Source organism: Oncorhynchus kisutch, linkage group LG27 (genome assembly GCF_002021735.2).
Source record: "Oncorhynchus kisutch isolate 150728-3 linkage group LG27, Okis_V2, whole genome shotgun sequence".
Classification (NCBI taxonomy): Eukaryota; Metazoa; Chordata; class Actinopteri; order Salmoniformes; family Salmonidae; genus Oncorhynchus; species Oncorhynchus kisutch.
Window position 1 is genome coordinate 4,141,537 of NC_034200.2, and position 103,438 is coordinate 4,244,974.

The window sequence follows — 103,438 nt, forward strand, 5'->3', positions numbered from 1 at the left end:
TTAGGTTGACGTGGAAATGATCTTATCTTTACGCAAAATTATTTTCCTGTTATGTAGGGGCATTTCAGTTTGGGATGCATATGCGTCCAAGCCTGTGGTGAACTTTGCATTTGTTATCTATTAAATGTGCGAGGAATGAATTGCCAGATGCAATGTGTGTTTGAATTAAAAACGGGATGCGATGTTCTATAAATAGTGTCAAATTATAAAAAAATAACCATGGCTGTTCTTATTGGCAGACAAAGAAAACCGTGCTTTCAAGAAGGGAGAGTTTTCAGAGCCCGGAATGACTTGCGCATGATGATTCATGGCTATTCCTGACAACACCCTCATTTGTGCTAGCATTCTATAATGGGAAATCGCTGATTGTAAGGCACGTTCAGGTGCCGTCAATTTGAAGTTAATTAGAGATTTATTGATCACAAGTGCGTAAGTTACAAATGGGCTCCTTAGAACCTGCGTAAACAAGATTTTATTTATGCTCGGTATCTTTTATGAATCGAATGTAAGCACACTGTCAGAAATGATCTCACGACTTAAGTTCAAGTATAAATGTAAGAACATTTTTTATAAATGAGGCCCCAGGACCGCAAGTGGATCTTCCAGTAAGACAATAACCCCAAGCACTAATCAAAATCCACAAAGAAATGGTTAAATTAACACAAAATCAACATTTTGCAAATTGCCATCTCAGTCTCTTGATATGAACCCCATTGAATAACTGTCGTTTGAATTGTAGAGAGCAGACCATAAGAGAAAACGAAGGATATCAAGGATCTGGTAAGAATCTGTATGGAGGAATGGCCCAAGCAACCTCCCACTGTGTTCTCCAACTCAAAGCATTTTATAAAAAGGGCCTGTGTTGTTATCCTTGAAAGGCGAGGGTGCTGGAGTATTGAAAATGGTGGCAATACATTTGACCCATCTTTCAGATTTTCTTTATTACTTCTTAACACCAGTCTCAATGTCAACAGTGAAGAAGCGACTCCGGGATGCTGGCCTTCTAGGCAGAGTTCCTCTGTCCAGTGTCTGTGTTCTTTTGTCCATCTTAATCTTTTATTTTTATTGGCCAGTCTGAGATACAGCTTTTTCTTTGCAACTCTGCCTAGAAAGGCTAGCATCTCGGAGTTGCCTCTTCACTGTTGACATTGAGACTGGTGTTTTGTGGGTACTATTCAATGAAGCTGCCAGTTGAGGACTTGTGAGGCATCTGTTTCTCAAACTAGACACTCTAATGTACTTGTCCTCTTGCTCAGTTGCTCACCGGGGCCTCCCACTCCTCTTTCTATTCTGGTTAGCACCAGTTTGCACTGTTCTGTGAAGTGAGTAGTACACAGCGTTGTACGAAATCTTCAGTTTCTTGGCAATTTCTCTCATGGAATTGCCTTCATTTCTCAGAACAAGAATAGACTGATGAGTTTCAGAAGAAAGTTCTTTGTTTCTGGCTATTTGAGCCTGTAATTGAACCCACAAATGCTGATTCTCCAGATACTCAACTAGTCTGAAGAAGGCCAGTTGTATTGCTTCTGTAATGAGAACAACAGTTTTCAGCTGTGCTAACATAATTTCAAAAGGGTTTTCTAATGATCAATTAGCCTTTTAAAATGATAAACCTGGATTAGCTAACACAACGTGTCTTTGGAACACAGGAGTGATGGTTGCTGATAATGGGCCTCCTCCATACGCCTATGTAGACATTCCATTAAAAATCAGCCGTTTCCAGCTACAATAGTCATTTACAACATTAATAATGTCTATACTGTATTTCTGATCAATTTGATGTTATTTTAATGGACAAAAAGTGTTTTTCTTTCAAAAACAAGGACATTTCTAAGTGACCCCAAACTTTAGAACGGTAGTGTATATATATTATTTCCCCCTAACCCTTCCACCCTTCCCCTAATTGGATTAAACAAACGGACAGCAACACTAAGGCTTCTACTTCCAGTTTATACATACTATATACATTTTACGGACACAATGTATTTTTAAATTACATTTTACATTTACAACCATTTTTTGTCTTTAATGCAGGACCGACAGACAAGATCCATACTTTTTTCCTTCCACTTGCCTCTTCCATTTTTGTGGTAATGCTGGGTACAGCAGACATTTCCATATATTTGTGTTAGCTGCATGTGTGACATATCCTCCGATTTATATCATTTACAAAGATACTGTTTTAAATTTTTTGGGGGAAAAAACATTTTTGTTGTTGATCAATTAGTTTATTTGAGTTTAACCATAATATTTGTTGTATTATTGTTCTGTCTTTTTTGGTGGATTAAACTGAAATTGAAACTTTCTATGGCTTGTTTTAAAAATAGAGATATTTTGGATATTTCATTTTCAAATAACCCGAAAGTGAGCGGTTGTAATCTGAAAAAAGCCATTCTTGAACATGGGGTGAGACATTCTTACTAATCTGCTAGAGAACCAGTTCGGATTTATGTATAACTTTTGTATGCCTGAAGCCTTTAGTGAGAGGTCTAATGCTTAGATATTTAATCATGTTCATTATATAAATAGGCAAGTTTAATTTTGTCTGGCTTGCCATTCCAAAGAAAATGAAAAAATTTTTGCTCATACAATTAAAAAAAGGTGTAGGGAAGGCCATAAGCAAATAGGTAAACTGGGATATGACTAAAGAGTTAATCAGGGCAATTTTTCCACAAATTGACAGGTATTTTCCTTTCCATGGTAGCAAGATCTTATCTATTTTTGCAAACTTTCTATTAAAATGCATTGGGGTGAGAGTATTTCTTTCTTTCGTGATATACAAAGTCGGAAGTTGACATACACCTTAGCCAAATACATTTAAACTCGGTTTTTCACATTTCCTGACATTTAATCCTAATAACAATTGCCTGTCTCAGGTCAGTTAGGATCACCACTTTATTTTAAGAATGGGAAATGTCAGAATAATAGTAGAGAGAATTATTTATTTCAGCTTTTATTTCTTTCATCACAATCCCAGTGGGTCAGATGTTTACATACACTCAATTTGTATTTGGTAGCATTGCATTTAAATTGTTTAACGTGGGTCAAAAGTATTGGGTATCCTTCCACAAGTTTTCCACAATAAGTTGGGTGAATTTTGGCCCATTCCTCCTGACAGAGCTGGTGTAACTGAGTCAGGTTTGTCGGCCTCCTTGCTCACACACGCTTTTTCAGTTCAGCCCACACATTTTCTATAGGATTGAGGTCAGGGCTTTGTGATGTCCACTCCAATACCTTGACTTTGTTGTCTTTAAGCCATTTTGCCACAACTTTGGAAGTATGCTTGGGGTCATTGTCCATTTGGAAGACCCATTTGCGACCAAGCTTTAACTTCCTGACTGATGTCTTGAGATGTTGCTTCAATATATCCACATAATTTTACTTCCTTATGACGCCATCTATTTTGTGAGGTGCATCAGTCCCTCCTGCAGCAAAGCACCCCCACAACATGATGCTGGAACCTCCGTGCTTTAAGGTTGGGATGGTGTTCTTCGGCTTGCAAGCATCCCCCTTTTTCCTCCAAACATAACGATGGTCATTCTGGCCAAACAGTTCTATTTTTGTTTCATCAGACCAGAGGACATTTCACCAAAAAGTACCATCTTTGTACCCATTTGCAGTTGCAAACCATAGTCTGGCTTTTTTATGGCGGTTTTGGAGCGGTGGCTTCTTCCTTGCTGAGCGGCCTTTCAGGTTATGTCGATATAGGACTTGTTTTACTGTAGATATAAATACCTTGTACCTGCTTCCTCCAGCATCTTCACAGGGTCCTTTTGCTGTTGTTCTGGGATTGATTTGCACTTTTCACACCAAAATACATTCATCTCTAGAAGACAGAATGCGCCTCCTTCCTGAGCGGTATGACGACTGCGCAGTTCATTATTCTAAAGCCATGACATCATTTTCTGGAATTTTCCAACCTGTTTAAAGGCACAGTCTTAATCACTCCAACCTAAGTGTATGTAAACTTCCTACTTCAACTGTATATATCGAGTATGTCCACATCACTGTCAGACCATGTTATTGGTAAAGTACATGGTAATGTAAAAGTTGTCTTTTTTGTGTTCCAATACGTAATATAGCACACTTATCATAATTTGGTTTTAATCAAGAGAGGATAGAGAAAGTATCTAAATCCTCTATGGATCCAAATTGTGGATTTAAAAGAAAACATGAATCATCAGTGTACAATGACACCTTTGTTTTTAAGCCCTAGATTTCTAGCCCCTTGATATTATTGTTGGATCTGATTTTAATAGCTAACATTTCATTGGCAATAATAAATAGAAATGCCGATAGTGGACAACCTTGTTTTACTCCTCTTGACAGTTTAATACTTTCTGAGAAGTAGCCACTATTTAATATTTTACACCTGGGGTTACTACACATAACACATTGTATAAGATGTTCTCCAAAATGGAAACATTCCAGGCATTTATATATAAATTCTTATCATACTTTATGCCTTTTCAAAGTCAGCTATGACTACCAGGCCTGGTTTCCCTTAGTGTTCTATTAGTTCCAATACTTGTCTTATATTATCTCCAATGCATCTTCCATGTAAAAGAAAAACTGATTAAGATGAATAATATCAGACAATACCTTTTCATTTCTTTGCGCTATGTATTTAAAATATATATTTTTTGCATCACAACACTGGGCCTCAAATGTTTTAAATGGTCTGGATCTTTATTTACCCCATGTATCCTGTTTTAGTAATAATTAAATTAGACCTTCTTGTTGAGTATCTACCATTTTCATAGGAGTGGTTAAAACATGCTAATAACAGTTCTCTGAGTACATCACAAAAGGTTTGGTATATCTCAACTGGTATAACATCCAGCCCTGGAGATTTCCCGGACTTAAAGGCTTTATTTGCATCAAAATGCCATTGCACATTATCAACTCATCAAAAAAAGAAACGTCCTCACTGTCAACTGTGTTTATTTCCAGCAAACTTAACATGTGTACATATTTGTATGAACATAACAAGATTCAGCAAATGAGACAAACTGAACAAGTTCCAGAACAGAAATTACATAATGTGTCCCTGAACAAAGCGGGGGTCAAAATCAAAAGTAACAGTCAATGCAGCTGGTGGCCACACCAGATACTAAGTACTGCAGTGCATCTCCTCCTCATGGACTGCACCAGATTTGCCAGTTCTTGCTGTGAGATGTTACCCCGCTCTTCCACCAAGGCACCTGCAAGTTCCCGGACATTTCTGGCCTCGGTGTACACTCATTCCTTCGACGATAAACGAGAATCCGACCATCACCCCTGGTGAGACAAAACCGTGACTTGTCAGTGAAGAGCACTTTTTGCCAGTCCTGTCTGGTCCGGCAACGGTGGGTTTGTGCTGATGTGATGTCTGGTGAGGACCTGCCTTATAACAGGCCTACAAGCCCAGTCCAGCATCTCTCAGTCTATTGCGGACAGTCTGAGCACTGATGGAGGGATTGTGTGTTCATGGTGTAACTCGGGCAGTTGTTGCCATCCTGTACCTGTCCCGCAGGTGTGATGTTCGGATGTACCGATCCTGTGCAGGTGTTGTAACACGTGGTCTGCCACTGCGAGGGCGATCAACTGTCCATCCTGTCTCCCTGTAGCTATGTCTTAGGCGTCTCCCAGTACGGACATTGCAATTTATTGCCCTGGCCACATCTGCAGTCCTCAGAGGTTCTCATGCGTCCTTGCAGCATGCCTAAGGAACGCTCTCGCAGATGAGTGGTGTTTTTCAGAGTCAGTAGAAAGGCCCCTTTAGTGTCCTATGTTTTCATAGTCATGTTTTCATAACTATGACCTTAATTGCCTACCGTCTGTAAGCTGTTAGTGTCTTAACGACCGTTCCACAGGTGCATGTTCATTAATTGTTTATGGTTCATTGAACAAACATGGGAAACAGTGTTTAAACCCTTTACAATGAAGATCTGTGAAGTTATTTGGATTTTTACAAATGATCTTTAAAAGACAGAGTCCTGAAAAAGGGACGTTTCTTTTTTTGCTGAGTTTATGATATCATGATTTCACTGTATTTCGAAGGACATCACAGACCACACAAGTTCAGTATGAAATGTCAAAGAGGATTTTATTTAGATACCACAGCAGCGATCACACTTCAATAAGCTCTATTCATTTCTCTTAGTCACTTAAAACAAGTTTAGAAAAGCTACATACCGGAACCACTATCTAATTTCATATCAACAGAACAGGATGCCTATATTACAAGAACATTTTAAAATAATAAAAGATAAATAAATACATCTATTTATTAGTTTGGCCTTTTAATTTAAAATGAGAAACTGTACAAAGAACAAAGCCTAAAACTCAAGCCTGCATTTTGCTAAATCAAACAAAACTGTATTAAATGGTGTGTCTAGTGACAAAGTGCAAAATACAGAAAATGAAAGTAAGAAAGGCAAAACACCCTTAATACGGTTGATGGTTTTAGAAGATATTGTGCACACGCCACTCCCTTTCGAAATAGGCAGAGCCTGCCATCTAGGTATCAACCAGTAACATTGCAGATGAAAGCAAAGCTGCACTACATAGGGAGCGTTGCTTAACCGCACGCTGAAGCTGGCCAAGCCAACAAGTAGATCTGTTATTCCCTTCCAAGTCGATATAAAACAACTTTTATTTTTCCTATTTGCAGGCAAGCCATAGCAAGAAACACCACAACAACTGTCTGAAGACAGCATTTTGCACCAAACACTGATTCAGCATTAAAAACTTACACATTTTTGACTCCGATATTTACAAAGCCTAAAGCAGAAATACGGTGGGCAGACTTGCACAGTAACGTTAGGCATCGGAAACTCCCACAGTAGTAGTATTGACAACAGCTAAGCAACCGATAGCTAATTGATCGACCTATGCAACAGATTCAACTCCGGCAAGGAGGACCTGATGTACGGAGTCACACACTGACATATTGTCAGCAGTTTAGATGGCAACATCGTTGCCTTGGTTTCTTCTCAAATAATAGCAGCATAGTAACACACGCTGTAACAAAAACACTGACTGTGCAAACTAATTAGGAATGTCAATTTGTTCTTGAAAAGATCTCACAGATAACTTCACTTTTTGACCTGAAATGAAGAGGGACCCACATGGGTTTCTGTATTGGGAGACTGGATAACTCAAGACACCATATGAAACAATGCACTGTAGCAAAACCTCCCTCTCCTTATTCAAAACATGATGGAGTAGATGTATCATTTGTAGATGAATATGTGAAGAGTCATGGGCGAGTGGAAGAATGGCGTGATAGAGCGAAGGGAAGGGTCAGTTGGTGCACTTTTTCACTCTCTCCATTTCACTCACTCACACACACACACACACAACTAGGGGATGCATTTGCTAAAGTGAGAGTTGTTCACAGAAGCAGTGATGTTGAGGGGAGCTGAGCAAGATACGAAATCAAACCTAAATACAGCTAAAAGATACCCACAGACAGCCACACAACCAAATGTACAGCGGGACAAACTGTCCTGTTTGCTGCAAGAGGAAAAAGAGTGTCAGGAAAAGGGTGCATGTGTGTGTCTAGGTTGTGTATTACAGGTTATGCTTGTCCACTATATGTGACTTAGGGGTTGTGTTTGTGTGTCTATATTTGTGTGTGTTCACAAGCTATGTGCATGTTAGGGGTTGTGTTGCGTGAGTGTGTGTCTGTTAGGGGTTGTGTGTCCAGAGTGTGACGGTCAGCGGAGGAGGAGAGGAGGGACCGGTCGTGTGTGTCTGTTAGGGGTTGTGCGTCCAGAGTGTGACGGTACGGTCAGCAGAGGAGGAGAGGAAGGACCGGTTGTGTGTGTCTGTTAGGGGTTGTGTGTCCAGAGTGTGACGGTACGGTCAGCGGAGGAGGAGAGGAAGGACCGGTCATGTGTGTCTGTTAGGTGTTGTGTGTCCAGAGTGTGACGGTACGGTCAGCGGAGGAGGAGAGGAAGGACCGGTCGTGTGTGTCTGTTAGGGGTTGTGTGTCCAGAGTGTGACGGTATGGTCAGCGGAGGAGGAGAGGAAGGACCGGTCATGTGTGTCTGTTAGGTGTTGTGTGTCCAGAGTGTGACGGTACGGTCAGCGGAGGAGGAGAGGAAGGACAGGTCGTGTGTATGCCACCTGCACTGGATCACCTTGTCACCGTGCTCCCCTACCAGAGTCAGGGGCAACGGCTTCGTCAAGTCACCTACAGAGACAAACACACATTTCAATATATTGTGAGTACAAAGGGCCCAAATAACACATGCTTGGACGTCTGAGTCCAAGTCATTGATAGCAGCTTAAACAAATAAATACTTCACTAGCTTCTTTGTGCTTTGGTAAGACTGCTAACGCGCAGTTACACAGTTGAAGAACACACCCATCAGAGACAAGGGGAAGAACTCAATAGCCTACGTGCCCTCTTTTTGTCCCCTTCTCAAAACCCATTGGGTGAAAAAGCCAGCGGTCCCATCCCTGTGACCTTCTCCTCTAATGGGCATTGAGAAGGAAACGAGGAGGAGTGAGGACGCGAATTGAGATCTTCCCTAGATGTCTTCCTTACCTTGCAGGTTGCTGATCATGACCTTGGTGTCGTAGGAACCAGTGAGCAGGTAGTGTGCCCCGGGGGAGAACCTAACGGAGCGCACGTCGCTGGAGTGGGGCCGGTACGTCTGCACAACGCGTCCCCCTCTGATGTCATAGAGCATACAGCCGCTGTCCTCCTGTCCCGTCGCTAGGAGACGACCGCTAGGGTCAACCGCTACCGAGGCAACGGGACTTCCTGAGAAGAAAAGAAAGAGAGAATATTAGACGGAGGGGAAGAGGGAGAAAGACTAATAAGTAGGTCTCGTAAATGTGTGTGGGTCTGCATCTTGGTGTGTAGGGTAGCAGTACCAACCTGATCCATGGAAGGCAGTGCCCACCACTCTAACACAAGTGGGTATCCTCAGGTCCCAGAACCTCACAGTCTTGTCCTGAGAGCCTGACGCTATCATCCACCCTCCCCACGTATACAGAGACAGAACGTGACCTGAGGATAAACACACAGACCATCAGTCTCTCTCTCTCTCATGGAAGCCTTTATTTTCCATATAGGAATAACGATGACTAACTAAGTAGAACATGAGTGGAATGTAAAAATGAGTGTGTGTACCTGTGTGTCCACTGAGAGCGTGTAAGCCCTGTCCTCTCTGACAGTCAGTGGTGTAGATGTTACAGTCTCCGGCTCCGGCGCTGATCAGGATGGCCCCTCCACTCTCTGGTCCCTCCATGAACGCCAGGTCTCTGATGGTACCGTCGTGCATACTGAACTCCAGGTCTGGACCTGAGAGAGAGACTCAAACTTTAACGGAAAGAGCGTGTACCCAACTGAAATCAAGACAACTGGAACTTCATTGTCAGTGTATATTGAGTCATTTCCAATTGAATTCAGTCATTTCAGGAGATGAATTACATTTAAGGATTTAAACTGAATTGATCCCAACCCGAGTATAGAGTGGATTTAAATGTTATAGATTCCTTTGAATGGAAAGGATTCCTAACAGATTTGAAACTGTGCATTGAGTTTACCTGTGGCGTTGCAGGTCTCGGCACTGAAGGGCAGGACTTTGACGTATTTGTCATTGGAGCCGGTGGCTAGTAGCTTTCCACAGTGACTCCAGGCCACACAGTAGATAGAACCTTTATGGTGCTTATTCCTCTTAAAGCGAACCTCCGGCTGCTTGGTCATACCCGACACCCCACTGAGGGAAGGAAAGGGGGCGAGTGAGAAATAAAGTCTCATTACGGCAGAATACCTCGCAAAGGAATTAAACAGTAGATATCAACAATTTCAGGAATGATTAGTTATTAGGCAGTGTGTGTGTGTGTGTGTGTCACCTGGTGTCCAGCGGTGCATCTGGGTAGGCACACACGCGTAGCGTCTTAGAGTTGGAGCCCACAGCGTATAGCGCCCCCGTGGGGTGGAAGGCTACAGCGCGCACTGCCTGAGTGTCCTCCAAGGTGTTCACAGCTACAAACAGGGCCTTGGACTTGTCCCCATTGTCCCCCTGCAACACACACAAACAAACATTCGGGCAAGCGCTTTTTAGCCCGTCAGCAGAGTTAAGAAGGTCCAGGCTGTATCACATCCGGACGTGATTGGGAGTCCCATAGGGCGGGCCCAGAGTCGTCCCGGGTTTGGCCGGGGTAGGCTGTCATTGTAAATAAACATTTGTTCTGAAATGACTTGCCTAGTTAAATAAACATTGTAAAAAAAAGAAAATGTCTTTCACACACACAGAACTGCCCGCACACATACAGTGGCAATAACATAATTACCAGTGTAATCTGGGTTGATCTTTATGCCATTATTCTGAAATAGAGCCAACAGCTCATGTACAGTGGCAATGGGTTTAACATAATTACCAGTGTAATCTGGGTTGATCTTTATGCCATTATTCTGAAATAGAGCCAACAGCTCATGTCAAACTGGAACAGTCTTCATCGCTGCTGGTGTAACTATAATCTGATGCATTCAATCTCCACTCATCGCAGTGCATAATCTAGGATTACTGTGCATGACCTCAGTGGATACACTGAATTGATACTCATTTTTTTATTTGATGTATTTAGCTAGGCAAGTCAGTTAAGAACAAATTCTTATTCTACAATAACGGCCTACCGGGAACAGTGAGTTAACTGTCTTGTTCAGGGGCAGAACGACAGACTTTTACCCTGTCAGCTCGGGGATTCATTCCAGCAACCTTTCAGTTACTGGCCCAACGCTCTAACCACTAGGATACCTGCCGCCCCAATGCCTCTCACTCCTAAAAAGTTCTACTAAGGTTAGACAGACTGTGTGTGTACGGACGAAAGAGAAGGGGATAGGAACCTACCTCCTTACTTCGGGTTAGGGCTCCTGGTGAGTCGTCTAATGCGGAAGGCTGTCCGGCTACTTGAGGACTAGACCACACACAGATACAACACATTAGTACATTACTCCGTGTATGTACACAAAGACAAACAAAATGTATACAAACCTGCCACACAGACATATGTGTGTGACACAAACACCCACCCGTAGCTCACCTCTGGCAGACCACTGGGGATTCGTTCGGTGGGTGTACCCCCCGACCCGCTGCGGTGTGTTGTGGCGTGCTGCTGACCACCCCTCCTCCATGGGGCTGGCCCTGCTCGGGGGTCAGGGTCACGGCGGGGTCAGGGGTCAAGCCTACAGGGTCACCGATATTGTTGTTCTCGGGAGAGGGGCCGGTACCATTGCACTGCTGGGCCAGAGACTGGACATCCTCCTCTAGACTCTCCATCCCAACGTTCAACTCCTCCAGCTTCTGAATAGACCTGGGTAGACAGAACACACAGGTTAATACACAGGACAGGACAGACAGACACACCTCTGTCTTTTTAATAGTGTCAGTAGGTTAAATATGTTGGATTATGACAGTCGGAGTCTGGCTCTGTTCCAGAGACACACGGAGCAGGTACCACAGGAGCAGCTGGTGCTCAGGACATTATAAATATGTTGGATTATGACAGTCGGAGTCTGGCTCTGTTCCAGAGACACACGGAGCAGGTACCACAGGAGCAGCTGGTGCTCAGGACATTATAAATATGTTGGATTATGACAGTCGGAGTCTGGCTCTGCTCCAGAGACACACGGAGCAGGTACCACAGGAGCAGCTGGTGCTCAGGACATTATAAATATGTTGGATTATGACAGTCGGAGTCTGGCTCTGCTCCAGAGACACACGGAGCAGGTACCACAGGAGCAGCTGGTGCTCAGGACATTATAAATATGTTGGATTATGACAGTCGGAGTCTGGCTCTGCTCCAGAGACACACGGAGCAGGTACCACAGGAGTAGCTGGTGCTCAGGACATTATAAATATGTTGGATTATGACAGTCGGAGTCTGGCTCTGCTCCAGAGACACGGAGCAGGTACCACAGGAGCAGCTGGTGCTCAGGACATTATAAATATGTTGGATTATGACAGTCGGAGTCTGGCTCTGCTCCAGAGACACGGAGCAGGTACCACAGGAGCAGCTGGTGCTCAGGACATTATAAATATGTTGGATTATGACAGTCGGAGTCTGGCTCTGCTCCAGAGACACGGAGCAGGTACCACAGGAGCAGCTGGTGCTCAGGACATTATAAATATGTTGGATTATGACAGTCGGAGTCTGGCTCTGCTCCAGAGACACACGGAGCAGGTACCACAGGAGCAGCTGGTGCTCAGGACATTATAAATATGTTGGATTATGACAGTCGGAGTCTGGCTCTGCTCCAGAGACACACGGAGCAGGTACCACAGGAGCAGCTGGTGCTCAGGACATTATAAATATGTTGGATTATGACAGTCGGAGTCTGGCTCTGCTCCAGAGACACGGAGCAGGTACCACAGGAGCAGCTGGTGCTCAGGACATTATAAATATGTTGGATTATGACAGTCGGAGTCTGGCTCTGCTCCAGAGACACACGGAGCAGGTACCACAGGAGCAGCTGGTGCTCAGGACATTATAAATATGTTGGATTATGACAGTCGGAGTCTGGCTCTGCTCCAGAGACACACGGAGCAGGTACCACAGGAGCAGCTGGTGCTCAGGACATTATAAATATGTTGGATTATGACAGTCGGAGTCTGGCTCTGCTCCAGAGACACACGGAGCAGGTACCACAGGAGCAGCTGGTGCTCAGGACATTATAAATATGTTGGATTATGACAGTCGGAGTCTGGCTCTGCTCCAGAGACACACGGAGCAGGTACCACAGGAGCAGCTGGTGCTCAGGACATTATAAATATGTTGGATTATGACAGTCGGAGTCTGGCTCTGCTCCAGAGACACACGGAGCAGGTACCACAGGAGCAGCTGGTGCTCAGGACATTATAAATATGTTGGATTATGACAGTCGGAGTCTGGCTCTGCTCCAGAGACACACGGAGCAGGTACCACAGGAGCAGCTGGTGCTCAGGACATTATAAATATGTTGGATTATGACAGTCGGAGTCTGGCTCTGCTCCAGAGACACACGGAGCAGGTACCACAGGAGCAGCTGGTGCTCAGGACATTATAAATATGTTGGATTATGACAGTCGGAGTCTGGCTCTGCTCCAGAGACACACGGAGCAGGTACCACAGGAGCAGCTGGTGCTCAGGACATTATAGACCGTTCATAAAGAACAGAGAGGAGCAGCAGGCGGCGGGGGGTGACAAGGAGGGGTCCCTTGTGGCTTCCACCACTCCAGCCTCCCCCTGCCCAGCCCAAACCCTAGGCAAACCCTGCTCCATCTGGGGTACCAGGCTCCACTATACACCCAATCATTAATCATCACCAACCCGCAACACCACCACCATCAGCACCTCCCCCCAACACACACAAACCAACGTCCCCCTTCACAACCCGTTACTGAGTAAAACACCAGTATGTCAAGTCGTGTGTCTCTAAGCATTAGTCAGCAGTTTTGTCCAACAGGACAATACAACAGTCACTTCCAGGCTTTGAACCATCCAGGCTGAGGCTAGATTCTCTCATTGAACTGTGGTTTCACGATAGTGGAGATGACATCATAGGGTCAGGCCATGCTCTCCAGTGATTGGCAGTCCAAATCTTTTGGCTCCGCTCATCTAAATGAGCTGTTCATTTGGCTCCGAAACGGCTCTTCGTTCCGTAGCTAATAAAAAAGAAAAAAATCTAAACCCTGAAAAATATCACATTTCTAATGTAAGCAGAAAAAGGTTGCCAACCATTATGTCAGATTGTATACCTGAGTTCAAATACATTGTACCTCACGAAATTACATCTCTAGCAACAAAGAAAAGGACGCTTTTTATTTGAATTTTAAACACGCCGCAAACATTTTGCGTGGAACAGAATGAGGCTCTCACCTCTTCCCATTGCTCCTGCAGTGAGGAATAACCACCTTCATGATTTTAGAACTGATCTACAGATCATCGCTGTTTGGAGCTCAAGAAGCAGTATGCAAATCAGGGAGCCTCATCAACAGTGCCTTCACAGATGCGGTTCTGTTCCAGGCGATCACCAAAAATATCTGTTTGTTCGCGAGCGACCCATCACTAATGCTCTCCCTTCTAGACTGCGGTGTGCATCAGTAGGACAAAGCCCTTTTGATCTCCCCCTATCTAACCCCCCCTGCATTATTTATAAGGTCAGGGCATAATGACATCCTTAGTGTCTCCACAGTTCTCTTGGGACCTTTCTTTGTCCTTTCCTACTTTAACTAGATTCAAAATGTTCCCATATTTTGGTATCACGCTGAACCCAGACTGTCCTGAATTTTGGGGATTTAACACGTGTCTTTCCATTGCCTCGTGTTATGTCGAAGCCATGGGCTGTACAGGGAGGGGTCTGTGTCTTCTAAAATCGGCCAAGTTTTGTTTTTTTGCAAATGGCTGAGGCAATCGTGCTTGATTTAATCAATATGTTTAGCAACAACCCTTATTCCATTCATCACATGAAGGAACTACTAACTACATGACATAATTTAACGTCTGACAGAATGTGGTCTGCCAGACAGAGCAGTCCAACAGGAGAGTCATTACAAGGTTTGGGACGAAATGGCAACTCATCAAACCACAGAAAATCAAGGCAACCTCATGTTTGTTATGTTGGTTTCAGACTTTGTGCTGTGCAGTGATGGGTGAACTGACCTGTTGAGGACCTGAAGTCCTGTGCTGTGTGTGTCAGGGTGTGTGTGTGTGTGTGTGTCCACATTCCAATCTCTAACCTGTTGAGGAACGTCTCAGTGAGGCTGTGCTGCATGGCGTCTGTCCCGGGGGCTGGCTGGTCACTGTGTTGTACCCCTCCCTCCAGAAGCATCTGCTGGTAGAGTTGTCTCTGCTGCTGCTTCTGTTCCAGGTGCTGCTGCACTCTCAGACGCTGGCGGTAAAACTCCTCAAACTTCTCTGTCGAGTCATGCAGCTGAGGTGGTAAGAGACACACAGTGAACATAACGTCACACATACAACTTGTTTTCACTTTGTCATTATGTGGTATTGTGTGTAGATTGCTGAATATTTTTTTGTAATCCATTTTAGAATAAGGCTGTAAAGTAGCAACATGTGGAAAAAAGTCAAGGGGTCTGAATACTTTCTGAACGCACTGTACATACACCGACACACACTGCTGGTAAAACCCTTCCAACTTCTCAGTAGTCACACACACACGCCATACTAAAATAAACCAAATTCAGAAATAGTTTGAAGTACAGCCAACTTCTTACATACTGCCATTCACATTCAAAGCCAGCACTGACCCCACACCCCTTCCCTCTAACTTCAGCCCTCTGCAGTGCCATCTGATAGGCATCAACTTACACACAATGCCAAAGACGAGGGAGATGCAGAGGGAAAGAGAGACAGAGAGAGAGACAGAGGGCAGGTGACATGTCTCTTGGCTGCAATTCAGGCCCTGTAAGCCCCAGAAGTTCGATGACTCAGTGAGTCTCATACACACCACACACATTCAACTCTAAGTCCGGCCTATATTTAGACTGAGGGAGAAGGCCACCATCTTTGAAAGTAATCCTCTCCACAATCCACAACCCATACACATCAGCAGAGAAGATGACTCCAGAGTTTGTTGGGTAAAAATGGTTTCCATCTCATGCACTTACAGTTGAAGTCAGAAGTTTACATACACCTTAACCAAATACATTTCAACTCAGTTTTTCACAATTCCTGATATATAATCCTCATAAAAATTCCCTATCTTAGGTCAGTTAGGATCACCACTTTAGTTTAAGAATGTGAAATGTCAGAATAATAGTAGAGAGAATGATTTATTTCAGCTTTTATTTCTTTCATCACATTCCCAGTGGGTCAGAAGTTTACATACACTCAATTAGTATTTGGCATTGCCTTTAAATTGTTTAACTTGGGTCAAATGTTTTGGGTAGCCTTCCACAAGCTTCCCACAATAAATTGGGTGAATTCTGGCCCATTCCTCCTGACAGAGCTGGGTAACTGAGTCAGGTTTGTAGGCCTCCTTGCTTGCACACGCTTTTTCTGTTCTGCCCGTAGGATAGAATTGAGGTCAGGGCTTTGTGATGGCCACTCCAATACCTTGACTTTGTTGTCCTTAAGCCATTTTGCCACAACTTTGGAAGTATGCTTGGGGTCATTGTCCATTTGGAAGACCCATTTGCGACCAAACCGTAGTCTGGCTTTTTTATGGTGGTTTTGGAGCAGTGGCTTCTTCCTTGCTGAGCGGCCTTTCAGGTTATGTCGATATAGGTCTCGTTTTACTGTGGATATAGATACTTTTGTACCCGTTTCCTCCAGCATCTTCCAAAGGTCCTTTGCTGTTGTTCTGGGATTGATTTGCACTTTTCGCACCAAAGTACGTTGCCTTCCTGAGCGATATGACGGCTGCGTGGTCCCATGGTGTTTAAATTTGCGCACTATTGTTTGTACAGATTAACGTGGTACCTTCAGGCGTTTGGAAATTGCTCCCAAGGATGAACCAGACTAGTGGAGGTCTACAATTATTTTTCTGGGGTCTTGGCTGATTTCTTTGATTGTACCATGATGTCAAGCAAAGAGGCACTGAGTTTGAAGGTAAGCCTTGAAATACATCCACAGGTACACCTCCAATTGACTCAAATGATGTCAATTAGCCTATCAGAAACTTCTAAAGCTGTTTAAAGGCACAGTCAACTTAGTGTATGTAAACTTCTGACCCACTAGAATTGTGATACCGTGAATTATAAGTGAAATAATCTGTCTGTAAACAATTGTTGGAAAAAATGACTTGTGTCATGCACAAAGTAGATGTCCTAACCAACTTGCCAAAACTATAGTTTGTTAACAAGACATTTTTGGAGGGGTTGAAAAACAAGTTTTAATGACTCCAACCTAAGTGTATGTAAACTTCTGACTTCAAATGTATTTTCTAGAAATCTGTATCTTTTGCAAGACAGACGTGGTTACATCTCATCTTCCTCCATCAGGTGTTTTACCTCGTTCCTCTCTGTAGAGCCTGGTGACGGGGCGTCCTCTCCAGGGGCGGAGTCAGGGCGCAGGGTGCCCGAACTCATCATCTTATCCACGGGCGTGTCCGTCCTGGAGCTAGGAAGAAGAACCAGAGAGATTAACTTCTGCTCTATGGACTAGCCTCTGGTAAGACAAGGGGTGGCGGTCTATGTATATTTGTAAACAACAGCTGGTGCACGATTTTAAGGAAGTCTTGAGGTTTTGCTCACCTGAGGTAGAGTATCTCATGATAAGCTGTAGACCACACTATCTACCTAGAGTTTATCTGTATTTTTCGTAGCTGTCTACATAACACCACTAAAACCGCACTCAATGAGCTGTATACCGCCATAAGCAAACAGGAAAACGCTCATCCAGAGGCGGCGCTCCTAGTGGTGCAAGACCCACTCAAATGTGCATACCGCCCCAACAGATCCACAGATGATGCAATCTCTATTGCCCTCCACACTGCCCTTTTCCACCTGGACAAAAGGAACACCTATGTGAGAATGCTATTCATTGACTACAGCTCAGCATTCAACACTGTAGTGCCCTCAAAGCGCATCAATAAGCTAAGAACCCTGGGACTAAACACCCTCCCTCTGCAACTGGATCCTTGACTTCCTGACGGGCCTCCCCCAGGTGGTATGGGTAGGTAACAACACTTCTGCCACGCTGATCCTCAACACAGGGGCCCCTCAGGGGTGCGTGCCCAGTCCCCTCCTGTACTCCCTGTTCACCCATGACTACACGGCCAGGCACGACTCCAACACCATCATTAAGTTTGCCGATGACACAACAGTGGTAGGCCTGATCACCAACAAGACAGCCTATTGGGAGGAGGTCGGAGACCTGACCGGGTGGTGCCAGGACAACAACCTCTCCCTCAACGTGATCAAGACAAAGGAGATGATTGTGGACTACAGACAAATGGAGGACCGAGCACACCCCCATTCTCATCGACTGGGCTGTAGTGGGCTGTAGTTCCTTGGCGTCCACATCACCAACAAACTAACATGGTCCAAACACACCAAGACAGTCATGAAGAGGGCACAACAAAACCTATTTCCCCTCAGGAGACTGAAAATATTTGTCATGGGTTCTTAGATCCTTAAAAGGTTCTACAGCTGCACCATCAAGAGCATCCTGACAGGATGCATCACTGCCTCGTATGGCAACTGCTCGGCCTCCGACCGCAAGGCACTACAGAGTGCAGTGCGTACCTCCCAGTACATCACTGGGGCCAAGCTTTTTGCCATCCAGGACCTCTATACCAGGCGGTGTCAGAGGAAGGCCCTAAAAATTGTCAAAGACTCCAGCCACCCTAGTCATAGACTGTTCTCTCTGCTACTGCATAGTAAACAGTACCGGAGCGCCAAGTCTAGGACCAAGAGGATTCTAAACAGCTTCTACCGTCAAGCCATAAGACTCCTGAACATCTAATCAAATGGCTACCCAGACTATTTGCACTGCCCCCCTCATGTGACAAATAACATTTGATTTGAGCCCCACATCTGTTTGTGCTTTCTTGCCAACACCAATCACAGCAATGAAGTTAGCAAGACATAAAATCAAATCCAAGTGTATTCATCACGAGCACAGGATACAGCACGTGTAAACGGTACAGTGAAATGCAAGTGCAGAGAGAGGGTTGCAGAGTACAAACAGATGTACCAGACACAACTCAGATCATCCCTACTGTCACTCAGCTACGCCCTACTGTCACGGCGTCCACATAAGTGGGTGTTATTGAGCAGTAGAAAACTTCAAGATAATCACTGAGCTTCTCCTTCAACAGTAGAGTCTCAAGTGTTTTCTACCACGCAGGCTAATCAACAGTCTACTCCAGTGTCTAGGCTAAATCAAACAGGTTAATTCATGTAATTACTTGGCCTACATAGCCAATGGTTGGGGATTATTCTAGAGGGGAAAATGACTAGGTAGAGCGCATCACCCAGGTGGGTACTCCACATTAATGGTAGATGAGTTAAATTCCCCACTTACAATGGAAAACTATTTTACACCTCCATATTGAAAAGTGCTACATGAATCCAACCCATCCTCCTCTCACCTCTCAGGCGACTCCTCAAAGATGCTGTGGCAGTCGGAGCTCTCCAGCATCAGACTCCTGCTCAGACTCTGGCCCCCCGTGTGGTAGTTAGCGAAGGAATGAGACATGGGGGACACCCCCTTCCCCCCCGCCATGTCCCCCCCTGGGCCCCTCTTCTCATGGCCAGACAGACCATAGGACAGCCCGTCCAGGGCCGGGTTCAGGGAGCGGGACATGTAGGCATCGGCGGACTGGGGGCGGCGGAGGGGCGAGGAGGGGTAGGGGGACAGCTTGCTGATTAGCGGGGTGAGAAGGTCTGCGTAGCCGGCCTTGGCGGGCTTGACCAGGCGGTCCACGTGGATCTGAAGCAGCTTCTGCTCGAAGGCGCAGGAGAAGACGCTGTGGGACAGGTTCTGCATCCAGGACAGTAAGGACAGGTCCAGGTCGTCACAGCCGTTCCCACACAGCATGTCAACCCCCAGGAGCACCTCGCCCTCCGTAATCTCCTCGCCTGTCGCCTTGCTCTGGAGACAGAGGTAGTCAATCCATCAGCCAATCAAGCATGGCATGAATCAATGGTTAATTAATATAATCAAGCAAGCAATGAAATCCTATTAAACTAAAACAGTAATATCAACTGATCGATAGAATGGTATAGGTACTTTGTAAGTACCTGGCAGAACTCGACGCAGCACTCATACAGAACTCCTTTAATGAGGAGCTGGAAGAGGCGGTTCCCTGAGGCCCTGAATCCAGCTTCGCTCAGCTTCCTGTCTGCAGGGATAAACTCTGCCACCATGGTGCATGCCTCTTCAAAACAGTGCACCCGCGCCGTGCTGGGGTTCCAGTCCTGGAGGGGAAACATTATACTGTTTAGTCATTTAGCTAAAACCCAAATATTATGATAGAATAATAAACCACAAGGGCTCATACATGCTTAGAACAATGAACAATGTAATAATGCTTTTTCAAATCAAAGTTTATTGGTCACGTACATGTGATTAGCAGATGTTATTACCGGTGGAGCGAAATGCTTGTGCTTCTAGCTCCGACAGTGCAGTAATATCTAACAAGGAATATCTAACAAATTACACAACATATACCCAATACACAAATCTAAGTAGGAATGAATTAAGAATATACATATGGACGAGCGATGTCAGAGTGGAACGGACTAAGATACAGTAGAATAGTAGAGAATATAGAATATACATATGGACGAGTGATGTCAGAGTGGAACGGACTAAGATACAGTAGAATAGTAGAGAATACAGAATATACATATGGACGAGTGATGTCAGAGTGGAACGGACTAAGATACAGTAGAATAGTAGAGAATACAGAATATACATATGGACGAGTGATGTCAGAGTGGAACGGACTAAGATACAGTAGAATAGTAGAGAATACAGAATATACATATAGACGAGTGATGTCAGAGTGGAACGGACTAAGATACAGTAGAATAGTAGAGAATACAGAATATACATATGGACGAGTGATGTCAGAGTGGAACGGACTAAGATACAGTAGAATAGTAGAGAATACAGAATATACATATGGACGAGCGATGTCAGAGTGGAACGGACTAAGATACAGTAGAATAGTAGAGAATACAGAATATACATATGGACGAGCGATGTCAGAGTGGAACGGACTAAGATACAGTAGAATAGTAGAGAATACAGAATATACATATGGACGAGTGATGTCAGAGTGGAACGGACTAAGATACAGTAGAATAGTAGAGAATACAGAATATACATATGGACGAGTGATGTCAGAGTGGAACGGACTAAGATACAGTAGAATAGTAGAGAATACAGAATATACATATGGACGAGTGATGTCAGAGTGGAACGGACTAAGATACAGTAGAATAGTAGAGAATACAGAATATACATATGATGAGTAATGCCAGATATGTGAACATTATTAAGTGAATGCGATACCGTAGAATAGTGTAGAATACAGTATATACATAAGTATTTGATACACTGCCGATTTTGCAGGTTTTCCTACTGACAAAGCATGTAGAGGCCTGTCATTTTTATCATAGGTACACTTCAACTGTGAGAGACGGAATCTAAAACAAAAATCAAGAAAATGTATTTGCATTGTATTGCATGACATAAGTATTTGATACATCAGAAAAGCAGAACTTAATATTTGGTACAGAAACCTTCGTTTACAATTACAGAGATCATACGTTTCCTGTAGTTCTTGAACAGGAGGGCTTCTTAAAGAAAAACTAACAGGTCTGTGAGAGCCGGAATTCTTACTGGTTGGTAGGTGATCAAATACTCATTACCTGTATTAACTGCACCTGTTTGAACTCGTTACCTGTATAAAAGACACCTGTCCACACACTCAATCAGACTCCAACCTCTCCACAATGGCAAAGACCAGGGAGCTGTGTAAGGACATCAGGGATAAAATTGTAGACCTGCACAAGGCTGGGATGGGCTACAGGACAATAGGCAAGCAGTTTGGTGAGAATGCAACAACTGTTGGCGCAGTTATTAGAAAATGGAAGAAGTTCAAGATGACGTTCAATCACCCTCGGTCTGGGGCTCCATGCAAGATCTCACCTAGTGTGGCATCAATGATCATGAGGAAGGTGAGGGATCAGCCCAGAACTACACGGCAGGACCTGGTCAATGACCTGAAGAGAGCTGGGACCACAGTCTCAAAGAAAACCATTAGTAACACACTACGCCGTCATGGATTAAAATCCTGCAGCACACGCAAGGTCCCCCTGCTCAAGCAAGCTCATGTCCAGGCCCATCTGAAGTTTGCCAATGACCATCTGGATGATCCAGAGGAGGAATGGGAGATGGTCATGTGGTCTGATGAGACAAAAGTATCGTTTTTTGGTCTAAACTCCACTCGCCGTGTTTGGAGGAAGAAGAAGGATGAGTACAACCTCAAGAACACCATCCCAACCGTGAAGCATGGAGGTGGAAACATCATTCTTTGGTGATGCTTTTCTGCAAAGGGGACAGGACGACTGCACCGTATTGAGGGGAGGATGGATGGGGCCATGTATCGCAAGATCTTGGCCAACAACCTCCTTCCCTCAGTAAGAGCATTGAAGATGGGTCGTGGCTGGGTCTTCCAGCATGACAACGACCCGAAACACACAGCCAGGGCAACTAAGGAGTGGCTCCGTAAGAAGCATCTCAAGGTCCTGGAGTGGCCTAGCCAGTCTCCAGACCTGAAACCAATAGAAAATCTTTGGAGGGAGCTGAACGTTCGTATTGCCCAGCGACACCCCCGAAACCTGAAGGATCTGAAGAAGGTCTGTATGGAGGATTGGGTCAAAATCCCTGCTGCAGTGTATGCAAACTTGGTCAAGAACTACAGGAAATGTATGATCTCTGTAATTGCAAACAAAGGTTTCTGTACCAAATATTAAGTTCTACTTCTATGATGTATCAAATACTTATGTCATGCAATAAAATGCAAATGACTTAAAAATCATACAATGTGATTTTCTGGATTTTTGTTTTAGATTCCGTCTCTCAGTTGAAGTGTACCTATGATAAAAATTACAGACCTCTACATGCTTTATAAGTAGGAAAACCTGCAAAATCGGCAGTGTACCAAATACTTGTTCTCCCCACTGTACATATGAGATGAGTAATACCAGATATGTAAACATTATTAAGTGAATGTGATACAGTAGAATAGTATAGAATACAGTATACACATATGAGATGAGTAATGCCAGATGTAAACATTATTAAGTGAATGTGATACAGTAGAATAGTATAGAATACAGTATACACATATGAGATGAGTAATGCCAGATGTAAACATTATTAAGTGAATGTGATACAGTAGAATAGTATAGAATACAGTATACACATATGAGATGAGTAATGCCAGATGTAAACATTATTAAGTGAATGCGATACAGTAGAATAGTATAGAATACAGTATATACATATGAGATGACTAAAGCAGTATGTGAACATGATTAAGTGACTAAGATACAGTAGAATAGTATAGAATACAATATATACATATGAGATGAGTAATGCCAGATATGTGACTAGTGTTCCATTCCTTTTGATACCTGCTTTCAGTAAACTGTTACCAAACCTTCTTAAAAGTAAGTCGTAGAATAAATCACTGTGCTAGAATAACAGTACGAATCATAAGGTCAGATGCCATATAATAATAATTATATATATTATTATAAGACGATATAGTATGCCATAAATATAAAAATGTGTCATGCCTTGAACTCAGCGTGGTTGGTGAGACGAGGCAGGGTGAGGAGCAGACATAGCTTGCTGTAGTCATCTTTAGAGGGACAGACCTCCTCCAGAGCATGAAGACACTTCACTGCCTCCTGCATGGTGAACTCCAACTGAGGGAGAGAGGGATGAAGAGAGGAGAAAGCGGTAGAGGGGGAGAGAGAGAAAGAAAGAGTGGATTTTGGGCCACATCAGATTCCCTCATGTTAAGCTCACACGTAGCAGGACTTTGATACAGTCTAGAAGGTTTGCAATTTTAAAAAACGGGCTTTTATCATATTTATTCATTTTTAGAGGCAATATAGCGCTACCATTCCCATTCCCCCAGAGACAGAGGGATGAAAAATTATGTTTTGAACATATAAACCCAGAATGTCTGTAGATCCTGTAGAAAAGCAGCTACCTGTTATCGCTCTCTAAGGCTTAGGTTGGGTTGCACCAACATGGATTATCTCTTAAACTGGGTTAAATCAAGGTTTATCTATTAATCTCTCTAAGGCTTAGGTTGGGTTGCACCAACATGGATTATCTCTTAAACTGGGTTAAATCAAGGTTTATCTATTAATCTCTCTAAGGCTTAGGTTGGGTTGCACCAACATGGATTATGTCTTAAACTGGGTTAAATCAAGGTTTATCTATTAATCTCTCTAAGGCTTAGGTTGGGTTGTACCAACATGGATTATCTCTTAAACTGGGTTAAATCAAGGTTTATCTATTAATCTCTCTAAGGCTTAGGTTGGGTTGCACCAACATGGATTATCTCTTAAACTGGGTTAAATCAAGGTTTATCTATTAATCTCTCTAAGGCTTAGGTTGGGTTGCACCAACATGGATTATCTCGTAAACTGGGTTAAATCAAGGTTTATCTATTAATCTTGTTGCCCCAAATGTTAAACCTAGTTTTAAATGAATCCTAGTTCAATTAAATCCTTCCTCTAATCTAAATTGAATTTTCACTTTAAAACCTAGATTAATTTAAACCATGTTGGTGCAACCCAACCTTGGATTCTAAATGTCAGGGTAGAAGGGCTTAGATCTCTATCATGTCCAAGGAGAAACTTCAGAAATAAGATAATGTCCGTGTTGCTTTGAACTGCTTTCAATCATTGTGCAAACGAGATGTTCACGAGATCTAACCTAGACCTAAATCTGACTCATATGTCACACACAGTTACACACTAACTCATGAAGAGCTGGGCTGACAACCTAACACACTTATACACACGGACACAGCTGGCTTGAGGAACCCAGACTAATCCAGCCAGGCTACACAAGCTGGATTCACATCTACACTGTCTGTGACTAAGCTAATATAGGAAGGGTAGAGAAAGCTCGATGAATGTGTGTGGGCTAGGAGAAAAAGAAGCAGCGAGAAATAGAAAATAATTAGATGGAAAGATAAAGAGGGACTGTTTCAGGATTCATTGCTCATTTGTTTGCTCATTCAGAAGAAGACAGAGGAAAGGAAACAGACAAACAAAGACAGGGAGATGGAAAATGTGAGGGCAGAGACAGACACTAGAACAAAGTGTGTGTGTGTGGGGGGGGGGGGGGGGGGGGGCTATTCTTTGTCTGTTGACTCACATGCTGTGGCTCGTCCTCAGCAGACATGGCGTTGTTCACACACAGGGCCTCCAGAAACTTCTGCTTCAGGACGATGTAACGGAACCTATGACAGCACACAACAATATAATATAGCACCAGTGCTGGGTTGTCTCATCCTACAGTATATGCATGTGTCAGTAAAGTAATTCAAGCCCAGTATCTGCCTGAACATTCTAGCCTGGGTGTCAGTAAAGTAATTCAAGCCCAGTATCTGCCTGAACATTCTAGCCTGGGTGTCAGTAAAGTAATTCAAGCCCAGTATCTGCCTGAACATTCTAGCCTGGGTGTCAGTAAAGTAATTCAAGCCCAGTATCTGCCTGAACATTCTAGCCTGGGTGTCAGTTTCCTAACATGTTGTTGTTGTTGTTTGACAATAATAGCATTGCTAACTGCAGAAATGGTCAGGCATAGTCAGACTACGTACATTCATTTCTGACCACAGAATTTAGTGTTGTATCAATGCCTCACCTTTTCCTGTCAAACGTGTCCATGCACTCCAACGGCTGAATGAACTGGAGCACCTCGTCCCACTGCCCATCCAACACCAGCTGTCTGGACAGAGATAAACAATGCACAAACAAGTCAGTTATAGGGCCGGGTTGATACCAGCATCGCAATGTTTTTTCCATGGCAAAAATAAAAACACAAAGCAGACCAAACTCTTTGGTCCTTTAAAAGCCTGCTGTATATTGTGTGCTATAGCCTGGGAAATAAACGCATGTGACTCTGGATGACAACATATTGATGTTTGTTTCCAAAATTAAGGCTGTTTTCCTAAAGAGGTTAAATCTGCTTTGTGTTTCGTTTTCTTGCCATGGTATCGCGACACCCATTACGTGCTCTGAGCCTATTCACACTAACCAGATAATTTCAGAACAACAGAACCAAAATAAACAAAGGGTTCTCTATTCGACTTCCCTGCTATGCCGTGTCTTATGGTAGCAGAACAGATAGTTTTTTTATTGGCAGATGAAAGACAGGCAGTGAATGGTCACCAGGTAACAGTGGGGCCCTCTGTGTGAAAGGGGTCCAACTCCAATCCCATCAGGCATTTCACACACCAAACTGAGTGGAATGCCAAAGAGGTCTACACTGCTGGCTGTCATTCAAATGTCCACTCCAATCCAGCATAGAAGAGGTCTAGATCATTATTGGAAAAACAAAGGAAATGATGCTACACTTTCTGAACATTGTTAGTGTTTCAGCATTAGTTTAGCAACCAGTGATCTATTCTGAAAAATAACCTGCATGAAGGTGATGAAAATGCTGAACAGCAGGAATCTTGTCTAATTAGTCTGTCAACTGTTGTATTGCAGCAAACACTTATGGAGGTGTCCTGATATGCTATGGGCGAGCCAGACCTTTGTCATTCCAAACCTAGCCATGTAGTAAGACCCAAACAGTAATGTCAGGGTCATATTCACTAGGGCACACCGTAGCAAAACATTTTGCAACTGAAAAGTTCCTTGTTGGATAAATCCATGTAGTCCCTCCCTGTTTTAATCTTGTGTTTTGTTTTTGTTGGTGCCTATTGAATACGACCCAGGTGTACCTGAGGAACAGCATGTCGTCAGAATAGAGTCCATTGATGACTCCGCTCTCTTTCTCCAGAGCCAGCATGCTGATGTGAAGTTTCCTGGAGTTGAGGAAGTCCAGGATCACCTTGATGATCTCCACCTCCTTCACATTGATGATCTCCTCTGCTGTCATGGTGACGGCGGGCTGACACACACCAGCAACAAAACTCAGAGTGAGTATACAAACCACAAACGGAGGCTCTCTTGGTGATCCTAGAAAGGCAGCCTAGTATCTGTCTGGTTAACCTAACGTAGTGGGCATAAAGAAACCTCTGAACAGGTCCCCACATCCGGTTTTCAAAGGAAAAGGAAGCTAGGTTGAAGATACTATATCCGTGAAAACCTGATATTTTCATCTGACCCAGCTGTCTGGTAACCAATTCATTTCTAATGTAACAATGTCACTTTATTGCCACACTGTTCAACCAATAATGTTTTTGTTCCCAATATTTTTGCTAATATTTTTCCCAATATTCCAACAATTGTTACAACTGACCATTCTTTTTGAATAGGCTTTCAAGAAGTCTAGCATAATTCATTTCCATTCCTTCCTGCAAACAAGCACCGGAAACATAGGTACTTCTCTGCGCACCTACTTAATAATGTGGACAAAATGACAAAAGCCTCAATTGTGCCTAATGGAATCAAGCCCCAACTCTCTGGCTACTGTATAACAGCAGGACAGTGTCAGTACAAAGTCTGCAGTAGAGAGTTAATCCAATCACACACACAGCTGTGCTGTTAATTAAGTAGTAACAAACAGTAACACATTATGGACTAGAATTGCTTTGATGTTTAATTTGGGGCGGCAGGTAGCCTAGTGGCTAGAGCATTGGGCCAGTAACCGAAAGGGTTTCGTTCTGCCCCCCGGTAGGCCGTCATTGTAAATAAGAATTTGTTCTTAACTGACTTGCCTAGTTAAATAAAAGGTTCCATTTTTATTTATTATGATGGGGTGTTAGCATGACTATTGACATAGCTAGTTAGCCTATATTGGTGTTACACTGCAACCTGCATTATTGACAGGGTGTCCAAGCAAGTGGTTGCTCAAAACATACGGATGCTAACGTTACATCATTCTGCTTTTAAATAGACCTTGGTGCGGTCAACAAAGAACATGGTTAGATATCTGGCAATCAACAGAACAGGCCATTCAGAAGAGAAAAAGAACAACCAAGGTGCATGCAGATCATGCCAGATGCACTGCTGGTGACAATGACGGCAACAATTTAGCAGCAAATAAACTATGCGTATCACCTAAACAACGGATGAGCTAAGTATTACTTGTACGGAAGGGTTCCAATAAACACATATTTACAATCTATAACTACCTAGCTAGCTATGAAGCTAGGCACTGCAGCTATGGGTGGGGTTCAAACCCAGCAAATTAGCTAGCTAACTGCTAGATAACTAGCTAGCTAGCTACTTCACCCCAAGCTGTTCTTGTCCTATGTTATAAAACAAGCTATGTCTCAGAGACATTTGCTATCTATCTAGCTAGCTAGCAGCCCATGTTGCTGGTAGCTACATACCACGAAGAGTAAGTAGTCAGACACCCAAAGCCACTAACAGATTCAGATGATAGCCAGCCGACAGGAGAGCGGCTGGTCGAGGGTGTATTCATTACGTCGATTCTATCGCAAAACGTTTAGCAACAGGAACGGCTCCGAACGCTCTTCAACGGAACGTACAATCTGTTTGACTGACTATTCCATGCTCTCAAGTGGCGTGAATTCCGCTGCGTTACAATTTCTTCCAGCCACGTATTTATTTTTGAAGCGAGACACCACTGAACTACAACTTTCGTTTAAGAACAAAACAAAAGTAAACAGCGTTTGTGTAGCAAAACGTTTTGCAACACACGGCCTAATGAGTACACCCCCGGGTCAAACAGCACAGGCGGGATAGGTGGGGAGCGATAATTCTCAGGCATAATTAACCAACACGCTCCCAAATGCAATTTAAAGCGCACCTTGGTCTAAAAAGACATGGTCTGAAAACACTGGATTTGTTTCTATGTTGTTGAAAAAGCGTAGCTGTCACGGCGATCCTGCTTCGATTGGTTTTTCTCCTTCCTTTCTTGCCTCGAGTCCGCTGCTGCTGCTACCCAGCTCATTCGCTTGTCAAGCGCACCGCTTCGTCCACCAATCACACCCCAGCATTTTCACAAGGGCGCTCCAAGCATCTCTTGTCTTGCAAGTCAAAACCACACAGCTTTTGGCTACGGATCAACATTCCTGGCTACTACCATCCATTGAGTACGCGCATCAAGTTGTCATTAAAGTCCAATTATGCCACTTTCAATGAGATAATGACTTGTCTGGGTGTATGACACTTCCAAGAGAATACTTGATGGTGGATGGCTAGGCCTAATCCTCATGCCTTCACTGCTCAGACTAGATGGTGTGTTCCGTTTGCGTGTAGGCTAATCGCAGAATCACAGTGGAAAGTTCAAAACTGATTAAATGCTTGAAGAACATGGCCCCCTGAAAAGGCTTTAAGAGGATTAAGACAGACAGTGATAAGAAGTAAATCTGTTTGGTAGCCTTCCGGTTACTATTCTTGAATGCAAGAGGGGACGATTAGTGCATTACTTCTCAATCATTAGGTGATACCTAGTGGTATTAATAAAGGTGCATTCAAAGGACCAGCATTTTTATGAGGAATTCTGTAACAAAATGACAAACGGTTTATCTTGTTGATATTTTACCACTGGTATGTTCATCCCTGTATGTAAGCCTATGCCTCTTCCATAAGTTGTTGACCTTCATGGCACAGAATCTGCGTTTGTTTCCCCTGTGGCCTCAGGTTGCAGGTTCACCTGTGGCCTCAGGTTGCAGGTTCAAGACCCACTTGTTCTGTAATTAACTGGATATTGTGCTGTAGGAATGTGAACATTAGGCACAACAAAGAATCCAAATCTGAACCAGCCTAAAATGAGATTCAAGTGGATAACCAGGCTTCAAAAACACCAGTCACAAGTGTTGATGAACATCTGCATTTTAATATTGTTCAAAGGAATTTATCAAAAATAACAAATACATGAACATATTGACAAGGTTCAAATAAAACAAATTTAGATGGGGGAAAACACAGAATGGTATCTCACACATATCTGATTATCCACTACAATAGAGTATGCAGTGGAAACAGTTTGCAATCAGTTCTCTCTCCGTTTCCTGCCCGTCACTCATACAAGACATATTGTACCCTCTCATGGTTTTACATTTCCTTTTGCAACAGATACGCTGCTCATATGAAACCTCAAAATGGTAAATGGTTTACAAAAAAATACTTTATACAACAAAATATATGTACAGCGTAAACACTGCTTTGCTCCAAAATAAAATAAACATAAATGTCAATTTCCTTTCATATGTTAGAACAATGTAACATGTTGAAGCATAATGTAACAGATGTTTTGAAAGTCCTGAAGAACTATGTTTTATGTTTTATGTATTTTACTTCATTTATGTAAGTACGCAGTTAAATCAACTACAAATACTGCAATCTACAGTGGGACAGAGTCATGAAATTCTATTCCTTACTCTCTATTGAATATGTACACATACGTATTGTGGACTACTTTAAGTGTAATAGGAATTCAACAGTAAAGATACTATCCACAATAAAGTAAAATGCTTTTGAATATCTGTGAGGTCCAAACATATACAGTACCAGTCAAAGGTTTGGACACACCTCATTCAAGGGTTTTTCTTAATTTGTACTATTTTCTACATTACAGTAGAATAATAGTGAAGACATCAAAACTATGAAATACCATATATTGAATCATGTAGTAATCAAAAAAGTGTTAAACAAAGATTCTTCAAAGTAGCCACTCTTAGCCTCTGACAGCTTTGCACAATCTTGGCATTCACTCAACCAGCTTCATGAGGAATGCTTTTCCAACAGTCTTGAAGGAGTTCCCACATATACTGAGCACTTGTTGGATGCTTTTGCTTCACTCTGCGGTCCAACTCATCCCAAGCCATCTCAATTGAGTTGAGGTCGGGTGATTGTGGAGGCCATGTCATCTGGTGCAGCACTCCATCACTCTCCTTGGTCAAATAGCCCTTACACAGCCAGGAGGTGTGTTGGGTTATTGTCCTCTTGAAAAATAAATGATAGTCCCTCTAAGAGCAAACCAAATGGGATGGCGTATCGCTGCAAAATGCTGTGGTAGCCATGCTGGACACTGAGTGTCATCAGCAAAGTACCACCACACCTCCTCCTCCATGCTTCACGGTGGGAAAGAGTAGGTGTGTCCAAACTTTTGACTGGTATTGTATGCCAACAAGGATTTTTATAAGATATTTTCTCGGAATTGCACAGGCTCATGACACAATTTGTGGAACTTGCTTCTATTCTAAAGCTTGAAATTGTCCTGCCAGTGACATTGAAAAGGGATCACACACTTGCATCTTTTTTAAACAATAGAAGGCCCCATATACAGTATAGTACGTTTATATACGTCCATATTAAATGATAAATGCTAGTTTCACTCATTCATTTTGAATGGAATAACCATTATATACAAACAAAATTAACTTATACAGTATATATTGTCTTAAAGTATGTTACACACCTCTATTGATGAAACTTTAAAAGCCTTTAAAGTCCCAGTGCAGTTAAAAGCATAATTGTCCTGTGTTTGATATATATTTCCACACTATGAGGTTGGAATAATACTGGGAAATAGTGAAAATGATGGTAATGCCCTTTTAGTGTAGGAGCTGTTTGAAAAGACCATCCTGAAATTTCAGCCTGTTTTGGTGGGAGGGGTTTTGGCCTTCTATAGTGACATCACCATGCAGTAAACTAGTTATTAGACCAATAAGAAAGAGTTCCAAACCTCTCTGTCAATAACAGCTCACTCCCAGACTGTCCTAGCAAAATTATTGCTTGAGAAATTGCTCTTTGCTAATAAGCTATTTTTGTTTCTTTTTGACCATTTAAAACAATCACAATATGGTACTTAATTGTTACCCAGAAATTCTTTGATATTGAGATAAAAACATCTGCATTGGACCTTTAAAAAACTTCCAAAGCCTTATCAAAAACATTCAATAAATTAAGAGTCAGTTGCTGACATTCCTGTGAACTAGATTATACTTAATCAATGACTTTACAATCTAGTTCTTATCGGAAGTTATGACAACCTACTTAACTATTGAAAAAATTATGTAAACCCACCTTCTCAGTCTCATCTTTCAGCCACAGAGAAAAGCAAGCCTCACACACAGCCACTCTCAACAAGCTCTCATATACGTATCATCTTGTACTCACCAAAACATCACATTTGGCGCTTAAATATGACCTAATCACTGCGCTTTCACAAAACAAGCATAAGGCCACACATGATGAACATAGGGAACTCAAACTCGATCTATTTCAAAAGGAATGACATTCAGTGCTTCAGTGGTCCGATTCAGTAAGGCTTTCATCAGCCCCTTTTTTTTGGCACACGAGAACATGGGCACCCACGCATGCTGACGAACATACACACACATGTGCACCATTAGAATGACTCTGGGTCCCACACACACGCACACAGTCTTGCATAACAACAACAATGTCCCTTGAGGCTTGTGTTGATGTTTTTTCCCCCTACATTCCAGTTGTGCATAAAGTCAATAGTGTCCCGTTTAGAAGAAAATCCCCTACCGCATATTCATCAAATGAAACTGTACATCAGATATCAGATCCAGATGAATGCAAAGTGTAAGTGTTCATTAAATATCTGAATGGGAAAGAAGATTAGAAAGATGTACTCTTTAGCACTGTCACACCAAACCAGACCCTGTAATATCCCAGGTCACAACACCCGCAAAGCCTCCCCTCAGTCCTCAACTATAACTCAGGACACCTAGCAACAATATCCTGGGTTTGGTATGAAAGGGATTGTTGCTGTGACTACTTGAGACTACCCAGTTTCTTGGGCGTGCCCTGTTTCTTGGTCTGCCACAGGTGAGCGGCGATGGTGATGGCGTCTACACTAGCTGACATTGTCTTGGCAGGGATGTGGCTGAACTGCTTCCTATCTGAGTTATATTTATACAGGCCCTCGATCATCTTGGCTGTGATGCTCTTGGGCCCGATACCCGCCAGCTTGGTGATTTCCTCCGTCTCAGGGCAGTAGGTGTACACCGAGCGGAACTGGCAACCCGTGTCTCGGAACAAAACCAGGAAGTTGTTGGCCCCCGACCTCTCCATTTCCTGAAAGAGATAGTGGAGGAAAAGAAAGGAACAAATGTGAGGTAAAAGAGTGAAGTAAAATTAGAGAGAAAGAAACATATTGTGTACAGCAAATTACCTACATCTATTATCTTATTCTTCTGTCCTTCGTTGACCTTGCCCGCCAGGCAGCAGTGGGCCAGGGCGTTCTGGATGATATGCTTGTTGGACTTAGCACTGGGCTCCTTGTACAGCTTTGGCCCTGAGGGAAGAAGCGAATACCAGCATAAGGAATGCAGTAACAAACAAACAGACACTCACAACAGTCTGTTCTACACATGGCTCTGGTATACTGCAAGAGTTTGGTCCCCTTTTGAAAGCAGAATACCCTGATTGCAGTGGAGCGGTCCGTACCTGTGTACTCTTGGTTGGAGGGAGTGGAGGAGGTTGTGGACTCGTTCTCCCAGTCCTTCTCTCCGTTATGAGACGGGCAGGACGACAGATTGCCCTCCGCAGAGTCTGGCCTAGCAGAGTCTGGCCTAGGGACGTACACACACACATATATACAGTACGAGTGACACATGCGTGGACACACACACAATAACAGATACACATTCACACAAAAAAACAGACATAGACATATACACCACGTATACACAGACAGAGACATACAGAGAAACAGGGTCAGAGATAGACACAGTTCTCCCAGGCAGCCTTCCCTGTTCCCTCATATTACATCATCCCCAGTGATCTCTGTGTCCCTGGATCAGATCAGAGGCATGTGCAGTAGAGCAAAGCTATTGTACAGTCCAATCATTATGGCTGCTAGGATATGGAGAAGAAACACTGCAGTATGCAACAGCAGCTTTAGGCAACTGTACAGTGACAAGACAGAATACAACTGCAGCAGCCACACTCATGTCCCAGGCCCAGGCTCATTCATGTCCTAATTGGGGTTAGGGTTAGTGTGTACCCTAGTTTGAAGTCTCTGCATACAAAACAAAGGGCCTGTGGCTCCATGTGAGCCAGCATGGCTGTGGAAGTTACCGTGCCTGGGACGGGAGAGCGCCCGTCTGCTGCAGCTTGGATGGCTCTGACGCCGGGTCTAATCTAGAGGTAACAACCACAGACAGCAGCTTAACGTAGAGCAGCTAGCATGGAGCAGCCTCGGAGCAGAGAAAGGGCAGAGTCGGTGAGGCAGGAGTGGAGGCAGGAGGCTGGGCATGTATGAAATGAGGCAGAAGCAGCTGCGGTACTGAGCGGAATTTTCTCTGCCTGTTTTAAAGGAGGTAATTGTCCAACACTTAACCGATACAGCATGACAGTGAAATAACACATCTATTAAAAACATATGGATGTGTCCTCTATGTCTCAGGTCATACTCGAAATGAATGTTGGTGTACTGTATGTGGCTTGCTCAAACATGATTCATAAATATATGTCTGCACATGGGATATTTAGATAGATTCTGTTAGGTATGGCTACAGGGAATTGTTCTCAAAGATATTACCTCAAGTAAAAGCAGATTGATTGATCAATCTGGACTGTGATGCACTGAGATGAAAGTCTAGATGAAAGGCTTGGCCCTCGGCTGGTCTAGGGAGGGGAGTTACTAACCTTCCCTTTCGGTCTTTGGGAGAGCATAAAAAGAAAGAGATATGGCCTTTCACAGTGCCTAGTTTACTGCTTCCGGGAGGTCCGTGCAAAACAGAGGGGAAAAACAGAGAGCGAGGAGGGAGAGAAGATCAAGAGAGCGAAAACCGTTTTGGTTGCAATACCTAGACAAGTCACAAGACACATGAATGTCCTCTTGAAGAAGTATTCGTGCTTTTGATGCTCTGTAAAGCCTTTTTTTGTATCGTAGCCAGCCTGTTTGTGCTTTAGTCAACTCTTTTGACGTGGTCATGCTAAAGGAGTTGGCTAAACTGTATGTCCTTTTTTACAGATTTTCTCAATCGCATACAAGTATTTTTTGGAATAATGTTGTCAAGTTCAAAACAAGATACAGACACTCACAACACAGCCTTTCTGTGGCCTTTTGAAAAACAGTAAATGTGTTTTCAGAACATAATTACCTTCTCGAAACATAAATACATTAATCAAAACTATATTATACCGTATAAATTGCAAATACATACAATAGAACACGACTGCCTGCAAACAGATGAACACTACCATACTTATCTCTCGAGTCCAAGCAGAAAAAACAGAACATGTTTTTTAAAAGTCCAAGTAGATCAATTATACACCACTGGGCAAAAACTGGCTGAATAAACATTGGTTCCACGTCATTTCAACAAAAAAATTCAATGTGATGATGTTGACTCAACGTGGAAAATTGATTGGATTTGCAAAAAGTAATCAACCTAAGGGAATTGTTATTCACCCAACCTAAGTCCAATGACATGGTGACATTTGTTGTTGAATTCATGTTAGTTGACAACTCAACCAAATGTAAATCCAAACTAACCCTTCTTTGCAGTCACTATATAATGATGATCAAAATTGGAACGTATATAAAGAAATCCCCCAAAATAAGTGTGAAGGATTGATTCATCAGTATCATCCCAATCCAAATCCATGTATTCAATACATAGGCTGGTTCGCTCATAGTTTTATAGACTTTCCATTGGCGCACAAACACAATCCACAACAGAAATAAGTGAAGGTGAATACAATGGAAGAACAACACTGGTCCTGGGTGACTGAGTTGGTAGGGCAGGGTGCTTGTAGTGCTAGGCTAACAACACTGGTCCTGGGTGACTGAGTTGGTAGAGCAGGGTGCTTGTAGCGCTACGCTAACAACACTGGTCCTGGGTGACTGAGTTGGTAGGGCAGGGTGCTTGTAGTGCTAGGCTAACAACACTGGTCCTGGGTGACTCAGTTGGTAGGGCAGGGTGCTTGTAGTGCTAGGCTAACCACACTGGTCCTGGGTGACTGAGTTGGTAGGGCAGGGTGCGTGTAGTGCTAGGCTAACAACACTGGTCCTGGGTGACTGAGTTGGTAGGGCAGGGTGCTTGTAGTGCTAGGCTAACCACACTGGTCCTGGGTGACTCAGTTGGTAGAGCAGGGTGCTTGTAGCGCTAGGCTATCAAGCGCTAGGCTAACCACACTGGTCCTGGGTGACTCAGTTGGTAGGGCAGGGTGCTTGTAGTGCTAGGCTAACCACACTGGTCCTGGGTGACTGAGTTGGTAGAGCAGGGTGCTTGTAGCGCTAGGCTAACAAGCGCTAGGCTAACAACACTAGTCCTGGGTGACTCAGTTGGTAGAGCAGGGTGCTTGTAGCGCTAGGCTAACAACACTGGTCCTGGGTGACTCAGTTGGTAGAGCAGGGTGCTTGTAGCGCTAGGCTAACAACACTGGTCCTGGGTGACTCAGTTGGTAGAGCAGGGTGCTTGTAGCGCTACGCTAACAACACTGGTCCTGGGTGACTCAGTTGGTAGAGCAGGGTGCTTGTAGCGCTAGGCTAACAACACTGGTCCTGGGTGACTCAGTTGGTAGAGCAGGGTGCTTGTAGCGCTACGCTAACAACACTGGTCCTGGGTGGCTCAGTTGGTAGAGCAGGGTGCTTGTAGTGCTAGGCTAACCACACTGGTCCTGGGTGACTGAGTTGGTAGAGCAGGGTGCTTGTAGCGCTAGGCTATCAAGCGCTAGGCTAACCACACTGGTCCTGGGTGACTCAGTTGGTAGAGCAGGGTGCTTGTAGCGCTAGGCTAACAACACTGGTCCTGGGTGACTCAGTTGGTAGAGCAGGGTGCTTGTAGCGCTAGGCTAACAACACTGGTCCTGGGTGACTCAGTTGGTAGAGCAGGGTGCTTGTAGCGCTACGCTAACAACACTGGTCCTGGGTGACTCAGTTGGTAGAGCAGGGTGCTTGTAGCGCTAGGCTAACAACACTGGTCCTGGGTGACTCAGTTGGTAGAGCAGGGTGCTTGTAGCGCTAGGCTAACAACACTGGTCCTGGGTGGCTCAGTTGGTAGAGCAGGGTGCTTGTAGTGCTAGGCTAACAACACTGGTCCTGGGTGGCTCAGTTGGTAGAGCAGGGTGCTTGTAGCGCTACGCTAACAACACTGGTCCTGGGTGGCTCAGTTGGTAGAGCAGGGTGCTTGTAGCGCTACACTAACAACACTGGTCCTGGGTGGCTCAGTTGGTAGAGCAGGGTGCTTGTAGTGCTAGGCTAACAACACTGGTCCTGGGTGGCTCAGTTGGTAGAGCAGGGTGCTTGTAGCGCTACGCTAACAACACTGGTCCTGGGTGGCTCAGTTGGTAGAGCAGGGTGCTTGTAGTGCTAGGCTAACAACACTGGTCCTGGGTGGCTCAGTTGGTAGAGCAGGGTGCTTGTAGCGCTACGCTAACAACACTGGTCCTGGGTGGCTCAGTTGGTAGAGCAGGGTGCTTGTAGTGCTAGGCTAACAACACTGGTCCTGGGTGGCTCAGTTGGTAGAGCAGGGTGCTTGTAGCGCTACGCTAACAACACTGGTCCTGGGTGGCTCAGTTGATAGAGCAGGGTGCTTGTAGTGCTAGGCTAACAACACTGGTCCTGGGTGGCTCAGTTGGTAGAGCAGGGTGCTTGTAGCGCTACGCTAACAACACTGGTCCTGGGTGGCTCAGTTGGTAGAGCAGGGTGCTTGTAGTGCTAGGCTAACAACACTGGTCCTGGGTGGCTCAGTTGGTAGAGCAGGGTGCTTGTAGCGCTACGCTAACAACACTGGTCCTGGGTGGCTCAGTTGATAGAGCAGGGTGCTTGTAGTGCTAGGCTAACAACACTGGTCCTGGGTGGCTCAGTTGGTAGAGCAGGGTGCTTGTAGTGCTAGGCTAACAACACTGGTCCTGGGTGACTCATATAAAATTAAAAACAGAAAAACCTTATTTACATAAGAATTCAGACCCTTTGCTATGAGACTCGAAATTGAGCTCAGGTGCATGTTGTTCCCATTGATCATCCTTGAGATGTTTCTACAACTTGATTGGAGTCCACCTGCGGTAAATTCAATTGATTGGACATGTTTTGGAAAGGCACACACCTGTCTAAATAAAAGGTCCCACAGTTGACAGTGCATGTCAGAGCAAAAAAACAAGCAATGAAGTCGAAAGGATTGTCCTGTAAAGCTCAGAGACAGGATTGTGTCGAGGCACAGCTCTGGGGAAGGGTACCAAAAAATCTCTGCAGCATTGAAGGTCCCCAAGAACACAGTGGCCTCCACAGCCAAGACAATGCAGGAGTGGCTTCGGGACAAGCCCAGCCAGAGCCTGGTCTTGAACCCAATCAAACATCTCTGGAGAGTCCTGAAAATAGCTGTGCAGCGACGCTCCCCATCCAACCTGACAGAGCTTGAGAGGATCTGCAGAGAATGAGAGAAACTCCCCAAATACAGGTGTGCCAAGCTTGTTGTGTCATACAGGCTGTAACATAACAAAATGTGGAAAGAGTCAAGGGTCTGAATTCTTTCTGAATGCACTGTATGCCTCCATCCACACCAAAGCAAAGCTCTTATATGAAGGTCACAATGTTGGAGATGTTGAGTAACCCAACTACATTCACTTCATGTCCGAAACATTTACATGTATGACACTGATGGGGTAATTTAAAATGTTAAACAATGTGTTAATGTTCTGTGAACGGTCTAAGATATGCAAGTCAGGTACAAAGGCACATTTTGTATCAGAAGTTCTTGAAATGTATTTAAGCATTTCATCATTGCTGTTCTGCGATACGTTTCAACACAGATCCAAAAATTGCTTGTACACGATTGAGAAAAGTTGTAATCGAGGCAATTTCTGGCCTCACCTGCGGATCCTCTTATCTCCGGCGTTGCTGTCGTTGTCAAGGTTGAGGGAGGCCAGGGACATGCTGGAGACTGAGAACCCACGCGGTCGAGTACCTGGAGGTAAATACAGAAGACATGTTTGAGTGTGTGTGTGTGTGAATATATGTGTGTGTACTAAATACACATAAACAGCAAAAAAAAGAAATGTCCCTTTTTCAGGACCCTGTCATTCAAAAAATCCCCAAAACTTCACAGATCTTCATTGTAAAGGGTTTAAACACTGTTTCCCATGCTTGGTTCAATGAACCATAAACAATTAATGAACATGCACCTGTGGAACGACCGTTACGACACTAACAGCTTACAGACGGTAGGCAATTAAGGTCACAGTTATGAAAACTTAGAACACTAAAGAGGCCTTTCTACTGACTCTGGAAAAACACCAAAAGAAAGATGCCTAGGGTCCCTGCTCATCTGTGTGAACGTGCATTAGGCATGCTGCAAGGAAGCATGAGGACTGCAGATGTGAACAGGGCAATAAATTGCAATGTCTGTAATGTGAGACACCTAAGACAGCACTACAGGGAGACAGGACGGACAGCTGATCGTCCTTGCAGTGGCAGACCACGTGTAAATGACACTTGCACAGTATCGGTACATCCGAACATCACACTTGCGGGACAGGTACAGGATGGCAACAACAGCCCGAGTTACTCCAGGAACGCACAATCCCTCTATCAGTGCTCAGACTGTCCGCAATAGGCTGAGAGAGGCTGAACTGAGGGCTTGTAGACCTGTTCTAAGGAAGGTCCTCACCAGACATCACTGGCAACAACGTCGTCTTTGGGCACAAACCCACCTTTGCTGGACCAGACAGGACTGGCAAAAAGTGCTCTTCACTGACGAGTCATGGTTTTGTCTCACCAGGGGTGAAGGTCGTGTAGATTTGCGCTTATCGTCGAAGGAATGAGTGTTTCACCGAGGCCTGTACTCTGGAGCGGGATCGATTTGGAGGTGGAGTGTCCGTCATGGTCTGGGGCGGTGTGTCACAGCATCATCGGACTGATGATGTCATTGCAGGCAATCTCAATGCTGTCCGTTACAGGGAAGACCTCCCTCATGTGGTACCCTTCCTGCAGGTTCATCTTGACATGACCTTCCAGCATGACAATGCCACCAGCCATACTGCTCGTTCTGTGCGTGATTTCCTGCAAGGCAGGAATGTCAGTGTTCTGCCATGGCCAGCGAAGAGCCCGGATCTCAATCCCATTGACCACGTCTGGGACCTGTTGGATCGGAGGGTGAAGGCTAGGGCCATTCCCCCCAGAAATGTCCGGGAACTTGCAGGTGCCTTGGTGGAAGAGTGGGGTAACATCTCACAGCAAGAACGGGCAAATCAGGCGCAGTCCATGAGGAGGAGATGTACTGCAGTACTTAATGCAGCTGGTGGCCACACCAGATACTGACTGCTACTTTTGATTTTGACCCCCCCCCCTTTGTTCAGGGACACACTATTATATTTCTGTTAGTCACATGTCTGTGGAACTTGTTCAGTTTATGTCTCAGTTGTTGAATCTTGTTATGTTCATACAAATATGTACACATGTTAAGTTTGCAGAGAATAAACGCAGTTGACAGTGAGAGGATGTTTGTCACAGGAGTTTTGTGGCACCTTAATTGGGGAGGACTGGCTCGTGATAATGTCTGGAGCGGAATAGTAGAATGGTATCAACAACATCAGACTCATGGTTTCCATGGTTTCCAGGAGTTTGATGCCGTTCCATTCGCTCCGTTCCAGCCATTATTATGAGCCGTCCTCCCCTCAGCAGCCTCTACTGATATATGTGTAACATGAGCATGTGTAGTGTGTGTGTGTGTCTAAGAGTGTGTGTGTTACCCGTGGCTCTGGCGGGTGGCTTGGGTGACTCCATGACGTCCCTGTGCATGGATTTGGGGCGGGGCTTCTTTTTGAGACTTCCATGGCGGGGCCTGACATCCATATCCTCCACCTGCTTCAAATGCTTCCTCCTCATGTACTCGTTCTTTATGTAATCTTTCCTCTGCTTGTCGTCCTCTCGCTTCTGCTGCTCCTCCTCCGCTTTCAGCCTAGGGAAGAGGGACAGAAGAGACGAGAAGCTTCAATACTTATTACCCAATCAAAGAGAAGTTACTAAGAGGCACATTTTCACTTAGTCACCCATTGACAATAATGCATGACTAAATTTGAAGTGGGAGTAAGGAGTCGCCCCTGCCGGTAGTGTTCAGACCAAGCATAACAGTGGAAAAGGTACAGGTCCCTTGAGGTCCAGACTGACCGTGCTTCCTCCTTCCTCTGCTCCTGCTCCAGCTCCTGCTGCTGTTTCTTCTCCTGTGTCTCCTTCTCTCTCCTCACCCTCTTCTCCAGCAGAGCAGCCCTCTTCACCGCCATGTCCTCCTCTCCCTTCCCATCGTCCTGGAGGTGTGTGGGGTGGAGACGGAGTCAGATATATATAAATAGGTTGGCAGACTGTGTTTTTGACGTTTAGAATTTGAATGGCTGCCACGTTAGATTGGAAATTGTAATCTTGTTGTCATGGAACGTTTGGTGCCAACATGAAGGCTAGTTTGCGGGACAAAATGACATCAGACAGCCCTGTCACATCCTCTCACTTCAAAGATCAACACTCATCCTCAGCTCTGATTGGTCAAATTTATGTCAGAGGGAATTCATGGCGGATGAGTATACCAAACATTAAGAACACCTGCTCTTTCCATGACCTAGACTGACCAGGTGAATCGAGGTGAAAGCTATGATCCCTTATTGATGTCATGTGTTAAATCCACTTCAATCAGCGTAGATGAAGGGGAGGAGACAAAGTAAAGAAGGATTTTTAACCCTTGAGACAATTAAGACATGGATTGTGTATGTGTGTCATTCAGAGGGTGAATAGGCAAGACAAAAGATTGAAGTGTCTTTGAACGGGGTTTGGTAGTAGGTGTCAGGTGCACCAGTTCGTGTTAAGAACTTATACGCTGCAGGGTTTTACACGCTCAACAGTTTCCCATGTGTATGAAGAATGGTCCACCACCCAAAGGACATCTAGCCAACTTGGCACAACTGTGCATTGGAGTCAACATGGGCCAGCATCCACGTGGGATGCTTCCGACACCTCGTGCAACACAATATTAGGAAGGTGTTCCTAATGTTAGGTATACTCAGTGTATATGACCCATTTGAATGTTGTACAGTGTTGGCTTCATGTCCAGATATTTTTGGACTGGGATAATAACATGTGTGTCTGTTGATGCTGATAGTATGTTCCAGTATAGTGGCATACAGTAGCTCTGTTGGCTCCATTCTCCTATCATGGCTCGTTAGTCTACTGTTCTAGCATTAGTATGTGAGCTGTTTCACCCTTTATCCTAGATACTGTACACACAATTACTGTCCCAGACCCATTTGAAGTCATAGTTTTATGAGTCTTCGCATAGTTCATGTGTTGCTCTTACAGTACCTATGGATCAATGAACCATTCTCATGACATGCTACATACAGTACTTGTACCGTCCTCTCACAATTCTGAAATGTACAGTGTAGCCCATTGTTACCTTGAAGAAGAACCCACAGCACATTTTCTGGTCCTCTCCGTACAGCTCTCCTCTTTTCTCCCCCTCTCCACTTGCCTCTAGACCCTGTCCATCCAAAGGCTTCAGCAACGACAGTGGCACCTCCATCAGGTCTCTCACTGGCTGAGACAGCACCTCTGCCAACTTCTCCGTTTTCCCTCCATCTCTCCTCTCCTTCGGTCTCTCTTTGGCTGGCTCTGTAGTGGGCGAGGAGGGACGAGCGTCGGCACTCCTTATCCCCGCCACCTCTGTCTCAGGTGGTTTGGTTTGGTTTTGAGGCTCCTCTGTTCCCCCTGGGGCCCCTCTCTCCTTGCCCTCCGTGGCCCCAGGTCCTTCATCGTGTCCCAGGTAGGCAAAGGAGGTGACCTGGGTCTGGCTGGGTGAGAAGCGTCTCAGCCTGGGCAGACTGTCCACGGACGTGGGGGTGTTGAGCATCCGTCTAAAGGGGGTTACCTTGAGCTCGGTGGGCCTTGGGGTGCGTGGGGTGTGAGGGGTGCTGGCATGGAAGGAGGCCGGTCGGCGCTTGAGGCCGCCGGGGGAACGGTGGGCGGCGCGGGGGGAACCACCCGCCGAGGACAAGATTGGGGACAAGGACCCCACGGACCCCCGGCCGGTGACACTGTTGCTGCGGAGCTCCCGGAGCTGCCTGTCGAGAGAGTTTAAATGTACAATGATAACTAACTAAGCAATAATAGTGTTGTGACAACTGCTTTTCTCACGATAAATTAGGGATAATAGTACGGTGATAAATGGTTTTAGGTGAAATATATGAACTTCATCCGATATTATACTTTTATATTTTTAGTCTGCATTATCAATTATCATGCCAGTCTTGGGTAATATTTATGTGATATTGATGACCATACCTGTGTGGCGAGGGTGCTGGAGGAGGTATGACCCAGGCCTGTTGCTGTTCCCTCATGGCCATGATCCTGTCCTGCTGCTGGGCCAGCCGCTGCATCTCCGTCTGCAGGAACCCCAGGGACGTGTTCAGCCTCTCGATGGAGCGAGTGTACTCGCCCAGGTCCACCTCTCCAACCCCGACACCTGGAGCGTGACACAGGAGACCTCTCGTCCATAAGGTGGCTATTACACATGCAGAAAACACTACACATAAAACAGTACACGTGCCCCCTAGCCTGGCCCTCTGTCATTTTGTGCTGTCTTGCTAATTGGTAATTGTCAAGCCAACGTTGGCAACGCAGCACAAACAGAGCTGGGACCAGGCTATTTGCTCCAAAAAGTAGGGAAGCAAAAGTAGAAAACAAAGGTTGGTTTCATCAGAAGCTACAGTGGTGACTACCTGCACCCTCCTCGCAGGGGGACTTGGGTGCTGCTCCGTCGGGCTTGCACCTCTCCGCCTGGCCCAGGCTTTCCGAAGGAGTGAAGAAGCGATCTGGGGAGGGCTTGTCCAGGTCGTGGCCCCCAGGGAGGGGGCTGGTGGGGGAGGGGGTCACCCCTTTCCTTCGCACCACGTTGAGGAAGGCTGTCCGGCCCATCTTCTGACGATGCTTAGTGAACGCTGCCTCAACCTGAAACAGAGGAAAAATCTCTTATTATTTCAGCAATTTTTAGGGGGAAACCATTGAACATACCAAATTATCCAACAAGATGATGTTTTGTTCTATTTCTTTTGTCTTGGATTATACATTGATATGGCACCCAATTCCCTACATAGTGCACTACTTCTGACTAGAGCCCTATGGAAATAGGGAATAGGATGCCGTTTGAGACGCTGCCAAAGACGAGAAGCTCTCTGAAGCGTTATTAAGCCTATACCTTCTTCTTCTGAGCCTCGATGGCTCTGCGTTTCTCCTCCAGCTTCATCTTCAGGTGCACCATATCTGACGGCAGCAGGTGGGTGTGGTCTCTGGGAGAGGGCGTGGCCGGGGTCTGGGTTGGGTGGGTGGGGCTGGAGATCTGAGAAGGAGAGAGGGAGAGAGAGGGTGGGAAGAAGAGGGCGAGAGGGGTAAGAGAATAAGCAAAAGAGAAATGCGGAGTAGGACCAAAAAGAGTTGAAAGAGCGACAGAGAAATAGATCAATGGAGAGAGAGGAGAGCGAGAGGAGAGGCGTCCAAGAGACATTAACATGGAGAGAGAGAGAGAGTTTCTCTACTGACCTCGAGCGTGGCAGTTCGTGTGGGGGGGGTGTTGGGAACGTAGAGTTCAGCGCTCTCGGGGGTGGTCCCTCCACTGCTCCGCCCCTCCAGCTTACGGAACTTCTGCTCGGCGAAGCTGGTCATGCGAACCAGTCCGCCGCCAGAACCACCCGAGGACGAGGCAGGGCTGGGAGCATGAGACATAGGGGCTGGGGACACCGAGCTGGGGTATGGGCTGCTCCTCACCCCCCTCTCTCCATCCCCCTCTGGTAAGGGACAGGATCGGGTCATAGCCTCATAGTCAGGGTCCATATCAGAGTAGTCCCTGAGGGAAGAATTGTCCTCGTCCAAACTCTCCTGGATGTCCTCCGACCTCACGTGGATCCCTGTGTCCACTTCCTCCGTAGAGGCTGAGTAGGGGTCGGCCTCGTCTGCCCGGGCCTTAGCCGATCCTGGGTAGTCATCAGGGTCGTCCCCTGGGTCTGATGGTTCAGCTCCATCGTGGAGGAAGAAGCCGTTGGCCCCGGGCCCCAGACTGCCGTGGGGCCTCTCTGTGTGGTGGATAATCTTCAGAGCCTCCTCGATGCTAGGGGGGCTCGATGGGCTGACGGGGCCGCGGCCGTCATTGCCGTTCTCTTTGAGAACACCATTGGAATATCTAGATTGACAGACATTTATTAAACACTTTTATCAAGAGAAACTAACAGTTAGTAACATATTTATATTCAGCAGATGTATCCCTTGTACACACAACTCGGGTGTCCTACCGTCAGAGCCATCATAAGTACCTGTTCCGGTTCTTGTGTGGCTGAGTCTGCCCGCGCCCCATTGCTTTGTGGGGGTTTGGTGAGTCCGTGTTGTAGTCCTCCTCAGTTATGTGCCCTGCGGTGCTGCTAGGACCGTTGACGCTGACCGGCTGAAAGGAGAGGTGGCGCCTCATGTCCCCCTGGGGTGCGTGGTGAACTTTGAACACCCCCAGGCCCTCGGTGCTGGCAGAGCGGGTCATGCCCCGGAGTGAGGGACCCCAACAGGGAGGGACGTTAGGATCCCCGTCCAAAGGAATCTCAAAGGAGATGCCCCTAGACCGTCTTTCCTTAGGCCACGTCCCCACACAGCCGTCTACATAGGACATGGTCCTCTTTATCACACCTGCCCGAAACAGGGGAGAAAAAAGGTTTGTTCCACACGCACAGAGACTAAATCAAAGAGAACCAATAGTAGTTCAGAGTCTTCTGACAGATACGTGTTTGTGATTCTGAGGAAAGGGGTAGTTCCTGTGTTCTTACCTGAAGCAGAGTCTGGTTGAAGCCTGAGACAGAGAGAGAATTACGATAAAGCTCAAAATCACGCCTCCTGTAACTGCCAAGTTGAACTACGCTCGACCCTTCCCAAGCTTGCTCAATAAGGGAACATTAAATAACTCCAGGTTAGTAAATTTGTCCACTCAATATTAAATCATACCTTTTGTGTTCTGGGCTGTCCCCAAAGTCCTGTTTGGCTGGGCTACAGATAGGAGCCATAGCCCTTGCTGACGGGGCTAGATCCCAGGCTGACAAACAAACACCAATCAGTCAGGCTACTCAAGTCAATAAAGGTAGTTGACATGGTCTGAATTCTGGTGAAAACTGAAATATACTATGTCAATGCAGTTGATTATCTTCATTATCCCCATCATCATCTTCAAAGTCACCCTTTTTGGCTTACCTTGTGGGTCAAAGACTCTGGGCTGTACAAACGAAGGCTTGACCACTTCAAACCACCAGAACAGCTCTGCCATAAACACCAGGTAGTTATTCTGCAACAGGGCAAAACACACACGAGTTAGAGAAGGGCAAAGAAAATGTAATACAACCAAATACCAACATGTGTCCACAAGGTGCCTCTGTTAAGACACATAGGAGGCCAAATACAGGGTTCATAAAGTGTTCATACCCCTGGACTTTTTCCACACGTTGCTGTACTATAGCCTGAATTTGAAATGGATTAAATGTAGATGTTGTGTCACTGGCCTACACACAATAGCCCATCACGTCAAAGTGGAATTATGATTATCGGAAATGTTTGCAAATGAATGAGAAATGAAAATCTGAAATGTCTTGAGTCAATAAGTATTCAACCCCTTTGTTATGGTGGGCCTATTATATAAGTTAATGAGCACAGATTTGCTTAACAAGTCACGTAATAAGTTGCATGGACTCACTCTGTAGTGCAATAATAGTGTTTAACATGATTTTTGAATGACTACCTCATCTCTGTATCCTACACATACATATTATCTCAGTCGAGCAGTGCATTTCAAACACAGATTCAACCACAAAGACCAGGGAGGTTTTCCAATGCCTCGCAAAGAAGGGCACCTATTGGTAGATGGAGAAAACATAGACTATTCCTTTGAGCATGGTGAAGTTATTAATGTGTCAATACACCCAGTCACTACAAAGATGCAGCAGTTAAGAACAAGTTCTTACAGGCATCCTTCCTAACTCAGAGGACGGAAACTGCTCAGTGATTTCATTATGAGGCCAATGGTGATTTTAAAATAGTTACAGCGTTTAGTTATAGAGTTGAATGGCTGTGATAGGGTAAGCTGAGAATGGATCAACAACATTGTAGTTACTCCACAATACCAATCTATTTGGCAGAGTGAAAAGAAGGAAGCCTGTACAGAATAAAACATTCCAAAACATACATCCTGTTTGCAACAAGGCACTAAAGTAATACTGCAAAAAATGTGGAAAAACAATTAACTTTTTGTCCTGAATACAAAGTATAACACTATATATTCAGGACAAAGAGTGTATTGTTTTTCAATTTTTGGGGGGCAAATCCAATTGGGCAAATCCAGTACAACACATTACTGAGGACCACTCTTCATATTTTTCAGGATAAAAATGAAATGGAAGGGGGCAAAGCACAGACAAAATCCTAGAACCTTGTTCGGTCTGCTTTCCACCAGACTGGGAGACAAATTCACCTTTCAGCAGGACTATAACCGAAAACACAAGGCCAAATATACACTGGAGTTGCTGACCAAGATAACATTGAATGTCCCCGAGTGGTCTAGTCACAGTTTTGACTTAAATCGTCTTGAAAATCTATGGCAAGTCTTCAAAATGGCTGTCTAGCAAAGATCAACAACCAACTTGACAAAGCTTGAGGAATTTAAAAAAGGTGATTCCAAAGGTGATTCTAACATCTATTGACTCAGGGGTGTGAATACTTATGTAAATTAGATATTTCTGTATTTCATTTTCAATACATTTGCTAAAATTTCTAAAAACATGTTTTCACTTTGTCATTATGGGGTGCTGTGTGTAGATGGGTGAGAGACTTTTTGTTGTTGATTTCATCCATTTTGAATGCAGGCTGTAACACAACAAAATGTGAAATAAGTCAAGGGGTATGAGTACCTACTGAAGATGCTGTGACTGAGGCCAGGGATAGCAGGTCAAGCTGCCTCTGAGCTGCCTTTGTTGCTAGGTAACTGATTGTGTGTGTGTGTGTGTGTGTGTGTGTGTGTGTGTGTGTGTGTGTGTGTGTGTGTGTGTGTGTGTGTGTGTGTGTGTGTGTGTGTACGCGCATTATTGGCAGCCTCATATAGCTATGTTACCTCACCTTCTAGTATGTAGTGGAAGAACTGACTAAATACCATCTGGTATAGTTTAGTGTGCAATACACACCCCATAGAGTGTAACCCAAATAAGATGTTATGCATTTTATGATTTAATGGTAAAAACAGACTCTGGAGACCTCCATAGAAGAGTCATTCATTTGTTGAGAGCCTTTTAAACCACATATTTTGACTGGGCTTCTCTCTCTCTACGGAAAAGAGCCTCTCCATTGACCACAAAACTAAGACTGGACATTAGATTACCAACATGGTTGCTTGGATATTCTCTTTGTATTGTTATAGTTCTTGGACATCAAGTCGAGTTTTGAGTCTAGAACACACTCCTCCACAAATAACGGGTGTGAACAGTGTCCCTTTTCACACACGCCCACACACACACACTGTGGCTGGTTGGTTAGGGGTTCTGGAGGTTTGGCCAGTTGGGAGTTGGCTCTATGCCAGCTTTTGGCTGCTCTTCAGGAGCCGTTCTCTCACTCTCTGTCCCTGCCTGAGACACTCACTTGTAGCACTGTTTCACACAAGCAACAAGCAGTCTATGGAAAAGACAGTGTGCCAACGGTCAGGGGGAGGACCAGAATCCTAATTGGTTCTGACTAATGTTCCTATACCAGTGGAGGCTGCTGGTATAGGAACTTAATAATGGTTATCAACCACATGGAAACCACGCGTTTGATACCAGTCCAGCCATTATTATGAGCTGTCCTCCCCTCAGCAGCCTCCACTGTCCTATACTGCATGCTATGCATTCTGGGAGTCTATAGCCAGATCACATGGTTTTCTATCTGTTTTGTCCTGACTCACATTGAAAACATCTCAGTTAAGTGATCCATTCTGTATGTATGATTAGTAAATCAGAACCTCATTCAGTATTCTTTGTAGCACATAAAGAATCAACAGTTCTTTACTGACAGTTCTGTCTTCCTTTGATAGAAAATGTAAAAACCTCAGAACAAGAGAGGCAGGGAGAGGCAGGCACAGAGAAAGTAGCATGACACTTCTCTCTAAGCAGCCTCTGTTTGTCTGAGGGGGAGACTTTGGCCCACTTTGGCCCTTCTGTTCTGGAATAACCCCATACAAGCGCACGCACGCACGCACGCACGCACGCACACACACACACACACACACACACACACACACACACACACACACACACACACACACACACACACACACACACACACACACACACACACACACACACACACACACACACACACACACACACACACACACACACACACACACACACTGACTCATACTCTCATTTGACTTGGCAGAACAGTCAGTGTGACAAAATTGACCCCTCCTACACAAACACGCACACCCAAATCTCCTCTACCCACATAGAGTACAGTACACTAATACAGTGGTTCACAACCTTTTTTGAACCGTGGCACACCTTGATGGGATATAAAATGAAGCACATTGGCAATTTCCCTATTCATTTATTTAGTGGCAATGGCCGCCATCTCATTTGATCCATACTGAAAACCATCTATTTTCTATTAGATTAAATAGGGTTCACTTGAAATATTTTCAATTTTACCAGAGGCTGTGGTATAGCTAAGCCCAGAGCCATACAGTACCAGAGGCTGTGGTATAGCTAAGCCCAGAGTCATACAGTACCAGAGGCTGTGGTATAGCTAAGCCCAGAGCCATACAGTACCAGAGGCTGTGGTATAGCTAAGCCCAGAGCCATACAGTACCAGAGGCTGTGGTATAGCTAAGCCCAGAGCCATACAGTACCAGATGCTGTGGTATAGCTAAGCCCAGAGCCATACAGTACCAGAGGCTGTGGTATAGCTAAGCCCAGAGCCATACAGTACCAGAGGCTGTGGTATAGCTAAGCCCAGAGCCATACAGTACCAGAGGCTGTGGTATAGCTAAGCCCAGAGCCATACAGTACCAGATGCTGTGGTATAGCTACGCCCAGAGCCATACAGTACCAGAGGCTGTGGTATAGCTAAGCCCAGAGCCATACAGTACCAGATGCTGTGGTATAGCTAAGCCCAGAGCCATACAGTACCAGAGGCTGTGGTATAGCTAAGCCCAGAGCCATACAGTACCAGATGCTGTGGTATAGCTACGCCCAGAGCCATACAGTACCAGAGGCTGTGGTATAGCTAAGCCCAGAGCCATACAGTACCAGATGCTGTGGTATAGCTAAGCCCAGAGCCATACAGTACCAGAGGCTGTGGTATAGCTAAGCCCAGAGCCATACAGTACCAGAGGCTGTGGTATAGCTAAGCCCAGAGTCATACAGTACCAGAGGCTGTGGTTCAGCTAAGCCCAGAGCCATACAGTACCAGAGGCTGTGGTATAGCTACGCCCAGAGCCATACAGTACCAGAGGCTGTGGTATAGCTAAGCCCAGAGCCATACAGTACCAGGGGCTGTGGTATAGCTAAGCCCAGAGCCATACATTACCAGAGGCTGTGGTATAGGTAAGCCCAGAGCCATAAAGTACCAGAGGCTGTGGTTCAGCTAAGCCCAGAGCCATACAGTACCAGAGGCTGTGGTATAGCTAAGCCCAGAGCCAAACAGTACCAGAGGCTGTGGTTCAGCTAAGCCCAGGGCCATACAGTACCAGAGGCTGTGGTATAGCTAAGCCCAGAGCCATACAGTACCAGAGGCTGTGGTATAGCTATGCCCAGAGCCATACAGTACCAGATGCTGTGGTATAGCTAAGCCCAGAGCCATACAGTACCAGAGGCTGTGGTATAGCTATGCCCAGAGCCATACAGTACCAGAGGCTGTGGTATAGCTAAGCCCAGAGCCATACAGTACCAGATGCTGTGGTATAGCTAAACCCAGAGCCATACAGTACCAGAGGCTGTGGTATAGCTAAGCCCAGAGCCATACAGTACCAGAGGCTGTGGTATAGCTAAGCCCAGAGCCATACAGTACCAGATGCTGTGGTATAGCTAAGCCCAGAGCCATACAGTACCAGAGGCTGTGGTATAGCTAAGCCCAGAGCCATACAGTACCAGAGGCTGTGGTATAGCTATGCCCAGAGCCATACAGTACCAGATGCTGTGGTATAGCTAAGCCCAGAGCCATACAGTACCAGAGGCTGTGGTATAGCTAAGCCCAGAGCCATACAGTACCAGAGGCTGTGGTATAGCTATGCCCAGAGCCATATATTTAGAAATAAATCCTAATCAGACTTTCCTTTGCTAATGATTTTCACACACCTAAGAGTTCCTCAAGGCACACCGGTTGAACACCAATGACTAATATACTCTTCATGAGTCATTCTTGCCAAAAAGTAATTTAAAACATCTACCCTCCCTGTCCTCTTATGCCCCACTATGCATCATTACCCCATTTGAAAATAAGATATGATCCCTTATTGATGCCACGTGTTAAATCCACTTCAATCAGTGTAGATGAAGGGGAGGAGACAGGTTAAGGATTTTTAAGCCTTGAGACAATTGAGACATGGATTGTGTATGTGTGCCATTCAGAGGGTGAATGGGCAAGACAAAATATTTAAGTGCCTTTGAACGGGGTATGGTAGTAGGTGCCAAGCGCATCGGTTTGTGTCAAGAGCTGTAACGCTGCTGGGTTTTTCACACTCAACAGTTTCCTGTGTGTATCAAGAATGGTCCACCAACCAAACGACAGCTAGTCAACTTGATACAACTGTGGGAAGCATTGGAGTCAACATTTAATCCTAGCAAAAATTCCCTGTCAGTTAAGATCATCACTTTTTTTTAGGAATGTGAAATGTCAGAATAATAGTAGAGAGAATTATTTATTTCAGATTGTATTTCTTTCATCACATTCCCAGTGGGTCAGAATTTTTTATACACTCAATTCGTATTTGGTAGCATTGCATTTAAATTGTTTAACTTGGGTCAAACGTTTCGGTTAGTCTTCCACACGCTTCCCACAATAAGTTGGGTGAATTTTGGCCCATTCCTCCTGACAGAGCTGGTGTAACTGAGTCAGGTTTGTAGGCCTCCTTGCTCGCACACACTTTTTCAGTTCTGCCCACAAATGTTCTACAGGATTGAGGTCAGGGCTTTTTGATGGCCACTCCAATACCTTGACTTTGTTGTCCTTAAGCCATTTTGCCACAACTTTGGAAGTATGCTTGGGGTCATTGTCCATTTGGAAGACCCATTTGCGACCAAGCTTTAACTTCCTGACTGATGTCTTGAGATGTTGCTTCAATATATCCACATAATTTTCCGCTCTCATGATGCCATCTATTTTGTGAAGTGCACCAGTCCCTCCTGCAGCAAAGCACCCCCACAACATGATGCTGCCACCTCCGTGCTTTACGGTTGGAATGGTGTTCTTCGGCTTGCAAGCCTCCCCTTTTTTTCCTCCAGATGGTCATTATGGCCCAAAAGTTCTATTTTTGTTTCATCAGACCAGAGGACATTTCTCCAAAAAATACAATCTTTGTCCCCATGTGCAGTTGCAAACCGTAGTCTGGCTTTTTTATGGCGGTTTTAGAGCAGTGGCTTCTTCCTTGCTGTGCTACCTTTCAGGTTGTCGATATAGGACTTGTTTTACTGTGGATATAGATACTTTTGTACCTGTTTCCTCCAGCATCTTCACAAGGTCCTTTGCTGTTGTTCTGGGATTGATTTGCACTTTTCGTACCAAAGTACGTTCATCTCTAGGAGACAGAACGAGTCTCCTTCCTGAGCGGTATGATGGCTGCGTGGTCCCATGGTGTTTATACGTGCGTACTATTGTTTTTCAGGCATTTGGAAATTGCTCCCAAGGATGAACCAGACTTGTGGAGGTCTACAATTTTTTTTCTGAGGTCTTGGCTGATTTCTTTTGATTTTCCCATGATGTCAAGAAAGGAGGCACTGAGCTTGAAGGTAGGGCTTGAAATACATTCACAGGTACACCTCCAATCAACTCAAATGATGCCAATTAGTCTATCAGAAGATTCTAAAGCCAAGACATAATTTTCCAAGCTGTTTAAAGGCACAGTCAACTTAGTATATGTAAACTTCTGACCCACTGGAATTGTGATACAGTGAATAATAAGTGTAATAATTTGTCTGTCAACAATTGTTGGAAACATTGACTTATGTCATGCACAAAGTAGATGTCCTAACTGCCAAAACTATAGTTTGTTAACAAGACATTTATGGAGTGGTTGAAAAATGAGTTTTAATGACTCCAACCTAAGTGTATGTTAACTTCCGACTTCAAATGTATATTCTACCTCCATAGACAACACCCCATTTCCCTCCCTACCCAACTAACCAAGTCTTGGCCCCTCCCATGTCCCCCCAGCCTCCCCTCTGCACCCCCAACCCTCTGTCCTGTCCCCCCAGCCTACCCTCCTGTACCCCAGACCGCTGCCCCCCATAGCCTCCATACTGTCCTCCCAGACCTCTTCCCCCGTCGCCGCCAGCCTCCCTCCCTTCCTATTCCCCCACTCCCCTACCCTGTCCCCCCCAGCCTCCCTTCTGTTCCCCATGGTCCTACCTTGATGGAAGAGTGGGCATAGAGCATGTCCTCCAGGGAGAAGTGGCAGCAGTGGTTGAGGTTGTCCCTACCGAACTCCTGCACCAGCTGCAGGTTGTACAGACTGTCAGCCAGTGACATGGTCTCCTTCAGACAGATATCTGGAGGGGCGGGGAGAGGAGAGAGCATAGGGGCGGGGTTAGTGTTTCTATCTTCAGGGGTTGGATTCGCATGGATTTGAAAAGCTTCAGCTGTGCATCAATGGCTTTTCTGTTTTTTAATGCAATTGAGAAGTGTACTGGTCAGACTTTTTATTTATTTGTATGATTATTTTATTATAACTGTTCCTTTTATAAAATACTTAGTATTATTTGTAGTGTTTAGCCAGAATAATGGTCAGAGGAGGCAAGGTTTGAAGGCAGGGGAGAGTGCACAGAATAACAGAGATGGTGATGTCATGATGGGGAGAGCCCACGCAGACTAGAACGAGCTGAAGAAGGATTAGACAGTGATGTCATCAGTCTACCAGATTCTTCAGGAAGTACAGCATTTCCACAATGGGAGCCAAATGGAGCTTTCATTGAAATGGAACTGAATGAAACGATTGTCACAGCTGGGTCACATGTACTGTTAAAAATTGCCGTGTTCTATAATATTCCCTCACTATCCAATCCTTCTTTACAGTATCTCATTCCAGCACACAGAGACATCTATATATGACTGGACACTCACAGAAGGGGAGTGGCAATGTTTATCTTTAAAAAATAACAGTCAACGGTTGTCCTCTGTCTAAAGGACTGTGCTGCTGTCACATTACTGACCAATCACATCTTCGCCTGGCCCTGGGGCATTTTTAGAACAGTGGGTGGAGGCTGGATCACTGGGTACTGTCTCAACAGACTCCTTCTCCCTCTCATGTTATGGAAAACCCTCAGGTTTAATCCCTTAATAATAATATTTAGCAGACACTTTTATCCAAAGAGACTTACACATATTTTTGTAGGTATGGGTTGCCCCAGCAGGATTCAAAACCCACTACCCTTGGCGTCTTCTATTGACACCATTACCATTGAATAACATGTGTCATGGAATAAACCTGAACCTTATGGACCCTTTTAACAGTATTGATGAAATTGTAAACATTGACTTCATCACTAGGGGCTAATCTTCTTTCCAACAGCATTTTTTCACATCATATCTACTGTGCAGGATAGTGGATAAGCTATTCTCTCTCTGTATGTGTGTGTGTGTGTTAACTATTCTGTGTTGTAGCTAGTCTAAGCTAGTCTGTTAGACTGCAGTCATGGTGATAAGGGGTATTCCTGTCAGTTGGAGTCATATCAGGGTCAGGGGCCATTGTCTCAGAACGGATCGGGAGGTCAAACTGTCGGAAAAATCACTGTTCAGTTGTATGTACAGAACCAGTCAAAAGTTTGAACAGCGGAGACATCAAAACTATGAAATAACACATATGGAATCATGTAGTAACCAAAAAAGTGTTAAACAAATGAACACATTTACATTAATTTAGATTTAGATTCTTCAAAGTAGCCACCCTTTGCAGACGACACAGTAGTAGGCTTGATTACCAACAACGATGAGACAGCCTAGAGGTAGGAGGTGAGGGCTCTGGGAGTGTGGCCCCAGGAAAATAACCTCACACTCAACATCAACAAAACAGAGGAGATTATCGTGGACTTCAGGAAACAGTAGAGGGAGCACCCCCTATCCACATCGATGGGACAGCGGTGGAGGTGGAAAGTTTTAAGTTCCTAGGCGTACACATCACTGACAAACTGAAATGGAGGCAGAAGAAATTTTGCTTGTCACCTAAAACACACACAAACAGCCTGGTATGGCAACTGGTACGGCAACTGCACCGCCCACAACCGCAGGGCTCACCAGAGGGTGGTGAAGTCTGCACAACGCATCACCGGGGGCAAACTATCTGCTCTCCAGGACACCTACAGCACCCAATGTCACAGGAAGGTCAAATAGATCATCAACAATAGACAACAACCACCCGAGCATCATAGGATCACTAGCATCACTATCATCCATTATTATCTCATATGTATATACTGTATTCTATACCATTTTACTGTACCTTAGTCTATGCCGCTCTAACATTGCTCGTCCATATATTTATAAACTCAGCAAAAAAAGAAACGTCCTCTCACTGTCAACTGCGTTTATTTTCAGCAAACTTAACATGTGTACATATTTGTATGAACATAACAAGATTCAACAACTGAGACATAAACTGAACAAGTTCCACAGAGTATAATAATGTATAATAATGTGTCCCTGAACAAAGGGGGGGTCAAAATCAAAAGTAACAGTCAGTATCTGGTGTGGCCACCAGCTGCATTAAGTACTGCAGTGCATCTCCTCCTCATGGACTGCACCAGATTGCCCATTCTTGCTGTGGCACCTGCAAGTTCCCAGACATTCCTGCAAGTTCCCAGACATTTCTGGGGGGAATGGCCCTAGCCCTCACCCTCCGATCCAACAGGTCCCAGACGTGCTCAATGGGATTGAGATCCGGGCTCTTCGCTGGCCATGGCAGAACACTGACATTCCTGTCTTGCAGGAAATCACGCACAGAGCGAGCAGTATGGCTGGTGGCATTGTCATGCTGGAGGGTCATGTCAGGATGAGCCTGCAGGAAGGGTACCACATGAGGGAGGTGGATGGCTTTCCTGTAACGCACAGCGTTGAGATTGCCTGCAATGACAACAAGCTCAGTCCTATGATGCTGTGAAACACCACCCCAGACCATGACAGACCCTCCACCTCCAAATCGATCCCGCTCCAGAGTACAGGCCTCGGTGTAACGCTCATTCCTTTGACGATAAACGCTAATCCGACCATCACCCCTGGTGAGACAACACTGTGACTCGTCAGTGAAGAGCACTTTTTGCCAGTCCTGTCTGTCCAGCGACGGTGGGTTTGTGCCCATAGGCAATGTTGTTGCCGTTGATGTCTGGCGAGGACCTGCCTTACAACAGGCCTACAAGCCCTCAGTCCAGCCTCTCTCAGCCTATTGCGGACAGTCTGAGCACTGATGGAGGGATTGTGCATTCCTGGTGTAAGGGGGGGGGGGGGTTGGGGGGTTACCTTTATTTAACTAGGCAAGTCAGTTAAGAACAAATTCTTATTTACAATGACAGCCTACCCCGGCCAAACCCGGACGATGCTGGGCCGATTGTGTGCCCTATGGGACTCCCAATCCCGGCCGGATGTGATACAGCCTGTTAATTGAACTCTGTGAAGAATTTATTTTGGCTGCAATTTGGTAACTCTAATGAACTTATGCTCTGCAGCAGAGGTAACTCTGGGTATTCCTTTCCTGTGGTGGTCCTCATGAGCCAGTTTCACCATGGCGCTTGATGGTTTTTGCGACTGCACTTGAAGAAATATTCAAAGTTCTTGAAATGTTTCGCAATGACTGACCTTCATGTCTTAAAGTAATGATAGACTGTCGTTTCTCTTTGCTTATTTGAGCTGTTCTTGCCATAATATGGACTTGGTATTTTACCAAATAGGGCTATCTTCTGTATACCAACCCTACTTTATCACAACACAACGGATTGGCTCAAAGAAATTTCACAAATGAACTTTTAACAAGGGACACCTGTTAATTGAAATGCATTCCCGGTGACTACCTCACAAAGCTGGTTGAGAGAATGCCAAGAGTGTGTAAATCTGTCATCAACACTTTTTTGGTTACTTCATGATTCCATATGTATAATTTCATAGTTTTGATGTCTTCACTATTATTGTACCATGTAGAAAATAGTAAAAATAAAGAAAAACCCTGCAATAAGTAGGTGTGTCCAAACTTTGGACTGGTACCGCATGTCTAATGGTTAAAACAATATAGCTGTTGATACTACTGGTCATTGTTTCCATTTACAATCATTTGTTGAGCCCGACGATGATTCTGTGCCCAAAGAGTCCCTCTGTAATACTTATGCATAATGTAGCTATCATGTTTCTAGAAAATATATAGTTTGCTGTGAATGAATGCCCCTATGCTCATCAGATTCTGGTCAATCCCTTGTGTAACGGCAGCCTAATGTACTTACCATTCTGAGTGAGTGTGAGCTATAACAGATGCTGTTACTGCAAACTATTAGTATAAAGTAGGCCAACCAGAGAAGGCTACAGGTATGAAGTGGTACCTTCCAGTCTGACAGACGTTGGGCAGTAGAAGTGGACGAGTGCGGCCAGGGCACAGCCGTCTGTGTTGTCCTTTAGCAGATTGTCCACCAGGGGGAGGGAGGGAGCTGACCTCTGCTTCGCATGCTCCCTCCTATAGCGCGCCTGCAGCCATGGCAACAACAGAGAGAGATTACAGGTCAGTGATATACAGTTAATCTATGGAATCAGAGCAAGGAGAGGGATGTATGGGGATGTGTATATATAGGCTCCTCACACACAAATGTACACAAGCAGTCTTTGTCTTTGCATAGATGCACAGTCACACCCCCTCTCTCTCTCTCACACACACACACACACACACACACACACACACACACACACACACACAGTAGTTTAGTCTGGGGTTATTCAAGCATTGGAGGGTTCAGACTCAACTAAACAGGTAGTGGGGTGTCGCTGCATGCAAAGATAACCGACTCTGACAGATCGACCAACGCCATCTTTATAGGGGAGAGGGAGAGGCTGACATTGTCCTCTACGGTAAAGATCCTGTATCGTTGTCGAATGCAAAAAAACAGTCGGGCACCAAGGCTACACTTCCACTAGGTTTGGAGTTCGTGTACCGTAATTACACTAAGGTGTGACTGAGTCTGAATGTCCCTATATCATCTAGTGATTTACACTAGTCTCATGTTCCTACATTAACTGTTACGACCAGATAAATCTCCTGTGCTACAGTATCCAACCAATATAAATCTCCTGTGCTATGGTGTCCTGCAGTGTTGACTGGATGGAGGTAAGATTAGGTTCGCTGATCTGATCCAGGGTCACTTTGTGTTTTCCCCCTTAATGATTTTGGTAAGGATAAGGGCAGGGTGATGATTTACAGTTTAATAAGCAGTTCTGACAGAGGGAATACGTTATAGTTGTAGATTTGTTTCTCTCAGAGCCTATAAAACACACTGGTGCCGCACCAGTACAACAACTGGTTCCCCTCTCTGCTCCCAGTCTCACCTTTAATAAAAAGAACAAGCCGGGCATCCATTACTTTACTAGAAGAAAGAGTGGTCCCATTTTTCAAACATTTTTCACTGCATTGAGGTGCAGTATGAGCATCTATATACAGTTTTGTCTGGTGTGTGATTCAGCATTTTGTGTGATATAGTGGGTTGTTTATGTATGCTTGTGCTGTGCTAGCATTGAGGTGCAGTATGAGCATCTATATACAGATGTTATACAGCCGTTCTAACACACAACATGGGAGGTAAGAGGGAAGGAACAGGGCGGAGCATCATTGGAGGGTAGGGGTGGGTTAGGGGCTGCACGTGGGTTAGGGTAGTGGTAAGGTATGGGGGAGAGGGAGAGGCTGATAGATGGACTTACAGGTACCAGTCTCCAATACCATTTGTCTGGAGCCTTGAGATAACAATGGACACGATGCCAACAAGAGGAAGAGAGGGGAAAGTCATTAGGCCTAGGAAGGCTCAGGTCTACTGTATCCACACACATCATCCTGTGGGACATGTTTATGTCTTTTTGACTTGTTTATTTGATTTAAATCATTGGTTCACGTGTCAATTAACTTCCCACAGTGGTCACAGTGACTCTTCTCCATCCAGACCAACGGGAGGTATGGAGCTGCAGCTGATAGACTCCCTATGCATCCTACTCAATATCAAATTACCCAGCAGCTACTGTGAGTGTCTCCTTTGTCACAACTGAAAGAGTCCCCCCCCAATCACTTCACAACACACTCTCTGTCATCAGATCAAGTTCAAAGACTCTTCACAGTCACACACACGGCCCTTAAATTGAGACGGTCTGAGGCTTTCGTCTGAGAAAGGGATTGTTGTCTGTATTCAAGCTGTGACACTAAATCGACGCCCTCGTCCGCTTCCCAAACGGCACCCTATTCCCTATCTATTGCACTACTTTTGACCAGGGCTCATAAAGGCTCAGGTCAAAAGTAGTACTCTATGTAGGTAAAAAGGGTGTCATTTGGAACGTAAGCCCCTCTTTACAGTGTGGTCTGTTCAGTGTACAGACAGCCCTGTCTGTGTTGACCCTGATAAAGGCAGTGATAGAGAGAGTTGGTTCTGACAGAGCATGTGCTCCAGCAGTTTATTAGGAGCATACAGTTCTTCTCTGGCTGAGGCTAACAAGCACGTCAAGGCCTCCCTTCATTTTTTACTTTGAAAAGGGTAGTATGTGTGGGAAGGAAGGTATCGGTGTGTGTGTGTGTGTGTGTGTGATACGATCTCTCTCTTATTATATCATAGGCACAGTAGTAACTTTTTGATAAAAGGTTGTCTGATGTGATTTAGCTCCTGATGTAATTGTGCGGCTTCTCAATAGTTCCCCAGCTTAACGGAGTTAAGCTCTGATCACAAGATGCTTACAACATTTGCCAAAGGAAACAGTCAAAGGAAATGTATTGTTTGTTTACCCTTTTATTTAGCCAGGTAAGTCAAATGATTTTTTACAGGGAGGTTCCCAGGTAACACAAAGTTCTGAGAACCATATGTTTCTTTGAGCTTGGTGTGAGCCGTGGTTCAGTTGTAAATTCGGAGGTGCCAGAACAAAACGTGAGTGCCAGAGGGGGTGACCGGAAAAATCCCCTTTATAATAAAGCACTGCATGCATATCATGCATTTGCAAAGAGCAGTAAGAGGCGCTTCCAGAACTTGCACACATGGGGACCATTGTTAATAGCCTAGGGTCAGGGGAAATGTGTCCTTTTATAAACGCATTTCATGCAGTTTTGCGTCATTTCACATGACTGGAGACTTTGACTGAAAATGATGGAAATGACAGGCTACTATGACACTGACAAACTGAACATCTGAGATCAAGAAAACCACCGTGTCTTGTGGAGACACATTTTGTAGGCTGCAATATGAGGAGGAAATTATAGTCCTACAAATGCTTTCCAGTTTCACTGACTCACCCAATGATGCCCAGATCACTCGCCGGTGATGGCCGATGCGTTTGTGCCAAAAGCCTATCTTTCTCTTGTTTTACATTGTAAAACAATATTTGGAAGTTGATCAAATATTTTGGTAGCAGACAGATTAGTCTTCACTTTCAGCAGGAGCCATTTGCTTTCCAACCTGTGTTTTTTCTCGCAATTGTATCTGAAATATTGGGAAAGGCCTGTTTTGTCTGCATGCTGTTCACTGACAGATTTGCAGTGGGTTGCACACAATCCACAGCCAGGCTTTAAAAAATATACGTTATTGATCCTCTGTGGCTAAATTACAGGCCTTCTCATGGTGTAGTAGGCTATTCTGAATTACTTCATTTCTTTCTGACCAGACAGTAGTTATTCTATAACTTTAGAAAATTCATTTCAATTTATCAGGGGTGCTGAAGCTCTGATTCTATAAGGAAATAAATGACCAACGCTGGAGAGATGAGAGTTGTAGACTCATGTCTATCAGAGCAGAGAGAGGGAGAGAGATCGTATAAATTGAATCTCATTCTCATTCAGAGATACAGGCTCGCTTCTTACACAGTCACGGCCAGGCGTTGATCTCAAACGTAGGTTGCAATGTTGCGCAAACCATAAACCCGTGCCGACCCAACCCAAATCAACTCTTAGAATATCAGGCCCGGACTGAAAACCGATTTATTCACATGAGGTTTTTTGGGCGGTTGGCAGGAGAACGAACAAAGAGGCAACTCTTAATGAACTGATCGGGGTTTGGCTTTGGAACATTCTCAACACATTTAAGGAACTTAACCAAAAAACATACTTTTCTTGGTATTTCATTCTTTTAAAAGAATGTTTACTAAAAGTTAAAACATAGTTACATTTAAATTACATTTTGTACAGGTTTCCTCATGGTTTTATTTAATGCCATGTTCTCAAATTGTTCCGAGAATATTAGGAACATTTTCCATAAAAACCACAAGAACATTTAAGTTCAGAGAATGTTTAAAAAAATATTATTTAAAACATTTAAAACATTTAGTTCTCAAAACATGAAGAAAACTTTTAGTAACATTCGAAGAATGCTCCAAGAATGTTATTTAAAACATATACATTCTGTTCTCAGCATCTCGAAGAATGCTCCAAGAATGTTATTTAAAACATATACATTCTGTTCTCAGCATCTCGAAGAATGCTCCAAGAATGTTATTTAAAACATATACATTCTGTTCTCAGCATCTCGAAGAATGCTCCAAGAATGTTATTTAAAACATATACATTCTGTTCTCAGCATCTCGAAGAATGCTCCAAGAATGTTATTTAAAACATATACATTCTGTTCTCAGCATCTCGAAGAATGCTCCAAGAATGTTATTTAAAACATATACATTCTGTTCTCAGCATCTCGAAGAATGCTCCAAGAATGTTATTTAAAACATATACATTCTGTTCTCAGCATCTCGAAGAATGCTCCAAGAATGTTATTTAAAACATATACATTCTGTTCTCAGCATCTCGAAGAATGCTCCAAGAATGTTATTTAAAACATATACATTCTGTTCTCAGCATCTCGAAGAATGCTCCAAGAATGTTATTTAAAACATATACATTCTGTTCTCAGCATCTCGAAGAATGCTCCAAGAATGTTATTTAAAACATATACATTCTGTTCTCAGCATCTCGAAGAATGCTCCAAGAATGTTATTTAAAACATATACATTCTGTTCTCAGCATCTCGAAGAATGCTCCAAGAATGTTATTTAAAACATATACATTCTGTTCTCAGCATCTTGAACTCACATAACTGTCTTGTTAAGTGTGTTCGAGTGTGTTGGCTGCGCCCACTAATTGGCCCTACCTGATGTTAATGAATGCGTGTTTCCTTTGAAATGAGGTCTGTTTGAATAGACTAAAACAACTATGTATGTGTAAAAAAAAACATGGCATGGACTAATTCTATGGATAGAGAGCAGAAATAGGTTCAAATACCACTAAATGTGTTTGCATGTTTCTGTGCTTGGAGTTCATCAAAGTGGACCAAAATAAGCTAGCAGTGTTATTAACAGTGCTATCGAAACTTTCAGTGAAAGTTTTTTAAGGAAGTTATTCAAAAACCTCCAAATAACCTAAAGTGTCATTAACGTTCACAGAGCGTTAATAAAACCTTGCGGGAAAACTGTGAAGGAACAAGAGTAAAACGTTCTCAGAACCTCCCTGCAAACTAAAAATAAACCTTCCCAGAACATAGCCACTTCTGTTGTCAGATTTATTTATTTTTGGTCAGGAAACGTGCTAGCTGGGTTACCACCTTTTTGTGATTATATTCTTTGTTATCACAGTGAGTTGACTGTTTTTCACTGAGGAGATTTGATCTGGCCACTAAAGAGCATTTTAGGTTTGATCTTTGACCTCTCAGACAGGGTCGTGACTTGACACAGGTCACTGTGGGTGAGATGAGGACTCTCGTGTCTCTTTGTACTGTCAGCAGTAGACCAGAGGGATGACTCAGAATGTCACATAGGCCTTACATAACTAATGTCCCTTCAGTGCAGTCTGTCCCACTCGATCTCTGTTGCCCTCTCTCTGTCTGTCTGATGCTCTCTCTGCCTTGCCCCCAGTCTTGCTCTGTTCCACTTTTTTCCCCCTATCCCACTATTTGTTGCCCTCTATTTTGCTCTCTCTCTCCCCTTTCTCTTTCTCGCTTGCTCTGTGTTGTGTGGGTCTCTGCTTCTCTCTCTCTCTCTCTCTCTCTCTCTCTCTCTCTCTCTCTCTCTCTCTCTCTCTCTCTCATAGTAGTGCAGCTGAGTCTCTTGCCAATATCTCTATACAGCTGACATGACACTGAGCTCATCTGTTCTTCTGTTAGCAGAGGAAATGTGTGTGTGTGTGTGTGTTCGTTTGTGTCAAAGAGAAAACGAGAGCGAGAAAGAGAGGAGTGAAAGTGGCAAGAGCGAGAGAGAGCAAGAGAGAGACGGAAAGAAAACAATATTCTGCAGCTGTATGTTCAGTTCGTACTCGTGGAGTTGGAGAGGGACCCTTGCTGTTGGGCCTGGGAGACCCTGTCCAGACTGTTATATCAGACCATGTCAACAGAGGCCAACGAGGGAGAGAAGTCAGAGCGTGTGTGTCAGTGTGTGCTTGTCAGTACTCACCCTCTGTGATGCAGTAGCTGTGCTCTCAGGGCAGGAGCTCTCTCTCAACCTCTGCTCCTCCACCAGAATCTCCCTGAGGTGCTCATTCACCTAGAGAGAGAGAGAAGAGAGAAGAGAGAAGAGAGAGAGAGAGAGAGAGAGAGAGAGAGAGAGAGAGAGAGAGAGAGAGAGAGAGAGAGAGAGAGAGAGAGAGAGAGAGAGAGAGAGAGAGAGAGAGAGAGAGAGAGAGAGAGAGAGAGAGAGAGAAGATGAGAGAGAGAGAGAGAGAGAGAGAGAGAGAGAGAGAGAGAGAGAGAGAGAGAGAGAGAGAGAGAGAGAGCATTGGTGGAAGAAGAATGGATATTATTGAAGGTCACATTACCAATAAGGGGGAATGAATGCAGCGGTTTTGTTTTTGTGTGTGCAAGAGAGAGAGAAGAGAGAAGAGAAGAACGAGGAGGAGAGAGAGAGAGAGAGAGAGAGAGAGAGAGAGAGAGAGAGAGAGAGAGAGAGAGAGAGAGAGAGAGAGAGAGAGAGAGAGAGGAGAGAGAGAGAGAGAGGAGAGAGAGAGAGAGAGAGAGAGAGGAGAGAGAGAGAGAGAGAGAGAGAGAGAGAGGCGAGGAGAGAGAAGGAGAGAAGAGAGAGAGAAGAAGAGAGAAGAGAGAGAGAGAGAGAGAGAGAGAGAGGAGAGAGGAGAGAGAGAGAGAGGATTGTGAAAGAGAATGGATATTATTGAAGGTCACATTACCAATAAGGGGGAATGAATGCAGCGGTTTTGTTTTTGTGTGTGCAAGTGAGAAAGAAAGAGACCGACTACAGTCTCTCGTGACAGACTAAACATTCTTGGTGGCAAGATTAAATTTACCATAATGTAGTTTTAAAAACAGTCCTATGACTTCCATCATTCAGCCCATGAAAACATTGCAACCTCTCATAACCTCATAAATGATGCGCTCTAGCTCTAAGCCTTGTTGTACATGTACAACACACATAAACCAAACTTCATGAGGGAAATCAAATAGTTCTCACTCTCACTAGATCTCACACCTAAAACTATCGCCTACGGTAGCCTATCAAAACACATTTCCGGTAAAAAATATATCCCTATATTTTTTGAATACTTAAATCTTACTCCTGAGAGGAAACTAGTCAAATTAAGATCCCACATCTGTGGGCATGTGTATTCATGTCAATATTTGTGTTCGTCCATCCTCATGTGTCTGCATGAGTGTGCATTTTTCCGTTTCCATTTGTAAGCGTGTGAATCTGTGTGTGAAGCATACGTGTGTGTACATGCGTGTCTGCATGTGTGTATCCGTCTGGCCTTGGGCTCGCAGCAGGGAGGAATGTTGTCAACAAGCTCAGATGGTAGCCGACAACACGGAGCCAGAGTGTGTACTCTTTAGGATGTAGGATGCTGGGACATTACTAGGATGCCGACGGGAGGTACGCTAGCAACATTAGCATCAATACTAATGGTGTGTGTGTGTGTGAGCGTGTGTGTACCCTACCTTGTTGATCCAGGTGGTGACTGCGTCCTCTGTGTCGTAGGGCAGGTCCCTGATGTATCCGTCGGGGTGGGAGGAGAGGTCATTGGGAGGGGAGGAGAAGCGGTGGACGCAGGCCATCACCCGCTCCACACTCACCATCTCCACCGTGTACGCCATCATCAGAGTGTCTATTAGGGCCAGGTGGGAACTCTGGGGAAGGGAGACGGTGTTAGAATGGTCCATGTTTTCTCAGAGACGGGTGATAGAATGGATGCTCAGAGAGGACACCATCATCAATGTTTCACAGAAAACATTACATCCCTCTTCCAGTCACACCAAAATAAAAAGGTCATAGATTCCCATCTAAGGTCACATGCAGGTCACATAAAAACCCCGGGCATGTTCAGTATTTATGAAAACATTCACGGATGTCATAAATGGGGAACCGTGTAAATGTGTGTCTTAGTGTGTGTTAGTCCTAGAACAGTACGAAGCATGACATTCTGCTGACCTTTCCAATCCCATTCCAGGGCAGTCAGAACAGTGTGCAGCTCTCCCTCCCCTTCCTTTTCCTGCCTCTTCAGAGGTCTGGTCCACTCTAACATCTTCTAATGTGTGTGTTTACTTCCTGGTGTGACACAGGTCAGCTCTGCCGTTCAGCACGGATTCAGATGGTTACTACTGTGGTAAGAAGAGCTGCTCTCCAATCAGTTGATTAAAGACGGCATGTTACATTACGAAGTGATCAGAATAACTATTGGTGTAATAACGTACGTAATTACTCTGTAACAAGCTAGTAAGTATATGAAGTAATACACTAAGGCAGAAGGCGTCTCTGTGAGCGAGTGGCCTACTCTCGCGACAACCTACAGGAAACCTCGAAGTGAACATACTCTGTTATTCCAACAATACTATGCTTTAAACTACTGAAGCACAACCAACAGCACCAAGCAACAAAACAGAGAAACACAAAAACAGACCTCTCTATTCATGACCCAATAGAGACGCTTATATAAGAGACTGTTTACACGTAGTGTGGCCCTGTGTTTCCAAAGAGAGAGAGAGAGAGAGAGAGGGGGAGACAGACTGACACAGAGAGAGAGAGAGAGAGAGGGGGGGGGGAGACAGACTGACAGAGAGAGAGAGAGAGAGAGAGAGAGAGAGAGAGAGAGAGAGAGAGAGAGAGACAGACAGACAGACAGGCTGACAGAGAGAGAGAGAGGGGGGAGACAGACTGACACAGAGAGAGAGAGAGAGAGAGAGAGAGAGAGAGAGAGAGAGAGAGAGGGGAGAGACAGACTGACACAGAGAGAGAGAGAGAGAGAGAGACAGACTGACAGAGAGATAGAGAGAGACAGACTGACACAGAGAGAGAGAGAGAGAGAGAGACAGACTGACAGAGAGAGAGAGAGAGAGGGGGAGACAGACTTTCAGTGCTTTCTCTCCCTGTTCTTTAAAGCCCATCCCATTTCCTCTACTCCACTGCCAGCAAATATAGTAGGTTTGTACAGTGTCACTACAGACTACAGACCAAGTCCTCATGGAACATTACACATTTAACATTCAGCTCGAATTTGGTGAAAGCTATAAATTAAATAGATATTCTGATGACTATATTATAGGTTTCAGTATCTCAAAAAAATGATCCAAGTTCGCATGCATTGTTGTGTTATAGACTTTTTCCTTCACTGGCCCACACAAAATACCCCATAATGTCAAAGCGGAATTATGCTTTTTGATTATTATTTTTAAACAAATGAAGTTAAAATGAAAAGCTGAAATGTCTTAAGTCAATAAGTATTCAACCCCTTTGTTATGGAAAGCCTAAATAAGTTCTAGAGTAAAAAAGTGCTAATTAATACACCCAGTATTCATGGTGCCGCTTGCACAGTCACTACAAAGATACAGGGGTCCTTCCTAACTCAGTTGCCGGAGAGGAAGGAAACCACTCAGGAATTTCACCTTGTGGCTTGCCAAAGTATTCACCCACTTTGGCATTTTTCCTATTTTGTTGCCTTCCAACCTGGAATTAAAATAGATTTTTTTGGGCGGGGTTTGTATCATTTGATTTAAACAACATGCTTACCACTTTGAAGATGCAAAATATATTTTATTGTGAAACAGTTGAAGTTAGAAGTTTACATACACTTGGGTTGAAGTCATTAAAACTCGTTTTTCAACCACTCCACAAATTTCTTGTTAACAAACTATAGTTTTGGCAAGTCGGTTAGGACGTCTACTTTGTGACACAAGTCATTTTTCCAAAAATTATTTACAGACAGATTATTTCACTTACAATTCACTGTATCATAATTCCAGTGGGTCAGAAGTTTACATACACTAAGTCGACTGTGCCTTTAAACAGCTTGGAAAATTCCAGAAAATGATGTCATGGCTTTAGAAGCTTATGAGGCTAATTGACATAATTTCAGTCAATTGGAGGTGTATCTGTGGATGTATTTCAAGGCCTACCGTCAAGCTCAGTGCCTCTTTGCTTGACATCATGGGAAAATCAAAAGAAATCTGCCAAGACCTCAGAAAAAAAATTGTAGACCTCCACAAGTCTGGTTCGTCCTTGGGAGCAATTTCAAAACGCCTGAAGATACCACATTCATCTGTACAAACAATAGTACGCAAGTATAAACACCATGGGACCACGCAGCCGTCATACCGCTCAGGAAGGAGACGCTTTATGTCTCCTAGAGATGAACGTACTTTGATGCGAAAAGTACAAATCAGTCCCAGAACAACAGCAAAGGACCTTGTGAAGATGCTGGAGGATACAAGAGTATCTATATCCACAGTAAAAGGAGTCCTATATCGACATAACCTGAAAGGCCGCTCAGCAAGGAAGAAGCCACTGCTTCAAAACCGCCATAAAAAAGCCAGACTACGGTTTGCAACTACACATTGGGACAAAGATCGTACTTTTTGGAGAAATGTCTTCTGGTCTGATGAAACAAAAATAGAACTGTTTGGCCATAATGACCATCGTTATGTTTGGAGGAAAAAGGGGGAGGCTTGCAACCCGAAGAACACCATCCCAACTGTGAAGCACGGAGGTGGCAGCATCACGTTGTGGGGGTGCTTTGCTGCAGGAGGGACTGGTACACTTCACAAAATAGATGGCATCATGAGGATGGAAAATTATGTGGATATATTGAAGCAACATCTCAAAACATCAGTCAGCAAGTTAAAGCTTGGTCGCAAATGGGTCTTCCAAATGAACAACGACCCAAGCATACGTCCAAAGTTGTGGCAAAATGGCTTAAGGACAACAAAGTCAAGGTATTGAAGTGGCCATCACAAAGCCCTGACCTCAATCCTATAAAACATTTGTGGGCAGTACTGAAAAAGCGTGTGCGAGCAAGGAGGCCTACAAACCTGACTCAGTTATAACAGCTCTGTCAGGAGGAATGGGACCAAATTCACCCAACTTATTGTGGGAAGCGTGTGGAAGACTAACCGAAACGTTTGACCCAAGTTAAACAATTTAAATGCAATGCTACCAAATACTAATTGAGTGTATGTAAACTTCTGACCCACTGGGAATGTGATGCAAGAAATAAAAACTGAAATCAATCATTATCTCTACTATTATTCTGACATTTCACACTCTTAAATTAAAGTGGTGATCCTAACTGACCTAAGACAGGGAATTTTTACTACGATTAAATGTCAGAAATGTTGAAAAACTCAGTTTAAATGTGTTTGGCTAAGGTGTATGTAAACTTCCGACTTCAACTGTATATGTATATACTGTATTCTCTACTATTCTACTGTATCTTAGTCCGTTCCACTCTGACATCACTCGTCCATATGTATATTCTGTATTCTCTACTATTCTACTGTATCTTAGTCCGTTCCACTCTGACATCACTCGTCCATATGTATATTCTATATTCTCTACTATTCTACTGTATCTTAGTCCGTTCCACTCTGACATCACTCGTCCATATGTATATTCTTAATTCATTCCTACTTAGATTTGTGTATTGGGTATATGTTGTGTAATTTGTTAGATATTCCTTGTTAGATATTACTGCACTGTCGGAGCTAGAAGCACAAGCATTTCGCTCCACCGGTAATAACATCTGCTAATCACGTGTATATGACCAATAAAATGTGATTTGATATGATTTAATTTGTTTGAAATTCCATCTGTAACACAACAAAATGTGGAATAAGTCGACCTTGCTTTTTCTGCTATTGGATTAACTGATTGTTAAAATAACTACATTGAGAAGATGTCATTATTTAATATTTTGGTGTTAAAATGAATGTACTCATTATATTTCACTGTAAACCTCTATTTTGGATCAGTGGTTGTGTGGTGAAAGATGTCTACAAACAAAGGTTTAAAAAGTGTTACCAGTTTGGAGTGTTGTAAATTCACCACATCCTTATGAAAATAGTAGGAACAGCCATTCCGGACCGTGAGTCCTTGTTGAAAAGGTTGTTTGCTACAACATGATGATGATAATATTACAGACAAATCTTCTATAGTATTTGCCCTTTTCTGTACTATTGAATAACAATTTCAAAGGGTTGTTTTCAAGGCTTTACATTGTTGCTGAGGAATGGTAGTGTCATGCTAGATCGCTCAGGAGGTATGAGTTTTAAACTGTGGGTATTAGGCTGTTTACAGTAGCTGGGATCTCCTCTGGAATAAAAACAGTGCTGGTGTTGATAGTAAAGCATGGACTTAAAAGCCTTAGATCCCCTCATAAAGAGATCTGCCGTGTGTGTGTATGTCTTCAGAGTCAGCTCTAATGGCACTAAACCATTGACTGGTGACAGTAGCACCTAAAAAGGCTTTGATTTGACCAGACACAGATATTATTGGTCATAGTGAGAGCTGTACTCTCATCTCATCTCACCTCTCAGGAGGACACATATTTACATTGACATCCCCATCCGCTCTCATTAGGTTATCAACACGAAAGTAAAACTGTTATTAATGTGGTGTAAAGCAAACATTCTGCTTTTATTTCCTGTTATTCAGCAACTAAGGCTGTGCGTGTGTGTGTGTGTGCGTGTGTGTGTGTGTGTATGTGTGTGTGTGTGTGTGTGTGCGTGTGCGTGTGCCCTTGATCAAAGACACTCAGAGGAAAGGCCACTTCAGCTGAACATACAGATAATACCAGTAGTGACCGACAGACACCTACCGCTCCCTGAGTCACCAGTGTCTGCTCAGCAAAGATTCACCATCAGATACAAAGATACACCATCAGAGACAAAGATTCACCGTCAGAGACAAAGATACACCGTCAGAGACAAAGATCCACCGTCAGAGACAAAGATACACCGTCAGAGACAAAGATACACCATCAGAGACAAAGATTCACCGTCAGAGACAAAGATTCACCCTCAGAGACAAAGATACACCGTCAGAGACAAAGATCCACCGTCAGAGACAAAGATCCACCGTCAGAGACAAATATACACCTTCAGAGACAAAGATCCACCGTAAGAGACAAAGATCCACCGTCAGAGACAAAGATTCACCGTCAGAGACAAAGCTACACCCTCAGAGACAAAGATTCACCCTCAGAGACAAAGATACACCCTCAGAGACAAAGATACACCCTCAGAGACAAAGATACACCCTCAGAGACAAAGATACACCGTCAGAGACAAAGATACACCGTCAGAGACAAAGATTCACTGTCAGAGACAAAGATACACCGGCAGAGACAAAGATTCACCATCAGAGACAAAGATACACCCTCAGAGACAAAGATACTCCCTCAGAGACAAAGATATACCGTCAGAGACAAAGATTCACCGTCAGAGACAAAGCTACACCGTCAGAGACAAAGATACACCCTCAGAGACAAAGATACACCCTCAGAGACAAAGATACACCCCCAGAGACAAAGATACACCCTCAGAGACAAAGATACACCCTCAGAGACAAAGATACACCGTCAGAGACAAAGATTCACCGTCAGAGACAAAGATTCCCCGTCAGAGACAAAGCTACACCGTCAGAGACAAAGATGTATACTGACAATAAAAACAGCCACAACTGCGGAGATCCACAGAGGTCAGGGTGACATATGATGCACTGTATTGCATCTATGACTATAGCCATATCCGTTCTCCTGGTTATAGCTCTCACTCTGAGCTTTAAGACACACGGGGGGCTGCAGCTCAAAAGTCTGGAAAGGTGTACCCTCTTTGTCTCTGTTTCCACTACTTCTAAGACCAGGATCAAAGCTTATTCAAAAGTAGGCATTCCTTCCCCATAATGACTTCACCTATTACTGGTTTTCAGATCAGCGCAGGTGAAGGAGACAAATAGAGGAGGGCCCTTTAGACTATTGAGATGTGCCCCTGAACTTCACAAGGACAGAGATGGATGAAGGTCAGAGAGATGGATGCTCTTTGTTCCTTAGCCTACAGTTTACATACATTCTATTGCTATGCTCTTAAGTAGTGGGACTGTCACTTATGCATGCCTCCTATGCTAATGTCATTCCACAGATGGCTTTTCACACACATACTGAAAACGCTGCCTCGGCAGACAAATCCAATTGCATCTCCTTTCCTCCCTATGCAGTCCTGCTCCCTGGTCTCATAGACGGCTTTCAGCACATACAGAGGGTTGTGGATGGAACACAGTCGGTGTTTCTCAATATGCTCAGAGCACGCAAACTGTAGCACGGGAGGGTCGGAGCATGTGTCCAAATCAAAGTATGCGAAACGGAGCACGGAGGGGACTTCTAGGATGCGTACTCCGCTCGTACACATTTAGAAGCATGCATCGACGCAAGCTTGAATGAAAAGCATGGAGTAGAAATATGAGGCAACCAATTTCTTGAAATCAGTCAATTATTTGAGCTGAAGAGAGAGAAAAACTCAAACTTCGGAATTAAATGTTGCCCATTCATACAGTATGTTGCCTGACTACAATATTTTATCTTGAAAACGTTAATAAATACATTCTGTGTTAATTTAGGTATGTTTACCTGCTTACAATACCCACTGTAGTGTGCGTAGATTGCAAGCCCATAGTAAGTCAATAGGGCGAACTGGCTAGCTACTACTGTTAGCTAGCTAGCTAGCCACAAAGAATTGGATAACAAAGTTCTGCTTAACTAGCTGACTAGCTAGATTATTATTATTAGATTATTATCACATATAGCTACAGTGATGGAAAAAACTATTTGATCCCCTGCTGATTTTGCCCACTGACAAAGAAATGATCAGTCTGTAATTTTAATGGTAGGTTTATTTGAAAATTAAGAGACAGAATAACAACAACAAAAGAATCTAGAAAAACGCAGGTCAAAAATGTTATAAATTGATTTGCATTTTAATGAGGGAAATAAGTATTTGACCCCCTCTCAATCAGAAAGATTTCTGGCTCCCAGGTGTCTTTTATACAGGTAACGAGCTGAGATTAGAAGCACACTCTTAAAGGGAGCTTGTTACCTGTATAAAAGACACCTGGCCACAGAAGCACTCAATCAATCAGATTCCAAACTCTCCACCATGGCCAAGACCAAAGAGCTCTCCAAGGATGTCAGGGACAAGATTGTAGACCTACACAAGGCTGGAATGGGCTACAAGACCATCGCCAAGCAGCTTGGTGGGAAGGTGACAACAGTTGGTGCGATTATTGGCAATGGAAGAAACACAAAAGAACTGTCAATCTCCCTCGGCCTGGGGCTCCATGCAAGATCTCACCTCGTGGAGTTGCAATGATCATGAGAACGGTGAGGAATCAGCTCAAAACTATAGGGGAGGATCTTGTCAATGATCTCAAGGCAGCTGGGACCATAGTCACCAAGAAAACAATTGGTAACAGACTACGCCGTGAAGGAGTGAAATCCTGCAGCGCCCGCAAGGTCACCCTGCTCAAGAAAGCACATATACATGCCCGTCTGAAGTTTGCCAATGAACATCTGAATGATTCAGAGGACATGGAGGTGGAAACATTTGGCATTGGGGGTGTTTTTCTGCTAAGGGGACAGGACAACTTCACCACATCAAAGGGACGATGGACGAGGCCATGTACCGTCAAATCTTGGGTGAGAACCTCATTCCCTCAGCCAGGGCATTGAAAATGGGTCGTGGATGGGTATTCCAGCATGACAAGGACCAGAACTCATGGCCAAGGCAACAAAGGAGTGGCTGAAGAAGAAGCACATTAACGTCCTGGAGTGGCCTAGCCAGTAACACACTACGAGTGGGACAGAATCTCTCCTGAGGTGTGTACAAACTACAAGAAATGTCTGACCTCTTGTGATTGCCAACAAGGGTTTTGCCACCAAGTACTAAGTCATGTTTTGCAGAGGGGTCAAATACTTATTTCCCTCATTAAAATGCAAATCAATTTATAACATTTTTGACATGCGTTTTTCTGGATTTTGTTGTTGTTATTCTGTCTCTCACTGTTCAAATAAACCTACCGTTAAAATGATAGACTGAGCATTTCTTTGTCAGTGGGCAAACGTACAAAATCAGCAGGGGATCAAATACTTTTTTCCCCTCACTGAAGCTGATAATTATTAAGTAAAACATTTGCTTTGTGTGTATTGTATCTTGTTTTGTGCCATTGTCCTGGCTGGAAAAAGGTTCAGTAAATGGGGAGGTGCAGCATGCGTGAGGTAATACAGTAGACGGAGATGCAGCGTGAGGTAATACAGTAGGGGGAGATGCAGCGTGAGGTAATACAGTAGGGGGAGATGCAGCGTGAGGTAATACAGTAGGGGGAGATGCAGCGTGAGGTAATACAGTAGGGGGAGATGCAGCGTGAGGTAATACAGTAGGGAGAGATGCAGTGTGAGGTAATACAGTAGGGGGAGATGCAGTGTGAGGTAATACAGTAGGGGGAGATGCAGCGTGAGGTAATACAGTAGACGGAGATGCAGCGTGAGGTAATACAGTAGGGGGAGATGCAGCGTGAGGTAATACAGTAGGGAGAGATGCAGTGTGAGGTAATACAGTAGGGGGAGATGCAGCGTGAGGTAATATAGTAGGGGAGATGCAGCGTGAGGTAATACAGTAGGGGGAGGTGCAGCGTGAGGTAATACAGTAGGGGGAGGTGCAGCGTGAGGTAATACAGTAGGGGGAGATGCAGCGTGAGGTAATACAGTAGGGGGAGATGCAGCGTGAGGTAATACAGTAGGGAGAGATGCAGTGTGAGGTAATACAGTAGGGGGAGATGCAGTGTGAGGTAATACAGTAGGGGGAGATGCCAGCGTGAGGTAATACAGTAGGGGGAGATGCAGCGTGAGGTAATACAGTAGGGGGAGATGCAGCGTGAGGTAATACAGTAGGGAGAGATGCAGTGTGAGGTAATACAGTAGGGGGAGATGCAGCGTGAGGTAATATAGTAGGGGAGATGCAGCGTGAGGTAATACAGTAGGGGGAGGTGCAGCGTGAGGTAATACAGTAGGGGGAGGTGCAGCGTGAGGTAATACAGTAGACGGAGATGCAGCGTGAGGTAATACAGTAGGGGGAGATGCAGCGTGAGGTAATACAGTAGGGGGAGATGCAGCGTGAGGTAATACAGTAGGGGAGATGCAGCGTGAGGTAATATAGTAGGGGAGATGCAGCGTGAGGTAATACAGTAGGGGGAGGTGCAGCGTGAGGTAATACAGTAGGGGGAGGTGCAGCGTGAGGTATACAGTAGGGGGAGATGCAGCGTGAGGTAATACAGTAGGGGGAGATGCAGCGTGAGGTAATACAGTAGGGAGGATGCAGTGTGAGGTAATACAGTAGGGGGAGATGCAGTGTGAGGTAATACAGTAGGGGGAGATGCAGCGTGAGGTAATACAGTAGGGGGAGATGCAGCGTGAGGTAATACAGTAGGGGGAGATGCAGCGTGAGGTAATACAGTAGGGAGAGATGCAGTGTGAGGTAATACAGTAGGGGGAGATGCAGCGTGAGGTAATATAGTAGGGGAGATGCAGCGTGAGGTAATACAGTAGGGGGAGGTGCAGCGTGAGGTAATACAGTAGGGGGAGGTGCAGCGTGAGGTAATACAGTAGACGGAGATGCAGCGTGAGGTAATACAGTAGGGGGAGATGCAGCGTGAGGTAATACAGTAGGGGGAGATGCAGTGTGAGGTAATACAGTAGGGGGAGATGCAGTGTGAGGTAATACAGTAGGGGGAGATGCAGCGTGAGGTAATACAGTAGGGGGAGATGCAGCGTGAGGTAATACAGTAGGGGGAGATACAGCGTGAGGTAATACAGTAGATGGAGATGCAGCGTGAGGTAATACAGTAGGGGGAGATGCAGCGTGAGGTAATATAGTAGGGGGAGATGCAGCGTGAGGTAATACAGTAGGGGGAGATGCAGTGTGAGGTAATATAGTAGGGGAGATGCAGTGTGCGTGAGGTAATACAGTAGGGGGAGATGCAGCGTGAGGTAATACAGTACGGGGAGATGCAGCGTGAGGTAATACAGTACGGGGAGATGCAGTGTGGTGTGAGGTAATACAGTACGGGGAGATGCAGCGTGAGGTAATACAGTAGGGGGAGATGCAGTGTGTGTGATGGTAAATACACGTACGGGGAGATGCAGGCGTGAGGTAATACAGAGGGGGAGATGCAGCGATGAGGGTAATACAGTAGGGAGAGATGCAGCTGTGAGGTAAATACAGTAGGGGGGATGCAGCGTGAGGTAATACAGGTAAGGGGGAGATGCAGTGTGAGGTAATACAGTAGGGGGAGATGCAGTGTGAGGGTAATACCCCACAGTAGGGGAGATGCAGCGGAGGTAATACAGTAGGGGGAGATGCAGCGTGAGGTAAATACAGTACGGGGGAGATGCGGCGTGAGGTAATACAGTAGGGGGAGATGCAGTGTTGAGGTAATAACAAGTACGGGGGAAGATGCAGGCGTGAGTGTAATACAGTAGGGGGAGATGCCAGCGTGAGGTGAATACACGTAGGGGGAGATGCAGCGTGGTATACAGCTAGATGGAGATGCAGCGTGAGTAATACAGTAGCGGGGAGACTGCAGTGTGATGGTAATACAGTAGGGGGAGTGTGAGTGCTTCTCAAATGAATACGTCCTCGAAGATGCTCTCGGAGCATGAGAGTGTGGATACGGTAGTATGGCATATTGAGAAACTCTGCTGCACTACTATTGAGAGAGAGAGAGAGAGAGAGAGAGAGAGAGAGCAGAGAGAGGAGAAGAGAGAGAGAGAGAGAGTAGAGAGAGGAGAGAGAGAAGAGAGAGAGAGATGAGAGAGAGAGAGAGAGAGAGAGAGAGAGAGAGAGGAGAGAGAGAGAGAGAGAGAGAGAGAGAGGAGAGAGAGAGAGAGAGAGAGGAGAGAGAGAGAGAGAGAGAGAGAGAGAGAGAGAGAGAGAGAGAGAGATAGAGAGAGAGAGAGAGAGAGAGGAGAGAGAGAGAGAGAGAGAGAGAGAGAGAGAGAGAGAGAGACAGAGAGAGAGAGACAGCGAGAGAGAGACAGCGAGAGAGAGACAGCGAGAGAGAGACAGCGAGAGAGAGAGACAGAGAGAGAGACAGAGAGAGAGAGAGAGAGAGACAGAGAGACAGAGAGACAGAGAGAGGGAGAAAGAGAGAGAGGAAGTGGTGTGGGTGTGTGTACATGTGTTTGTGTATAAAGGCTGCCATATACGTGCCTAGACTTGGTCTGAGACCACACCCTCTATCGTACTGCAGTGGAGCACCAGCACGTATTCCCCTTCTCCACTCTTCCATCCCCCTTTACACTATCCTCTCTTCTACTCTACAACCCCCTATTCTCCCCTCCCCTCCTCCCATCACAGATGGTCACATACCCATTCCCCATTTCCTCTCCTTCTCTGGAGCACAGATGTAATCCCCTCTCCGATCTACTTCCTACACACTGTCATACTCGACCTGTCCTCTCACCCCCCATATAAAGATACAGTATATTATATCCTCTGATGACATTATATTCCCTCTCCTCTCGACTCCTCCTCCCTCTCTCCCTCTCTCCTCTACCTGGAGCCTAACCAAGTAGTAGCCCTTACTCCTCAAACCACTCCTCTTTTCCTTTCATCTGACAGACCTCCACAATCCCCCTTCCTCACCCTCTCTCTTCAAGCACAGTCCTTCCCTCCTTCCTCCCTGGACCCCAGCCAAGAGGCAGCCCTCTACCCCTCCATTCCTTCACTCCCCCTCTCTATTCATCCCCTGACAGTCTGCCACGCTCCCTCTCTCCACTCCTCCTCCTGCTGTCCTCCTCTTTGACATACTGTCATCCCGCCTTCCGACCTGTGCCATGTAGCGGTGCGTGGAAAAAACATTGAGGTCATAATTTCTCCTCATATGCTCCATTAACCCAATACAGAAATTCTCTGGGCGAATGTATTTGCACTAAACTTCACAGACTGCTGAGTCGACACATACACACTCTCAACTCCTATGGGGAACCCAACTATACTGAAGAGGTTGTGCATTTTGTAACGGACAATGGGGGTGTATACGATATACTGTATCTGTGTGTGTGTCAGTCCCTGCGTGTGTCAGGAAGGATCTACAGGCTAGTAAATTAACTGGCTGTAGGCTTTGTTGCCGATGAAGGTCATTTCCTGTTTACACCCTCTTTACACATACAGTATAGGCGCCATTTGTCTGCTTAAACATATCGACTAAAGCTGCCTGCTTAATCAGATCACCACCTATACACACACACACACACACACACAGAGAGATAGAGACCCACGCTGTCCTTGGATACCATAGGAATAGGTCAAACTAAGAGTCCCCCCTCCATCTCGCCCCCTCATCACACTTGAGCGACTACTTCAATTGATCAAATCCTCAACATAGTGAACTAGTGACTTTGTGTTATCCTCTAGACATGTGTGTTAGAGACAGAGGCCGTGTCTACACTTGACACTTAAATGCGACTTCTGCTATCAGAATATGAAGATCGCATTGAAAAGACGGGTCTAGACGCACAAAGGTTGCTTTGTGGTCTGATTGTGTTCACATTCGGCTGACCACCACAGAAGGTGGTCAGGTACGCATTGTGTGCAAATTTCTCCTCAGTCTTGATGCAATTAAGCTACCAAAAGGTCATACAGTGGGCGAAGTCATCAGTACTCCGCCGACAAGTCTCCGGGAAAACATGTGTTTTGGGACCAGGAGGTACCTTTTTATTAAAACGTGGGAGGAAATTCCAACTAGCGTGTGGGGAACGTGTTTGCTGGCCTCATAAAAGCTAGCCATCTAGCTAATAGTTAGAAAAATAGAGTTATGCTAATCCATTTGCAATCCCTTTAGCTTTGCTTGTTAGCTTGCTGGCTAGCTACATAAGTAGGTTAGCTGGCTAGTTAGCTATACGGTTGGGCAATATAACGATAGTATAGGATATCGAAGATGATTGACAGCCATCGTTGACTGGCACCACACAGTAAAGAGCTGACTGGGCAGCCCACAGCAAGGCCATGACAAGTGGGCTATTTCTTCGCTATAGCCTGCATAACCTATTTCAATAAATATGTTATAAACAGTGGCAATTTTAGAATGTAAATCTTGGTGGGGCAAACAAAAAAACATTTTTTTAGGGCCTAGATAAAACAGCAGAGTCCCAACACCTTACCACACACTGTTAGGGCCTAGATAAAACAGCAGAGTCCCAACACCTTACCACACACTGTTAGGGCCTAGATAAAACAGCAGAGTCCCAACACCTTACCACACACTGTTAGGGCCTAGATAAAACAGCAGAGTCCCAACACCTTACCACACACTGTTAGGGCCTAGATAAAACAGCAGAGTCCCAACACCTTACCACACACTGTTAGGGCCTAGATAAAACAGCAGAGTCCCAACACCTTACCACACACTGTTAGGGCCTAGATAAAACAGCAGAGTCCCAACACCTTACCACACACTGTTAGGGCCTAGATAAAACAGCAGAGTCCCAACACCTTACCACACACTGTTAGGGCCTAGATAAAACAGCAGAGTCCCAACACCTTACCACACACTGTTAGGGCCTAGATAAAACAGCAGAGTCCCAACACCTTACCACACACTGTTAGGGCCTAGATAAAACAGCAGAGTCCCAACACCTTACCACACACTGTTAGGGCCTACATAAAGCAGCAGAGTCCCAACAGCAGTCCCAACACCATACCACTGCCACATAGCTTATATGGCTGACTTGTTTAAACAAATGTGGTTTCTACTGACAATTGCGATGTACAAACTATGGCATAAGGGAACGATGAGCAGATAAGAGGCAATCCATAATTTCGATTAAGCGAGCTAGGACGGACGTAGTCAATATAACTATTTGTTCAGTCCTTTTGAAAAGTTACAGCAACAGAATTCAGAACATGGGCTATTCTTACAGTATTCTCCCTGTACACCAAGTCAGAACTGTAGGATTAATAAAAGGGGCATATAAGCAGACAAGGAAACGGGACCAAATGATTAGGGTGAGATTATTAGGAGGTGAACAGCTGTATGTTCTGTAATACTGTATTACTGTATATTACTGTGAACAACACACAACATACAGTATTACTTTCTTAGCTACAGTTTACATATATCCCTGGCATATTACATCATTTATGCAACAGCATACTTTACATTTTTGGGCTCACCTTGTTGTGCTGTACTCACTTGAACAGAAAGGTGGCGTGGCAGTCCTTCGTGGGCAAATTTTGTCATCAAACTTTTTGTCATCAAACTGGCATTCTCTGGATTTATGGTGCTTTCAAGACAACTGGCAACTTGGAGAAATACAGTGCCTTGCGAAAGTATTCGGCCCCCTTGAACTTTGCGAACTTTTGCCACATTTCAGGCTTCAAACATAAAGATATAAAACTGTATTTTTTTGTGAAGAATCAACAACAAGTGGGACACAATCATGAAGTGGAATGACATTTATTGGATATTTCAAACTTTTTTAACAAATCAAAAACTGAAAAATTGGGCGTGCAAAATTATTCAGCCCCTTTACTTTCAGTGCAGCAAACTCTCTCCAGAAGTTCAGTGAGGATCTCTGAATGATCCAATGTTGACCTAAATGACTAATGATGATAAATACAATCCACCTGTGTGTAATCAAGTCTCCGTATGAATGCACCTGCACTGTGATAGTCTCAGAGGTCCGTTAAAAGCGCAGAGAGCATCATGAAGAACAAGGAACACACCAGGCAGGTCCGAGATACTGTTGTGAAGAAGTTTAAAGCCAGATTTGGATACAAAAAGATTTAAACATATTTTTAAACATCCCAAGGAGCACTGTGCAAGCGATAATATTGAAATGGAAGGAGTATCAGACCACTGCAAATCTACCAAGACCTGGCCGTCCCTCTAAACTTTCAGCTCATACAAGGAGAAGACTGATCAGAGATGCAGCCAAGAGGCCCATGATCACTCTGGATGAACTGCAGAGATCTACAGCTGAGGTGGGAGACTCTGTCCATAGGACAACAATCTGGCCTTTATGGAAGAGTGGCAAGAAGAAAGCCATTTCTTAAAGATATCCAAGATATCCGGAGATTTGTTTTCCAACAAGACAATGATCCAAAACATAAAGCAAAATCTACAATGGAATGGTTCAAAAATAAACATATCCTGGTGTTAGAATGGCCAAGTCAAAGTCCAGACCTGAATCCAATCGAGAATCTGTGGAAAGAACTGAAAACTGCTGTTCACAAATGCTCTCCATCCAACCTCACTGAGCTCGAGCTGTTTTGCAAGGAGGAATGGGAAAAAATGTCAGTCTCTCGATGTGCAAAACTGATAGAGACATACCCCAAGCGACTTACAGCTGTAATCGCAGCAAAAGGTGGCGCTACAAAGTATTAACTTAAGGGGGCTGAATAATATTGCACGCCCAATTTTTCAGTTTTTGATTTGTTAAAAAAGTTTGAAATATCCAATAAATGTCGTTCCACTTCATGATTGTGTCCCACTTGTTGTTGATTCTTCACAAAAAAATACAGTTTTATATCTTTATGTTTGAAGCCTGAAATGTGGCAAAAGGTCGCAAAGTTCAAGGGGGCCGAATACTTTCGCAAGGCACTGTACAAGGTCGAATCATGATGACGTCAGGGTTCTTCAGGTCGGAGCTCTAGAAAGAGGCCCAAGTTCCCGACTTGCAATTCCGAGTTGGATGACCGTTCAAAATGTATTTTCCCAGTCGGAGCTCATTTTTTCCCAGGTTCCCAGTTGTCTTGAACCCATTGAAATCAGATTTCCCAGTTCTGAGTTTCCAGTTGTTTTGAGCGCGGCATAAATCATGATGGCTTGACACCATGGCCAATGTTGAATGTTAATCTTTGAAACGCTTTAACCCAGAATTGGGACCACACACTCACTCCAATGAATAGCAGTCTAGTGATTGCCACTGATTCCTTCAAAACCACTCATTGTTGAATTTGCGACTTCCAACTTTTTGTGTAATGTTTGTCCAATGGCCGATGAGGACCGATACGTTTTATCTATAATTTCTCTTCATATGAGAAGGATTTGCCAGTAGATTGTCGACTTGATTCAGGATGATAACTGCTTGCATGCTAGCTAAGATTTTGAAAGTATGACGTTGACATGATCAGTTCAATGAAAGCTGCTGTAGATATAATGTGATTTAATGTAATTTTATCTGTGGCCAATGACCTTGAGCCATCTTGGATAGGCACTCCTAATGTAACTCTATGGCAGCACCCAAGGGGTTTGCATTTTCGAGCTCTACCCTTAGATTTGGAGGTGACGTAGTGTCCCCATGAGTGACAGAATACTGAGCCAATCATGGCGCAACTAGAGAACATTACCAACCCCTACGCTCTGTCTTTTCCACTGGCTGCCCCACCACCACAGAAAGGACTGAGCTGCAGTAGGCTGAAACACCTGCATTTTTGAGCCGCCTTATGCAAGAAAGCAAAAAAGAGACAACGTTTGTATGCGACTTAATTAACTAAAATTTTGTAAAATATGTTTGCAAACTGATATGTGACACGTATGAATGACAAAATAACATGCAAAACAGGCATCCCTGCAAAAAAAATATTTGTATTTGTTGCTAGAAAGGTGGGTCTCAAAACATGCTCTGAATGACTGGTCGCGACTGGTTATAAACAATGTACAGAATGCAAGAGAACAATGTAGACAGAGCTAAGATTTTCACCAAAGCAGCGCAAAATATATCACAATGTTTTATGGGTACTTAATCATGATAGGACAAAGGATGACATCGCCCAACCCTAGTTAGCTACAGTAGTTAGCTACTGCCATCAAGTTGTTAAACTATTGATACTTTTTAAAAGATGACTGATTATTGTATGGGACCAATATACAAACGTTTGGAGAAAGATAACTTGAAAAAAACATTTTGATTGAGTAAATGTATTTATTGGTTTCTTTTCTTTTCGACAACAGACTCAAATTAAATACATTTAAGGTTATTTGTTGATGTAATTTATTTTTATAACAATTTGTGTCATTTTGGGTGGGGTCACAAAAAATGGGTGTAGACACATGATGTATTTGAAATTCCATGATCAGACCTTCATGATCATAATACAAAAACTGCATTAACTGTCAAGTCTAGACACGGCCAGAGAGAGGGAGGGGGGAGAGAAAGACGGGGGAGAGAGAGACCGAGGAAAAGAGAGAGAAAGAATGAAAGACCAAGGGAGGGAGCAAGAAAGTGCTGTTGAAGAGATAAAGAAAAGAAGAGAGATTGAGAAGGACAGAAATAACTGATGATGAGATATGGAGGGAAGGAGAGCGAGATTAGGGAAGGAAAGAGTCTGTGTGCCACAGCAGATAGGGCAATTCCAATTCTCCCAGAAAGAGAGCGACAGAGACAGAGAGAGAGAGAGAACTGCAACGCAGGTTCCCATTTCGTCAGCAGCTATGTTCAGTCTCTGAACTCATGATCCTCAGCCACACAGTATTGGATTAGAATAACTATTTCGTAACTGTTGACGCATTCCCTCTCGGGAAGCTCACGGCATTCCCCTCATATCTAGCTATAATACATTCTTCAACGGATGATCAATTGAAAAGGACTGTAGATTTAAAAGGGCTGACTTTTAAGCCTTTCCTTTGCACATCAAAACTACTTTTCAGAAGAAAGGCATTTTTACCTTGTACTGTGTGACATAACAGTACCGCCTGTCTGTCTGTCTGTAAGTGGTTTATCTTGGAAACCTGTCATTAGGCTTGTTTTTTGAGAATACTGTACTCACAGAGCCCTACCTTAGAGCACACACAAAGAGACAGAGGGTGAGTGAGTGAGTGAGTGAGTGAGTGAGTGAGTGAGTGAGTGAGTGAGTGAGTGAGTGAGTGAGAGAGTGAGTGAGTAAAAAGAGAGAAGGAGAAGGAAGCGAACGTAGAGAGATTAAAATGGGATGAGACCCAACAAAACCCAACCAAACCCTAATATTACTCTTTACAATCTGTATGTCTGTATGTGTGTGTGTGTGTGTGTGTGTGTGTGTGTGTGTGTGTGTGTGTGTGTGCGTGCGTGCGTGCGTGCGTGCGTGCGTGCGTGCGTGCGTGCGTGCGTGCGTGCGTGCGTGTGTGTATGTGTGTGTGTGTATAAGTGTGTGTGTAAGTGTGTTTGTGTGTATGTGCGTGCGTATGTGTATGTATGTGTGTATGTGTATGTATGTGTGTGTGTGTGTGTAAATGTGTATGTGTGTGTGTGTGTGTGTCCAGACCGCTCTTCATCCTCACCATGTGTATGGGTGTGCCGGTCAGGTCCCTCTCTGTGACCAGTCGGTCCTGGTCAGTGACGTACAGTCCCTTCTGTGCCAGGGCCTGGATGATGGCGTTGTGTCCCAGCAGAGGTTTGACGGCATCGCTGCGGAGGATGAGGCTCCCCGCCCGGCAGTAGAGTTCTGCAGACAGCAGCAGGCATGCCACCGGGGGCTTCAGGTGCTCCTGACTGTACTGGTCCCTGTAGAAAGGGTCCACCAGCTCCTCCGGGACCGCATCTGTGAAGGGAGAGAAGAGGTTAGTGTGGTGATACGATGAACATATTTTCTCTGAAAGAGGGGGCCGGATTAGTTTGGGATATGATAACTGTCATCTGGGGATGTGTCTGTGGAGGGATCGGGTACAGGTAGAGCTGGGACGATAAACCCCAAATTATCAACACATTATCACCACCATACCAATCACTTATCACAGGCATTACGATAAGTAGCCTATACTAGAGAAATGTCGAGTTTGAAATAAGTTTGCTAATATGGGTGATTGTTAATGGGACAATTCATTGCTACAACCATCAGACTAGTAGTAGTAGTTTAAAGGACACTTTTTTAAAACTGTGGTGCACATTAACCTTGTAAACTTCTCATTCTATTTATTGCTATCGTATCAATTCAGGCAATTTATCTCGATATGGATTTTTGTCCATGTCGCCCAGTTCTAGCTACGGGTTAGTGTGGACATATGATAAACAGAGTTTCTCTGGGAGGACGTGAGGATGGGTGGGCTACATAAGTAACATTATAGTCAGCTCATTTTGGGCTGTCCGTGGAGAGAGGGGAAACAGGTTACTTTGGTGAAACAATAACTGACATGACTGTACTGGCCCCTGCAGAATGAGTCCACCGTGATGGCAACAGGCGTGCCTGTGCGAGCCCCACTCTCCCATTGCACACATGCTTCTCTCACACACGGATCTTAGACCTTCTCCATTGACGGCGTGCTTAAGAGTGTGTGTGTGTGTGTGTGTGTATATACATTAGGCTTGGGCGGTATATCATTTATCTCCAGCAGAGGGCTCTAGCTACACATCTCATTTGCAAACTTACTAGCTAAGTGGCTTCTTGCTTACAGCAGAGACAATCAATCTCCTCCTGGATCAAGATTGAGTTTTTTTATTCGATTTATTTGTTACATTTGTAAAGAAATAGCGCCCTTTGTGTGCACTGACGGTAACACCGTATACACCGGTATGGTACAGGAATGGTGTGTGTGTGTGTGTGTGAGACAGAGAGAGAGAGGCTATTCTTTGTCTGTTGACTCACATGCTAAATCTGATTTACTTTATCTTTATCTTCAAAATAGCCAGATGCACACACACACACACACACACACACACACACACACACACACACACACCAGACTTGTCTGCACTCAGGGGCAAAGAGTACACCACTTTCTGCTCTTCTCTGGTGTGTGCCATCACATGATGTGTCAAGGGGTCCCGAGAGTGTTTTTGAGGCTGAAAAAGGGACGGAAGGGGTTGAAAGTTGGGCTGGGAATTGCCAGGGACCTCACCATGCGATTTTATTACCATACTTGGGTGCCGATACAATATGTATTGCGATTCTCACGACTCTATATGTATTACGATTCGATACTGCAATTTTATTGCGATTTCACATTCCAAACATATTGTCTTGCTGAGAGACACATTTTCTGCAGAGAACATTTGTTTTGATCAGTCATGGAAATAAAAGTGCTGAAAACATTCTCACTATTTAAAGTGAAACAGACAGCATTGTAGCTCCATTAAATATGATTATTTAATTCATATATATACACCCCCAGGAAGAATATGACTTTTAAAAACATTTTCTGTCAAGCAAGTATTTAGACATTTTCATCAATTCTTAGAATGTTTGGGAATGACGTATACTGTACTAAGGCATTTGTGAAAACTCTATAGCAATACAGAATGGGAAAGCAGCTGTGCGTTTGGACAATTAACTGCATTAAATAAAACCTGAACCATCTGTCTTGTCCAGGACCAGAGTCGATGCAGACCGGTGCACCAAAGCCAGTCAGAGATACAGTAGGCCTTTATTTGCCACACAGGCCTGCCATCATTCACTTTGAACTGGACTGTGTGTTTACAGGCAGTAGGGCCTGCCATCATTCACTTTGAACTGGACTGTGTGTTTACAGGCAGTAGGATCTGCCATCATTCACTATGAACTGGACTGTGTGTTTACAGGCAGTAGGGTCTGCCATCATTCACTTTGAACTGGACTGTGTGTTTACAGGCAGTAGGACCTGTCATCATTCACTATGAACTGGACTGTGTGTTTACAGGCAGTAGGGCCTGCCATCATTCACTTTGAACTGGACTGTGTGTTTTTACAGGCAGTAGGCCCTGCCGTCATTCACTTTGAACTGGACTGTGTGTTTACAGGCAGTAGGACCTGTCATCATTCACTTTGAACTGGACTGTGTGTTTACAGGCAGTAGGGCCTGTCATCATTCACTTTGAACTGGACTGTGTGTTTACAGGCAGTAGGGCCTGTCATCATTCACTTTGAACTGGACTGTGTGTTTACAGGCAGTAGGGCCTGTCATCATTCACTTTGAACTGGACTGTGTGTTTACAGGCAGTAGGGCCTGCCGTCATTCACTATGAACTGGACTGTGTGTTTACAGGCAGTAGGCCCTGCCATCATTCACTTTGAACTGTACTGTGTGTTTACAGGCAGTAGGCCCTGCCATCATTCACTATGAACTGGACTGTGTGTTTACAGGCAGTAGGGCCTGCCATCATTCACTTTAAACTGGACTGTGTGTTTACAGGCAGTAGGGCCTGCCATCATTCACTATGAACTGGACTGTGTGTTTACAGGCAGTAGGGCCTGCCATCATTCACTTTGAACTGGACTGTGTGTTTACAGGCAGTAGGGCCTGCCATCATTCACTTTAAACTGGACTGTGTGTTTACAGGCAGTAGGGCCTGCCATCATTCACTTTGAACTGGACTGTGTGTTTACAGGCAGTAGGGCCTGTCATCATTCACTTTGAACTGGACTGTGTGTTTACATGTTCTCGTTCAGGTTCTTGCTAGCTAACCAAATGACACCTGCATCTCTAGCTGTGTAAAGTATAGCCACCAAAAAACAATATTAGGGGAAAAAGTCAGTCACTCACCCACTCCAATGACATCCTCCTAGCAGCTAGCTAGCTAACGTTAGGGTGCATGTTTTTAGATTGCTACATAAATAGATGCGCTAGCCTATTAGCTACGCTATGACTGACTTGTGATCTTTGCCCTTGTATTGACATTTCCAGTCTTAGTTAATCCTTTTTGTCCAAAATATTGAGCCATTGACACTGAAACAGTGCATCCTGAATGGAGGCAGCAACAATGTACCAGGCCAGCTGTGATTTACAACCTCATAGCAATGTTTTTTGGACTACCAAGAAATGTATTGGTGAATTATATCAGTCATGCATCCATCTACTCTGGCAACAATGGCTTTGTGTACACCATGGAATGTTGAGTCACATAGAACATATGTTTTTAAAACCTCTTATAATGTTGGTTTTGTTGCATAACTTTGGAATTTGATATGTTTTACTGATATTATGACTATCTGTTTCTTTCATAACTGCAAAGTAATTAAAACTCTGTCAGTTCCACGTTAAAAAGACGAAGAATGAGCTATAGGATGAAAAATACCAGCATTTTGACACAGGTACAGCCAACTAGCGCTAGCTAACGCTACCTAGCGAGAAGAAAAAAATATATATATATATATGTTATTATAATTTTTTGACTAATCGATATAATATTGTCTGTAACTGTATCGATTTCCCACCATCCCTAGTTGAAAGGGTGCGTATGAGGTAATGAGGGCGTTTGTGGTGTGTTCGTGTGTGTGCATACCTAGTGTGCGTGAGGTCATTTCCCCTCGCCATGGCTGTGAATCACAGGCACAAACAGGGGGAAACAGGAGACAGGGCAGGCATCTTAAACGTGTATGATTACTTATTTGTGATCCCTACAGCGTACCATCGCAAATATGTGATTGAAACAGTAAATCAAATCAAATCAAATGTATTTATATAGCCCTTCGTACATCAGCTGATATCTCAAAGTGCTGTACAGAAACCCAGCCTAAAACCCCAAACAGCAAGCAATGCAGGTGTAGAAGAACAGTAGTAACAGAACATTTGATGTAACAAACGTGTCTAAACAGCATTGTTGTCTGAAAAGCACCTAAACAATTGTTTGTACGGTCTTTACAACTTTATTTCTCAATTTCACATTTTATTGTTCAGAAAAGAGACGCGTGTCAGCTAAGCTAACAACAGCTACATTCTTTATGATGACAGCCATGTTTGTTTATGTTTGACAAGCGATAACTCCCTAATCCCAGAATTCCATTCACTATAAAACGCAAATAAACAAGAGTAAAAGATGGCTGTGCCCATTGCCCGAAAAATGTGAACTTAGTTTGGCCACTTTTCAGCATTTTACAATGTACTATGTACTTGTTACAGTATATACAATAACCGGAGCGCTTAACTTAACTAGTAATTTACAGTTTTTGACTAATCACAAAGCTAATAAAATGCTACCACCTCGCAGATCATCACACCAAATACAAGCCTACTGCCTAGCCTAACCGTTAGCGCGAAAGCTAAACAGGGTTGCCAGATTTGGTTGAAACTATTTTAGGTGGGCTTGGAGAGGGGGGGGGGGGTAAATGCATTTGTGGGGGATTTCAAGTCCATGGGGGGTAGAAATGGGGGAAGGTATCGTGGGGGGTAATGATGCAGGAAATATTACTGTGATGGGGGGCAAACACAGCGGAAGTTTATAAGCTAAATAAAACCCCTGATACGGGGGTCTGAGCTGGCAACCCCGAGTAATGATAGTTACAATCTAAGTCAGTCGATTGAACCATCCCTTCACTTTGTTTGCTATAACATCTTTGGTCTGACACGTTTACGTGACAACCAGAATGCATTGTATGACGTCAACAAACATGGCGCCACACATAGCTGGCATTTAGCTTAGCTTTAGCTCATCATAATCAGTATAACCTTACAAAATATATTTTACACACATCATTACAATCGAAAACATGCGAATAAAACAGTAAATACATTATGCTCCATACAGTGCATTCAGAGAAAGTATTCAGACCCCTTGACTTTTTCCACATTTTGTTACATTCCAGCTTTATTCTAAAATAGATTCAATCAGTTTTTATCCTCATCAATCTGCCACAATATCCCATAATGACTAAGCGAAAACAAGTTCAGACATTTTTGTGATTATATATATATTTTTTTAAATCGGAGATGCCTTATTTACATAAGTATTCAGACCCTTTGCTATGAGACTCGAAATTGAGCTCAGGTGCATCCTGTTTCCATTGATCATCCTTGAGATGTTTTCTACAACTTGATTGAAGTCCACCTGTGGTAAATTCAATTGATTGGACATGATTTGGAAAGGCACACACCTGTCTATATAAGTCCCACAGTTGACAGTGCATGTCAGAGCAAAAACCAAGGTCGAAGGAATTGTCCGTAGAGCTCCGAGACAGGATTGTGTCGAGGCACAGATCTGGGGAAGGGTACCAAAACCTTTCTGCAGCATTGAAGGTCTCTAAGAACACAGGGGACTCCATCATTCTGAAATGGAAGAAGTTTGGAACCACCGAGACTCGTCCTAGAACCGGACGCCCAGCCAAACTATGCAATATGGGAAGAAGAGCCTTGGTCAGGGAGGCAACCAAGAACCTCATGGCCACTCTGACAGAGCTCCAGTGTTCCTCTGTGGAGATGGGAGAACCTTCCAGAAGGACAACTATCTCTACAGCACCACCAATCAGGCCTTTATGGTAGAGTGGCCAGACGGAAGCCACTCCTCAGTAAAACGCACATGACAGCCTGCTTGGAGTTTGCCAAAAGGCACCTAAATTACTCTCAGACCATGAGAAACAAGATTATCTGGTCTGATGAAACCAAGATTGAAATCTTTGGCCTGAATGCCAAGCATCACATCTGGAGAAAACCTGACACCATCCCTATGGTGAAGCATGGTGGTGGCAGCTTCATGATGTTCATTATGTTTTTCAGCGGCAGGGACTGAGAGACTAGTTAGGATCGAGGGAAAGATAAACGGAGAATAGTACAGAGAGATCTTTGATGAAAACCTGCTCCAGAGCACTCAGGACCTCAGACTGGGGCGAATGCTCACCTTCTAACAGGACAATGACCCTAAGCACACAGCCAAGACAACGCAGGAGTGGCATCGGGACAAGTCTCTGAATGTCCTTGAGTGACTCAGGCAGAGCCCGGACTTGAACCCGATCTAACATCTCTGGAGAGACCTGAAAATAGCTGTGCAGAAATGCTCCCCCTCCACCTGACAGAGCTTGAGAGGATCTGCAGAGAAGAATGGAAGAAACTCCCCAAATACAGGTGTGCCAAGCTTGTAGCATCATACCCAGAAGACTTAAGGCTGTAAATGCTGCCAAAGGTGCTTCAACAAAGTACTAAGTAAAGGGTCTGAATATTTATGTTAATGTGTTATTATTCATTTATTTTTTTATACATTTGTTTTTAAAAACTAAAAACCTTTTTTTGCTTTGTCATTCTGGGGGTATTGTGTGTAGATTGATGAGGATAAAAAAAAAAATAGAATAAGGCTGTAACTTAACAAAATCTGGAAAAAGTCATGGGGTCTGAATACTATCCGAATGCACTGTACATACATACTGTGTGCTACAGTAGAAACGATAACACGACATACAGAAACTATAATGATAACGTAATAAGGCACTTACTTTGATAGGAACTCACACGTCCAAAGTTATTATTAGTAAGGAAAACAACATTGAAGGCAATGCGGGTGCCAGCCAGAAAGTGTACCGGGGGGCTAAAAGTTATTTTCTGACTGGGGATGTGCAACTGCCTGCATACTTGATCTGGGGAAACTCTGGGGAAGTGCTTAGGCTCTCCTTGAAGAGAGAAGTTTGTTTGGCTCAGCAAAGCCTCAAACATAAATTGTCCGCAACAGGGAAATGGGCTTCTTCTTTGTGAATTAATGAGGAGGCAGAGCACACCTCAATTCAAACTGTTGTTAGAAAATAAAACTTGTTAAAAAATCCTTTGAAATGGACAAGTTGAAACATAGCCTATAGATAATTAGCAGGCAGCCTTGGTTTGAGGCAGCGTAGGTTAACTCTCCTTTTGCATAACAATCCCACTTTGGAATCGTGAGTGTATTCTGACATTACACGCATAAAAAAACTCACGCTGGGGCGACTGTTTAAGGTTAGTCCTTAATCCGTCCAATAGGCTTAATTTGTTTTTGCCCGATGGAAAATGTATTCTGCAATGTATTCACAATATCATTTTTTACGATATTATATCGATTCTATGACTCCAAGTTTCGATCGTGATAAATCGTGATACATATAGAATAGCAATGCATCGGGACACCTAAGTATCGTGATCATACTGTACGACTTGGTAAAGCGAGAGTGCTATTAGCCTAGTGAATGGAGAGGTCAGAGAGCTAGGCAGGCAGACCCTTCCGAAGACGTGGGCTACTCGGCCTGGATGGTGAACTGGCGAAAAGGAACCGGGATGTACAGCGGACACTGTGGCCTACTTGTAGGAAAGGCAGACGTGTACAATGTATTTTTACAGGAGGTAAAACCAAAAAAACGGGGTTAGGGTTATAGTGTATCATTTCCGACATAAGTGAGGACTCTTCATCCCCTATCAGCAGATTACATTTCTTCCAAGGAGGGTTCAGAAGCTAATTTCGAAAGTGTGTTCTTACCCAGAAAGACGAAAGTGGGCTATTTCCCACAATGGCGGGTGTTTACCATTCCAACAACCACTTAACAGCCAGTCACTTCAGCAGCTAGTCACAACGGTCTGTCCTCACTATAAAGTCCCCATACTGTCCCCACTCCCCACTATAACACCCTCTCATAACCCTGAGAGGGTGGACAAAAGCTCCTATGACCTCACATAGCCTCCTAAAACAGCACCAATGCCAAATACAGTAGTAACAGTCTACTACACATCTTTATCTGGACGGTACCTTATGCTGTACAATGTTAACAGAGTCTTGCCATGTAAGTGCTGCTAGAAGAAATGGTGCTATAAAGAACCAAACAGGGAGTTCTATGGCTTGGTTCATATGGCCCTCAAAAATGTTCTATATGACCAACAAAGCACCCTTCTTTTTAACAGTGTGGAGTGCAGATACAACCTTCACAGAGTAAGTGGGCTTTAGTTTTCCACAAGTTCATCAAACGCTGCCGCGTCAAGGAAAACCCATCTCCTTTGTGTCTGCCATCAAACAGGAAATAGACAGGAAGTAGCTGTCGCAGGAAGTCCAAACACGAGACCTGGAATATCGACCGTTACCGTGCCGACCACAGGAGTCATCCAATTGGAGCACAGCACAGGGAGGGAACATTAAAGAATGTACACCAGTCAGCAACATTACTTGTCTGTTACTATGCAGTTATTACTTTCTTAGAAACCTGTGTAGCCTATATCGGCAGTTGATAATGTCTGATTCAAAACACTGGGTTACTTCGCTGAGAAATAACTAGATATATTTTAGCAGTGGCTTTCAGAGGTAACATTTTTGTTCAGTTGCTCACTATGCCAATTCATGTTGGACTACTTATTTTCCAATGCAGTACGAACATCAATTAAGTCAGACCAAAGTATACCAGAAATGTTGTCACTCACATTGATTGTGGCTAATGAATTCACATGTTACTAGACTAATTAACGTTAGTGCTCAGAGCCAGTATGTAAAGCTGAAACATCTTCTGTTGGTCCTTCCATTGGGCCCAGTCTCCAGCCTGGAGGCCCCTGCATTGTGATGTAACTGAGACAAATGCTGCCACTCTAGCCTGGGTCTCCACGACGTCAACACACCACAGATGTTACAGAGACAGGAGAGAAGAGTAGGGTCTGAGGAGAGCACCAAATACAACAGCTGCTCACAAAACGGTTTAGACCCCCCCCCCCCGACAAACGTTGAACACTGAAGTTAGACCGTGAGATCTTGTTGCAAAGAGAGAGTGAGATGAGAAAGAGATAGCGGGCGAGCGAGAGAGAGAGAGCATTGGGACCTAAGTCAGGGATCCAGTACCAGACAGGAAAGCAGAAAACACAGATGCCCTTGGTCAAAATGTGTCACAATAGAGGAAAACATCTAGTGAGTGTGTATGTGTCCGTACATGCTCTTATGGTCACGCTTATAGTCCTTTCCGGTGTCTAGGCTATATTTCAGTTGATCTACATCAGTGATCAGCATGCATTTTGAATGGGAGAGATTGTTTTTGGAATTGTCTGCATTACGTGGGTCAAACTACTGTCAGAACCATAGTAACTAGACCAAACGTGGCTGTGTGTGTAAACTAAGACTTGGTTGATGAATTGGGCCACCGTTCTCATGGTGCTGGAAGGGAGTAGTAATGTGTGTCACCAGGAGGGACAGGAAAAGAACCCAGTCCTGGTATGCTAATAGCCTGCAGTCCTCTATGACAGAGTAGTGAGGGGAGGGGAGCAGTGGACAGGGCTTTCCACCATTTTATACACTTGAGAAAAGCGTACAAATGACATGCTGGAAACTATAGGAGGAGCTACCTCGTCTATGTGCTTAGCATAGTGTTGTGTGGCCATTGAACGTGAGAATCCTTGGCTCCCAAGGCTAGCTGCAGCATAACCCCCCCCCCCCTCTCTCTGTCCATTATTACCATACACAGACCGAGCAGATGGTAGTTAAGAGTGTAGCCTCATTAAAAAACTTCCGTAGAGAGCTGGAGTCAGTCAACCTCCAAGCCCAGAGCCAGCCGGCTGTAATTACTGACTTCGTAGGGCTGCTGCTGCCTACTGGCTAAGGCCAAGGCCAAGCCTTCCCCCAACTACACTGGTAGCAGATTTTAATATAGGCTAAGTGTTGCCTGTCATCCAGAAACGCTACTCTAAATGTTTTCTGTTCACATTCTAATTTCAACCACCCGGTGAAGTAACAACTGTGTTATTGTCAAGTCACATGGAATGATCCAATAAGGCCTGAGGTATATTTATTTAACAAGGCAAGTCAGTTAAGAACAAATTCTTGCTATTATAAACTGGTTACCAAACGTAATTAGAATAGTAAAAAGCATTTGTTTGTCATACCCATGGTATACAGTCTGATATACCACGGCTTTCAGACAATCAGCATTCAGGGATCAAACCACCCAGATTACAATACTGTTTAGATGTTCCATCAACCTGTATATGGCCATGTGGCCATTACTGTGAACATCAGGAACCAGCTGCAGTTACTGATCAATCAAATGCCACAGACATCAATGCAGATGGGAGAATAAGTACATGATCAACAACAGCAACAGCGTCCTCTGCCGTGTTCATAACAGAAAACCCGGAGATATTGGACAAACGTGCAACAGTTAGTCTGTCCATCCCCTGCACTTCTCCTCGGACACAGACCGTCAATTAGAGAGTCCTGGTGGGACTAATACAATGACTAATTAGCATGTTTAATTGTCGCTCGCGGTGAAGATGATGTTTCAACAAGGCTATATTGAGGCCAAATAACACATTCTTAACACAGATAAGACATGCTCTCTTGGCCCATCGGAAATACCGAGGTTAATTCTGATAAACCCTCTGAAGATGCGCGCACTGACACAATTTGTCTAAATGTTGCATCACATTTGACACATTTCCACCCCAATATTCAGAAAACAAAAAAAAGGGCGCCACCTACCTGAGCCGAAGGCTTTGGCCACAAGCCATGTCAAACTACAGTATATTTTGGCCCTTGTGAAGTCATAGTGATCAAAAGCCTTGATCGAGGGCACGATAAAGGTCCGCCTCAACGCCTTGGTATCTGACGCACCGCTCATCTTCACGGCTGGCGCGCTCGGCCTCCTTTACAGAGAGGGAGATGGTCGGTTAGCTCGTGGAATTCTACCGGCGGCAGATGACATCCCGTCCAAAGGAATTCGATGCAGCAAAACTGTTCTTTCCGTTCAAACTTTAAATGCGTTATCAAGCCAAATACCGACTGGACACCGTTATAATTCCTCACACTCAGATATGTTGTGGCTCCTTCCCGTGGTCCTTATACGTTCACCGTTTTTATTTCCAAATGTCCGATACTCTCAGTACGAGACGAGAATTCCAGCCAGGCAACTGCAGTAGTTTTGGGGATTTTCATCCATTGATTCCCTGACATTATCTTCAGGGTTGCCAAGCATACCGTGGCTATGTCTATCTACGAAACGGGTCGCGCATTTGCCCGAATTCTATTCGCTGGAACAGTTGAATTATAAGGTATAAGTAAACGAAAAAGGTTGTCCTTGTCCAGAATTGTTCTTCATAACTGTTTTTAGTTTTTCCTCTCCCTCGATCACGGCGGCGTCTCCCCTGCGCTTTTCCTGCCGCACTGGCCTCAGAGGCGAGCGCCCCCAGAGCGCCTGCGCGGTCCACCCAGAAGTTCCACAGCGGTCCACCCAGAAGTTCCACAGACACAGTGCTGGATACAGTGCTGGATACAGTACTGGATACAGTGTATCAAGTATCTTGTGAAATTCCCGCCTGACGTGTTTCCTCTGCACTTGGAATGCCACTAGGTCTACGCTCAGTATGCCCAAAAATTTATACTACAACAATTACCTTTGACGTAGTTATGCTGCATTGAACGAAACTTGTTTCAAGCATGGTTACTTTTGGTCGTATAGCCCATGTGATTATGAGCTTGGATTACTTACAATAACTGTGTGATGACCTAAAGAGGACGTATATGGTGGTATACTGTATTAATCAAAACAGGGTGAATCTCAGTGCTGTGAAATTATATTCTCTAATCCTTATTTAACCTTTTGCTAATATACTAATAATATATGCCATTTAGAAGACATTTTTATCCAAAGCATGCATACGTTTTCTTATCATGTTAGTCTCATCACGATAACATGTCTTTTTCAAAACCCTGGGAATAGGACTGGCGATTCTGGTCGGAGATGTGGCAAGCAGAACATGAGAGGTTTGAGCTGTTCTGATCCTGAATCAGTGGTTTGGGTTCAGGGCAGAGAAGGCTTTGGGTGAAGACAGTTAAAATAATAGGCATTTCAGACAGGAAGGGGTTCTTTCTTTAAGACACACTGCCTTTTACGTTCAATGTCTGTTCTATACATATAGTCCATTTTAGTAGATGCTCTGTTCCAGAATACTGGTCCCTCATTAGCATACTGGTCCCCTATGGGAATCAAACCCACAACCCTGGCCTTGCAAGCACCATGCTCTACCAACTGAACCACACAGGACTACTGCACTACCCTACCAAGCAAAAGAGCAGTAACTGTACATTTGGTCAAAAATGAGTTATTGACGTTAAATACATGCTTTATCATGTGGACATATATCATTGTGTTTTGTTATTATTATTATTATATATTTTTTATTTAACTCGGCAAGTCAGTTAATAACAGATTCCTACTTGCAATGACGGCCTACCCCGGCCAACGCTGGGTCAATTGTGTGCCGCCCTACGGGACTCCCAATCATGGCCGGTTGTAATAAATCAAATCAAATCAAATGTATTTATATAGCCCTTCGTACATCAGCTGATATCTCAAAGTGCTGTACAGAAACCCAGCCTAAAACCCCAAACAGCAAGCAATACAGGTGTAGAAGGTGGCTAGGAAAAACTCCCTAGAAAGGCCAAAACCTAGGAAGAAACCTAGAGAGGAACCAGGCTATGTGGGGTGGCCAGTCCTCTTCTGGCTGTGCCAGGTGGAGATTATAACAGAACATGGCCAAGATGTTCAAATGTTCATAAATGACCAGCATGGTCGAATAATAATGAGGCAGAACAGTTGAAACTGGAGCAGCAGCACTGCCAGGTGGACTGGGGACAGCAAGGAGTCATCATGTCAGGTAGTCCTGGGGCATGGTCCTAGTTCTCAGGACCTCCGAGAGAGAGAAAGAAAGAGAGAATTAGAGAATGCACACCTAAATTCACAAGGACACCGAATAGGACAGGAGAAGTACTCCAGATATAATACAGCCTGGAATCGAACCTGGGTCTGTAGTGACACTGAGATGAGGTGCCTTAGACTACTGCGCCACTCAGTAAATGCAAGACGTTACAGTGAAACCAAAGAAAAAGGCAGTAACTGCCATCACACGTGTCAGTTAGTGCCTTTTACCTTGGTTTCACTGAGCTTTGGACTCCAGTGTCTACTGTTTACCCTGGTTTCACTGAGCTTTGGACTGCAGTGTCTACAGTTTACCTTGGTTTCACTGGGCTTTGGGCTCCAGTGTCTACAGTTTACCTTGGTTTCACTGAGCTTTGGGCTCCAGTGTCTACGGTTTACCTTGGTTTCACTGAGCTTTGGACTGCAGTGTCTACGGTTTACCTTGGTTTCACTGAGCTTTGGGCTGCAGTGTCTACGGTTTACCTTGGTTTCACTGAGCTTTGGACTGCAGTGTCTACGGTTTACCTTGGTTTCACTGAGCTTTGGACTGCAGTGTCTACGGTTTACCTTGGTTTCACTGAACTTTGTGCTCCAGTGTCTACGGTTTACCTTGGTTTCACTGAGCTTTGGACTGCAGTGTCTACGGTTTACCTTGGTTTCACTGAGCTTTGGGCTGCAGTGTCTACGGTTTACCTTGGTTTCACTGAGCTTTGGGCTGCAGTGTCTACGGTTTACCTTGGTTTCACTGAGCTTTGTGCTCCAGTGTCTACGGTTTACCTTGGTTTCACTGAGCTTTGGACTCAGTGTCTACGGTTTACCTTGGTTTCACTGAGCTTTGTGCTCCAGTGTCTACGGTTTACCTTGGCTTCACTGAGCTTTGGACTGCAGTGTCTACAGTTTACCTTGGTTTCACTGAGCTTTGGACTCCAGTGTCTAGGGTTTACCTTGGTTTCACTGAGCTTTGGACTGCAGTGTCTACGGTTTACCTTGGTTTCACTGAGCTTTGGACTCCAGTGTCTACGGTTTACCTTGGCTTCACTGAGCTTTGGACTGCAGTGTCTACAGTTTACCTTGGTTTCACTGAGCTTTGGACTGCAGTGTCTACAGTTTACCTTGGTTTCACTGAGCTTTGGACTGCAGTGTCTACAGTTTACCTTGGTTTCACTGAGCTTTGGACTGCAGTGTCTACAGTTTACCTTGGTTACACTGAGCTTTGGGCTGCAGTGTCTACGGTTTACCTTGGTTTCACTGAGCTTTGGACTGCAGTGTCTACGGTTTACCTTGGTTTCACTGAGCTTTGGACTCCAGTGTCTACGGTTTACCTTGGTTTCACTGAGCTTTGTGCTCCAGTGTCTACGGTTTACCTTGGTTTCACTGAGCTTTGGGCTGCAGTGTCTACGGTTTACCTTGGTTTCACTGAGCTTTGGGCTGCAGTGTCTACGGTTTACGTTGGTTTCACTGAGCTTTGGGCTGCAGTGTCTACGGTTTACCTTGGTTTCACTGAGCTTTGTGCTCCAGTGTCTATGGTTTACCTTGGTTTCACTGAGCTTTGGCTGCAGTGTCTACGGTTTACCTTGGTTTCACTGAGCTTTGGGCTGCAGTGTCTACGGTTTACCTTGGTTTCACTGAGCTTTGGGCTGCAGTGTCTACGGTTTACCTTGGTTTCACTGAGCTTTGGGCTGCAGTGTCTACGGTTTACCTTGGTTTCACTGAGCTTTGGACTGCAGTGTCTACGGTTTACCTTGGTTTCACTGAGCTTTGGCTGCAGTGTCTACGGTTTACCTTGGTTTCACTGAGCTTTGGGCTGCAGTGTCTACGGTTTACCTTGGTTTCACTGAGCTTTGGACTGCAGTGTCTACGGTTTACCTTGGTTTCACTGAGCTTTGGACTCCAGTGTCTACGGTTTACCTTGGTTTCACTGAGCTTTGTGCTCCAGTGTCTACGGTTTACCTTGGTTTCACTGAGCTTTGGGCTGCAGTGTCTACGGTTTACCTTGGTTTCACTGAGCTTTGGACTCCAGTGTCTACGGTTTACCTTGGCTTCACTGAGCTTTGGACTGCAGTGTCTACAGTTTACCTTGGTTTCACTGAGCTTTGGACTGCAGTGTCTACAGTTTACCTTGGTTTCACTGAGCTTTGGACTGCAGTGTCTACAGTTTACCTTGGTTTCACTGAGCTTTGGACTGCAGTGTCTACAGTTTACCTTGGTTACACTGAGCTTTGGGCTGCAGTGTCTACAGTTTACCTTGGTTTCACTGAGCTTTGGGCTCCAGTGTCTACGGTTTACCTTGGTTTCACTGAGCTTTGGGCTGCAGTGTCTACGGTTTACCTTGGTTTCACTGAGCTTTGTGCTCCAGTGTCTACGGTTTACCTTGGTTTCACTGAGCTTTGGCTGCAGTGTCTACGGTTTACCTTGGTTTCACTGAGCTTTGGGCTGCAGTGTCTACGGTTTACCTTGGTTTCACTGAGCTTTGGGCTGCAGTGTCTACGGTTTACCTTGGTTTCACTGAGCTTTGGGCTGCAGTGTCTACAGTTTACCTTGGTTTCACTGAGCTTTGGACTGCAGTGTCTACGGTTTACCTTGGTTTCACTGAGCTTTGGCTGCAGTGTCTACGGTTTACCTTGGTTTCACTGAGCTTTGGGCTGCAGTGTCTACAGTTGACCTCTGTATTATTTATTGTTTTTTGCTGATACAAGTATCAAACTATATGACACTGAAGGCAGTAACTGCCATCTAGGGTCGAAGGTCATATCAGAGGTCAGGGTCAATATGAATGAAAATAATGACCTCATAGGAAGACAACAGATAACCACATCTCCAATGATCTGCCTACAGTTGATCTGGCTGCACAATAAAACAACTTTGAAGTCATTTTTCTCAGTTTCACTCTATGAGCAGTTACTGCTCTGTTGCTTGGTAGGGCAGTATAGTGGTGCTACCTGGATGATTGTGCAGTTTGCAGTTCTTTTCCGCAGTACTCACATACTGACATGTTACATCATTGCCTCCCAGTGGGCAGTATTGGTATATACATCTACTAACTTTGATGGGACTTTTTTATTCAATGCCCATTAGATGGCAGTCCTTAGCTACTTCTTCCAACAAAACTTCCACATCAGTGATTCGACAGAACCCAGTTTGGATATCTGTTCCTGAATGCTTCAACAACGCCAAAGGGAATTTACAGAACAGCATGTGTATGTGTACTGTGTTGTGGTGTGTGAAGTACTTTGAGAAAGTGAGGTTTGCACTGCAGATAAAGTGTGGATACAGCTTGATGGAATAATAAGACGGACTTTCTATGGGGTCAAATTTAGAAAACTGCTAACAAGAAGAAAATGAGAGAGATCCTCAACCCCACAGTAGCCATAATAACCCCTCATATAAGAACATAGATCTTGGTATTTTTAAACATGGAGAGAACCTCCTAGCCTGTATTTACCAGGGGTGGGTCTATTGGGTCATACAGGACAGAGGACAGGGCTACCATCAGCTGGTGGGGATCCTGTCCTTGATAAAGCATGGTGTGACCACTATATATAGAGAGGATTCTATTGAGACAGTGGTTAGTTCCTCTTCTGGTGGGGATCCTGTCCTTGATAAAGCATGGTGTGACCACTATATAGAGAGAGGATTCTATTGGGACAGTGGTTAGTTCCTCTTCTGGTGGGGATCCTGTCCTTGATAAAGCATGGTGTGACCACTATATAGAGAGAGGATTCTATTGGGACAGTGGTTAGTTCCTGTTCTGGTGGGGATCCTGTCCTTGATAAAGCATGGTGTGACCACTATATAGAGAGAGGATTCTATTGGGACAGTGGTTAGTTCCTCTTCTGGTGGGGATCCTGTCCTTGCTAAAGCATGGTGTGACCACTATATAGAGAGAGGATTCTATTGGGACAGTGGTTAGTTCCTGTTCTGGTGGGGATCCTGTCCTTGATAAAGCATGGTGTGACCACTATATAGAGAGAGGATTCTATTGGGACAGTGGTTAGTTCCTGTTCTGGTGGGGATCCTGTCCTTGCTAAAACATGGTGTGACCACTATATAGAGAGAGGATTCTATTGGGACAGTGGTTAGTTCCTGTTCTGGTGGGGATCCTGTCCTTGATAAAGCATGGTGTGACCACTATATAGAGAGAGGATTCTATTGGGACAGTGGTTAGTTCCTGTTCTGGTGGGGATCCTGTCCTTGCTAAAGCATGGTGTGACCACTATATATAGAGAGGATTCTATTGAGACAGTGGTTAGTTCCTCTTCTGGTGGGGATCCTGTCCTTGATAAAGCATGGTGTGACCACTATATAGAGAGAGGATTCTATTGGGACAGAGGTTAGTTCCTGTTCTGATGGGGATCCTGTCCTTGATAAAGCATGGTGTGACCACTATATAGAGAGAGGATTCTATTGGGACAGTGGTTAGTTCCTGTTCTGGTGGGGATCCTGTCCTTGATAAAGCATGGTGTGACCACTATATAGAGAGAGGATTCTATTGGGACAGTGGTTAGTTCCTGTTCTGGTGGGGATCCTGTCCTTGATAAAGCATGGTGTGACCACTATATAGAGAGAGGATTCTATTGGGACAGTGGTTAGTTCCTGTTCTGGTGGGGATCCTGTCCTTGCTAAAGCATGGTGTGACCACTATATAGAGAGAGGATTCTATTGGGACAGTGGTTAGTTCCTGTTCTGGTGGGGATCCTGTCCTTGATAAAGCATGGTGTGACCACTATATAGAGAGAGGATTCTATTGGGACAGTGGTTAGTTCCTGTTCTGGTGGGGATCCTGTCCTTGCTAAAGCATGGTGTGACCACTATATAGAGAGAGGATTCTATTGGGACAGTGGTTAGTTCCTGTTCTGGTGGGGATCCTGTCCTTGATAAAGCATGGTGTGACCACTATATAGAGAGAGGATTCTATTGGGACAGTGGTTAGTTCCTGTTCTGGTGGGGATCCTGTCCTTGCTAAAGCATGGTGTGACCACTATATATGGAGAGGATTCTATTGAGACAGTGGTTAGTTCCTCTTCTGGTGGGGATCCTGTCCTTGATAAAGCATGGTGTGACCACTATATAGAGAGAGGATTCTATTGGGACAGTGGTTAGTTCCTGTTCTGGTGGGGATCCTGTCCTTGATAAAGCATGGTGTGACCACTATATAGAGAGAGGATTCTATTGGGACAGTGGTTAGTTCCTGTTCTGGTGGGGATCCTGTCCTTGCTAAAGCATGGTGTGACCACTATATAGAGAGAGGATTCTATTGGGACAGTGGTTAGTTCCTGTTCTGGTGGGGATCCTGTCCTTGATAAAGCATGGTGTGACCACTATATAGAGAGAGGATTCTATTGGGACAGTGGTTAGTTCCTGTTCTGGTGGGGATCCTGTCCTTGCTAAAGCATGGTGTGACCACTATATATAGAGAGGATTCTATTGAGACAGTGGTTAGTTCCTCTTCTGGTGGGGATCCTGTCCTTGATAAAGCATGGTGTGACCACTATATAGAGAGAGGATTCTATTGGGACAGTGGTTAGTTCCTGTTCTGGTGGGGATCCTGTCCTTGATAAAGCATGGTGTGACCACTATATAGAGAGAGGATTCTATTGGGACAGTGGTTAGTTCCTGTTCTGGTGGGGATCCTGTCCTTGATAAAGCATGGTGTGACCACTATATAGAGAGAGGATTCTATTGGGACAGTGGTTAGTTCCTGTTCTGGTGGGGATCCTGTCCTTGCTAAAGCATGGTGTGACCACTATATAGAGAGAGGATTCTATTGGGACAGTGGTTAGTTCCTGTTCTGGTGGGGATCCTGTCCTTGATAAAGCATGGTGTGACCACTATATAGAGAGAGGATTCTATTGGGACAGTGGTTAGTTCCTGTTCTGGTGGGGATCCTGTCCTTGATAAAGCATGGTGTGACCACTATATAGAGAGAGGATTCTATTGGGACAGTGGTTAGTTCCTGTTCTGGTGGGGATCCTGTCCTTGATAAAGCATGGTGTGACCACTATATAGAGAGAGGATTCTATTGGGACAGTGGTTAGTTCCTGTTCTGGTGGGGATCCTGTCCTTGCTAAAACATGGTGTGACCACTATATAGAGAGAGGATTCTATTGGGACAGTGGTTAGTTCCTGTTCTGGTGGGGATCCTGTCCTTGATAAAGCATGGTGTGACCACTATATAGAGAGAGGATTCTATTGGGACAGTGGTTAGTTCCTGTTCTGGTGGGGATCCTGTCCTTGATAAAGCATGGTGTGACCACTATATAGAGAGAGGATTCTATTGGGACAATGGTTAGTTCCTGTTCTGATGGGGATCCTGTCCTTGATAAAGCATGGTGTGACCACTATATAGAGAGAGGATTCTATTGGGACAGTGGTTAGTTCCTGTTCTGGTGGGGATCCTGTCCTTGATAAAGCATGGTGTGACCACTATATAGAGAGAGGATTCTATTGGGACAGTGGTTAGTTCCTGTTCTGGTGGGGATCCTGTCCTTGATAAAGCATGGTGTGACCACTATATAGAGAGAGGATTCTATTGGGACAGTGGTTAGTTCCTGTTCTGGTGGGGATCCTGTCCTTGCTAAAGCATGGTGTGACCACTATATAGAGAGAGGATTCTATTGGGACAGTGGTTAGTTCCTGTTCTGGTGGGGATCCTGTCCTTGATAAAGCATGGTGTGACCACTATATAGAGAGAGGATTCTATTGGGACAGTGGTTAGTTCCTGTTCTGGTGGGGATCCTGTCCTTGCTAAAGCATGGTGTGACCACTATATAGAGAGAGGATTCTATTGGGACAGTGGTTAGTTCCTGTTCTGGTGGGGATCCTGTCCTTGATAAAGCATGGTGTGACCACTATATAGAGAG

The 103,438-nt window shown here is 44.4% G+C and overlaps 2 protein-coding genes across 4 annotated transcripts; both read right to left on the reverse strand.

Annotated features, from left to right (window-relative positions):
* Window positions 1-6,069: 6,069 nt before the first annotated feature.
* On the reverse strand, window positions 6,070-28,602 carry LOC109871466 (WD repeat-containing protein 47). 2 transcript variants are annotated; one of them, XM_031807064.1, is made up of 17 exons: window positions 28,435-28,602; window positions 26,438-26,607; window positions 25,354-25,437; window positions 24,865-24,949; window positions 23,262-23,393; window positions 19,689-19,865; window positions 19,037-19,539; window positions 16,953-17,061; window positions 14,721-14,914; window positions 11,047-11,316; window positions 10,854-10,920; window positions 9,856-10,025; window positions 9,547-9,719; window positions 9,131-9,301; window positions 8,876-9,007; window positions 8,540-8,758; window positions 6,070-8,182 (listed from the first exon to the last, which is right to left on the reverse strand). In XM_031807064.1, the coding sequence occupies exons 2-17, from the start codon at window positions 26,593-26,595 to the stop codon at window positions 8,040-8,042; spliced, it is 2,787 nt and encodes a 928-aa protein (XP_031662924.1). In that variant the 5' UTR covers window positions 26,596-26,607; window positions 28,435-28,602; the 3' UTR covers window positions 6,070-8,039. The 2 variants fall into 2 exon arrangements, with proteins under 2 accessions (XP_031662924.1, XP_031662923.1); XM_031807063.1 differs by lacking the exon at window positions 28,435-28,602 and adding an exon at window positions 27,995-28,112.
* Window positions 28,603-29,444: 842 nt separating this feature from the next.
* Window positions 29,445-95,055, reverse strand: camsap2b (calmodulin regulated spectrin-associated protein family, member 2b). Of its 2 annotated transcripts, XM_031806433.1 has the most exons (22): window positions 94,364-95,055; window positions 83,563-83,822; window positions 64,926-65,114; window positions 63,436-63,525; window positions 57,372-57,513; window positions 53,206-53,345; window positions 45,817-45,907; window positions 45,574-45,661; window positions 45,399-45,421; window positions 44,901-45,261; window positions 44,134-44,770; window positions 43,793-43,933; window positions 43,317-43,545; window positions 42,880-43,060; window positions 41,996-42,659; window positions 40,723-40,859; window positions 40,305-40,513; window positions 38,428-38,521; window positions 34,257-34,322; window positions 33,054-33,178; window positions 32,783-32,901; window positions 29,445-32,681 (listed from the first exon to the last, which is right to left on the reverse strand). In XM_031806433.1, exons 1-22 carry the CDS (start codon window positions 94,500-94,502, stop codon window positions 32,379-32,381), a joined length of 4,428 nt encoding a protein of 1,475 aa, XP_031662293.1. In that variant the 5' UTR covers window positions 94,503-95,055; the 3' UTR covers window positions 29,445-32,378. The 2 variants fall into 2 exon arrangements, with proteins under 2 accessions (XP_031662293.1, XP_031662294.1); XM_031806434.1 differs by lacking the exon at window positions 34,257-34,322 and having other exon boundaries at window positions 31,521-32,681.
* Between the last annotated feature and the right edge of the window lie 8,383 nt (window positions 95,056-103,438).

What these genes read in the sequence shown, in the direction of transcription:
- camsap2b (XM_031806433.1), bottom strand. Translation starts at nt 94,502, where the DNA reads ATGAGCGGTGCGTCAGATACCAAGGCGTTGAGGCGGACCTTTATCGTG. An exon ending in ATGCCCACTCTTCCATCAAG is followed by an intron (nt 45,908 to 53,205) that starts GTAGGACCATGG and finishes GCCCTGTTGCAG; the next exon opens with AATAACTACCTGGTGTTTAT. An exon ending in CACGAACTGCCACGCTCGAG is followed by an intron (nt 43,934 to 44,133) that starts GTCAGTAGAGAA and finishes TCTCCTTCTCAG; the next exon opens with ATCTCCAGCCCCACCCACCC.
- LOC109871466 (XM_031807064.1), bottom strand. Translation starts at nt 26,595, where the DNA reads ATGACAGCAGAGGAGATCATCAATGTGAAGGAGGTGGAGATCATCAAG. An exon ending in GCTGCGTCGAGTTCTGCCAG is followed by an intron (nt 19,540 to 19,688) that starts GTACTTACAAAG and finishes CTCTGTCTCCAG; the next exon opens with AGCAAGGCGACAGGCGAGGA. An exon ending in TCCCCAGTGGTCTGCCAGAG is followed by an intron (nt 10,921 to 11,046) that starts GTGAGCTACGGG and finishes TGTGTGGTCTAG; the next exon opens with TCCTCAAGTAGCCGGACAGC.